The sequence below is a fragment of the Oryctolagus cuniculus genome, chromosome 7 (genome assembly GCF_964237555.1).
Source record: "Oryctolagus cuniculus chromosome 7, mOryCun1.1, whole genome shotgun sequence".
In the NCBI taxonomy this organism is placed as follows: Eukaryota; Metazoa; Chordata; class Mammalia; order Lagomorpha; family Leporidae; genus Oryctolagus; species Oryctolagus cuniculus.
In genome coordinates, this window is record NC_091438.1 from 132,803,054 (window position 1) to 132,918,236 (window position 115,183).

At 47.6% G+C, this 115,183-nt stretch overlaps 2 protein-coding genes and 1 long non-coding RNA gene across 4 annotated transcripts; 2 read left to right on the top strand and 1 right to left on the bottom strand.

Annotated features, from left to right (window-relative positions):
- Positions 1-3,777: 3,777 nt before the first annotated feature.
- On the top strand, positions 3,778-31,955 carry PPT1 (palmitoyl-protein thioesterase 1). Its single transcript, XM_002715190.5, has 9 exons — positions 3,778-3,940; positions 10,936-11,045; positions 11,593-11,720; positions 12,348-12,418; positions 14,978-15,080; positions 25,655-25,745; positions 26,466-26,564; positions 29,458-29,529; positions 30,740-31,955. The coding sequence occupies exons 1-9, from the start codon at positions 3,817-3,819 to the stop codon at positions 30,860-30,862; spliced, it is 921 nt and encodes a 306-aa protein (XP_002715236.1). The 5' UTR covers positions 3,778-3,816; the 3' UTR covers positions 30,863-31,955.
- Positions 31,956-32,017: 62 nt separating this feature from the next.
- CAP1 (cyclase associated actin cytoskeleton regulatory protein 1) lies at positions 32,018-61,559 on the bottom strand. 2 transcript variants are annotated; one of them, XM_008265512.4, is made up of 13 exons: positions 60,850-61,559; positions 45,087-45,208; positions 44,417-44,520; positions 41,835-41,912; positions 40,130-40,273; positions 39,944-40,029; positions 38,500-38,605; positions 36,044-36,221; positions 34,543-34,727; positions 34,272-34,395; positions 34,061-34,143; positions 33,593-33,736; positions 32,018-33,160 (listed from the first exon to the last, which is right to left on the bottom strand). In XM_008265512.4, the coding sequence occupies exons 2-13, from the start codon at positions 45,196-45,198 to the stop codon at positions 33,077-33,079; spliced, it is 1,428 nt and encodes a 475-aa protein (XP_008263734.2). In that variant the 5' UTR covers positions 45,199-45,208; positions 60,850-61,559; the 3' UTR covers positions 32,018-33,076. The 2 variants fall into 2 exon arrangements, with proteins under 2 accessions (XP_008263734.2, XP_002715237.2); XM_002715191.5 differs by having other exon boundaries at positions 44,417-44,517; positions 60,850-61,416.
- On the top strand, positions 40,267-41,130 carry LOC138850671 (uncharacterized). The gene is made up of 2 exons (XR_011390760.1): positions 40,267-40,472; positions 40,572-41,130. It is a non-coding gene; the product is annotated as an uncharacterized lncRNA (long non-coding RNA).
- Positions 61,560-115,183: the final 53,624 nt, after the last annotated feature.

Below are 115,183 nucleotides of genomic sequence, written 5' to 3' on the forward strand. Positions count from 1 at the left end.
GCCCAGGTGTGAAGCCTTTGTACAACCGCTTCTGGGGTTTTGTGAAGTGTCTATTGCAGAGATCACTCTACTAGCTTTTGTTATTTTCCATTCCCAAGGGAACGATAGCTTGAATCCTCAGAACATCCCTCTCCCCGCCAAGTACACTTTCCTGGAGTCTTCATCCCCACTTTAAAGAGTTATTCCACGCTTCCTGTTTGGCCTTTTCTCCCCAGTAGCTGTTTTCCTTTTTTTTTTTTTTTTTTTTTTTTTTTTTTTAATTTATTTGACAGGTAGAATTATAGACAGTGAGCGAGAGAGACAGAGAGAAAGGTCTTCCTTCCGCTGGTTCACTCCCCAAATGGCCGCTATGGCCGGTGCTGCACCAATCCAAAGCCAGGAGCCAGGTGCGTCTTCCTGGTCTCCCATGCAAGTGCAGGGACCCAAGCACCTGGGCCATCCTCCACTGCCCTCCCGGGCCACAGCAGAGAGCTGGACTGGAAGAGGAGCAACCGGGACTAGAACCCAGCGCCCATATGGGATGCCAGCGCTGCAGGACGAGGATTAACCAAGTGAGCCACGGCACCAGCCCCTGTTTTCCTTTTATCCGAAGAGAAGGGAGGAAAGACAAGGAAACCACTAATTTTCTTCTCTCTTGTGCTCTAGGTGCATAAGTGTGTGTTAATTCTCAGGATTCTGTGGCTCTTGATGTATAAGTCTTGATGGAATGGAGACAGGGTTGGAAACCTTGACAATACACCAGTCCAGAATCTTCTATTCCCTTTCCTTGACTGCCACTCAGTTGATATTTAGAGCTGTTGCTCTTTGTTTGCTGTGGTGACATTTTAACTTGTTAGACATTCTTTGGGAGCAAGCATTTGGCAAGGTGGCTAACGTGCCACTTGAGATGCCTGCAGGAGTAGTTCCTATCACCCATGTGAGAGAGTCTTGAATGGAGTTCCTGGCCTCTGGCTTTGGCCTAGCCCAGCCCCGGCTGCTGCAAGCATTTGGGGCATGAACCAGCAGATGGGAGATCTTTCGTCACTTCTCTGCTTTTCAAGTAAATATAATAAACAAATAATTTGGATTTTTTTTTTTAGCTACTAATGGAAACAGACTGAGACAACTTCAATCAATTTTCTTAACCTCAAAATCCAGCTTTTAGATATATGTATAATCTCCATTGTTTTATGATTATCAATTTATGTATCCTCACTGTAAAAATTCAAACCATGCAGAAGTGTATGAAGTAAAAAAGGAAAGTTCCTGATTATATATCTCCCAAGAATATGGTTTTTAACAGTCCCTAGGTGTTTTTATTTATTTTTTTTACTTTATTTTTATTTATTTATTTATTTATTTTGACAGAGTTAGACAGTGAGAGAGAGAGAGAGACAGAGAGAAAGGTCTTCCTTCCGTTGGTTCACCCCCCAAATGGCCGCCACAGCTGGAACTACGCCTGTCGGAAACCAGGAGCCGGGTACTTCCTCCTGGTCTCCCATGTGGGTGCAAGGGCCCAAGCACTTGGGCCATCCTCCACTGCCCTCTCGGGCCACAGCAGAGAGCTGGACTGGAGGAGGAGCAACTGGGACTAGAACCTGGGGTGCCGGTGCCGCAGGTGGAGGATTAACCAAGTGAGCCATGGCGCCAGCCCCTAGGTGTTTTTAAATATTTATTTTCTTATTTTTTTTTGTCAATGCTTTGGTTTTTCAGTGTAATCACTAGAGAACATGAATGCATAGAAGTTTTCTTTTATTAACAGCTTCATTGGATCCCATTTGCATGCCACAAAATTCACTTTTATGTGTATAATCCAATGATTTTTAAGTAAATTTAGAGTCACTCAATCATCTCTCTATGTACAGACAGAGATAGTTACTTTCTTCATTCCAGTTTATCCTATCTCCCCAATTCTCAGAGGTGCTTAAGATGCCCACATCATGCTAAGCATGGCTAAAAGACCGCTTTTGAGAACTCCGGGAGGTTCTACACTTACTAGTTCAGCTATCTGCTCACCAAACACCTGCCCATTGGGTTTTCATTCCACTTATTTTTACCCATGATATTTGCTATTGTAATTTGATCAAATATTTGCAAATACATGACACTGAGTATAAAGATAACAGGAGATGCTTCTCTGAAATCTAAGGTGAATGCATTGGAAAAGCTGGCTAAAAGCAAGTGGCTAAAAAATGGTTGCATTAGGTCTGAGAGAGAAATCAGTGAGAGGAAACATGGTACCATCTCCAAGAGTTTGCATTAAAATTGCTTTTTTACAAGTGCCTTTCAGTCACTGCTCCACTTTAGAGAAATCATAGATGATTCAGTAAAGGCAAGATACACCAATCACTTCAAGAAAACTTCCATCAGAGTCTCCATAATGAAAGAAAAAGCCTGATGCTGCCCCAAGACCAGTGAAAGAATTCACACTTGTAAGTCTTAAAAAAAAAAAATGCGTGTAATTTACATTAGACTTCTTGCTCTTAAAACTGTATAGTGTATAATGCTTCATGATATAATTCTGCATTTTAGTTGACCTTTTTATAAAAGATTTATTTTATGTTTATTTCATTTGAAATGCGGAGTTAGAGAAAGAGGGACAGACTCCCCAAATGGTCACAACAGCCAGGGCTGGGCCAGGCCCAAGCCAAGAGCTTCTTCCAGGTCTCCCGCCATGGGTGCAGGGACTGAAGTACTTGGATCATCTTTTGCGTCTTTCCAAGGTGCATTAGCAGGGAGCTGGATCGGAAGTGGAGCAGCTGGGACTGGAATCCGCAACCACATGGGATGCCAGCGCTGCAGGCTGGGGCTTTACCCGCTAGGCCACAGTGCTGGCCCCTTAACTGGCCTTTTCGATCAACAACTGACCACTACAAACAGCTGCACAGAAGGCTGCCCACGGATGTGTATGTTGAAGACTTTTTTTCACGCCAGTAAATGGAAATCTTCCCCCATGCTTTTTTAAAAGTAGCCTCTATACTTTAACAAACTCCCTATTCAAACTACTTTGATGTTTCCTGGAAAAAAAAAAATCCAATCAGGAAAGCAAGATGATGGCTGTGGATGGAGGGAAAGAATCCGGCACTGGAACATAAAAGGGGTTAAAGAAAGGGGCATGGAAGAGGGGACGTGTCCCGAAGGCTCTGGGGATGATCCCTAGCTGGCAGTGCCCGGGATCCCCCATCACTCGTCCACGGCGGATAGATGCTCCTGGCAGTCTGGAAGCCTCGACATTTCTGGAAAACTCGCCACACTCGCTACCTCAGCTCAAGTCAGTTCTCCCGGATTTCATCTCTGCCCGTTGAAATCCCCTCTTTCCCTCGAGACCCAGGACAAACGCGCCACATGCCGCCAAGAGCAGCCCCGGCTGGAAATGATCTATCCACCTTGCAGCACAGTCCTCTCCGTTTCTCCCCAAAGCCGGCCGCCGCAGTGCTGCAGAGCGGCAAGGCCACACCCCTCCATCTGCCACCTGGGTGACACTGGCCCCCCACCCTCCTTCTCCAGGCCTCAGTGTCTGCACCTGTAAGGCAGGGAGAAGTGTGCACAGCGTTGCTATGAGGATGAAGTCTTCGAGGGCTGTACAGAACTTGGAACCGGGCCTAACAAGCGGTACCCAAGTGCTGAACAAATGTTAGCAAACATTTGGATCCTCCCCGACCGGCGGTCCACTTGACCTCAGAGGCCCCGGGCACCTAGCGGGGTCACGGGCACTCGGAGCGCTCCGAAGCTGGCACCCACCCGCCGAGGAGCCGCGCACGATGCGCGGAGGCCGTGTCCAGACGCCTGGGGCTTGGTGCCAGGAGTCCGGCGCCGCGGTCATGTGACCCAGCCAAGATGGCGTCGCCCAGCTGCTTGTGGATCTTCTCTGTGGCTCTGCTACCCTGGTCCTGCGCCGCCTGGGCGCTGGGCCATGTCGCCGGCCCGGGACCGCTGCCGCTGGTGATCTGGCACGGGATGGGTGAGTGAGTGAGAGGAGGGTCGGGAGGGTGAGGTGACCGTACCAGCCCGGGGGCTCGCGCGCGCCTGCAGCCTGCGGACTGCGGGTGTGGAGGGCCAGGACCCCGGTCCGCAGCACCCGGCCGGCGCGACGTTTTAGCATTTGACGGAATACTGTGCATTGGAAAGGTAGAGGGGAAGGCGCTGTGTTTGGGTGAGCTCTCCTAGAGCTGTGCGCTGCCTTGGCGGCTTTCCGTTGTCCTTGTTAATCCTGGCCGCAGTGGCGTCGGGGCGCAGCGTTTGCCACTTAGCCCAGCTTGCTAGGTCGAGGCTGTCTGCCCGGCGCATCCATCCTTCTGTTTCTTGGCACACCGAACAGAGATTTGTTGGGTACCTACAGTTCATGTATCCATTTTACACATAGTTATTGAGCGCCTAGTAGCTGCTGAGGACACACAGTGAACTAAACGATTACATTCTTTGTGCCTTTGGGGACTTACTTTCCAATGGGAGAGACAGACTATGCAGAAATAAATAAGCAAATTGTATAATTTGTCAAATGGTGATAGTGCAATGGAGAACAATAAAGCAAGAACAAGGCTAGAGACTGGAGGTGAGGACTTGGAAAGTGATATCTGGGTGAGGGGAAGATGCCACTTGGTTAATTGAGGGCACAGCAAATGCCAAGGCTATGAGGCAGAAGTGTGTGGGTTCCTCAGAAAGTTCTGGAAAGTGGAATTAAAAGATAAGTTTATTTTGGTGCAGAAAAATGGAAATCCAGGCATTTTTTCATGATCCTCATTTCCATGAACTTTTTGAATACCCGTTGTATGTCTAGTGTATGCAAGGAATAGAATCTGGATCTGTTTGTCCAGAACTGAGTGAACAAGAAGAGGCTAGAGATTTAGGCCAGAGAGGGAAGTGAGTGCAAACACTGTTGGATGTACCAAGACTAATGTAGAGACTTTGGCCAGAGTGAGATTGGAAACTTTGAGCAATTGAATGATGTAACTTAAACTTTTAATTAGATTATTTGTATTTATTGACAAACAATAATTATACATATTTATGGGGTACAATGTAATGTTTCAATACATACATGCATTTCAATGCATACATTTTAATTAGAACAGTGATGATGGTGGCTTGGATGGTGGCTGTACTACTGTATAATAACAGTAGGGGTGTTAGGAAGTGGTCCACGTTTGGATATATTTTGAAGCTAGAACCCTATGGGATATGCTAACAGATCGATTGAGGGTTGAAAGAAAGGACTCCACAGGTCTTTGCCTTAACAATTACAAGGATGAAGTTGTCATTTTTCAAAGGGAACGCTGTAGACTGAGCAAGCTTGGGGTGCCGAGGAAGATCAGAGTCTGCTTTTGGACCTATTCATTTAAGATCCTGTTAGATAATACAGAGATGCTGTAGAAGTGTTTAAGTGGGGGCTAAGATGGAGATCCAGGTTACAAATTTAAGTTGGGAGCCTTTAGCAGATGGGTAGTATGTACAGCCTTGAGACTGGCAAGATCACACAGGGTGTGGGCACACACAGAGAGCCCTGAGGCTCTCCAGTGTTCAGAGGCGGAGGAGGAACCAGCAAAGCAGACAGTGGCAAGACAACCAGTGGGGTGGAGGTCAGGAGAGTCCCATGTCCTGGAAACCCAGAAGAGAGAATGGGGTGAAGAGGATGGGAGTGATCAATGTATCACGTGTTGTTGATAAGTAGGGTGGGGCTAAGAATTAATTACTGGGTTTAGCAACGTGAAGATGGTGAATGATCTTAACGCAGGCAGTTTTGGGGGAGTGGTGAGAGTGGGAGCTTTATTGGAATGGCTTAAAAGAAAAATGTTTGAGAAGAGTTAAAGTCAGCAGATACAGAGTTTTCCAGGGCGCTGTGCATGCTGTGGGGCTGCTACAGTGGGTTGATAGAGGACACACATGGACACTCAGCTCGCCCAGAGCTCACAGTCAGCCCTCAGGGGGAGGCAGCTAAGTAACCGGCAATTACAGTTCAGCCTGATGAATGTTGTCGCAAGAACAACAGAAGATTTTTCTAGACCACAGCTTTCCTGTTTTAAACTCGTTCCCAAGCTTAGTCCTAAGTTGAAAATGGAATGATTAAGTTCGAAATGGGAAGTTGTCTCAGTCTGCCTCTCCCACTCAGTGGCCAGTCGGGTTTCTTTTGGTCCTTGGTTCTGGTTTCTGGGACTAGCATTAGGCAAGGAGTTGCCAAGTGCAGATTTAAGGAGGCAGTAGCTCTCAAGTTTGTACAAGTTCAGAGTCAGTACATGCACAAACCTGACAGTGAGCCCCTCCTTAAATGTTGTGCCCTAGGCGCTTTGCTTGCCTCACCCTGTACCTGGCTCTGAAGTTTGGAACCTGTTCGGCCCAAATATCCTGTGTCATCAGGGAGCAGATTGTGCACTTCTGTTGACTTTTCTGTTGTCATTTTGGTACCCCAAGTGTTATGCATGCACTATTGAAGCTTAGTATTATTTGATAAACAGGAGCCAAGCAAAAGTGTCTTTTTTTTTTGCAGCTAAAACTCTATCACATAGGCCGGCGCCACGGCTCAATAGGCTAATCCTCCGCCTGTGGCGCCGGCACACCGGGTTCTAGTCCTGGTCAGGGTGCTGTATTCTGTCCCGGTTGCTCCTCTTCCAGGCCAGCTCTCTGCTGTGGCCCCAGAGTTCAGTGGAGGATGGCCCAAGTGCTTGGGCCCTGCACCCGCATGGGAGACCAGGAGAAGTACCTGGCTCCTGGCTTCGGATCAGCGAGGTGCGCCGGCCGCCAAGCACCGGCCGCAGTGGCCATTGGAGGGTGAACCAATGGAAAAGGAAGACTTTTTTCTCTGTCTCTCTCTCCCTCTCACTGTCCACTCTGCCTGTCAAAAAAAAAAAAAAAAAAAAAAAAAAAAAAAAAAAAAAAAAAAAAAAAAACTTTATGACATAAAGTTAGCCAATAACAATATCCATTAAGTATTCGCCACCCTCCTCCCACCACTCCCTGGTAACCTCTAACTTACTCTCTCACTATGGATTTGCCTCTTATGGATACCTCCTCCCAAAGGAAGCATATAATATATCACTTTTTGTATTTGATTTATTTCGCCTAACATTGTCTTTTCTGGGTTCATCCAAGTAATGACACATGTCTGTACTCTGTTCCTTTTTATGGTTGGTGTGGGGAGCAGCTCGGACTAGACTAAGTTACTGGAATTAAGACTTATTCTATGCATCTGCTCTCCTCTGTGGGGAGCAGCTCGGACTAGACTAAGTTACTGGAATTAAGACTTATTCTATGCATCTGCTCTCCCACAATATGGCGCTGGGAGAGAAGTAAACAGCTTCCGCACAGCTGCCTCCAGTTCAACCAATAAACTGTAGGACCTGCTCCTGATTGGAGAGCAGCGTACTCGGCGTGTGGGCAGCCGAGTTAGGATTGGCGGAGGAGGACTATAAAGGAGGAGAGAGACGGCATGCACCGGGAACATCTATGGGGAACATCTAGCTGAAGGAACACCTGTGCAGCCCCCGAGAAGAGCCGGCCGGCGGTGTGCCGCTCCCCTGCGGAAGTGGGGAATGTGGCCAGGGGGAACTGCCCTTCCACGGAGGTGGAAGGGATAGTAGCCAACCCGGGAAGAACCAGCAGCAAACCCGGGGAGGGCCGAGCAGACGAAAGAACAGCGCAGGGTCCTGTGTCGTTCCTCCACGAAGAGGGGGAGCGACATAATGGTGCCGTGACTCGGATATGAAGCCTAGGCAGGGTTTAGTGTCGTTCCTCCACGAAGAGGGGGAGCGACATAATGGTGCCGTGACTCGGATATGAAGCCTAGGCAGGGCTTAGTGTTGCTCCTCCATGAAGAGGGGGAGCGACATAATGGTGCCGTGACTCGGATAGGAAACCTAGGAGGGAAGAAATGACTCGGATAGGAAACCTAGGACGGATAGAAAACTTAGGAGGGAAGAAACGTGACTCGGATAGGAAACTTAGGACGGATATGAAACTTAGGAGGGAAGAAACGGGAAGAACTGGGAAAATACCGGAGAGAGAGACTAGCAAACAGCCTAGGGAAAAGCCGGACGAAAAGGGTGCCGGAAGAAGCTATTGAAAGCCTAGGCATAGACTCGGATACGGACTACGGGGGGAAGCTGGGAGAAATCTCTAAGGTTGAAAGTGAAAGTGAAACCTATAAGAAACTTAGACTTGGATACGGACTGTGGGGAGAGGCCAGGAGAAATGAGGGAGGAATATTGTTGGAAGAAAACTTAGGGAAACACACCGGGTAGAGAAAAATGTTAGGGAGGATGAAGCCGCGAGTGCAGGCCAAGCCATCTTGGAATTCTTCAAGTCACCCTGGGGAGCAAGAGGCGAAGATCTGGAACCAGAGGCAGAGACGTGGGCCGCCAGAATTCGCCAGGTTAGTCCGGGGAACTTGGACTGAATGCCGGTGGTGGCGGAAACATTCGCGGAAGCCGCCGCGTGCAGAGAGAGCACGGGGCGTTGGCGCGAGGCCGTGGTGCGGGCGCGAAGTGCGTGGAGACCACGGAGCGTGCGCGCAGAGCCGGGAACCCGCCGGCGGGGCGAGGCGCCAGGAAGCCGCGCAGAGCTGTGAAGCCGCCGCGGGGCGGGCGCCGGCGGGGCGAGGAGCCGGGAAGCTGCGCAGATGAGAGAGGCGCGGGCTGAAGCGGCTCAGCCGGAAAGCTGCCGAGAAGCAGCCTCGGGGCGGGCGCAGCCGGGAAGCCGCGGGGATAAGAATGAGAGCGGGAAGCCGCAGGGATAAGAGAAACAGAAGTTTAGAAGTAAAGTGAGAAAAATAGGAATGCTGGAAGATAGAAGTAAAATGGGAGAAATAGGAATGCCCGGAGATAGAGAAATAGAGAAATAAAAAGGCCTCCCTACAACACTGCAATGTGAGAGCTTGGATTCGGTCTGCCTAATCAAGTGAGGCGATGAGCACCTGCGGGCAGCTAGCAGCTTATGCGCCGCAGGTCACCGAAGACAGGCACGAATTAACATCAGTAAGGCTTCCCCACAATACAACAATATTAAGCTTGGATTCGGTCTGCCTGATTTAAGGCGGTAAGCGCCAGCAAGCAGCTCGACCAGAGTATGAGCTGCAGGTCACCGAAGATAGGCACGAACCAACACTAATAAGTCTCCCCCACAATAAGGCAATGAGAAGGCTTGGATTCGGTTTGCCTGATAGGTCTTGTAAGTCCCCTGCAGGAAGAGCAGAGCATGCGCTGCAGGGCACCGAACACAGGCACGCATCAGCGCCTAAAAACCTCCTCACAACATGGCGAAGAGAGGACCCGGATTCGGTTTTCCTGATTGATAGGACTTGTAAGAGCCTGTGGCAACTCTAGCAAGTAGAGCAGAGTGTGTGCTGCGGGACACCGAAGACAGGCGCGTATCAACGCCAAAAAAATAAAAAGAAAGGGGGATCTGTGGGGAGCAGCTCGGACTAGACTAAGTTACTGGAATTAAGACTTATTCTATGCATCTGCTCTCCTCTGTGGGGAGCAGCTCGGACTAGACTAAGTTACTGGAATTAAGACTTATTCTATGCATCTGCTCTCCCACAATATGGCGCTGGGAGAGAAGTAAACAGCTTCTGCACAGCTGCCTCCAGTTCAACCAATAAACTGTAGGACCTGCTCCTGATTGGAGAGCAGCGTACTCGGCGTGTGGGCAGCCGAGTTAGGATTGGCGGAGGAGGACTATAAAGGAGGAGAGAGACGGCATGCACCGGGAACATCTATGGGGAACATCTAGCTGAAGGAACACCTGTGCAGCCCCCGAGAAGAGCCGGCCGGCGGTGTGCCGCTCCCCTGCGGAAGTGGGGAATGTGGCCAGGGGGAACTGCCCTTCCACGGAGGTGGAAGGGATAGTAGCCAACCCGGGAAGAACCAGCAGCAAACCCGGGGAGGGCCGAGCAGACGAAAGAACAGCGCAGGGTCCTGTGTTGCTCCTCCACGAAGAGGGGGAGCGACAGTTGGAAAATATGATATAGTATGTATACGCCACAATTTGTTTATCCCTTCGTCCAGTACTGGTCACTTGTGTTACTGCCCCCTATTGGCTGTTACTGGTAACCCAGCAGTGGACATCCATGTGCAGGTTTCTGGATGCATGTGTTTTCATTTCTCGTGGGTATGTGCCTCAGAGTAGAGTTAGGGGGTCCTATGGCAAGTGTGTGTTTACTGTTTGGAGAAACTGCCAAGCTGTTTTTCATAGTGACTGCATCATATTCCATCTCTACCAGCAATGTACAGGGTTTCTGTAGTCCTTGCCAATACTTCTTTTCCATTTAAAAAAAAAAATTATCATTATTAGAGCCATCCAAGTAGCTGTGAAGTAGTATCTCATTGTTTTGATTTGTACTTCCTTAACAACCAATGATAATTATTGTTGACTATTTTGATATATTCTTTGGAGGAATGTCTGTTCAAACTCTTTTCTTGTTCCTTAATTAGGTTATCTTGTTGAGTTGTAAGCGTTTTTTATTTTTTATTTATTTATTTTTTTTGGACAGGCAGAGTGGACAGTGAGAGAGAGACAGAGAGAAAGGTCTTCCTTTTACCGTTGGTTCACCCTTCAATGGCCGCTGCGGCCAGCACACTGTGCTGATCTGAAGCCAGGAGCCAGATGCTTCTCCTGGTCTCCCATGCAGGTGCAGGGCCCAAGGACTTGGGCCATCCTCCACTGCACTCCCGGGCCATAGCAGAGAGCTGGCCTGGAAGAGGGGCAACCGGGACAGAATCCAGCGCCCCGAACGGGACTAGGACTAGAACCCGGGGTGCCGGCGCTGCAGGCAGAGGATTAGCCTATTGAGCTGTGGCTTCGGCCTGAGTTGTAAGCGTTCTTTATGTATAGTAGCTATTAAACCCTTATTAGATATATGTGTTGCAGATATTTTCTCTCGTTAATGCCAGAGGAGGCACAAAAATTTTAAAAAAGAAATCATACTGTTTGGATTCATGAGTTTGCATCATTGTTTCTGTTGGCTAGGAGACAGCTGTTGTAATCCCGTAAGCATGGGTGCTGTTAAGAAAATGGTTGAGAAGAAAATACCTGGAATTTATGTCTTGTCTTTAGAGATTGGGAAGACCCTGCTGGAGGTAAGGCCCTCACAGCCCCGGCTGCTTGGAAGGTTTGCTGACTGTTTTGTACTATTAGAATGCCTGGGGCACGTGCTGTGGCAGAGTGGGTCAAGCCAGTGCTTGAGTTGTTGCATCTCAGATCTGAGTGCCTGGTTTGAAGATGCAGCTTCCTGCTGATGTGCCTAGGAGGCAGCAGGTGCTCAAATGCTTGGGCTCCTGCCGCCCACTTTAGAGACCCAGATGGAATTCCTGGATCCTGGCTTCAGCCTGGCCCAGCCCCTGGCTATTGTGGGCATTTGGGGAATGAACCAGCAGTTAGAAAATCTGTGTGTGTGTGTGTGTGTGTCTGCCCCTGTACCTTTCAAGTAGTCGGAAATAAATAAATAAACATTTTTAAAAATAGACAAGGAATGCTTCACAGTGTATTTCTAGCAGCAAATCGCACAGTGATGCCTTCGCTTCTGATGGCTGGTGCATTACCAACCTGAATGAGTTCAGCTTTTAGAGAAAACGCTGCTGGTGGCTTTCTGTCCCGTCCTTTTACTTCCCTGTGGCTCCTTTTTAGGACATGGAGAACAGCTTCTTCTTGAATGTCAACTCCCAAGTTGCAACAGTGTGTCAGATTCTTGCTAAGGATCCTAAATTGCAGAAGGGATACAATGCCATGGGATTCTCCCAGGGAGGCCAGTTTCTGTAAGTCCCCTTTGGTTCCATCTTACAGCGGGTTCATTTCTTCTCTTTTGCTCCAGTAAATCCACTCCTTTCGTTCTTTTGAGCTCCTCACCTGTCTTGGAGGGAGAAATCCTTCTAAAATATCCCCACAGAAAAACTTTATAGACTCTGCTAATTTATTTCCTATGAAAGAATTAAGATTTGTGGGGCTGGCACTGTGGCATAGTGGGTAAGGCTTTCGCCTGCAGTGCCAGCATCCCATATGGCCATGGGTTCGAGTCCCAGCTGCCCTTCTTGTGATCCAGCTCTCTGCTATGGCCTGGGAAAGCAGTGGAGGATGGCCCAATTGCTCGGGCTCCTGCATTCCTGGCTGTTGGCTTCGGATCAGCCCAGCTCCAGCCATGGTCATTTGGGGAGTGAACCAGCAGCCGATGGAGGCCCTCTCTTTCTCTCTGCCTCTGCCTCTCTGTACTCTGCTTTAAAAAAAAAAAAAAATTAAGATTTGTGTTTGGCTGTATGAGAGGAAAATCCTGAAACTCCATGGCTTTGGGGAACCGCAGGATTAAGTCACTTGACCCGCGGGAGCTGATGGTTAATGTTCCGTTTCCACCTGACAGCTGGAGCTCATAACCCCCTTTCCTCCCGCAGGAGAGCCGTGGCTCAGAGGTGCCCGTCGCCTCCCATGAACAATCTGATCTCCATTGGAGGACAGCATCAAGGTAACTTTGACCTTTGTACTTCCTTCTTTGTAACCCACCAGACCACTTGAATTTAAAAAGAAAACGAATCTCAGCAGCTCCATTTTGCACAGGAAGTCAGCCATGCTTGCAAAATCCTGTTTCCTTGAGCACCCTGGGTGGGCTTGATGAGGAAATAGGAAGAGGCTGAGGATGCCAGAGGCCTGGAACTCAGGCCACCCACTTCTCTTTCATGTGCTTGCCAGGATTGCATGACTGCTGCCGCATGGCAGGGGGCGCTGGAGGAGTTAGGAAAGCAACGGCTTTTCCTGTTCTCCAGCACTGGAGATGTCCTGTGGAATTTAGGCCAAGGCAAAGAATAGTGTGTAAGCTTTTGTTGTCTCTGAATGTAACAGGAGAAGGGAAACCCTTTGAAAAACAGAGGGTTTCTATTTAGAGGAAATCAAACACTTTGCGGGGAGGCTGTGTGTTTGGTGCAGAATCTTACCTCTGTTAGGACGGATGGGGAGCTGTTAGCTGGAGGAGTGTGGGAGCGTAGGATTCTCTTATTAATCGGGAAACCTGGCGTCACCTAATTGACTGTTACTCATGAGGAAGTCCCTTTCACAGATGGGGGAACTAAGATATGGCCTGGCTCATCGTCTGGGGGTTTTTCTGAGGATGAAGTGGAAACTAGGGTGAATAGGTAGTCAGACTCTTAAACAGTACAAGCACCATACAAATTCAGATTAGTGACCACAGTTGAAGCTTTCAGTCCAGGGGTGGGGAACCTTTCTTCTGCAAGGGGCCTGTTTGCATATTTATAACATCATTCGCTGCTGTACAAAATTATCTACTACAAAGTTTAGCCTGTTGTGGACCGGTCTTATTGGGTATTATTATTGAATTTCAAGTCCCACCTGCGGTTCCCATGGCGGAAAGCCAGACCAATTTATTTATTTATTTATTTTGACAGGCAGAGTGGACAGTGAGAGAGAGAGACAGAGAGAAAGGTCTTCCTTTGCCATTGGTTCACCCTCCAATGGCCGCCGCGGCCGGCGCGCTGTGGCTGGCGCACTGCGCTGATCCGATGGCAGGAGCCAGGAGCCAGGTGCTTTTCCTGGTCTCCCATGGGGTGCAGGGCCCAAGCACCTGGGCCATCCTCCACTGCACTCCCTGGCCACAGCAGAGGGCTGGCCTGGAAGAGGGGCAACCGGGACAGAATCCGGCGCCCCGACCGGGACTAGAACCCGGTGTGCCGGCGCCGCAAGGTGGAGGATTAGCCTAGTGAGCTGCGGCGCCGGCCTAGACCAAATGATTTTGTAGACCTTCCATGGCCCACCCTGATAGTCACGCAACAGATACTTAGGAAGTGAAGACAGTGGCTTTAGTTATTGAAGAAGCAGGCTCAGGAGCCAAACTGCGTGTGCTCGAATCCCGGCTCGCACCCTTACAGCCTAGCCTCGGATGAGGTATGTAGCCTCTGTGTTTTAAAGTTCTCTGAGATAAGGGGGAAATAATGACATCCACTCCACAGGGACATTGTAAAGATGAAATAATCATTGCCAATACAATCAACCTTCCATACCATTGGTCCCACATTGTGGATTTAACCAACCATGGATTGAAAATATTCAAAGAGCACATTTTGCCTGTTCTGAACATACACAGATTTTTTTTTTCTTGTCAGTATTCCCAGAAAACAAATGCAGTGTAATGGCTATTTAGCAAGTACCTGGTATTAGGTATTACAGGTAATCTAGAGGTGACTTAAAGTATACAAGAAGCTGTGTGTAGCTTTATGCAAATGCAAGCTCATTTTAAATGAGGCACTTGAGCATCCACAAATTGTGCATCCTCAGGGGGTCTTGGGCCCCATCCCCTGTGGATGCCAAGGGTTTGCTTAGAACTCTGCTTAATAAGTCGATGCTGAGGATGACAGGAAGTGGAGGAGGCGAAGGGACGGGGATGGGCACCGCTTGATGTGGGGTGGTCAGATAGGACTCCTCTCAGCTAAGCGTGGCAGCTGAGAAGTCCAGCCAGGAGAGTTCCCGCAGAGGCAGCGCCTCCCCCAGGAATGCAGCAGGGAGCATGGCAGCACCAGGGGGAAGCTGGTGTTAGAATTCCTTCTTGGGGCTGGCGCTGTGGCTCACTTGGTTAATCCTCCACTTGCGGCACCAGCATCCCATATGGGCGCTGGGTTCTAGTCCCGGTTGTTCCTCTTCCAGTCCAGCTCTCTGCCGTGGCCTGGAAGGGCAATGGAGGATGGCCCAAGTGCTTGGGCCCTGCACCCGCATGGGAGACCAGGAAGAACCACCTGGCTCCTGGCTTTGGATCAGCGCAGTGCCAGCTGTAGTGGCCGTTTGGGGAGTGAACAAACGGAAGGAAGACCTTTCTCTCTGTCCCTTCCTCTCACTGTCTGTAACTCTACCTGTCATTAAAAATATTAAAAAAAAAATTCCTTCTTGATGCTTACTTTCCTTGAGGAAGAGTCGAAGGAAGCCAGGGTGGGCTCCTGCTTGTTTTGTTTCTCAAAGTACCTCGCACGAAGTAGGTCCTCCGTGTATGATTTTTAAAGGAATGGACTTCTCTCTACCATAGGTGTTTTTGGACTCCCTCGGTGCCCGGGAGAGAGCTCTCACCTCTGTGACTGGATCAGGAAAACCCTGAATGCTGGGGCCTACTCCAAAGCTGTGCAAGAACGGTACGTGCCGGGGCTGGGAAGCACGCAGCCCTGTTGCTCAGAGAGGACACCAGGCTCACATTTGTAAGCTGGCCCGGATTCCAGGAGCAGTTGTTAATGGCATTCAAATGAGAGACTTAAAACTATCTCTGAACTATCTGCTCAGTCTTACTGCAAAACTAAAACTGTTCTAAACATAGTCTACTAATTAAGAAAAAAAAAAAAACACGGTATTTTTCAGTGTCGGAAGACTGTAATTATAACAGAATACATTTCTATCCTTAAAAAACGAACGGGAGCAGGCATTTGGCCTCGTGGTTAAGATGTCTGTGTCCCACACAGGGTGGCTGGGTTGGATACCTGTCCCACTCCTGACCCCAGCTTCCTGGGAGGCAGCATGGATGAGAGCTCAAGGAGTTGGATTCCTGCCGTGCATGGGAGAGACCTGGACTGAGTTCCAGCCTCCTAGCTTAAGCTCCTGACTCTGCCCCGCCATTGCCCATTGCGAGTCTTTGAGGAGCGAACCAGCAGATGGGAGCTTTCTCACACACAGTAGTCTTCCTCTCTTGTGTGTGCGCGCTCTCTCTCTGTCTCTCTATTTCTCCTTCTCAAATAGTTAATTAAACAAGCAAACAAACAAAGGCTTTGGAAAGTTCTAAGCCCAGGGAATGGCTCTTAGTATTTGGAGGATAGATTCTTTATGTTGTCAGCAGTGCTGAGTCTGTCCCACCCACATCAGTGTCCCCAACTGCTGAAATGTGTTCAGGTTTTTAGAAATACATAGAGTTACTTTTGGAGCATGTTCTTGTTCAGTTATTTCCAAACTTAATTATACATCTTAACTGCTGGGAAATTCACTAAAAATGGACTCCAGTGCTCGCCCTAGGAATTCTGATTTAGAAGATGTGCAGTAGTCTAGGTGATAGCTATGGTTGAGATCAACTAATGTGGTTATGGTATCTGTCCTGTGGGTTTTCCAAATTTATCACTTTTATCGCTTTATAAAAAAAGATTTATTAACTTATTTGAAAGGCAGATACAGAGTGAGGAGAGATAGAGATAGATAGATAGAGATTGATTGATCGATCTTCCACGTTCTGGCTCACTCCCCAGATGACTGCAACGGCCAGGAGCTGTTCTGCAAACAAGCTGAAGCCAGGAGCCAGGAGCTTCACCTGGATCGCCCACGTGGGTGCAGGAGCGCAAGCACTTGGACCATCTTCCAGTGCTTTTCCTAGGCCATTAGCAGGGAGCTGGATCAGAAGTGGAGCAGCTAGGTTGTGAACCAGTGCCCATATGGGGTATCCGTGTCACAGGTGGCACCTTTACCCACTACACCACAACGCCAGCCCCACAAATTTATCACTCCCGTCAAATAACGACTCTTCAATATAACATGTCCCAGAAACCATTTGCCAAAGGATGGCCTTGTGAGTAACTCACATAAGAAGCATCGTCCTCCTGGGTTTTCCTATCCTATCAGCTATGTGTTAAACACAAAGCTGTTTCTGGCCACCAGCGCCACCTGATGGCCAGTGCAGGAAACAGATACTTGACCTCCACCTTTTTCTCCTCAGGTAACTCAGATCATCTCCAACTTTGCCTGTTTTCGCTGTTTTTTATAAAATTAAGATTTATTTTATTTACTTGGAAGGCAGAGTAGAGTGACAGAGAGGGAGATGTAGAGAGATCTTCCATTTTCTGGGCCCTAAGTGGCCACAACGGCTGGGACTGGACCAGGCCAAACCCAGGAGGTAGAAACTGCATCCTGGACTCCCACGTGGGTGGTAGGGACCCAAGCACTTGGGCCATCTAACTCTGCTTTCTCAGGCGCATCAGAAGGGAGCTGCATCAGAAGTGGAGCAGCCAGGACTTGAACCGGAACTCCGGTGTGGGATGCGGGCAGTGTAAGCAGTGGCTTAACTGACTGTGCCACGATGCCAGCCCGCAGGCCTAGCTTTAATCCATGTCCTACATAGTCTCAGTTCTCGTGGAGGTGCGTGGCTTCTTTAAGCTTCACTCTTCCATTGTTGTTGTTTTTTCTAACTCTTGCCTGGATCCCTTAGAAAATAACTGTTTGTTTGTTTGTTGTTTTTTTTTTGTAGGTGTATTTCTTTGTTTTGTGAACCAAACACAGTGCTTGGCAGTGATGGCAAATGAGTAGTCGGTGGGGAATGAGAAGTGACAACTCAACATTGATGAAAAGTGGTAGCTCGATGGGTTGATTGTCATTTCCTCCTTCGACTCTTCCTCCTTCAACAGCAGCTTGCTGGTGTCTGCCTTTCAAGTAGATAAAGAATCAGTTTTTGAAAACTTCATGGAAAGTGGAATCAAGAGATACATTTATTTTGATGTAAAAAATTTGAAATCCATGCATGATTTCATTAAAATACAATTTTTTTTTTTTTTTGACAGGCAGAGTTAGACAGTGAGAGAGAGAGACAGAGAGAAAGGCCTTCCTTCCTTTGGTTCACCCCCCCAAATGGCCTGTACAGCCGGCGTGCTACGCCGATCCGAAGCCAGGAGCCAGGTGCTTCCTCCTGGTCTCCCATGCGGGTGCGGGGCCCAAGGACCTGGGCCATCCTCAGCTGCCTTCCTGGGCCACAGCAGAGAACTGGACTGGAAGAGGAGCAACCGGGACAGAACCGGTGCCCCGACCGGGACTAGAACCCGGAGTGCCGGCGCGGCAGGTGGAGGATTAGCCTAGTGAGCCATGGCGCCGGCCTATAATCCACATTTTCCATTAACTTTTTGAAGACCTCTCATGCATGGATTTCAAAAACATTTTGCATCAAAATAAACTCTAGATTCTGTTTTCCATGGAATTTTTAAAGGACCTTGGCACCTTCAGACATGCAAAAAGGAAAAAATGGCCTTCTGTGTCAAAAAAAAAAAAAAAAAAAAAAAAAGGGCCGGCGCCGTGGCTCAATAGGCTAATCCTCCACCTTGCGGCGCTGGCACACCGGGTTCTAGTCCCGGTTGGGGCGCCGGATTCTGTCCCGGTTGCCCCTCTTCCAGGCCAGCTCTCTGCTATGGCCAGGGAGTGCAGTGGAGGATGGCCCAGGTGCTTGGGCCCTGCACTCCATGGGAGACCAGGAAAAGCACCTGGCTCCTGGCTCCTGCCATCGGATCAGCGCGGTGCGCCGGCCGCGGCAGCCATTGGAGGGTGAACCAACGGCAAAGGAAGACCTTTCTCTCTCTGTCTCTCTCTCTCACTGTCCACTCTGCCTGTCAAAAAAAAATAAAAAGATTTATTTATTTATTTGAGAGGCAGAGAGAGAGAAAAATAAAGAGAGAGAAAGAGAGGTATTCAATCCACTGGTTAACTCCCTAGATGGCCCCATTGGCCAGAGCTGGGCCTATCTGAAGCCAGGAGCCAGGAGTTTCTTCCAGGTCTCCCACGTGTGTGCAAGGGCCCAAGGACTTGGGCCATCTTCTACTGCTTTCCCAGACCATAGCAGAGAGCTGGATTGGAAGTGGAGTAGTCGGGACTTGAACCAGCACCCATGTGGGATGCTGGCACAACAAGCAGCAGCCCACTACACCACAGCGCTGGCCCCCCATTTTTATTTTTTAAAATCTCTTTATTTGGCAGGCAGAGAGAGAGTCCACTCCTATCCACTGATTTCATTCCCTAAATGCCTACAACGGCCTGGGTTGGGCCAGGTCCAAGATGGGAACAGGAACTCAATCCAGGTCTCTCAAGTGAGTGGCAGGGACCCAGGTACTTGAGCCATCACTGTTGTCTCCCATAGTGAGCGTTAGCAGGAAGCTAGAAGTGGGAGTGGAGCTAAGACTCAAACTCAGGCACTCTGATAGGAGATACAGGTGTCTCAATGGGCAACTTAATCTCTAGACCAAATGCCCACCCTTCTACTAGCTTTTTGAAGTACCTATGTAGTTTCCAAGAGGGCTGTTATCTTTCTCTCTCTCTCTCTTTTAGATTTGTTTATTTGAAAGTCAGAGTTACAGAGAAAGAGAGAGAGAGAGAGAGGTCTTCCATCTGCTGGTTCACTCCTCAAACGGCTGCAATGGCCAGGGCTGCGCAGGCCAAAGCCAAAATCCAAGAGCCTCCTCTGGGTCTCCTACATGGTGCAGGGGCTCCAGCCCTTGGGCCATCTTCCACTGCTTTCCCAGGCACATTAGCAGGTTGTTGGACGAGAAGTGAGTAGCTGGGACTTGAACCAGTGCCCGTATGGGATGCTGGTGCTGCAGGTGGTGGCTTAATCTACACCACAGCGCTGGCCCCACGGGGCTGTTATGACAATTAAACAAATTGGACATAAAGCTTTTACTGCATATTAAGTCACAGGTTTTGGCAGTTACCACTGGAAACTGTGCTGTGTTTAAAATATGTATTCAATATTAATTTACCAGTTCCTTTATAAGTATTGCAGTGATTTCATTTTCTCTGACTTGTGAAGTATTTCAATCATAGTTTCATCAAATATTGAACTGCTTTTTGCCAGGCCGTATATAGATTTCACAGATACTGCAGAGAACAAGGCCATTAGGGTTGCTGCTCTCATAAGTGGCACCCTGAGGGGTGAGGGGTCTCCGAGAGAACAGGTGTGCTAGGGACTCTCCAGGAAGGAGAAGGCCAGGGCAGAAGTAAACAGGACGCAGTAAGGGAGAGCAGTTGAGGGCGTTCCTATATTGGACAGAATGGTTTTTGAAAAAGAGACACTGAAGCTGGGAGGAGAGGAAGGAGCGTGGAGAGGAGCTATGGAGAGAGGGACCAAGCAGGGGAGGAGGAGCACAGAGGCCCTGAGGCTGGGACGGGGTGACTGGAGTTTAGAGGGAGGTAGAGAAAGTTGAGCAGAAAAGCAGCAGCTACATCATGCTGGGACTCGTGGCACAGGAGGAGTTGTGATTTTATTCTACACATCCTGGGAAACTATTGGGAGGCTTTTTTTATTTTACTATTACTATTATTGTTATTTGAGAGAGACACCGTGTGGGAGAGAGAGCACTCCCCTGTTTGCTGGTTCACTCCCCAGATGCACCTAAGAGCTGGGGCTGGGCAGGGGCCAAAGCTGAGAGTCGAGAACTCAATCCAGGCACTTGAGCCACCACCCTGGGCCTCTCAGGATCTGCATTAACAGGAAGCGGGAATCAGGAGCCCCACTGGGCCTTGAAGCCAGACCCTCCACTGTGAGATGCAGGCATTCTCCCTGGCATCTGAACTGCTAAGCCAGATGCCCCCCTTATCGGGAGGTTTGAAGCAGGAGAATCACATGGTCTGATTTATGTGTCTGGAAGATCCCCAATGCTTTGTGGAGAGTGGATTGTAAGGGAGTAGAGGAAGAGTGGGAGACCACTAGGGGCCGTCGTGGTGGTCTGGGTGAGAGGCGGCTGTGGCTGGGACACCGAGGGGATCGCCAAGGAGGCAGAGAAGAGGAATGATTCGCAGTGTTTTGTGGTGTTGCAGGTGAACTAGGTTTGTGAGCCGGGGTGGAGCTCACCGTTTATAACAGTTTCCGTGAGAAATCCTTCCCGTTTCCCTAACAGCTCATTTGCAGATTAACTTTTAGGATCCCTTTCTAATTTCGTAGAAGTGTTTGCTTTTCTCTCTTTAAAATTACTTTGGGTGAAAATCTCATTTTAACAGATGGCTGACATGCAGCTTCAAGAGGAAAGTCGTTCACGTTGAGCGGTGGGAAGGGGGTGGTGAACGCTTAAAGCGACAGAGAGAGACTTCTCTTTGCTGTGCTGGCCCTGGTTGCCCTTTGTATTAGGGAGGATTCTGGTTATAAAAAGGAAACCAAATCAAGCCAAAATAAACTGGAAAAGAAAGTCATATTATATCTTCTGGTGGCCAGGCCTCAGGGGGCACGGAATCAGGACACGGAGCCAGCAGGAGCCGGAGTGTCCCTTGCAGCTGTCATCACAGCTTCTCTGTGCTGTGCCTTTTTCCTCTCCAGCTACCCACGTGGTGAGAGGTGGCCTCGCACAGGCGGCGCGCAAGTGCCGATCTTCCCTTTGGATGATGTCAGTCATCTCCTGGTCCTAGTTCAGATTCCTGGGGAGGAGACATGGCCCAGCTCAGGTTGCATCCCCACATCTGTCGTTAGCCATGCCCAGAGTGCTGGGACCATGTGTACCAGTCCACCTTTGCAGGTACTGTCAGCCCTTCCTGACCTTCTTCCTCCAGGTCTCTCCCTGCTGCGCCTGCACCCCGTACCACAGTGAATAAAATTGCCCTGGCCTTGGCCACTTGTCTTCTTGGGCCAGCTCAGGGGGAGTGGGAGGGTTAAAGAGCTCGTTTATTTTTCCCAGTGACTTGCCCTCCCCAGGTCCCCTGGGCAGCCCACGTGTCCTGGGGCTTGGCAGGGCCTGCGCCCCTCTCTGCCCCCAGCAGATGTCAGAGTGCTCTTGCTCAGCCGTCCCACTTTCCCTCTGCCTTTGCTTTCAGCTGATGAACTTGCCGTTTCCTTCTCTGGACCCATTGAGGCACCTGCTCAAGCCCTCTGCATGGACTTCAGCCATGCAGAAAAGCCAGAGAGTAATGTAATGAATCACTGTGAACTCAGAGCCTGGGACTAACATTTTATCCTGTTTGCCTCTGGGTTTTGTAAAGCACCAGAATGTTTCAGATCACATTGAATTCTTCTGAGTATCTCTTCTTGATCCCATTCCCTACCCTCCCTCCCTCTGCAACTGTTATCAAGAGATGATAGTGTGCTTTCTGTCCCTTAGAAAATACTAGAGTCATGTGTTACAAGTCAGTAATATACATATGGTGTTATGTTGTGTATTTAAGTTTTCACATAGTGGATGTCTAGTGGTGCACGTCATTCTGTAGGACATTTTTTTCACTCAAGATCATGTTTTTGAGATCTACACATACTGTTATGTCTACATGCAGTTCTCCATCTTAGCTGCTGTCTGGCTTTCTGGGATGTGAGTACACCACAGTATATTGAGTCCCACATTGTGCTGCCGGGTTCCTCAGTGTAACAGTTTGCCTTGAACAGGGTCTGTGGATAAGAATTTATGTCCAAGTAGAATTTACATTGTAGGCTCCATCAGTTATTCATGAGGTCATTTACTTAACCTCTCTGCCTCATTTTCACCTGCAAAATAGGACAGTAATTAGACCCTGTGAGTTGTAGAGATGAAATGAGCTACAGCTGCGGAGGACTGAGAACAGTGCTTGAGAAACGCTCCGTGCGTGCTGGCTGTGTCTATATAGCAGTCATCAGTACCAGGGCACCTCTGAAGTTCACGTGTAAATGGAATTAAAAGATGTTTACTTTGGTGCACACAATTTGAAGTCTATGCATCGTGTTTTCATATTACCCATTTCCCATGAACTTCTGCAGGCTCCTTTTATGTGCATTTTAAACTTTACTCAGTATTGCCAAAGTGGTTATACCAGTTTATATTCCCACCAACAGGGTGTGAGAGTTCCTGTTTTGCCATTGTTATTAACCTTTGATCCTGTGCCTTTTAAACCTTTGCCAGTCAGATACGTGTGCGGTGGTTCCTCTTCCTGACCTGCATGGCCTTGTTTATTGGCCACTCGGGTTTCCCTTTCTGGAATTTTCTATTTCTGTTCATAGCCTCTGCCCATTTTCCTGTGGGGTGCTTTGTCTTTTCCTCACTGGTTTGTGTTACACGCATACACGTATACTTTTAAAATTTGTTTATTTTCACTTTACTTGAAAGGCAGAGAGACAAAGAGATCTTCCATCTGCTGGTTCATTCCCCAAATGCCAACAACAGCCAGCACTGGGCCAGGTGAAGCTAGGAGCCCAGAACTCAGTCTGGATCTCCCACATGCATGGCAGGTTCCCAAGTGCTGGGGCCATTGTCTGTTGCTTCCCAGGTTATATGTTAGCACGGAGCTGGAAGTGGAGAAGCCAGGACTTTAACCGGGCATTGTGGTAGGGGATGCACGCATCCCGTGCGGTGATTTAACCACTGCACCACCCACCTACCTCACACACAGAGGCTACCCTAATTTTTAAAAAATGTATTATTTTTTGAAAGAGTGACAGGGAGAGGGAGAGACAGAGGGAAAGAGAGAGATCTTTCAAGCACTGGTTCATACTCCAGGTGGTTATATTGGCCAGGGCTGGGCCAGGCAGAAGCCAGGAACTAGGAGCTTCATCTGGGTCTCCCACATGGGTGTCAGGGGTCCAAATACTTGGGCCATCATCTTCTGCTTTTCCCACGCCTTTAGTAGGGAACTGGATCAGAAGTGGAACAGCCGGGATACGAACTGACATCTATATGGGATGCGGGCATCAGAGATAATGGCTTTACCTACTATTTCATAACATCGGCCCCTACATTTTTTTTTTTTTTTTGCAGATTTATTTTTTTATTTGAAAGGCAGAGTAACACAGAAAGACGGAGAGACAGAGGCAGAGGGGGAACACAACAGATTATGACAGATGCAATATTGCAGTCTTCCATTGAGCTTGTATCCTGTGTGGGCCCAGCACGCCCATCTTGTTAAACTTTGACAAGACAGGCTCAGGGGACTAAAGTGGCTGTGATCCCAGGTTTGTCTGACCCAAAGCTGATACCATCCACGTCGGCGCCAAAGTATAGCGAAGACAGCGTGGGGTGTGGGGAGGAGTGTGGCTGGCGGAGGGTGGGCCAGCTGCCCGCCCACCCCAGGCGTCCTGGCCGCCCCAGACGACAGCCTCTCCCTTGCGGTGCGGCGGGCGTTCGCGAAGCAGGTCACCGGGTGTAGGGTGTAAGGTGTGTAGACAGAGGCACGGCAGACAGGAGGTGCTGTGTGAGTGTTCCGCAGGGGCCAAGCAGGCAGGTGTGGCCTCGGGAGCTGGCCTTGGCGCCCGCCAGCCTGGGCTCCCAGCGCTCGGCTCCGAGGTGCTCGGCGTGCACACCCGCGGTTCTCCTCGGGCGGCCTCCCGACCCCCTGCTCCCCCTCCGCCCCTGGCCCCCAGGCACCGGGCTTACAGAATCTCCCTCATTTCTGCCTGTGGGCCTCTCACCGCGTTTCCTATTCCTGTGGGAAGGTAACCTGTGACTGCTGCCTCCACGCCTCCGCCCCAGCCATCCTGAGCCTGTCCCGCTGGGCCGGAGGAGGGAGTGCGAGCCGTGCCCGGCATCTCCGCGCCTGCCACCCTCCCGCGCTCATTGGAGGCTTTGCCCTGCCTGTTCCCCGCCCTCCTCCAGCACCAGCTTCCTTCAGGCCTGGGCTGACCTCCAGCTCTGGCCCTGACCCAGCATGTGCTGGGTGCCAGACAGCTTCCAGGCCGCGGCCGTGTGCGTGATGGCAAGGCTGAAACGGCAGGGCCAGACCAGGACTGAGAGCAGCATTTAACAAATTCCAAAGTGCACCACATTTTAATTTTTTTTTTAATTAGGTAGATTTATAGACAGTGTGAGACAGAGAGAGAGGTCTTCCTTCCGTTGGTTCACTCCCCAAATGGCGGCTACGGCCAGTGCTGCACCAATCCGAAGCCAGGAGCCAGGTGCTTCCTCCTGGTCTCCCATGCGGGTGCAGGGCCCAAGCACTTGGGCCATCCTCCACTGCACTCCCGGGCCACAGCAGAGAGCTGGCCTGGAAGAGGAGCAACTGGGACTAGAACCCGGCACCCATATGGGATGCCGGTGCCGCAGGTGGAGGATTAGCCAAATGAGCCACAGCGCCAGCCCCAGAGTGCACCACATTTTAAAACCTCAGTGAAACTCCACATTTAAAGGACTATAGATACTCCTAGTAACAGATTATAGGATGTCACCAGACGACTGCGGCCCGGGCCTCAGTGCCACTGGGTCCTAGCGTCGTTCTGCTCCGCTGAGTTGGGCTCCTCTGGCCACTGCCTCTGGGCAGCTTCTGCACGCTGGCCAGGGAAAGCTCCTGTGCAGGGATTTGTTTCTTCCCTGCCAACCTGAGCTTCAGGGCCCCTCCCTGCGCTCCGCCCCGCTTTCTGCGGGAGGCCTTGGGGTAGACCCGTCAGTTTCAACGATGGCTGTGGATGGACCTGAAGGGGAAGGGAAGAGGAAGGAGACAGGAGAGCAAGTTCATGTGAACACAGATGCCTTCCCTGGTCTGTTCTAGTGAGAGCTGTGACAGCCACGGGGCTGCTCTTTGTTCTTCCAAACAGCATCACGTCCCAGGGTTCTGAAATCTGGTGTCCCCACTTGGCACTGCGTGAGCAGCTCTGAGCAGCTCGGCCTCCATCGCAGCCTGAGCATGGCAAGATGGCTGGAGGGACAGTGACCGGATGGAGGGGCAGAGGCGGGGGGGGGGGTGGGTAGCTGAGTGCTGCAGGATGAGTAGGGAGCAAAGCAGAGGGAGGGAGGCGGGCTTGTGGGAGGGCGCAGGAGGTGCACGGTGGTGGGAGAAGCCTCCATGACGGTGGGAGAAGGCTCCATGCCTCAGGGAACCAAATACTGAGCAGGCTTTTCCTAACTCTCTTGGACTTTCTGCGCCATGCTGATCAGCTGGTCCAAGTCTTCACAAGATACTGTGCTGGTGAGCTACTCCACAGGTGCAAGTCTCTTCTTCCCTAGGAGAGAGCAAAGCCTCTTGGGAGGTGGCCTGCTCGCTGGGGCATGCCCTGGGCCTGCTGACACACAGCCTGGTCACCTTTCTCTCTCTCTCTCTGCAGCCTGGTGCAAGCAGAATATTGGCATGACCCCATCAAGGAGGACATGTACCGCAACCACAGCATCTTCTTGGCGGATATCAATCAGGAGCGGGTGAGCACCCGCGCCCGCACAGCAGCAGAAACGAGTTGGCAGTGGGACCCGCGCTGCGGGGCGGCGCCGGGAAATGGAACATCTGTGGCTGGGAGGTGGTGCTTCTGAGATCAGGTCCCTTATAGGGAGGCTGGAAGTCCTCTGGCCTTCTTCCCTGAAGTCCGCTCCCTTTGCTGGTGGTGCAGCAGCGGCCCGGGTCAGCAGGTGTGGGTGGGCCAAGGAACTCACAGCTGCTGTCCTGCGTGAGGGAAGCCTTCCCAGGGATCCCTTTCTGGAGCCGATTTTCTCAGAGGAGAGATGGAGAAGAGAGACTGTGGAGGGAGGGAGTGTGACCCAGCCATGAGCATGGGGGGTGGGTGGGCGAGGGGAGGCCATGGCTTCACTTTAGCCTCATCTGGAAGCTTTTGTGGTTTCTTCAGACAAAAATGTGAAGGGGAAGGCAGGAAACAGCAGACGCAGACTAGGAGAGCAGAACCGCCCAGGGTGTGTAGCTGCTTGCTTTGCGTGCCTTCCTCTGGCTGTGTGCTGGTGCCTGTGGACTGTGGGACAGCGTCAGCCAGTGAGGACGGCAGGGGGAGGCTGCAGCGGAAAGCGGGAAAAGCCGCCCATTGCCAGGGCAAGAAACACGGTGGGCCAGGGTCGGGACCACCAGAGCACCCGAGGGCGCTCACCCCTGCTGGGAGCTGGCGGCGGCCGTGACCGCTGCGGCCTTTCTTCCAGGGCGTCAACGAGTCCTACAAGAAAAACCTGATGGCCCTGAAGAAGTTTGTGATGGTGAAGTTCCTCAACGACTCCGTCGTGGACCCCGTGGATTCTGAGGTGAGACACGGGCCCGGGGGCTGTGAGACCGCGGTGGAAAGGAACTAAAATAACAGCTGCCTGCCAGCACAAGTCTCTTGAGTCCCTCTGCAGACAGCAGGGGCTGTCATCCCAGAGCTGTCTGCTCCCTAAAGGTGCATGTATAATTAGGTAATTGCATTCTCTGGGCGAGGGTCTATAATATATATATATATATATATTTTTTTTTTTTTTTTTTGACAGGCAGAGTTAGAGAGAGAGACCTAGAGAAAGGTCTTCCTTTTCTGTTGGTTCACCCTCCAAATGGCCGCTATGGCCAGTGCGCTGCGGCCGGCGCACTGCACTGATCCGAAGCCAGGAGCCAGGTGCTTCCTCCTGGTCTCCCATGGGGTGCAGGGCCCAAGCACCTGGGCCATCCTTCACTGCCTTCCCGGGCCACAGCAGAGAGCTGGACTGGAAGAGGAGCAACCGGGACAGAATCCGGCGCCCCAACTGGGACCAGAACCCGGGGTGCCAGTGCTGCAGGTGGAGGATTAGCCAAGTGAGCTGCGGAGCTGGCTGAGGGTCTATAATTTTAATCAGATTCTTTTCTTTCTTTTTTTTTTTAAGATTTATTTTTTAGTTATTTGAAAGGCAGTTACAGAGAGAAACAGAAATCTTCCATCCGCTGGTTCACTCCCCAAATAGCTGGGGCTGTGCTGGGCCAGGCTGAAGCCAGGAGCCAGGAGCTTTTCCAGGTCTCCCATGTGGGTGCATGGGCCCAAGCACTTGGGCCATCCTCTGCTACTTTCCCAGGTGCATCAGCAGGGAGCTGGATCAGAAGTGGAGTAGTTAAAACTGGAACCTGTGCTTAGATGGGATGCCGGCCTCTCAGGCAGCAGCTTAACCTGCTACGCCACAACTCCCGCTCCCTTTAATCGGATTTTTAGAGATCCCTGGCCCCAAAAGATCCAGAATCGCTAGCCAAAGTCGGAAAATTCCAAGGTGCGGCAGGCCAAGACTGCCTCAGCCCCCCTCTCCAGCCTCCTCTCCCTTCCCTCCCCACCTTGCACACCCTTCCGTCAAGCCGCACTGCAGTATGGCCACGCCGACTTGGCAGGAGCTTTTGTCCTGTGTGCCTTTGCTCATGTTTTCTCGCCTCTAGAACGTCCCTCCCTGGCTTCTCCACCTGATAAGCTCCTGCTTGTCAAGGCCAAACTCAAATGTCACTTCCTCCAGGGTGCCACCCCTCTTGCTCCCGCGTGTGGACTCAGCAGCCACCATCACAGTACTCACATCGTGCCAGCCCACCTGGGCCACATCCGGCCTGCGGCATTTACAGTTGTTTGTAATTTCTTTGCCTTCATTTTATCTTCATTGAAAGGCTGCGGTAGGGGCCGCGCGGTGGCGCAGCAGGTTAATACTCTGCCTGTGGCACCGTCATCCCTGTGGGCGCCAGTAATAATCCCGGCTGCTCCACTTCTAATCCAGCTCTCTGCTATGGCCTGGGAAAGCAGTGAAGATGGCCCAAGTCCTGGGGCCCCTGCACCCTCTTGGGAGACCCTGAAGAAGCACCTGGATCCTGGCTTCAGATCAGCCCAGCTCTGCCGTTGTGGCCATTTGGGGAGTGAATCAGTGGATAGAAGACTTCTCCTGTCTTAAAAAAAAAAAAAAAAAAAAAAAAAAGTTGTGATAGAGATCTTCCATCTGCTAGTTCACTCCCCAAAAGCCTGTAACAGCCAGGGCTAGGTTAGGTTGAAGCCAGGAACCAAGAACTCCACTCGTTTTTCCCACATGGGTGGCAGTTGGGCCATCATCTGCTGCCTTTCAGGTGTATTAGCAGGAAGCTGGGTCAGAAATGCAGAGGAGCCAGGACTTGAACCAGGCACTCGATACAGGATGGGATGCAGGCGTCCCAAGTGGCAGCTTAACCTGCTGCACCACAGTGCCTGTCCTCACCCCCAGGATTCCTTTTTTTTTTTTTAAGATTTATTTTATTTATTTGAAAGACAAAGTTACAGAGAGAGGTAGAGCCAGAGAGAGAAAGGTCTTCCATCTGCTAGTTCACTCCCCAAATGACTGCAATGGCCAGAGCTGTGCTGATCCAAAGCCAGGAGCCAGGAGCCTCTTCCTTGTCTCCCATGTGGGTGCAGGGGCCCAAGCACCTGGGCCATCTTCTACTGCTTTCCCAGGCCACAGCAGGGAGCTGGATGGGAAGTGGGGCAGCTGGGACTTGAGCTGGCGCCCATATGGGATGCTGGCGCTGCAGGCAGCGGCTTTACCTGCTATGCCACTGCTGACCCCAAGCTAAGAGTTTTTTCATTTCTAAATGGTTGGGGGTGAAGCTCAACCAATTTTAAATGGTTGGAAAAAGTCAAAAAGATTTTTTCACATGTGAAAATGATTTGAAATTCAAATTTCAGTGTCCATAGACAAACTTGCCCTGGAAACAGGCCTGTTTTTTATATATTGTCTGGCTGCTTTTGCTACAAGGACAGCAGTAAGTAGCTGCAATCATCTGGCCGTCAAAGCCTAAAATAATATTTCCTATCTGATGTTTGCAGAAAGTGTTCCGAGCCCCACACTACACCCTGAGTTGTTTCTCTGCCTCACTGGACTGGGAGCTCCTGGGAAAAAAAGGGTCCTATATTCATCCTTGAATGTTTAGATTTTAGCGCAGGAATCTTCCCAGGGTAGGTACTTAGTACATGTAGGCAGCACAAATCCTGGGGAGGGGGTAGAGCTGTTTGCAAAGATTAGGTCAGCCCTCAGGACTAACCTTTAAAAAGGAGTGACTCGAGGCCTCCCCGCTTCCATTTGTTCCTTCCTGCTGTGGCTTTACGATACAGTTTGTTGGTAGTCTCAGCTACCCGCCATTAGCAGGTTAGCTTGGCAGTGTGTGCCACGTGTCTGATGTGTCCTTCCTCTCCTGCAGTGGTTTGGCTTTTACAGAAGCGGGCAAGCCAAGGAAACCGTTCCCTTGCAGGAAACCGCCCTGTACACACAGGTAACCGCGGGGCTCGGTGCTGGGAGGCTGGCGCTTTTTCAGCCCCCACTTCCCGAAGCTGCACGCGGGCGCTCAGGTGCTGGAGCCCTGCCCTGCAGGCCCTGGAGCGCCAGGTGCTCTGGAAGCAGCTGATGGTGTCTGAGGTGGGTGAGGCTTGTCAGGGCCCTGCGACAGCCAGGAGGACCCGTACCTCGGGGTTTTCGAGCAGAAACAAGAGACGCGTCATCTCTAGGTCCTCCCCTCTGACGAAAAGGTCTGGAACAGCTTCCTTCTCGGAACAGTCTGCTGCACATCCAAGAGGCCCCGGTGCCTAAGGAAAACCTACAAAGCGGGGCCTCACTGTGAAACCTTCAGAGCCTGTTAGCCCCGAGTTTAAATTAGGTGTGGAAAGCGGAGCTCCTGCAGGAGGCTGGGTGGGACTGGAGCTGTCAGTTTCCTTTAGCCCAAGTCCTGTTGCTGAGCGGAAGTTGCCTGTCCCGCCACCTCCAGCTCTGGGGCCTTCTACACGCAAGGAACTTAGACAGGAGATGGACTCTCCCGGAAGTGCACAAGGTCACAACTGAGCCAGTGAGCTTCCACGAGCTGACCTTTCATAGTATGAAATCCAAATTGCTCCAAAATCCCACACTCTTTGGTGCCAAGATGATGTTCCCAGTGGAGTATTCCACTGCTGTTCCACTCCTGACTTTGTGTGGTGAGCTGTAGGCAAAACACAGGCACAATAAAAAGCATGTGTATACAATTTCTGTTGCTTCTTGGCTTTTGGCTGCAGTCAAGTGTAAATTACCTTTAGGCCATGTGTCGGAATTCTGTGTTTAGGCTTGGTTCCATTCCTGAGGTAGCAAGTGCTACATCTGAAACCCAGAACGCCCCTGGTCCCAGACATTTGGATAAGGGATACCCAACCTGTACTAGAATTTGTCCAAGTACTTTCAGAGACCATTTGTCTCTTCATTTTTCTCTTAGATTCGCTGTCTCAGGTTGGGTGAGACAAAAGAAAGGGAAGTCAGGGTCTGATAAGAGTGAGGAAACCACCACCAGGAACTTCCTGATGGTGAACCCCCAGCCCCTGGCAGCAACAGCAGACGCCACTCTAGCTTTGTTGCAACTGCTCGTCTCCCGCCACAGGTTGCTCTGGGACAGGCGAACATTGTTTCTTTACTGTTGGACTTCAGAGTTTTCATTAAACCTGACTGTTCTCTCCCGGCAGGACCGCCTGGGGCTGAAGGAAATGGACAAAGCAGGAAAGCTGGTGTTTCTGGCCACAGAAGGGGACCATCTTCAACTGTCTCAAGAATGGTTTTACGCCCACATCTTACCCTTCCTTGAGTGAAACCCGTGCAGTTTGCAGCAGCGCTCGGGAGCCCCCAGCTCTTGCCGGCCGCCTGGGGGAGGTCCCTCCCTGCCCAAGCCTGCGCTCAGAGCCAGCTTGCAACTAGCCCTCTCTCCTGTCATCTAGCATGCCCTGCTGAGATGCCAATCTTCTCCTTTGCCGCCTCCTATCGCCGCACGTGTTGAATGCAAGCTGAATTAGTAAGCCCGAGGCCTGTTTTGCAGCCTGCTTGGTGTGCTCGGGCGCAGCCTTAGAAAGGCAGTGTGCTGCAGATCAGCGCCAGGCCGGTGCAGGGGATAGGTGCGAGGGCAGACACCTTCATCAGGAACGTCCAGGCACGTTCGCCCCGCCCGAGCACTCAGGCACCGCGCATGCGTTCTGTTTCGCTGGTAGACTAGACTCGTGCTTGGCTCACGCTGCTGCACCACTCTGCGGTGCCTCACAGGGACCTGACGGACGCCCCGCCCACCTCTCGCCCCTGCAGCACTCACTGTCTCCCCAGGCTGTGTCACAAAAGCAAGGAAGCAACACCCATTTGTGGCTTGAGAGAGGAAATGTAGTCTTGCATCACTTTAGGTGGGAGGGGGTTGGGGACAAAGAAAAGGACGGGAAAAGCGAGGCAGCTAGTTCTGGCGTCCGTGCGGACTAGTGGTCCGCGTGCCCGGAGGTCCGCTGAGACTGGGCCGAGCGACAGGGAGCTCAGACGCCCCTCCCCCCCCCCCCCCCCCAAGTCATGCTGCCCAGCGTACCGGGCCGTTTCTGATGGCTTCTGTGAGAAAGGGCTCTGTGCTCAGAAGGCTTGCGGAACGCTGCAGTCCCGTCCTCCACCTCCGAGAAGGCCTGTTGGACAGCACCACCCCCACGCGTCCCCTCTCACTCCCCGCGAGCCGCTGCGGTGCGCAGACCTGACTAGCTACGCTCTGATGCGGTAGCGGTAGTGCCGCAGATTATCCCGTAGGATCCCTGTCCCCCCCCCCCCCGCCCCCCACCTCCCAACCGTATTCTTTAACGGAGAGATGAAGATTACCAGCAAGAAGTGGGAGGGTATGGAAATAATTTTATGAGGTTGTCTAAAATAAAGAGTAGTTTCTTATCCTTGGTGTCATTTTCTCCCCAATATTGTTACATCTCTCTACAACAGATACCACAGGTAAGCAAGTTTGGTATTAACTTTATTCTATTTTCTGTATAACTTTAAGTACATAAAGGTTTATTTCCACAGGCCTCAGGAAATGGGTAGAAGTCACAGGACAATCTCTCTTCCCACCAAAAAAAGTTGCATATTTTGGTAAGTGTTTGTTCTAGAGGGAAAAACTGAAATTTACATTAGCAATGCTGTGCGAGATCCTTCCATCCATCCAGACCCAAAACCAGCCTGCAGGGGAGGTTTTAGTCCTCTGCAGTGCCTGGACGGGAGCCAAGTGCCACTGATGGTGGGCAAAGGAGGCAATGAAGACGACAGGCACCTAGCAGGGAGGAAGAATGCCAGATTCCTTGGGATGGTGTGAGGGTATTTTTTAAAAAAGTCATGTCTGTAGGAAGGTGCTGGGCAGGGATCCCTAAGAAAGGGCCCACTGCCCTCAGTGACGGGCACTGCTGCAGCAGCTGATCCCAGAGAACCTGCTGTCCCATGGCTGAGGCAGACTTACGATGGAATGCAGAAGGAAAGGAATGCTTATGGGGAAACTGTTTTGCTTGGAATGCTAGATGGCTAAGTCTCAGCCTTTGATCCAGTGCAACCCTTGCCTCACTTGTCAACAGTGAAAGATCGTTTGGTTAGAACAACCACCTGGAATCACACAGCTTCTGCTACCTATCTGCTCACTGTTAGGAAAAGATCGCCTAGTGTGAACGTTCTGATCTGTTCATCCTGGGACTGTTTTATTCTTCTCAAAGGACTGTAATTGGTCAAGTAACCCCAAAGCTGAGAGCTAAAATGCACCAGTCCTGGCCTGCCGTTCCTGAAGAATGCATTGGCGGTGTGGCTGCACTGATATAAGGAAGCTGCACCTTCCTGCAGAAGATCAACTGCCCTGCTACCCCGCCCCAAATCTCAGCCTGAGGTATATTTCAGTGAAGGCAGGTAGCTGTGCCTCTCAGAGCAGAGAAGCCGTTAAGAGCAGAAAGGTAGAGGAAACCTAGAAAAGAACCGTCTCGATAACAGAGTCATCCCGTGTGTGGAGGGAGAGGGCGCAGAACCCAGTGGCACTTCACTTAACCGGCGATCTCTGTCACTGTGGTGACCAACTTATGCCCGTTCCATACAGTCTTGAACTGTTCCGGGACTGGGAACTCGTTCTGCAAATAAAGAAGAGACGTTGGAGTTAAGGCAGGGCTAGAGAATGAGCTGGGGCTAATCTCACACTTTTCCTCCAATGCTTGCCTCCACTTAAACCTGAGCCAGGTGGGAGGTAGTGAGAGAGAGAGAGGAGCCAGGGTGTGTTCCACTGGTCACCGCTCTGTGATCAGTGATCTTGTACAGACTGTAAGTGAAAATACGCAGGTTTTACAGCCCCAACTCAACAGGGCACTGTGACTCAGTCCCACTCTTCATAGCTATCCTGAGCACAAATTAAGAAGGCAAAACCCACCCGCTCTGGGGCTCCACTACAGGACATGACTTTGTTTCTGGGTGCTTCTGTTGGGCATTGTTGGACTCTTCCTACTCAGTGCAGCCTTCGATCCCTTCTGTTTTTAATACCATACTTCTCTAAAGACCAAGACACTTACGAAGTCCCCGCCTTCTGTGGGAATGAGGATGTTCATCTCAGACGACTTGGCACTGACTATCTCACAGTCCAGGGAATTCTTGCTCAGGTAAGTGTGGCAGCCATCTGTTTTGTTAATGGAAATGGTTGGCACTTTACCCATTACCTGCAGAGAAAACCAAGAGATCTGAGGCCCGGCAGCTGGGGAGGACAGCGGGAAGTTGCAGGGAACGCACTCACTGCTTCCCACGACTCAACGACTACATGAAAAGCGTCAGGTGCACGACAGATACTGGATCCTAGGGTTGGGCCGGGATGGGCGCTACAGAGAGCTCACTTGAACAGCCAGCTCTCCTTTGCCACATCCAAAGCCGCTCAGCTTACACACACTTGTAGAATCAGATTCCCACCAAAGCAACATCTGTGGGTCTGCGGTGTCACTCAGTTAATTCCCCAGGGACTGAAAGAGCGAGCCAAGATATCAAGTTACCTGAACTTTGACATCCCTACTATTGATTATCTCCACAATGCCCACCACGTCATCGAATACCAGCCCGAGTTTCTTACAGTTATCTAGGAGAAAGAGCAGGTCAACAGTATAAAGGAAATATGTTTCAGAATCTTTAGGAAGAGGGGTGGTAAACACTTTTAGCCCTCTCCGGCTCCGGGACAGTCTGCCCAAAGCAGCAGCGAAGACTCACCTACTGTGATGGAGTTAATCTTGCCCTTGATTTGCAATGTTGTGTTGACACACTTGTATATGTAAGCCACCTGCTTCAGCTCTGTGTCCTCAATTACCAGGTTGGAAACATTCTCTTGATTTTCCTGTTTAAACATATACCCCAGGATTCTCATCACCAAACACACCCCAGATAAAGTTAACAGGCTATCCCAAACTCTGCACTCCTTTGAGCTGCATTTAAACCCCTCGTCTCTACGCTTATTTCCCCGACCTGGGTATTTTTAACTCACCACTCTCCATTTCTTGCCCTCCAGTTCAAGTACAGCTGGCTCCTTCTTTGTGGCTGGTTTGGGGGATGGGCTGGTTTGGGGTTTAGGAGCAGAGAATGGTTTGGGGCCACTGCGTACTGGACCACTCTGAGCCTTCAGGGCAGGGTTCTTGTGAGTCTTCATATCATCAGACACGTGTTTCAGGGCTGGAAGAGCAACAGCTACCTTGTGTCTGTTCTTCATACCCAGGCTGGGCTGAGGCAATAGCTAACTTGCTGACGTGTAAGTTAAATCAACCCATAACAGCAAATATTAAGTCACTTTCTCATGTAAAACAGATTCCCAACTGTACTCCAAACCAGTGCTTTTGAGATGTTCTATCAGAACCAGTTCTTTAATAATTTCCTCCCGCAAGGTTAAATTATATGGTTCCATTTGAAAAACAAAACATGGAATATGTATTAGGAGCAGGGGTAGGATGGGTATTTAAATGCACAAAAAAAGATCTGGAAAGTCGCCCACCAGATATATACTCAACAAAATATATAAAGTTTTTAAAGCAACGGAGGAAAAGATGTGATAGGAAAGAAAATAATGAAAGAAAAATAACAGAAAACCTCATGCACAGCTAACCTCGTCCCAGTCAGTGTTGGCACTTGAAAATCTCCAATTTTTTTTTATTCAGTTCTAGCCATATACAATGTTAAGAAATTTGATTCAACCAATTTACACTTGATAAAAAACTTTCTCACGTTAACCTGTAGCTTCTAAAAACATCTTTCTTGTATTCAAGGGAAAAGATCCCATCATCTCCTTCAGCAGCCTCACACACACCCTGCTTTCGAACGTGGCCAGATCCACGTTGATGACATAACCACATATGGCCTCTTTAGCGGTACCGCTCCATGGGCCTGTAGCTGAAACACTGGATTTTTTTTTTTTATCTTAAAAGTTCCATGGGTCATTGTAGAAAAAAGTAAAGACAGCTGCCATTAAGAGGACATACCATGGCAAACTACCAGTCTCCCTCACTGTTGGGTATTTAGTTTGTCACACCGTGTGTAGCTACCATAAACAACAATGTCTAAAACTCCTTTCGCTATGTTTATGGGCAGAACCCCAGCACGGGGCTGTGCATGTGGTGTTTAGTTTCTCTGTAACAACTTTAGGTCATTCCTAGGCAAATTTTCCACATGACTGTCAGTGAACCCCTGACACAATGACTTGCCAGAGACCATCAGGACAGCTGTCAGCTCTGTGCTTGGTACTCTGAATATGCCACGTAATAGTAAGTCACTTTCTCATGGGACAGATGGATTCCCCGAACTGTACTCACCCATTTTCAATTTCCACTTAAGCCAACTTTGCTGTCTCTCTGGGCAACTGGAAAGAACCCGACACCCAGATGAATTCTGTCCGAGACAAGCCAGGGTTCTGGTTTACACTAGCTGTTCTGTCTGGTCGGTGGTGAAGTCTGTCCCAAACAGCAGTCCCAACTGTTCGTGCCAAAGTACTCACTTACCATGTGTGATGCTCTCTCCCTGATTAATCTGCGCAAACAGTGCTGAGCGGGAGGCAGAGTCATCGGAGACTGAACTGGTAGGGACTGGCGGGGGAGGAGGGCCAGGCGGCGGGGGAGGAGGACCTGATCCAGCCGAGGGTCCAGACGGCAATCCACTCAGTTCTTTTGCCACAGGCCCCTGGAACAGTAAACGCAGGCAGCATAGTCATCCTTTCTCTCCCACTCTGTACCATCCGCAGTAGGGCTCGACCTGTGTCCAGCGGACCTGGGGTTCCCCTCCACAGCCCTTAAGACAGTGCTTAATGTTTCCTACTCACCCTCAACCTGCCTTTACTCCTTCTCATCCCTTCCCAGGGATCCAATTCTCCACTCCATTTCTCAACCTCCATTATTTCCCCTTTGGCCTCACCTGATTGCAGCTGTAAACCCGTATTTCACAAAATCCATGAGACATCTTCCTTAGTCTGTTACCAGTACCTCAGATTCAACAAGTTCAAAACAGATGTCACCACCTCCTGCCTGCTCCCCTGTTTCTATTTCAGTGAAAGGCATTAGCATTCACACTTGAACTATTTTATCTTTGAGCCTTTCAACTCCTCCAACTTCACTAGATCTTTCTATTATTTTGGTGATACCTCCTACAAATTCTCTTCTACCAGTGCCTAGCACCACAACCACTTCCATAGTTTAAGTATGAATCCTTATCCCCAACCTATATACTGACATTCTCTAAGGACAATTTTGATCAGTATCACTCCCTTGTTCAAACACCTATTCTCAGCTTACTTTCCATTTCAGACTATTCTCCTAAGTATCTCTAACCATCTCCCCTTCTTGAAGACACACGTGACCAATCTCTGTGACCTCTGCAATGGCACCTTCTGCTACTCTCTCCCTTTCTCCCACTTCACTCTCCTCCACATCTTTCAAGTCTCAGTTAAAGCACATTCCTTCAAAGCACAAGCTCAACAGGGAGGGGAAGGCCAGAAGAAAATACTATCTTCTTAGAATTGTATCTATGGGGGCCGGCACTATGGTGTAGCGGGTAAAGCCACCACCTACAGTCCTGGCTGCTCCACTTCCGACCCGGCTCTCTGCTGTGGCTTGGGAAAGCAGTAGAAGATGGCCCACGTGCTTGGGCCCTCACACCCATGTGGGAGACCGGCAAGAAGCTCCTGGCTCTTGGCTTCGGATCGGCACAGCTCCAGCTGCTGCGGCCAGTTGGGGAGTCAATCAGTAGATAGAAGACCTCTCGCTCGCTCTCTCTCTGCCTCTCCTTCTCTCCCTATGTAACTCTTTCAAGTAAATAAAATAAATCTTAAAAAAATAAAAATAAAAATTTGTCTATGAACTATACTTAATCTATTAGAAACTAAAATTTTTGAAAAGGGAAGAAAGAGGCCGGCGCCGCAGCTCAATAGGCTAATCCTCCGCCTGCAGCACCGGCACACCGGGTTCTAGTCCCTGTCGGGGCACCGGATTCTGTCCCGGTTGTTCCTCTTCCAGGCCAGCTCTCTGCTGTGGCCAGGGAGTGCAGTGGAGGATGGCCCAAGTGCTTGGGCCCTGCACCCCATGGGAGACCAGGAGAAGCACCTGGCTCCTGCCTTTGGATCAGCGTGGTGCGCCGGCTGCAGCGCGCCGGCCGCAGCGGCCATTGGAGGGTGAACCAACGGCAAAGGAAGACCTTTCTCTCTGTCTCTCTCTCTCACTGTCCACTCTGCCTGTCAAAAAATAAAAAGAAAAAAAAGGGAAGAAAGAATCACGTGTAACTTAACAACAACAGAGCACAGCTCGGCGTGGATCACTCTCCTCTTCCTCAGGCTCTGTATATTGTGTCTTCATTAGAGCACTTAGTCTGGCCATTTGTGTTAAGGGGTTAGTATCTGTATTTTTGCTTTTTTTAAAGATTTATTTTATTTATCTGAAAGTCAATTACGGAGAAAGGTAGAGACAGAGCTGCTGGTTCACTCCCCAGATGGCCTCAACAGCTGGAACTGGGCCTATCCGCAGCCAGGAGCTTCTGGTGGGTGCAGGGGTCCTAGGACTTGGGCCATCCTCTGCTGCTTTCCCAGGTGCATCAGCAGGGAGCTGGATTGGAAGGGGAGCAGCCAGGACTCGAACCAGCACCCATATGGTATGCCAGAGCTGCAGGCTGGGGCTTTAGCCTGCTGCACTACAGCGCTGGTCCTGTATCTGTATTTTTAAGCCCTGTGAAGATTGGCATAGCACTTGTAACACACTCTTGTGCGTCTTCCCTTCTACACTGCTAACTGTCCTGGACTCATGTTTATTAAAACTGAATATTCCTTGACACTTGATGTCTTTACTGTTTTTCTTCTTCTTTCTCCCCTTCACTGAACAAACCAGCAATCATTCTCAGACCGTGGTGGTAGTAAAATCTCAGAAGCCTGTGGACACCACTGTGGACAGAGAGGGAAGAAGGGTGCAAGTCTCACCGTTTTGCTCCAGGCCAGTCCGGTGGTATGGAACTCCTTAATGTAAGCCTGCAGCTCTGTCCATATACTCAAGTAAGCTTTCACCCAGTCCACATGCTTCTTATCCCTGGGAGAATAAGGAACTTGTCACAGGCAGATGGCGCACTTTGTACAGTGATTCCAGAACCCACCCACCTCCCACCCCCCCACCCCCGCCCCGTACGCCCCGCGGTGGCCTTTCTTAGGCTTTGCTCAACAACAGCTTTTCTATCACTGGGCATTGTTTTTAAAGTCCTCCCTATTATTTAAAGTCCACACTAATACTAATTAGACCAAACTCCATTAGGACAGTGACACTGGGCTGCTTCTTTTACAGCAGTGTTTCTCAAACTATTTTTAAGGAACAAGACCATTTTTCTTTTTTCAAATTAGACCTTAAGCAGAATGTACATTTAAAATGGATGAAAGCAGACATTCTGAGCACAAAGCTGTTGTAGAGGCTTCACTGTGAACCTCCAGGGCTCCAAGAAACTCCAGTGCCTTAGACATTGCCTTATGTCAAATATGCCTTCCCTGCCCTTGAAATAAAACTTTAAAGCTTCCCCTTCAGAGGAAATAATCAGCATTAAACTATAGAAATAGCACTACATTATGATCCAAGTCCCCTTTCTTCTGTATTAGCCGGAAGACTTTAAGGTTATCAGCCTAAGAGTGAGTCTCCTCAGCTGTAAAATGATGGTAGTGATGGTGGGGAATATTCCGAACACTGTGATGCTTAATTTTCAGTTGCTGGAGGGAGGAAGAAGTGCCTGGTGTTCGGGGACACACTTCACTCCACATGGAGACTTATCCTTGCACAGAGCAGTTACTCAACAAACGTAGGTTTGCTGACGGGAAGGAAAGGTTTAGGTAGCTACACAACTATGTAATTGCTGCCTGCAGTTACTGCAGCTCAAAAGAGTAGCAACAGAGAAGTCAGGACGCAGATGGATGTGGCGAGACCGAGAATGAACGAGTCCGTACCTCTACCAGTAGTGGTATCAAGTAACAACTTTACTGTCACTTTAGCTGACTGTATGAATGGCCAGGGATATTTCGAAAATTTAGTAAGTCCTACTGAACCTTTGACAGGGGAAGTGAGAAATTCTCTACAGAGCAATGAAATTTCACGTAAGCGGACAAATTAAAGAGTACTGGCACATATTACCTCCAGCCCAACTTCTTAAACCTGGAAGGGTAAGGACTGAAAAAAGGGCCTCTGGCAATCGTGCAGAAAAAGAGAAGTGGAAGCAGAAACACTTCCTGCTTGCAAATGCCACTTGGATGAGTCAATATCTACCAAGTTTTCCAAAAAGCAGCCCTGGGCCAGGAGGACCAGCACAGAGCCTTACTGAGCCCCAAAGGGTTACTCCAGCAAGTAACCAGCCTAGTTTGTCTTTTCCCCTCGAGGAAAGGCCACACTTACACATCTTTATATTCCTTGAGGACTCGGTTTGTGTAAAACATGGCAGCATCATTCATTTCTTTCACATAGGGGCCAGGCTTGGGAGCCTAGAAAGAGAGAAGCTATCAGTGACTCAGAGCCTCCACGTCCATATCCAGCCTCTCCTTTTCATCTACCCCTTCCCTGCCCGGAAGCCGCGCTGCTCACCATGGCCACCCAGCCCAGGGCCTGGATGCTTTCACTGACAGCTGACAGGTGATTGAACAACTTGCTGCCTCGGTTTTTCTCCCGAAATGTTATCACTTCTTGGATCTGCTCGGAGATGGGTGCCAGCAAATCAGAGAGCTTATTCTAAGAAAGAATGCAAGAAAAGATTCAGGTTAGACTCTTTCTACAGAAGCTGTGTGTGTTGGTCAACTCTTACCCTGAAGGCAAAACTCCATTATGGACTAAAATAAGCACCCTGATAAACTCTGTATTCACCCTGCCTTGATTCATACAGCTAGAACTCTGCTCACCATCCCAGTTCCACAGACCTCCAACTCCTCAGGTGAGATTTTGTGGTTCTTGCTACTCAGGACCTATACCCTTAGTCATGCCACAAATCCCACCATCGCAGTCATTCTTCTCTCCTCTGTCCCGCTGACAGGAGACACAAGCGCGTTTCTGTGCCTTTCCTCACGGCGTCCTCTTCTTTATCCATCTATCCAATGCCTCACGAGGAGCAGCCCCAGCCACGCCACCTCCTGCATTTACTGCTATGATGACCAAACTGGCCCTTTATCAGACACACCAGCATCAACTATTAATAGACCCACGCTTCTCTCTCATGAATTCCTCAAGGACAAGGGCTTTGTCTCAGCTCTCTTTTATCATCATTGTAGCATTGCTAGCTGGACAGCAACTGCTGAGCACAGAGCTGATGAATCAAATGTAATTAGGGGAGCTGGCATTCAAGCAGGCAGCTCGGCAAAATGGTTGAATTTTGTTTCTGTGTTTTTATCTTCCTCCAAAGCGGAGTTTCTTGAACACTTCAATTCTCAGGTCTAGCATGCAAACTGTCTAAAACAGGAATTGGCAAATTTTGTTTCTAAAGGACCAGACAGTAAATATCTGTTCCCAAAACTCTTCATTTACAAAACTAGGTGGTGAGCCATATTTGGCCTGTAGGCCATGGTCTGTCAATCCCTGGTCTAAAAAAAGGTAAATGTAACACAGTCTCCGCTGTTTGATCTGTTGTAGAAACAATGGGTTTGGAGGAAAGGTTTAGATAAAACACTTAACCATTCAGGCAGATTAAGGATTAAAATCTAATATATTTAAAACCATACTGCACTATTTTTACATAACTTAGGCAAGCCAAGGATCAAGAGTTTTAATAGAGCATTAGTAGGAAAACTTGCTTTTATTTTCTCTCTGTGCTTAGGAAAGCCAAATGAAGAAGAAACATAATTCAAATCTTTGAGAAAAATCTAAATTTCATCTAATTCAACTTTTCACCCTTGTAGCTTAAATTTTGAGCTACGAGTAAAGTGAAAAGGAAATCTGTCAACCAGTGAAGGTCAAGGGGAGAAGCAGTACTCAGGAGTTTCAGGATCTCCACAGGGGCACTATGATGAATTTGGGCTCAGCCAAGATGCTGAAAGGGGCTGTTTATTGAAAGCAGCAGCAAAGTCCCAGGGTAACTACAGTCCTAAGTAGAATGACAGAATGAGAGCCAGTAGAGACTAATACCCAAGGGCACACTCCCATAATGGCACTCTGAGTGTCACTGGACTTCTGGGACTTGGCATGAACGTACATCATCACGAGCCTGAAAAGCTTATTTTAGCATGTTATAATAGCTTAGCAGAAATCTCTCTACTTGTCCTGAGCATCAAACCAAAACTAAACCAACTAGTGGTGAACTTACACCTGCTGGCTGCTGGCACTGAGAGGCTGTAACCAAGAGCGCTCGCTCCAGCTTCAGGCCTGTATGCACCATCTCTGCCTGCAGAAAAGGAGAAGAATCAGCTATCGATGACACATTACAAACGGAGAGGTCCTGATAAGGACAACCTGAAACCTCCACTTCCATGTCCTCTGGTAGCAACCCAGGCTCCTCATGCTGCTTCCCTCCTGTACTCCAGATTCCAGGGACTGATAACAGAATCACATATTCCATGTTCCAGTTGGAACTCATCAGAAATACACACCCGGAGCTGGAAATGAAAACAACCTGGACTAGCCTTGGGTGAAGTCAAATTAGCAACTATCCATACACTGTGTTCTGACGTGCAACAAAAAATCCCTATCTCATATCACCAAAAAACCTCAAAAACTGGAGGCAGGAGTAAAGGCAAAGGCCTCTATTCATGATTTAAAATTCTCAAAGTATTTACTTGTTTAGGTTAAAGCTATTTAACCTAAAAATATCCAATAATGCTCCATATCCAGCATTTAACCTAATAATACCCAGTAGTGCTGCATAATGGCTCTTTAGCATTAGTAGATAATTAGTTAAATCAATTTAATGAGCCATAAGCAGCACAAAAAGTGAAAGAGAACAAAATAAAAGTATGAGTGCAGTACACCAACTTCAAATTATTTCCAAATAGTGTCATTAGTATAAATATTGTTTTGTCTAATTTATAGGTCAGTTATAAATATGTTATTTCTTACTGAAGATCAAGGTCAAAAAAATTTAAGAAACATCAGGATGTAAAACTATTAAAATATAAAAATTCAAAGAAGATAATCTTTTTTCTAGGTTTCTACTTTTAAAATATAAAAGTGGGGGCCAGCTTTGTGGTATAGCAAGTTAAGGTCCCAAATGGGTGCCAGTTTGTGTCTCAGTCCTGATCCAGCTCCCTGTTAATGCATCTGGGAAAGCAAAAAAAAGATAGCCAAAGTGCTCAGACCAGAAGAAGCTCCTGGCTCCTGGCTCCTGGCCCAGCCCTAACCATTGTGACCATTCAGGGAGTGAACCAGCAGATGGAAGATCTCTGTCTCTTTCTCTCTCTCTGTAACCCTGCCTTTCAAATAAATAAATAAATAAATCTTTTTAAAAATATTAAAGAAGTAAAAGTGATACATGAGAAAAATTTTTAAATGTTACAGAACTGTGTAAAGTAAAAATGCCAGTCCCCACTTTTGTCAAAGTCCCAGTTCTACTCCTTAGTGCTAACACCTCTGCCCACAGATGGTATACGAGACTCAAAATAGATTTTCCAAAGACCAAGCAGTCAATCTTGCTGAAGGGGTTAGGTAAGGAAGATCTTAAACAAGATCTTCAGCAGAGTAGCAGGAAGGTTTTGGGTCCCAAAGAACGAGGTGAGGCATCTGTGCGTGGGGAGTGGTGGTGGGTGATGATGACAATGTAGGAGGCAGTGCATGAAGGGAGGTGGGTAGAGAGGTCCCTGTCAATGCCACCTTCATATTCTTGCTGCAGGCTAAAGCGTGAGAATAACTCATATTAGCATAACTAATAACTATCAAGTATAGTTTTATAAATGCTAAGTCATGATAATGACTCCTTTCAATAACCTACCCTAGGTCTGATTATGTAACGTGTGGGAAACAGATTGGTTCCTCACTACAGAGATGAACAGATCCATGTTTTATGTGCCAAGCAAGCTTTTTTTTTTTTTTTTTTTTTTTTTTTGACAGGCAGAGTGGACAGTGAGAGAGAGACAGAGAGAAAGGTCTTCCTTTTCTGTTGGTTCACCCTCCAAATGGCCGCTGCGGCTGGTGCACTGCACCGATCCAAAGCCAGGAGCCAGGTGCTTCCTCCTGGTCTCCCATGGGGTGCAGGGCCCAAGCACTTGGGCCATCCTCCACTGCACTCCCTGGCCATAGCAGAGAGCTGGCCTGGAAGAGGGGCAACCGGGACAGAATCCGGCGCCCCAACCGGGACTAGAACCCGGTGTGCCGGCGCCGCAAGGTGGAGGATTAGCCTATTGAGCCACGGCGCCGGCTCCAAGCAAGCTTTTTGTATAAAAAGAAATCCATACAGAATATATGATAAAAACAGGGATCCCAGAAAAATGAGGAATCCTTCTCTGCCTGGAATTATCTCCTCAGAGAAGGTAGAGGAGGAGCCTGGAGCCTCTCCACAGACTTTTTTTTCCCTTAAGATTTATTTTATTTATTTGAAAGGAAGAGTTACAGAGAGAGAGGCCTTCCAACCACTGGTTAACTCCCCAAATGACCACAATAGCCAGGGCTGGGCCAGGCTGAAGCCAGGAGCTTCTTCTGGGTCTTCTATGTGAGTTTAGGAGCCCAAGGACTTGGGTCATCCTTCACTGCTTTCCTAGGCCATTAGCAGGGAGCTGGATCAGAAATGGAGCAGCTGGGACTCAAACCAGCACCCACATGGATGCTGGTGCTGCAGGTGGCAGCTTAACCTGCTACGCCACAGCACTGGCCCCCTCTCAAGGGACTCTTCAACCAAGTGGGCTCTGAAGAGGAAACCAGCAGTTCGTGGAGAAGAGAAGAAAGGCAAAATATTCTTACGTGTTTCTGCACATCTCCCCCAATCTCTTTACTGTTCTTCAAGTACTCTGCCACAGGACCGGCAAGCAGTGAGTCAAATGCCTGCACATAGAGAGCTGCCCCTGCTGAAGACAGACACATCATGAAGAATCAAGTGCATTTACAGATAAAAGTGGGAAGCAAGGCAATACAGTCAACAGTGTATGGGAACAGAGGTCAGGAAACCTGGGTTCTAGTTCCCATGGCACCAGTAATGGCTATGTAACTCTAATTTTCTGCTCTGCACTTAATTTTCTTTATAAAATAAAGATAAAATGATTCTCCAAGGTTCCATTTAGCTCTAACACTCTATGTTTCAACTGGTACATGTGCAAAACGGCTGATTTGCCAATCATTTGGAGACAGGAAACTTTAGTGTCACTTGTCATCTGACTTGCACTGGAGTCATTTGCTAAAGAAAGAACAGGAAATATCACACAAGCAGGAAGTTGCCGTGTTAAAATAACTTAACCACAGGCCTCTCTGCACAAGTCACTTCCTCCCTTGTCTGTTGACAGCAATACAAATTATTGGGATATGAACTTTCTTGGTTAAATGCATTGAGAAACAAGCTCCACAGAATTTACTGTGATAGAAAAATTTCAGGCCAAGTCACTCAAACAAAGCATCCTGTTGGGCTGGTGACGCTTACCTTTTGAAGGGCTGTCTCCATATCCTCGGTGCATGTCGGAGGTATGGGATACCGCCTCCAGACGGCCCACTGCTCTCTCCAACCTTTCTACCAGATTTTGCATGTCAGCCATAATGGACCACCTGTTGCAAACAGATGAAATGCCATTTGTTATTTTACTGTTACATAGCACCTACCAAGAAAAAACAGAATACTCCTGAGAGTGAAGAGAATGCCAATAGATGTACACTATAGCAAATACTTACTGGGATACTAAAAATATCTGTGTAAGAATTTAGGATTTACAATGTATAGGCAATATATGGACATTATCTCAGTTTGAGCCTCCCAACAACTATTTAGGAATGGAAAGGTTATTACACTCTTAGAGTAGAAAACTTAATTTCAGTGAAATTTTTACATAGCTAGTAAGCCAGTACTCAGTTTTCTGGCTCTACATTGTGTGTGTGTGTGTGTTTTCCCCACAACATCTAGCTGCTTGCATATGGGTGGTTTATATATTTTGAGTTTTGTCCATAGTTCCTGGCTTTTGACTCCTTCCCTGAGGCTGGTCAAAGAAACTCATCTTCCTATACCTTAGCTGGCAATAAAGCCAAGATTAGGTCCTAAATTCTCCGCACTCACTTCCTGCCCACAAGGAAGGAATGCCGCGCGGAGAGCTTAGGGAGAATCTGGACAGGTCTTGCTGGGTTTCCCCACTCAGTCTATTAGTAACCACACCTGTGTAATGAAGTCTCTATGAAAATCCAAAAGGACAGGGATCAGAGAGCTTCTGGAAAGCTGAACACATGGAGTCCCTGAAGAGTGGCAGGACCACAGGGAGCATGGACGCTCCCTGCCCCTTCTCCCAGTACGTATGTATCCCTTTATCTGTAAGCTTTATAATATCCTTCATAATAAACCTGCAAACGTAAATGTTTCCCTGACATCTGTGAGCAGCCCAGCCAAACTGAACCTAAGGAGGGTGCTGTGGGAACCTTCATTATAGCCAGTTGGTCAAAAGCTCAGGTAACACTACGCGGGGGGACTGCGGTTGGTATTTGAAGTGGGGATTGGAGGCAACAATCTCAGGGACAGAGCCCTCAACCTGTGGGACTGGACACTATCTCCGGGTGGACAGTATCAGAACTGAGTTGAAGGGCACTCGGCTGGTCCCTGCTGCAGAACCGACTGCTTGCTGGGCATGTGGCAGAAATCCTCCAGATATCTGACATCAGAAGTGACCCGTGTTGAGAGTGTATGGGAGAAAACAAGTCTGAGTGTGACTTGCTGTTTTCTTTTATATCTTTAGAATGTGGAATGTCTCAGACCAAAATGAACAGGATATTTGCCCTGCCCTCAATAAGGTATAATCTAATAGAGAAGACTTAACATACACACTAACAACTATAAAACAAACAGAGTGGCATGGGACTCCAGAGGGGTGAAGAGTGTATCACATGGAAGGATCAGGTCAGATATGGAGAAGCTGCCATTCGAGCCAGGGTTCGAATGAGGATGGGGAGGATGTGAACATATAGCAGGGAGGGTGATTAGACCCCTCCAAAAGAGCTTGTTATAGTTCTTTCACAAGTACTAACTTAGTCGAACTAGCCTCATTCAACATCTAATATCCTAAAGAAAGTTAAGGTCTAAGAGAGAAAGGACCTTATTTAACCTGTTCCACATTACACTCTACCATGTAGGCCATTAACTGGCAGATAGTAGGTACTCAATAAATATTTATGTACCTGAGTATTCCAAAACTTCAGAGGAACAAGCGTTCTGAAAGGAGCCCATACACATAAGTTTTTTTCTGTCTTTTTTTTTTTTTTGACAGGCAGAGTGGACAGTGAGAGAGAGACAGAGAGAAAGGTCTTCCTTTTCTGTTGGTTCACCCTCCAAATGGCCGCTGCGGCTGGTGCACTGCACCGATCCAAAGCCAGGAGCCAGGTGCTTCCTCCTGGTCTCCCATGCGGGTACAGGGCCCATGGACCTGGGCCATCCTCCACTGCCTTCCCAGGCCACAGCAGAGAGCTGGACTGGAAGAGGAGCAACCGGGACAGACTCCAGCGCCCCAACCAGGACTAGAACCCAGGGTGCTGGCGCCGCAGGTGGAGGATTAGCCAAGTGAGCCGCGGCGCCGGCCATACACATAAGTTTAAAATGTTATCAGTCACAGCTACATAAAGTACTTGAGACCTTAACTGATCTCTTAAAATCAGTTAAATTTTAATCAAAGCCTTGACTTGAAGAGATTCCTTCCATCAAAGCATTATTCAATTCACATAACTACAGCTGAATTAATTAACTCCCTTGAAGCTGCCAAAAATGACCATTTCTCCAAAGGTGACAACATGCCAGAATATCTCAATACATGTCCTCCCTGTGGAAGAGACACACAGCTTACAAGAAGACAATATAATTTGTTCATTCTTTTCTGTGTACAGGCTCTGGTCTCTCTGGGCAGTTATTCCCAGAGAATGCCCTTTTAAAGTGAATCGAAGGAAAAAAATGAGAATGAGAACCAAATAAACCTTTCTTACCATGGCCTGGAGAAGCAGCAGAAGCCTCTTTTAGGCCTATGCTCCACTCACAAATGCAGCAGATTATGGAGCCATCTCGAAGCAGCCAATATACTCTGCCTTGTGTGATGATCCTACCCACCGAGATCTGAATCGCTGACCTGCTCCATTCTGGGGAGTGGCCAGGAGCAGTCTCATAAATAACTCACACTTTTTGAAATCAAGGATAAAGGCCAAGAGTGTGATAAGTTCCCAAGACTGAATAGATACCACCCAGTTTTGTTATAAAACGTGTTTCTTGGGGCCAGCATTGTGGCACAGAGGATGAAGCCACAACCTGTGATGCCAACATCCCATACGGGTCCCTGTTCAAGTCCTGGCTGCTCCATTTCCAATCCAGCTCCCTGCTAATGGACTGGAAAAGCAGTGGAAGATGGCCCAAGTACTGGGGCTCCTGCCATCCACCTGGCCCAGCCCTGGCCATTTCAGCCAACTAGGGAGTGAACCAGCAGATGGAAGAGTACTCTGTCTCTCCCTCTCTCTCTGTAACTCTTTCAAAATAAATAAATATTTTTTTAAAAAAAATAAAACATGCTCCTTTACACACAATAGATGCTATAGGTTGAAACTGGTGTTAAACATGGTGACAAAGTACAAGTGTCTCTAAAGACTGCCAGGGTTGGAGAACACCTACAAATTTTATAAGTTTAATAATTTAGCTTCAGGGAATTTTGGTTACTTCTATTCCATATTCCACTTGCACTTGCTAGCTTTCAGTGCTAAACAAGTACAGTTCTGCTGTCTAACTTAAGCTAGAGTTATAGCTATCTCATTCTACCACTAACAGCACATAGACAGGAGGGTAAGATTTGACATGTGATGGGAAGAACATACACCCAAAGGGACTAAAAGACACATGTTCTCATTCTCTACACACACACATACATTCTGCAGGTGGTCATGTCTACTCCCAAGCTCTCAGCTGCCACACCAATACCCAGCCCGCTTGCTCAGTGTACCACCACAACCACCTACAGACTAAAGGCAGCATATTGCCTTGGGATTGCAGATTCCCAAGGCAGCATACCTAGCTTAGGCCATTCTTCCAGGATACAGAATTTTAGATCCAGCTTCCAGACATCTCTACTATATGTTCCCAAAGTACCTCAAAATGTAATCTCCAAAACAGAACTCATCTCCCCTAACCTGACTTCCCTACAGCCCAGTGCCACTGCCCTGTGACCCAGCGCTACCTGCCATCACCTAATTCTTCAAGCTAGTAACCAGGAAACTAAGTAAGCCATGCAGTATAGTGGATAAGAGTGGTCTTCAGAGACGACAGAGATGGGAGAGTTGAATAACAGCACTCACAGGCTCTGTTACTATAATAAGCAATTACCAAACTTTCTGAGCCTGCTTCCTTATCCACATACTGAGGACAACAACAAATAAAAGCTAAAGGCATCAGTGAGAATGAGGAAACCCATGTAGAAGTTCTTAGCACAACCCAGGAAGTTAGTAAGGATTCCATAAACATTAACTAACCAGTCATCAAAAGCCACAGGCTGTATCTTGTATATCTCATAAAGACTGCCCCTTGCCTCCATCTTCACTGATAAAAGCCGGGTTACAAAGTCTTTGTCTAATTATTATAGTTACTTCCTAGCTCGTCTTCTTCATTCCAGTTAATACACCTTCATCATCCATTCTCCATATGCAGCCAGAGTGATCAGTCTCTAATGCAAATGTAATTATAATAGCCTTTTATTTAATACCATACAACACTCCCCAGGGTATTCAGGGTAAAGTCCAAACCAGGGTCTCCACAGAGTCCTGCTGTATCTCCCACCACATGCCCCAGTTTTATCTCTTGCTACATCTTTCCTAAGTACACTATAGCAATATAGGGCTACTTACAATTTTTCTCCAGTCTTTATATTGCTGAGCCTTTATATTGCTACCTACTTGGATGCTCTTTCTTATCCGGCCCTTCTCTGGAATTCCTATCCCCTTCAAGTCTCAGCCAAGGTACCACTTCCCCAGGAAGTATTTCCAGGGCCAGTGCTGTGGTGTAGCAGGTAAAGCTACCACCTACAGTGCCGGAATCCCATATGGAACCAGTTCAAGTCCTAGCTGCTCCACTTGCGATCCAGCTCTTTGCTATGGCCTGGGAAAACAGTTGAAGATGGCCCAACTCCTTGGGCCTCTGCACCTGTGTGGGAGACCCAGAAGAAGCTCCTGGCTCCTGGCTTCAGATTGGCCCAGCTCCAGCCACTGTGGCTATTTGGGGAGTGAACCAAGGGACAGAAGACTTCTCTCTCTCTGCCTCTGCCTCTCTGTAACTCTGCCTTTCAAATTTCCAGTGTATGCTCTCATACACTGTATTTTTCCCTACCACAGCACATAATACATTGGTTTAAAACCATTTGGCCTAGCAGTTAAGATGCCTGTATTCAATATCTGGCCCCACTCCTGATTCCAGCTTCCTGCTAATGCAGACACTTGGAGGCAGCAGCAATGGCTCAAGAAGTACCTTAATCCACTGGGCCACAACATTCAGCCCTACTGCTTCTTTTGAGACTTAAAAAGTCATTCTACAAGATATATTATATAGGTATTGATTCCCACAGAACAAAGAAACTGACAATCACAGAAGTTAAAAAAGCTTGGCAGAGGTTAGCCAATAGATAAAGTACCTAGATCTTGAGCAAAAATATTCTGAATCCTAGTCTGAGGCTCTTCCTACCATTCCACAATGACTTTTTTTTTTTTATGGTGAAAAAACATATATTTAGAATTAGCCAGCTGGACACCATTCAGATGATCCCAATTTTGTTGGCAATCCACAATGACTTTTAAACAACTGACTGGGGGCAGCGCTGTGGAGCAGTACATTAAGCTTCTGCCTATGGAGCCAGCATCCCATATGGGCACCAGTTCTAGTCCGGGCTGCTCCTCTTCTGATCCAGTTCTCTGCTATGGCCTAGGAAAGCAGCAGAAGATGGGCCAAGTGCTTGGGTCCCTGCACCCGCGTAGGAGACCTGGAAGACGCTCCTGGCTCCTGGCTTCAGACTAGTCCAGCTCTGGCCATTGCAGCTGACTGGGGAGTGAACCAGTGAATGGAAGACCTTTCTCTGTCTCTCCTTCTCTCTGTCTGTAACTCTACCTCTCAAATAAATAAATAAATAAAATCTTTTAAAAAAATAATTGACTATTTGGTTCATCAGGGCATCCAGCAACCACTGTATACTAAGCATAGCACTGTGGGTCCAAGACCTCTTTATAGTGTCTTTAGTTACATTATTAACAGCTTTCAATTTCTCTGCTTTCAGTTTTATCCACGGAGGCCAACTTTTTTACAGTCACGTTCAGGATGGATGACACATATTTGGAAAGCAAATGTTTAAAAAAAGGCTCCTCCCAAATAACACTGAATTACCAGAGCAAAAAAGTGTAGCTTTTCTGCCTAATCTTATTCCTCGCCACTTCTAACTGACAACAGCTGGCAACTATCCGTAAATCTCCATAAATAAGTAGATAGATTCCAAACTACTATTCCCACCATAAAAGCTTTAGGAAGAGGAGTGGCCCTAATTATACAAATCTAAATAAAACTAGAATCCAAAAGACCAAGGTCAGAGTCACAATCTGTCACATATTAGCTGTGTAATTTTGGGATAGTCACTTAATGGATTATAGTCTTCACTTAGCACTCAGAGTTGATTTCACAAATGAGAGTAATAACTTTGGAATCCTTAAGAAGCAATTCAAATGTGAAATATCACCACTACCTACTATCTACTAAAATACACACTGCAGGAGGAAAGGAATTTATCCATTCTCCTTCCTGTACTCACCTCATTTCCCAGCACCTAGAACAACCAGGCACACAGAAGGTACTCATAAAATGAAATGCTAAACGTTGTGGGGGCTACTCAATAAACTGATGATACACAGTCCCTCCCGCCAAAAGCTTTTTGTTCTTATTGAGAAGGGAACAAAATGAAATGAGAATGGAATACTATGACCATATTTTTTAAAGTTCTGTTAGAAAATCATTTTAGCTTGATTAGGCAAAGTTATAGAATCAGCCTGAATAATGTAAATTTTTCTTTGCAGAATATTGCTGCTATGGTTCTGAATTATATAATGTAAATGACAATAAGTGCTGAGAGTTCAGAAGAAATCAACGTGGACTAGAGGTAGATTTCAGGAGGAAAGTGGAATGTCCTGATGGAAAGGCAAGGGGAAAAAGGGAAGACATTCCAAATCAAAAGTAAAAACAGACTAAGCAGGCCATGCACAGAAAGTGTGAGCAGGTTGTCCCACACAGAGCATGGAGTATCATGGGAAATAAAACTAACCAAGCAAGCAGGGTCAGATTATAGAGGGCAGTGAAAGCCAGGCAATATTTGGTTTTGATGTGTGATAACTGGGAAGCCATTTGAGATTTTTGAGTGAAGGATTATGATGAATGCAAAAGTGTGTAGAGTATGGATATACTTTTTTTTTTTAAGATTTTTATTTATTTATTTGACAGGTAGAGTTATAGACAGTGAGAGAGAGACAGAGAGAAAGGTCTTCCTTCCGTTGATTCACTCCCCAAATGGCCACCACGGCCGGAGCTACACCAATCCGAAGCCAGGAGCCAGGAGCCAGGAGCTTCTTCCCAGTCTCCCACATGGGTGCAGGAGCCAAGCACTTGGGCCATCCTCCACTGCCTTCCCAGGCCACAGGAGAGAGCTGGACTGGAACAGGAGCAACCAGGACTAGAACCTGGTGCCCACATGGGATGCCAGTGCCACAGGCGGAGGATTAACCTAGTGCGCCACCGCACCAGCCCCTGGGTACACTTTAAAAAGTTTGTGGACAGAGCACAGGTTAGCCAAGCAGGTAAGATACCCGCATCCCACATCAGAGTGCCTGCGTTTGATTCCTGGCTCCAGCTTCTTGCTGGTGCAGACTCTTGGAGGCAGGGGTGATGACTGCAGGCAGTGGCTTCACCCACTACACCACAGTGCTGGCCCCTGTAGGGAATATTAAACAGGGGGGAGCGAAATAGCTTCCCTGCTATCTCGCTTTCAAATTAATTAATTAATTAAAAATAAAAGGGGTGGGCACAGCATTTATGATGCCAGATGTCTGCATCCCATATTGGAGTGCCTGGGTTTGAGTCCCAGCTCCCCTCCCAATTCCAGCTTCCTGGTAATGTGCACCCTAGGGGGCAGCAGGTGATCGCCCTAGTAGTTGGGTCCCTGCCACCCATGTGGGAGACCCAAACTTGAGTTCCTGGCTTTAGCTCTTGCGGGCATTTGGGGAGTGCACCAAAGGAGGGAGAAATCTCTGTCTCTGCCTTTCAAATTTTTTTAAATAGCTTCCCTGACCTAAAGGTAGAAGTTTAGCAGGAGAGACAAAAACTACCTCCTACTGGATCACTTGTTCCTGGATTAGGAGGGATTCTAAAAATCAATTCTGATGTTCAGAACAGTCTTTTCAGCATTCTCAGTCATTAGTCAGGCAGCCTCTGCTCAAACACCTGAGCCTTCAGGGGAAGCCCATTCCATTTAGACAGCAGAAAGCATTAAAAAGTTCTTCCTTATATGGAGGCAAATCTGCCTCCCTGCAACTTCCACCTACCGATCTGTGTTCTGCCCTCAGGCTCACACCAAACTGAAAACAAGCACTAACTGGGTGTCACTGCCTGTGCGGGGCACTGCATGGGTACAGAGGGGAGGCGAGGATGACTCCGGAGGTGCAAGTGCGAGGGCCTCAAGAGAACGATGACAGCACAGGCAGCACAGGTTCTGGCATGCTCTAGTTAGGCAAGAAGATGAGGTCAGTTTTGAATATGCTGAGATGGGAGAGATGAAGCTTCCAAGTGGAAATGTCCAGTTCATACTTCAAAATAAAGCCTGGGAAAGGATCAAGACTGGAGACAATGTTTACAAGTCACTGGCAAAGAAATGCCATGAAGTCATGAGAATGGATAGGCTCTTGGAGGGATATCATGCAGAGCAAAAACAAACTATGGGCTTGATTCTCCAGCAATTTCTTTTGTGGTTTAAAACCAAGAAAAAACAGAAATGACTAGTGATTCCTGCTGAAGCAGCTTTACACTCTTATCATTCTAACAACTCAACCCAGTTTCTTCTGCCTATTCAAGGAAGTCATTCAGAAGTAAACGGGGATGGGGGTCGGTGCTGTGGCATAGTGGGTTAAAGCCCCAGCCTGCAGGGCCGGCATCCCACATGGGTGCCAGTTTGAGTCTCGGCTGCTTCTCTTCCGATCCAGCTCTCTGCTGTGGCCTGGGAAAGCAGTAGGAGATGGCCCAAATCCTTGGGCCCTTGCACCCATGTGGGAGACCCAGAAGAAGCTCCTGGCTCCTGACTTTGGATCAGCTCAGCTCTGGCCGTTGTGGTCATTTGGGGAGTGAACCAGCAGAATGGAAGACCACTCTCTCTCTCTGGCTCTACCTCTCTCTGTAACTCTTTCAAATAAATAAAATAAATATTAAAAAAAAAAAAGTAGTAAATGGGGATGGGAGAGTGCAGCACTGTAGAGCAGTGGGCTTTGTGTCCCGGATGCTCCTCTTCCAATCCAGCTCTCTGCTATGGCCTGGGAAAGCAGTAGAAAATGGTCCAAGTACTTGAGCCCCTACATTCACGTGGGAGACCCGGAAGAAGCTCCTGGCTCCTGATCCGCACAGCTCCGGCCATTGCGGCCATTTGGGAAGTGAACCAGCGGATGGAAGACTTCTCTCTCTGTCTCTACCTCTCTCTGTAACTCTGTCTGTAACTCTGTCTTTCAAATAAATAAAATAAATCTTAAAAAAAAAAAAAAAAAAAGAAGAAAGCAAGCACAAAATTCAGCCTATATACTATGGCAGCTCAACAGATCTGCTTCATGAAAAGTCCTTCTCCTGGCTTTGACGTTGTAACCCTGTTCCTCTATCCTAAGGAAGTAAATGCAAATGCAAGTAAAATGATAGACAAGAGGATTCACCTTAATGTTCGATCTATCTACCTACCTGTATCTATATATATCTTAGCCTTCTAAGTATAGGGGAATAGCTAAATACTCTGTGGAAAAAGACTTCAAGAGAACACAAAATTTACAGTGTTTGTAACGTTAGGGTGATGGGCTTTTGGACAATTTTCCCTATTTTCTAAACTTACTTTCACATAGTTACATATCTCCACTTGGATACATCTCAGCAACTACACTAAGCTATACATGAGTAGTTCTACTCCTAAAAACAGAGAAACTCTTACCAGTAGGCTCTAACACGTCACAAAGCAAGAACTAGACATGTTACTAGGAAATACAAGTTGGCCGGTTTAATCCAGAAACCAAAAACAGACACCACTTTGCTCTAAAAAAGATGCCATCTAAATCTAACCCAAATCAGGAGCCACTCTTCTTCCCAGCATTTGATTTCGCTGATTAAACCAATGACATTCAGTGCCTGAGTCACTGCCACCTGAGGTTTAGATTAAAAGAGAAAGAAAGGCCTATCTTCTAGGCAGGAAGGAATCCAACCCATTATCAGTGCTTGTCTCCTGTTTCCACCTTATACATGGTCTCTGTCTAAAAATCCGAGAACAAGTGAAATAAGGAATAGTACAAACTGAAGTCAGACTTGGGAACTTGCTGTTTCAATGATCTGAGGCAAACCTAACTGTACGGCCGTGGGTTCCCCTCTGTCCTACATTCGAAGAATATTATGGAGACTAATTAACTGCACAGAGCATTTGGTGGTCCCCTTCTACATGCTTTATGATGTGTATGGAGAAACTGCACAGGCCGATTGCAGCCTGAAGAGTTGCTTAAACTGCACAGCATTTCCCATTCTTATACATATACATTCAAGGATGACATTTGTCCTTAGCCATGACTCAGCTACAAGTAGAGATATGAAAAGATCTGTGATTCTACGTCTATAATTAACTTAAGTATAGGAATTTGAATGACCTTTGGAGGGGAAAGAAAAAAAAAAACCAATAGCCAGCCTGTTCCTCCCACTAAACATCTCACTATTTTCCAGCCAAATGGGAAAGTTTGGCACAGCATGTCTGGTAATACCAGGCAAACAGAGCTGCACTGTAGCTAAGGAGTATTTTTAGAGCTTTGATTGTTTTTATTAGGTTAACACAGTGGTTTTACAAAAAGTAATAGTTTCATGGTGAATTTGGTAGCTATAATATAAAGATGATGAAGTTAGAACAATTTTCAATTTTATCAATTAAAATAAACGTGAATACCAACTCTATAAACTATCAACAATGTAAAAATGATAGTCCCTGTCCGCTAAAACCAAACAGTCTAAATGCACGCCACATGAATGTGAACAAGACAGGAATTTATTTATCCCCGTTACAGTAGAAAGGGAAATCTGCTGACTTGCACTGTCAACTAACACAAAGTGGCTTCTAGCGCCCATCTCAGTGTAGCACTTCTCTATGCAGATCACATTCCCTGGGGGTGAAGGAATGGAGGAGGCAGGGAGGCAAGTCCTTATAAGGACCAACCAGGAATTCCTTAAAGAAAACAATAATTTCTTGATGCCTCAATGAAACAAATAATTCATTCATTTCAGCATACTGAGTGTTTATCATGTACCATACACTGTGCTAAGTATGGCCTTGGGGCCTGCCCTCAGAAAATTTAGCCAGGGAGAAAAAAAACTGTTGAACAATCACAGTTATGAAATGTTTTTTAAAAAATATTTATTTATTTGAAAGGCAGCCTTTATAGAGAGGCAGAGGCAGAGGAGAGAGACAGAAAGTGAGAGAGAGAGGGCTTCCATCCACTAGTTAACTCCCCAAATGGCCACAATGGCCAGAGCTGGGTCGATCCAAAGCCAGGAGCCTTAAGCCTCATCCGGGTCTCTCATGTGGGTATAGGGGCCCAAGGACTTGGGTCATCTTCTACTGCTTTCCCAGGCCATCAGCAGGGAGCTGGACCGTAAGTGGAGCAGCCAGCGCCCATATGGGATGCAGATGGTGGCTTTACCCACTCTACCACAGCACCAGCTCCTTTTTTAAAAAAAAGAAGTTATTTATTTATTTGAAATGAAACTTTCCAATGCAGTAATTCTCAATCAGGGACAATTCTTCCTTCCAGTAGACATTTAGCAATGTCTGAAAATATTTTTGGTTGTTACAATTGAGGAAGTGCTACCAGGATCTAATGGGTAATGGGTAGAGGTCAGGAAGGCTGCTAAACACTCTGCACTGTGGTTGGCAAAGCAAGTAAAGCTGCTGCTGCCTGTGACACCCGCATCCCCTGTGGGTGCTGGTTCGAGTCCTGGCTGCTCCAGCCCAGCCCTGGCAGTTACAGCCATCTGGGGAATAAACCAGTGGGTAGAAGAGCTCCCTGTCTCTGTCTGTAACTTTCTTTCAAATAAATAAATAACTAAATCTGCAATGCACAAGAGAGCTCCACAAGGAAGAGTTATGTGGCTCAAAATATCAATCATGGGGCCAGCACTGTGAAGCAGCGGGTTAAAGCCCCAGTCTGCAGCTCCAACACATCAATTATCCTATGGGTGCTGGTTCTAGTCCTGGCTGCTCCTTTCCCAACTAGCTCTCTGCTATGGCCTGGGAAAGCAGTGGAAGATGGCCCACGTCCTTGGGACCCTATACCCATGAGGGAGACCTTGAAGCAGCTCCTGGCTCCTGACTTAGGATTGGCTCAGCTTTGGCTGTTGTGGCCATCTGGGGAGTGAACCAGAGAATGGAGGACCTCTCTGTCTCTATCTCCATAACTCTTTTTTTTTTCCTCTCTCTCTCTGTAACTCTTTCAAGTAAATAAAAATAAATCTTAAAAATAAATCATGAGGAGGTTGAAAACCCTCACTCTAAAGTAATAAAGAACACTTGGGGGGCCGGCACACTGCCGTAGTGGGTAAAGCCACCGCCTGCAGTGTCGGAATCCCATATGGGCGCTGGTTCGAGTCCTGGCTGCTCCTCTTCCAATCCAGCTCCCTGCTGTGGCCTGGGAAAGCAGTAGAAGATGGCCCATCTCTTTGGGTCCCTGTACCCATGTGGGAGACCTGAAAGAAGCTCCTGGCTTCTGACTTTGGATCGGTGCAGCTCCAGCCATTGCAGCAATTGGGGAGTGAACCAGTGGATGGAAGATCTCTCTGCCTCTCCTTCTCTCTCTTTTTAACTCGGACTTTCAAATAAATAAATAAATCTTAAAAAAAATAACACTTGGAAATGCGACAGATTCCAGCAAAATGTTAGTATAATAAATTAGAAAGGCAATAAGCTAAGTACAAGAGGTTCAAATAAAATGCTAGCATAATAAACTAAATTAGAAAGGCAAGCTATATCATCCACTGAAAGTTAAATAAAATAAGGGGAATTCTGTAAGTTGGAAAAAGGAGGTTAGCCTTGATTCTTTGGAAAGATGAAGCCAATGAAAGGTAATGAAATGTCAATGGTTTTTTTAAAGAGCATTTAAAAAATTAGTCTAGCTGTGGTAGAGAAGCTGAAGGAACAAGTATGAAAGCCAGGTCAGTAGAAAAGAAACTAATGATGACATTTCAAAGGAATAATCACTAGGAATGGATAAGGTATGGCTTAAGAATCCTCAGATTTCAAATCTCAGTGTTAAATTGCAAACCAGAGGGTTCAATTTCCAAAGATACTTTGCATTTGCTTGTTTAAGCAAAATGAATTGGACTCAAAATGCCTCAGGAAAAAACAAAAAGAGGAAGTCACTTAATTAAAAGGCCAGTCCTGGATAAAAAAATAATAATAATAACTATAACTAAACAAATGTATACATATCCAAGAAAGGGGGGGGCGTGGTGAGAAAAAAAGGTCAAGGAAACATCTTACAACTAGCTCAACAGCTGACCCCCTCCCAGCAAACATACAGGCACTGAATCTGAAGAATACCACCACTTTTGGCAGGTTATGCTTTACAAAGTATTTTCACTACTACTATTTTATTTAAACCCTCCAAGACATCAATTATGCCCACCTGATGGAAGTGTTTCCAGGGAAGGCAGGAAACTCCTACAGAAATTTCTATATGCTGGATGGTGGCAACTCAGTCAGCAAACTGCCAACCACAAATAAAATCCAAATGCATTCAAACAAGGCAATAAAAGCCCTTCGGAACTCAACAGATATGGACCTTTTTCCTTCTTCTGTCCAAGTCCAGGCTCCAGGTCCTTCACTGAATAAAGGCATTCTCCTGCCTCCACATCTTTACTGCTTGCTCTGGCTGGGGCACTCTCTTAAAAACCTTTGCCTAGACGCGCTACAAACACTTCAAACTAAACATGTCCAAAATCCATTTTCTTTCTGTGTCACCTCCCTAATTTACTCCTTCCATTCCCGAGCTGAATGGTATCACCCAGTACCCTAAGTCAGAAAAGCAGGCAATCATCTAACTACTCTTAACTTCTTCATTCCCATAAATTAACTGGCCTCCAACTCCACGGATTCCATTTTAATACTGCTCCAATCGGTGCCTCATCTACAATCCCATTTCCACTCACTCCCTGAATTCAAGTCATTGATACAGTACAGCAAAACACTGGCCTACTCCCCTACAGCGTCTGATTCTCTCCCACTTGACAGTGAACATTCTAAAACAGAAACCTGGTCATACTGTTTTCCTACATAAAATCCTTTCAAAGCATCCCCACAGCTCTCAGGGTAAAACCCAAACTCCTTAGCATGCCTTGTGAGTTCCTCCATATTTGACCTCGTCGCTTCTCACTTACTCCACTTCCCTAAGCATTACTGAAATTCCAGTTAAACTGAACTAGTTATGGTCCTCCACATGTCCAGGTCCTTGCACCTGCAGTCTTCTTTGCCTGGAAATTCCTTTTCCAATTTCATCCCATGGCTAAGTGTACGATTCAGCCACCCAACTCCTCCCGGAGGACTGGAAACCTAGCTCAGGTACTTCCGGGTGCTCTCGTGATGCCGGGCGCCCACAGAGCACTATTGACAATGTAAGCCATCCATTATACACTCGCCTGCGCCCTCCTCCCTCATAAACTCCAAGAGAACACTGCACTCTTTGTCCCCAGCTTCACACCTACTAAGGGTCTCAATATTTGGTAAATGATCAATGTGCTGCTCCACTCGGGGATTTTCACTTGGATAGGGAGCCCTGCAAGCAGCCTCCAGCGCCGCGGTTTTGACAGTAACTTCGAAGATGTTCTCATCCCCCGGTCCCAGCACCTACTCCCGTGCGTCCTCTGAAACGCATCTTCAACTCTACTTTGAAAGGCTTTTTCTGAACCCTCGGTCGCATCCTTTCACAGGACCCTGTTCTTGCCTAACACTGGCTTGTAATGACTTCTCAGACGCTCCTGCCAACCCTGCTAGCTCCATGCCCGCAGGGTCCGGCTTCTGGTTTCACAGTCGGCACCCCCTGGAGCTGGCGGAAATGCTGCCACTGAATTTATTCCTGTGAGGTGCAGAGACCTCCACTTAAAAGATGAGCACAGTGAAGCTCAGCGATGTTAAATAAGGCATCCCCGGCCGCAGATCCCCAGCAGCGGGGCCGAGCCGAACCCCAGCCATTCTGATCTCAGGTCCAGACGTAGAGAACACCGCCAATAAAGTTGGCGTGGCTTTTCAGAGCAAGAGCAGCAGATTAGAAGGCAGGGGAAGTTATCTGATTGCAAATGTAGAACTTGCCCACCTCACTTGGAAAAACTCCCCAAGCATGCCAACAACTGAATTTGGAAGAAAAAAAAAAAAAAAGTTCCACACAGCGGGCGGCCTTTAACCTGCAACTGCCGAGACCGGAAGATGACCCCCAAGTCGGAGAGTCCAAGGAAAGGAACGTGGGGAGGATCTGGGGTTGGAACCGAATGATTCTCATTCTTTTCCTCACTCGCTGTATGGTTTTCCCTAGCCTCTTCCCTCCAGGGGTTTATTTGCCCATCTCTGCAATGGGAGCGAGAGGGGTAAAGACTCGGGGGTTTCCTTTCAGTCAGGACACAGGAGTCAGACCTCCGCCGAGGCTGACCGGCAGCGCGACAAGATCGATTGGAAGGACCTCCCGGGACAGCCGGTCTCAGCTGGTCACCCCCGCCCCACCTCAAGAGACCGCGCCCAGCAGTCCCGATCGGCCTGAGGGCCTCAGCCCCGACCCCCTCAGCAAGGGTCGCTACACGCACTTAGGCCAGAAAAGCAATATCAACACCAGGGGCCGATGGGCTCAGGAGGGGAGCCCCAGTCCCCACCCAGCAACGTACCCCCCACCTCAGAGCTGTGCCTCACCTCGGTACTGCGATCAGCCGCTCTCCACTTCCGGCAAGAACCGCCCAGCAATCTTCGCGCGACCCACTTCCGGGCCCTCACTGGGCGCGGCGCCCCCACCGGAAATGAACCGCCGGCTGCAACGGTAGGCTGGACCGGGATTCGGTGGGGTGGTCTGTCCTGCCGGCTCGCGACTCCGCCCTCTCTACCCCACGCCTCGGAGAGAGAATACCGGCCAGCGCCGAGGGCACAAGGCGAAGAGCCCCGCCCCCTGGGCGGGAGCGACCCCCAAAGGGGCGTGTCCAAGCCTGGGCCACTCCCCTTGGCCTACCTTACAGTGCCGGAATTGCCCCCTGCGGTCCGAGCCAATGGGGAGGCCGAGAGCACTGGAAAGGAGGCCAAAGAGTGGCTAATTCTCCTGTCGGTTTGATCTCAATGGAAAAAGGCCAGTCCCTTTTCACTGCTGTCCCTAAAGGGTCTTGAAAGGACTGGGGGGTGGGGGGCCAGGGATCTCAGGCGGCCGTCAGCTCCCTTGGGGATCAAGGCCAGGCTCCACCTCCCCCTGGGCGTTGCATAGCATGGTTTCCCGGTTTGTAACGTTGAGAAGGCAGTAGATCGGGAAGGACTTGACGGAGGTTAGGCGTGAGGAAGGCGGTCGGTGAGGGGTGCTGGGGACCCAGCCCTGGGTGACTGGGCGCGCCCGCCCCCGCCCCCGCCGGCCCTGCCCAGGCTGCGAAGGTGGAGAAAAAACCTTCCACTCTCGCCTACTTCCTGTTCGCTGGGCGCGCTCTGTGACCATAGATGGTCAGGTCTGGGGCCGCGCCGAAGCCTCCGCCCCGTGCCTGGGGAGTCCTTCCTCTAATCGCGCAGGGTGTGGTCCCCAGGAGTGAGGCGAGCGGAACGGAGGAGTTGCTGCCCCGCTGCGCCAACGCCCCGCTCCCGAGGCCGGGTCGTGCCCGTCCCGCGGCTGCTGGGTTCGTGGGGGTGGGCTCCGCACCGCGGCTGCAGCTCGCAGGGGACACCGCTTCCGTGTTCCTCGGACCTGGGATTCAGATCTTTGTTCCCTCGAGACTCACACTTTCCAACGGGTCATTATCCTCCCACGATGATTTATTTCTAGAAGAAAATAGGCGAGTGCTACGGTTCCCACCCCTTGAGCCGAAAGACTGAAAGCTCGTGTTTCAAGTTGAATGCGAGCGTTTTATGCCAGAGGGAATCGTTCAACAAATACGGTTCTTAGAATAACAGCTCCCATTTACTGTGCACTGACTGCACGCCAGGCCTGTGTCGAGGGCTGCAAGCGCGTGTTCACTGAATCCTAAGAGCAGCTCTCTGTGGCAGCTACCATTATGTCCTCTGTGGTTTTCAAATGAGGAAGCTGAATCATTTGCCAAGGTCACAAAGTAACTGTTGGGACTTTGAAAACACATCTGATTCTAAACCCCGGGAGCTAAATTAACCCCATGTCATAGACCATACTGCAGTCATCTGAGGCCGCAAAGGCATCTGGGCCTGTGGACACGCTGGGTTCCCCGCCCTGGCCTAGGCCTTTCACAGGCAGGCAGCGTTTGGACAGGTTCCTTCGGATGCATCTCTGGGCCTCTTTCCAATTCTGTGTCTCCCTGTATGTCTAAAAGAAAAATGACATGACCAAAAGTAGTACAGAAGTTATATTTTAAATATTTACATTTAACAAAAAACTCGCTCTCTCCCTTTCTCTCTCTCTCTCTCTCTCTCACACACACACACACACACACACACACACAAAACTTTGTTTGGACACAACATCAAAGGGTTAAATGTAAGCGCTTCATGTGTGGGAAGCCCAGGACATATGATATGGTTCTGCTGGCCCTCTTAATCTTTTTCTCATCTCATCTGAGCACTGGTTCCAGTCCCGAGCAGCCAATCCTGCTAATGCACCTGGAAAAGCAGCAGAAGATGGCCCTAGTATTGGGCTTCTGCCACGCATGGGAGAGACTGGAATTCAGGCTCTCCTCTCTAACTCCACCTTTCAAATGAATAAATATTTAAAAAGCAATAAAAAGTGCACATGCAAATAAGTCATTCATAGAACGTCTAGTCTTTTAAGGAGTCTAGACACTTGCACCCATAGCTAATGGGACATAGTTGAGGAACAATCTGTCACTTTTATTCATTTGTTTTTTAAATCTGCACACTGGAATGTATTGAGCTCTTCCTATGTGCCTTGCACTGTGCTGTTTTCAAGTGGGCACAACTTGAGGTACAGAAGTGGATGTCAGACTTGGTCACTGCCCCCAGGGAGTAGACAGTCTGTTTCAGAAACAGATATTACTCTCCAAGCACACCTCAGAAGATGTGCTGACTCCTGGCTTCCAGATCTTTCCTCCTTGTTAATCTTGCCTAATGTTTAGTACCAGTGCCTCATCCATGATGGCTGTCCTCTAACATGTGCTCAAAGCAGAGAGTGCCTTGAGTTCAGAATGGTCATTTCCTGGCCTCAGATGGATGGGTAGAATATTGCAGAGCAAAAATGCAGGAGATGAGAATCTAGGCCAGGCTGACGGAGAGGTTCCTATAAAAAAGGCATATTAGATAAGGCTGAAAAAAAGAAATTGGGCAAACTGTGCCAGGCAAGAGAGGTGAAAACTAAATGTGAAAGCAAAGAAGAGCTTGTATTTTAGAAATACAGTTATAGCTACAGTGTAGAACATGGGCTTATGTGGGAGCAAGAGGCCTTATGTGGGAGGCAGGGAGGCCTGTTAGGAGATAGAGACAAACATATGGTGAGGATCTGAATCAAAGCCATGGTGTGGGAATGCAGCAGTGGGGACAACACGAGACATCGTTCTTTTGTTTTTGTATTGTTTTTTGAAAGTCAGGGAGACAGACAAAAAGAGCTCCATCTGCTGGCTCACTCCCCAAATGCCTGCAACAGCCAGGGCTGAGCCAGGCCAAAACCAGAAGCCTGGAACTCAATCTGAGTCTCTCAGTTGGGTGGCAGGGACCCAAGTACGTGAGCCGTCACCTGCTGCATTAGCAGAAGCCGGAATGGGAAGCAGGGCCAGGATTCAGACCTAAGCACTTCAATTTCAGATGCAGTGGTCAAGCTGCATCTTAACTACCACACCAGATGCTGGCCCTAACACCATTTTTATGAAAGGAATAAAGAATGATGATAAGAAGATGATAAATGAAAAGAAGGTGATTTGATGCTAAGTTGTAGTTATGAGTAAGAAGTTCTGGGATTCTGTTGTACAGTAGAGTGACTATAGATAATATACTGCATATTTTTCTATTAAATAAAAACTAAAAGATAGAATTGCGAATGTTTTCATCATAAAGAAATGTTAAGGGCTGAGTGTTTGGTGCAGCACATGCCATATTGTGTGGATGTTTGAGTCCCAGCTCTGATTCCATCTTCCTGACAATACACACCCTCAGAGGCAGCAGGTGATGGTGCAAGCAGTCAGATTCCTACCACCCGAATGGGGGACCCAGATTGAGTTCCTGGCTCCTGGCTTTGGCCTGGCCCAACCCTGACTGTTGCAGGCATTTGGGGAGTGAACCAGTAGATGGAAGATCTTTTGTGTCTGCCTCTCTCAGTCTGTGTGTCTCTCTGCTTTTCAAATAATCTAAATAAATAAATAAAATTTTAAAAGACAAGGTCATAAAAATGTTACATGTTCAAGGCAATATTTACCTTGATTGGACATTACACAACATATTCATGTATCAAATAAAACATCACATGATAGCCCATAAATGTGTACAATTTTTATGTGTCAAAAATTTTTTTACTTTCTTTTTTTTTTAAGATTTATTTATTTATTTGAGAACAGAGTTACAAACAGAGAGAGGGAGAGTCACACAGAGAGAGAGAGAGAGAGAGAGATCTTCCACCTGCTGTTTCACTCCCCAAATGGCTGCAATGGCTGGGCCCGGGCCTATCTGAAGCCAGGAACCAGAAAATTCCTTTGGGTTTCCCACCTAGGTGCAGAGGCCCACACACTTGGGCCATTCTCTGCTGCTTTCCCAGGCCATCAGCAGGAAGTGGATTGGAAGTAGAGCAGTTGGGACACAAACCAGCACCCCATGGGATGCCAGGGCTACAGGTGGGGGCTGAACATACTGTGCCACAGTGCCAGTCCCTCCCTTTTTAATTTAAAGAAAAAAAGATGTGGGACCAGCATTGTGGCATAGGGAGTAAAGCCGCTGCCTGCAATGCTGGCATCTCATACAGGCCTATTTATGTCTAGCTGCTCCACTTCTGATCCAGCCCCCTGCTAATAGCCTGGGAAAGCAGAAGATGGCCTAAGTACTTGGGCTCCTGCCACCCACGTGGAAGACCCAAATGAAATCCTGGCTCCGGCCTGGCTCAGCCCTGGCTATTACAGCCATCTGGGGAGTGAACCGATGGATGGCAGATTTCCCCCTTTCTTCTTTAACTCTGACTTTCAAATAGATTAAAAAAATTTTTTTAATCTTAAAAAAAAAAAAAAGATGTGTTATAAGAGTGAACCTTCAGACTGGATCTAGTCCCCAGATGCTATAAGTTGAATTTTTTGTCCCCTCTAAAATTCATTCTGAGGAGCTGGTGCTGTGGTGCAGCAGGTGAAGTTGTTGCCTGCATACCAGCATCCCATATCAGAGCTTGGGTTCAAGACCCAGCTGCTCTGCTTCCGATCTAGCTCCCTGCTAACGTGCCTGAGACAGCAGCAGATAGTCCAAGTTTCTAAAGGCCCCTTGCTTCTGCCTGGCCCAGCCGGGACTTTCATGGCCCTTTGGGGAGTGAATCAACAGATGAAAGATCTCTTTCTCTCTCTCTCTCTTTCTCTGTCACTCTGTTTTTTTTTTTTGTTTGTTTGTTTTTGTTTTTGTTTTTGACAGGCAGAGTGGATAGTGAGAGAGAGAGACAGAGAGAAAGATCTTCCTTTGCCGTTGGTTCACCCTCCAATGGCCGCCGCGGCCGGCGCGCTGCGGCCGGCGCACTGCGCTGATCCGATGGCAGGAGCCAGGAGCCAGGTGCTTTTCCTGGTCTCCCATGGGGTGCAGGGCCCAAGCACTTGGGCCATCCTCCACTGCACTCCCTGGCCACAGCAGAGGGCTGGCCTGGAAGAGGGGCAACCGGGACAGAATCCGGCGCCCCGACCGGGACTAGAACCCGGTGTGCCGGCGCCGCTAGGCGGAGGATTAGCCTAGTGAGCCGCGGCGCCGGCCTTGTCACTCTGTTTTTAAAAACAAATAAAGTAAATCATAAAAAAAATCGCTTTGAAATGTATTCCTTATACAATAGTATGAGAAGGTTGGGCCTGTAGGAAGTAATTAGACCATGTGAGAGCAGAGCCCCAGGAAGACAGATGGGATTAGTACCTTATAAAGAGGCTGAAGGACCTAGCTGGGCCCTTGTTCCCTTCTGCCTTCCACCATGTAAGGATGCAGTAATAAGGTGTCCACTTGGAAGCAGAGAAGGGTTCTCACCAGACACTGCACCTGCCAGCACCTTAATCTTAGACTTCTAGCCTCCAGAACTCTTAAGAAATACATTTATATTGTTTACAAATTATCCAGTCTCAGGTATTATAGCAATAGGAAGAGACTGAGACACCAGGTATACAGTCAGTTAATATTATTTCTCCTTCCTGGTAGGTGTTATAATCTTGTTTTTTTTTTAATATTTATTTATTTGAAAGAGTGACAGAATGGAGAGAGAGAGAGAGAGAGAGAGAGAGATCATCTATCTGCTGGTCACTCCCCAAATGCCCACAACAGTCAAGGGTAGGCCAGGCCAAAGCCAGGAGCTTCATCTGATTTTCCCACGTGAGTGGCAGGAACTCAAGTATTTGGGCCATCATCTGCTGCTTCTCAGGTGCATTAGTAAAGAGCTGGATCGGAAGCCTAGAGTTGTCAGGGCTCAAACCAGGTACCCCAATGTGGTATGTGGGTGGGGTGTCCCAAGTGCAGTTTAATCCACTACGCCACAAACCCACCCCAGTTGTTACAATCTTTTTTTTTTTTTTAAGATTTATTTATTTGAAAGGCAGAGTTACAGACAGGCAGAGGTAGAGAGAGAACGAGAGAGAGAGAGAGAGAGAGAGAGAGAGGTCTTCCATCCACTCACTCCCCAAATGGCCGCAATGGCGGGAGCTGGTCTGATCCAAAGCCAGGAGCCAGGAATTTCTTCTGGTTCCAGGTCTCCCATGCGAGTGCAGGGACCCAAGGAACTGGGCCATCTTCTACTGCTTTCCCAGGCCACAGCAGAGAGCTGGATCGGAAGTGGAGCAGCCGGGACTCAAATCAGTGCCCATATGGGATGCCAGCACTGCAGGCAGTGGCTTTTACATTTGTGCAATTATGTATGAATGTCTTCCTCCCTTATAAGTTCCTTCCTCTCTGTAAGTCCCTGTCTATCTAGCACAAAATTGATACTAGGTAAATATTTATAGACAAAATTTAGCAAATAAAACAGGGCGAAAGGGAGCCAAGGTGGCTCAGAGACTTGGGGTGTGGGTGAATGGAAGGTGGGAGGCAGACTGAATTTGAGTTTGGGGGCTTTGAGCCTCCAAATCCAGCCTGAGAAGAAAGGGGATGGAAGGAATGCAGTTAATGAGTTTACCAGGGAGACTTGCCACAGGGAGTCATTGGTTCACACAGTCGCCACCATCTTATTTTGTCTGGATCTCGGCAGAATGGTTTTGTCTCTGAGGGTGCTGCCCAAGCTTCCTGCTTATCTCTCAGGGTTTCAGACACAGAAGTCTGGCGGCTCCTCTGGAGCGTTTCCCGGCCTGGCTGGGAGGCCTGCGTGCATCTGTGCAGCCTGGCTCTGAGCCTGGCAACATTTGGGCAGATTCTACAGCCCCCTGCCAGAAGGGGCTGATGACAGACAACAGTCTTCAAGAGTCTCGTCTTCCCCTCCTGGGGAAGGGCCCCAGGCTCCAGCCCGAGCCAGGGTCTCAGGTCCAGAATTTAGGAGATGGCTAAAGAAATATTGGCAATATAACGCAGAAGCTGAGATCTGGCTTTGAGGTCACTCTGACCTGAAATTGAATCCCAACTCTGCCACTTCCTAACTGTGATCTTGGCGTTCTCCTCATTTAACCTCAGAGAAGGATATTAATACCCATCTTGAATGTTTGATGTGGATTAGGAGAGAAAATTTATAAAACACTTGGCTCACAGCAAGTACTCAGCGAGCGGCAACAATTATTATTCAGTACAGAGAATCTATTGTCTGTGTCCCTGGTGAAGGCCACCAGAAAGTAAAATAAGGTCAGCAGTGTCAGCACCAGGGATGGTGCCACCAGAACACTGCCACTATGCTGCTCGTCACTGAGTTTGCCCACTGACCCTGCTTCTTTGCTAGCTTTCGATTCAAAGTCTTGGCCTGTGCCCTTTGTTGCACGTGAGACCAGATAAATCAGCTTTTGCCTGCAGATAACAGACAACTCGACTACAGTGAAACTTTTTATGGATATTTTTATCACATACAAGAAAATTGGAGGCAGGCAGTTCTACTGCCTCAGTAACCAGGATTGATACGCGTGATTCGCTTCGTCTCACCCCTACAGTGGCAAGGTGGCTGTTGTTGGCCAATCCACCACATTGAGTTTAAGGAGAGGAAAGGCAGGAAGGTGCAGGATTTGAAATTGGGAAGCTAGCATTTTCTGAGAAGCTGTACAAAATATACCCTGTGACCTGAGTCATAGCCAGATATAACAATGACCAAATAGTGCCGCTTCTATGTCCTGTAGAGGGACATTTCTGATGGGCATTTCATGTTTCTCAGGGTCCCAAAGGGCCAGAGACCAGTTGCCCAGAACAGAAGCCATTCATTGAGAACCCTATATTGACTCTTCTCCCTTTTCCAACTTACTTGTCTCAAGGAACCCAACCTAACAAGAATGGAATTGGCAGGGTCTGCTACACTAGAAGTGACAGCATTGTGAACTTTGACAGTATTGGGTGCATTCTCTCTCTTGTGTTTGGGATATTGCCCAAATTTACAAAGAGGAAGAAAATGCTCAAGTGTCCAATAAGAATGACAGATGTCCACTATAACAAACTCCTGTGGCCGGCCCTGTGGAACAGCAAGCAGGTTAAGCTGCCATCTACAAAGCTGGCATCTCGAGTCCTGGCTGCTCCACTTCTGATCCAGCTCCCTGCTAATGCCCTGGGAAAGCAGCAAAAGATGACCCAAGTCCTTGGGTTCCTGCCACCCACATGGGAGACACAGATGAAGTTCCTAGCTCCTGGCTTTGGCCTGATCCAGATCTGACCATTGTGGCCATTTGGGAATGAATCAACCAATGGGAGATCTCTTGTTTCTCCCTCTCTCTGTTGCTCTGCCTTTCAAATAAATAAGTAAATCTTTAATATATATATATCTTTAAAAAATAATTTTAAAAACCCCTGTGATTGTTCAACATCAACAAATACCCTTCTTTCTACACTTACATTTCAAAAAAAAAAAAAAAAACCCACAATAAACAAAAACAAAATACAATCCAAATTAAACCAATTCTCCCTGGGGTTATATTCACTACATTCATTTCCTACCTTACAAAAGGAATCAAGGGGCCAGCACTGTGGCTCAGCAGGTTAAAGCCCTGGCCTGAAGAGCCGGCCTCCCATATGGGCACTGGGTCTAGTCCCAGCTGCTCCACTGCCAATTCAGCTCTCTGCTATGGCCTGGGAAAGCAGTAGAAGATGGCCCAAATCTTGGGCCCCTGTACTCACGTGGGAAACCCAGAAGCTCTTGGCTCCTGACTTCAGATCAGCTCAGCTCCGGCCACAGCAGCTACCTGAGGAGTGAACCAGCAAATGGAAGACCTCTCTTTGTTTCTCTACCTCTCCTTCTCTCTCTCTGTAACTCTGTCTTTCAAATAAATAAAAGAAACAAAAGAAGAAGAAAAAAGGAATCAAGCTGAAGTCTCGTCAGTTACTTCCTTTGCATCCAGGACCTCTGAGTAATAATCCTCCCTCCAAGTCCGTAATGATCCTGCCTCAATGTTCTGTAACTGATGGACTAAACTTGGAGAGGGGAAGGGAAAGGAGAGGAGAGGAAAATCAGATATAATACATAAACATTTAACTGACATGGCAAGAAACTTCTTAACTGGTGACAAGGCCTTAGTTGGTAGCTTGGATTTCACATATCCACTACTTATTCCAAATTCTCTTTATCTTCAGCCAGCACCTCAGTTTGTCAGAGTCATAGAGATGGAAAAAGAGGGATTGAATGAGCAATGCCATGATCTAATTCATAAGGATCTGATCCAGTTGAGGCTATCACTGAGTTTTCTGTAGGTGATCAAACTGTCTTTGTTGAGGAGTTGGAATTCTTGGTTCTCTAACCTGTATAGTATTCCCATAGTTTTCCATTAATTTTTTACATTGGATGTAGAACTAGGGAGTATCCCTTGTACCTTCTAGATTATATTCATCACCCTACCTTCCTTTGTTGAGTGCTGACAATCCTTTTGATCTTGGTAACAGATTCTGCCTCAGTCAAACAGAGGTATTCAGGTGAAGTTTATCAATAGTCTTTCTAGGAAGAAAGGCCGTGGGTTGTAGCATTTGCCAATAATTGTGGTGTAAATACTCCCACCATGTATCTGAACGTATAGTTGAGAAAAATGTGCCATGCTATGCAGAATAATGGCCTACCCAAGATGTCCACATCTTAATTTCCAGAACCTGTGAATATGATACTTTAAGCAGAAAAAAAAAATCCCTTGCAGATCTGATTAAGTCAAGAGTCGAGGTGGGTTGATTGTCCTGGATTACATAATCCCATGAATCCCTTGAAGGGAAAAGGGAAGCAGGAGCTCCGGCAGAACTGACAATAGAAGCAGAGGTCTTGGTGGTGTGGGCAGCCTCTAGAAGCTGGAAAAGGCAAGGCAGACTTCCTCCAGCACCTCTGGAAGGGACACCGGAGCTGTGATCTGGGAGTAATGGTGTTATGAGGAGTACGGTGTTGACTGACTTCTGCTAATGGCTTTTTTTTTTTTTTTTTTTGACAGGCAGAGTGGATATATATATAGAGAGACAGAGAAAAGGTCTTCCTTTTTGCCATGGGTTCACCCTCCAATGGCCGCCACGTCTGGAGCGCTGCAGCCGGCGTACCGCCCTGATCCGATGGCAGGAGCCAGGTGCTTCTCCTGGTCTCCCATGGGGTGCAGGGCCCAAGCACCTGGGCCATCCTCCCCTGCACTCACGGGCCACAGCAGAGAGCTGGCCTGGAAGAGGGGCAACCAGGAAAGAATCCGCGCCCCGACCGGGACTAGAACCCGGTGTGCCGGCGCCGCTAGGTGGAGGATTAGCCTATTGAGCTGCGGCACCGGCCTGCTAATGGTTTTGAAGCCTTGAGAAAAGAAATGGTAGGATCAGGTTAGCTATCAATTCAAACGCAGGTCAACCCTGGCTTGAGTGGTACTCTGCAATATACCTGTCTGCTCCTCCATCAGTCAGTACTGTCTGCCCCTTCCTCTGACCCTGCTGCACAGGACAGTTCCTAGATGTGCAGTCCCAGGTCCTTTATTGCTTGCTCTGTCCAATGATGGATTGCCCCGTCTCATGTGTTAAGTCATTATATTTACTCCATTGTCTCTCTCCTGCCATGCTGTCATGTAGCTGTAGTTTCTGGATACACCTTGCTTCACATGTGCTCAGTGACGCTGGACAGCGTGCTGGTAAATTGCCACAAGATGGCAGCCTTGCTGATGTAGGCTGCCTAAATCCAGCTATCCTCTCCTTCAAGTTGGATGGGGTGGAAGAGGTTTCCGAATAAAGCTTTAATTTTATTTATATAACATTTCTTGACAGCTTGCTCAATATTGAGTCTTTTAATACATTCATGTTGATTGTTTAAAAAATTTCCAAAAGTTAAGTCTTATTCCCCTTACAGATGAAAAAACTAAAGTTGAAAATGGTTAACTTGCTCACTCAGAATCTAGATTTGAGACCAGTGTTTTCTGACTCCAGGACTAAGACTCTCTATCACATATTATTTAAGTTTTGTTTTGTTTTTTATTTACAAGCGACAGCAAATCAACTTGAGCCAGTTTAACAGCAACAACACAACAAAGCATTTGAGAGTGCCTCATGGAAATCTAGGACAGAAATGATGTCCTGGCTTTCAAAGAAAGAATAGAGGCAGGAACTGGAAATCCTCCAAGGCTTGGGGGCAGAGGGACAGAAAAATGGGGGAGGGAAAATTAAAGAAAAAGCTGGGAAAGTCAAAGCGCCATCCCATCCTCATTCATCTGGAATGGCCCAATTTCTATGCATTTTACAAATCAGTGCCCCTTGCAGTGTGTTATTTGAAAAACGAGGATTTCCTGTATTAGACAATACTTTTAAATCACTGGTATAATGGACTAAGCCATTCCCCCATTGTTGGGCAGTTAGGGTTTTAGTTTCTAAGTGTTCACTCTAATAAGTGAAACTGTGATCAATGTTCTTTCCGAACATTGTAGTGGTCATAGAGTACTTCCATTTTCCCCTGGCCCTGACAACCTCTCTCAGGGCAGGAGAAGGAGGGTATAGTCTCAGATAGTTCTAGGATGTTCTCAAAGGCCAGTGCTTCTTAGGTTTTCCCTGACTGTCAGCCAGATCAGAAACGCTTAGTGTGCATCTAACTACACTGCAGGTGCTCCTGGGCACTGTGGACACGATGGTGGATAAAACAGGCACAGTCTGTCATTACGGATGGAGCTAACAATCTAGTGACAAATAAGGACATGAAACAGATATTCTACTGTACAATTACAAGAATCATCAGGAAAGTGCTGTCAGGCAGAAGTTCAGAAGGTTGAGGAACACACCCAGAGCGAGCTGACTTCATCTGGGAGGACTAGGGCAGGCTACCCTGAGGAAATACTATTTAATACAAGACCTTAAGGCTGGGGATGAGTTAGCCAGATGGGTAAAATACTAAGACTTGGAGGTGAGAGCACAGCAGCTTCAAGGAATTGAGCAGAGATCAATGTGGCTGGGCACAGAGAATAAAGGGAAGTGATAGAGGACTGGGGTGAGAGGGCCTTCAAAGTCTAGATCCTGCCAAGTTTTATGTGCTGTATTGAGGATTTGGGAACCTTCACCTAAGGACATCACTGAAGGACTTTAAGAAAGTGCATGGATGGGGCTGGCGCTGTGGCGCAGCAAGTTAACGCCCTGGCCTGAAGCGCTGGCATCCCATATGGGCGCCAGTTCTAGTCCTGGCTGCTCCACTTCCGATCCATCTCTCTGCTGTGGCCTGGGATGGCAGTAGAAGATGGCCCAAGTCCTTGGGCCCCTGCACCCACGTGAGAGACCCAGAGGAAGCTCCTGACTCCCAGCTTTGGATTGACGCAGCTCCGGCCGTTGCGGCCATTTGGGGGGTGAACCAGCAGATGGAAGACCTCTCTCTGTCTCTTCTCTGTCTCTAACTCTGACTTTCAAATAAATAAATAAACCTTAAAAAAAAAAAAAAAGTGCATGGTGCTATTTGTGTTTGAACAAGAACTTCCTAGCCAAAGCAGAGAGAAGGGACAAAGTGGTTGCAAGGAGGCCAGAAAAGGGAGCTGATAGAGAAATCAAGCGCAGAAGATGGTGATAGCTTGGACTACAGTGGCAGCAATAGGGGTGCAAAGAAATGGACTCGTCTGGGAGTGATCTGAGAGATGGAAATGATAGGAGCTCCTGGCTGCTTACAGGAATGCGAAAGAGGGGTGTGCAGTCTAAGAGACTCGGTTCCCTGGCTTGAGCAGCAGGTGGGCGGTGTTTCCCTACAGAGACTTGGAATACTGGGGCAAGAGTAAGTGTGGAGAGAAAGGGTAATGAGTTCTGTCCTGGACATGTTCAGTTTGCACTCTCTGTGGGACTTTCTGAATATGCAGGTGGACATAGAGAACCAGAGCTCAAAAGACAAATCTGGCCAAATCCTAAATCTGTAGATTTAGGAGTTCTAATACTGAGAGAATATATAGTGAATCAGAAAAGGATAAGCCAGAACTACTGAAACGAGCTCCATTAAGAGTGAATTAGGGCCGGCGCCGTGGCTCACTAGGCTAATCCTCCGCCTAGCGGCGCCGGCACACTGGGTTCTAGTCCCGGTTGGGGCGCCAGTTCTGTCCCAGTTGCCCCTCTTCCAGGCCAGCTCTCTGCTGTGGCCAGGGAGTGCAGTGGAGGATGGCCCAGGTGCTTGGGCCCTGCACCCCATGGGAGACCAGGAGAAGCACCTGGCTCCTGCCATCGTATCAGCACGGTGCACCGGCCGCGGCGGCCATTGGAGGGTGAACCAACGGCAAAAGGAAGACCTTTCTCTCTGTCTCTCTCTCTCACTGTCCACTCTGCCTGTCAAAAAAAAAAAAAAAAAAAAAAAAGAGTGAATTAGAAGACAAGCCAGAAAAGGAGATGTAGAGGGAGGAATCAGGGAGATAACAGAGTCAGAAAAGTGTATGGTTCAAAAATACTAAGGGAAGATGTGTCTCAAAAGGCAGTGGAGGGGCTGGCACTGTGGCGTAGTAGGTGAAACCATCGCCTGCAGTGCCAGCATCCCATATGCACACTGGTTCAAGTCCTGGCTGCTCCACTTTCAATCCAGCTCTCTGCTGTGGCCTGGGAAAGCAGCGGAAGATGGCCCAAGTCCTTGGGCCCCTGTACCCACGTGAGAGACCCAGAAGAAGCTCCTGGCTCCTGGCTTCGGATCGGCACAGCTCCAGCCATTGTGCCATTTAGGGAGTGAACCAATGGATGGAAGACCTTTCTCTCTGTCTCTCTGTCTCTGTGTGTCTCTCTCTGCCTCTGCTTCTCTGTGACTCTGCCTTTCAAATAAACAAATAAATCTTTTCTTAAAAAAAAAAAAAGGTGGTGGATGCCTTCACTAAATACAAAGAGTGGTCACATAAAAAGAGGGAATAATGTCCACTAGATTGAGAAACCTAGTGGCCACTGGTGATTTTATCAACTGCACTTTTTTGTAGAGTGATAGTGATGTGGGCTGGGGTATATTAATTTTTACTCTAGGCTCTTATCTTGCACAAAGACAAGCATACTAAGTGTATAGATGTGTTAGGTGCAAAAGTGATAACAAATTGTGTTCAAAAAGTGAAAGTGAACACACATACACACATGAGCAAGGGTTGCACCACAAGGAGACACATCCTTCATGAGTGGGCAGTGGGCCAGAAGATTGCCTGAAGGGAGGAGGTGTGGGGAAGGAGAGACATCTGGCAACACCTCCAGCCATGGTCTGCAGTGGACGAGAGAGCAGAGAGCATCTCCCAGTTGTTGGGCTCTTTTATGAGGTAGGGGGCGGTGCCTCTGCAGGTGTGAAGCCACCTGGGAACTTGTGGCACTTCCACAAGTTCCATGTGGAGCTTAATGTGCAAATTTTCATGACATCCCTGTCCTTCCGTCCCTGATGAAGCAGATGCATCCAGGAACAGGGGCATTTTGATTGACAAGTAGGAGGATAGTGTTATACATGGGGACTTGCAACTTCTAGCTCAGCAGACGTCAACTAACTACCTGCCTGCTTATCCCACATCAGTAGTAGGCAGAGATCAGATAGGAACAGGATGAAAAGTGGGAGATGAGAAAATGCAGACAGCAAGGCAGGCCACTCTTAAAAATTTTGCTCTGAGAGGAAACAGACAAAGGGGTTGGAGGGAGATCTTCATTCACCCAGTTCTTCAAGCTGACAGCTGCTGAGTCATATTCAACTTTTCTTTTCCCTCTCATACTCCATTTCTCTTTTTTCTTTTTTTTAAAGATTTATTTATTTGAGAGGTTTGGCTATGGGGTGCCAGCACTGCAGATGACTGCTTTACTGGCTATGCCACAACGCTGGTCCCCCCATTCCATTTATACGTCTAATACATTTCTATACATTGTTGTCTCAACTTCAAAATACATTCTTTTTTAAAAAAATGTTTTATTTGTTTGAGAGGCAGAGTTACAGAGAAAGGGAGACAAAGAAAAAGATCCTGCATCTGTTGGTTTACTCCCCAAATGCTTTCAACTGTTGGAGTTGGGCGGATCCGAAGCCAGGAACTTGGATCTTCTTCTGTGTTCCCCACGTGGGTGCCAGGGCCCAGACACTTTGGCCATCTTCCTCTGCTTTTCCAGGCCATAAGCAGAGAGCTGGATGGGAAGAAGAGCAGCATTGACAGGAACCAGCACCCTTACAGGGTGCTGGCACAGCCGGCGGAAGCTTAGCCTACTATGCCACACCACTGGCCCCTCAAAATACATTCTAAATCTCATCACTTTCTCATCATTTTCTCCACTGTTACCCACTTCCAGCCAACATCACCTATTGCCTGGACTATTTTGAGAGCCTTTTGATTTATCTCCTAATTGGATACCCCTTCCTGCAAAGCAGGAACTGAAGAGACAAGGATCTGTGGCTCTACTCATTCTACACACAATGGTGGGGAAGGCGTAGGATAACCTCTATAGTTATTCCCCTTCAAAAAGAGGGAAAACGGGAGGCACACAGCAGGAACAAGTCTGAAACCCAGCAGGCATGGGGTTAGATTAGATAACATAGCCCAACTGCCTGAGTCATTCATTGTGGTTTTGGCTTCAGTATCTGGCCTCTTGGTTCCACCCTCTGAATCATCCACCAGAAAACTGAGTTTGCGTCTGAGTAGCCTTTTCAGCCTGCTTCCTGCCTGCAAGCTGGTAGGGTGGTAGGGGTGCAGAGGCCTCTTTTCATCATGTACTGTCTATGTCCCTATTAGTCCTAGAGAGGGTGCTTTTGCCAAAGCAATTCTCTTAAAAGCTTTGTGGGTTTTTTGTGTATCAATTTATACTCCATTCAACAAAAGCCACTTTCCCCAATCTCTTTGAGATAGGCTCTCTCTACCTGGAGACTACTGTGAGATAACATTCTTAAGAACTTAGCAGAGCCCTGTTTTGTTTTAAGATTTACTTTATTCATTTGAAAGTCATAGTTACAGAGAGAAAGAGAGGGAGAGTTACAGAGAGATCTTCTGTCTGCTGGTTCACTTCCCAAATGGCTGCAACAGCTAGGGTTGGGCCAGCCCAAAGCCAGGAGCCTGAAACTCTGTACTGGTCTCCCTCATGGGTGGCAGAGCCCAAGGGCTTGTGTCATCCCCTTATGCCTCCCTAGGCACATAGCAGGGAGCTGGATCAGAAGTGGAGTGGCTGGGACTCGAGCTGGCGCCCTTATGGGATGTACCACAGGCAGCAGTTTAACCTGCTGTGCCACAACACTGGCCCCAGAAGAGCCTTTTTCTATCTGATAGGATCTATGGAGCAACTCCTTAGATATTTTAAGGTCTTAACCCTCAACTTTTTTTTTACTTTAAAAATTTTTATTTATTTATTTATTGCTGCTCCTCCGCACGCGGAGGAGCCGCACCGGACCGGACGCTTGTTGTTCCCTTTTTTTACAAGTCCTTTCTATAGTAAAGTAAGAATAAGTAAACAGCAAACTCCCAAAGCAAGAATGAGTAGAGAGAAGTGAGAAAGAACGAAGTAACGAACTTCCCCGCGAACTCTCCAACGCACTCTCTAACCAACCCACACCACCATGCCGTCTCTCCCCTCCTATATAGTCCTCTCCACCAATCCGTGCTCTGCTACCCACACGCCGAGCGCGCCGCTCTCCTCCAATCAGGAGTGGCTCTTGCAGCTTATCAAGTTGGTAAGGGGCAGCTGGGTAGAAGCTGTACGCTCCTCTCCCAGCGCCACATTGTGGGAGAGCAGATGCATAGAATAAGTCTTAATTCCAGTAACAGTATAGTCCGAGTTGCTCCCCACAATTTATTTATTTATTTTTATTTGAAAAACAGAGAAACAAAGATATGCAGAAGCTATGTGTCCAGAACCCAATCTAAGTCTCCCATGTGGATGGCAGGAGCCCAACTGTTTGAGCCATCACCTGCTGCCTTCCAGGTGTGCATTAGCAGGAAGCTGGAATCAAGAGTGGAGCTGGGACACAACCCCAGACGTTCCAACATGGGATATGGGCATCCCAAATAGTATCTTTTTTTTTTTTTTTTTTTTTTTTTTTTTTTTTTTTTTTACAGGCAGAATTAGACAGTGAGAGAGAGAGAGACAGAGACAGAGACAGAGAGAAAAGTCTTCCTTCCATTGGTTCACCCCCAAAATGGCTGCCACGGTCGGCGTGCTGCGTCGATCGGAAGCCAGGAGCCCGGTGCTTCCTCCTGGTCCCCCAAGCGGGTACAGGGCCCAAGCACTTGGGCCATCCTCCACTGCCTTCCTGGGCCACAGCAGAGAGCTGGACTGGAAGAGGAACAACCAGGATAGAATCCAGTGTCCCAACCAGGACTAGAACCCAGGGTGCTAGTGCTGCAGGCGGAGGATTAGCCTAGTGAGTCGCGGTGCCAGCCCCAAATAGTATCTTAACCACTGCGCCAAACACTGGCCCCAGCTTCCTCTTTAGATAATGTTTTCCTGAAGGTGTCTTGGGTTTTATGTCTTCCAAGAGCCAATGTTAAATTTTAGAAACATTTGCCTATCTGGAGAGGCTGGCAATGAAAAGCAGTTTTATGTTCACGTCCATTAAGTCCTGTCCCTAACGTACATATAGCTGAGCTTCTCTGAGATCTAATTCACATACTGTGCACGGTCCAGGGACTGTCACCACCTCACAGAGCTGTACAACCATCACCACAACCAATCTTAGAACGTTTCCAGCACCCCTGAGAGGAAATCGGTGTTGGTCAGCAGTGAGTTTCCATCCCCCTCCCTGCCTCCTCTCCTCCAGCTTAGTCAGTTCAGGCTGTTAACAAAGTCCCTGGCCCTGGCTAATTTATAAGAAACAGAAACTTAGTTCTTGCCGTTCTGGAGACGAGAAGCCCAAGCTGGAGGTGCCAATATTCCGTATCCGGCAAGGGCCTGCTTGCTGCATCCTCGCAGGGCTGAAGGGAGAGTGGACAAGCAAAAGGGATGGATGCTGTGTTCTCGTATAGAAGAAGACCTGGAAGCCACATCCTCAAGCCCTTCTACAGGGAATCTTCTCACCCACGAGGGCTCCACCCGCATGACGTCATCAATCCTGAAGGCCCTAACTCTGAGCACTGAGACATGGGAGGTGAAATGTGAGCATAGGAATTTCTTTTTTTAAAGATTTATTTTATTTATTTGAAAAGCAGAGTTACAGAGAGGCAGAAGTGGCGGGGGGGGGGGGGTTCTTCCATCCTCTGGTTCATTCCCCAGAATGGCTGCAATGGCCTGAGCTGTACTTATCTGAAGCCAGGAGCCAGGAGCTTCCTCTGGGTCTCCCGCACAGGTACAGGAGCCCAAGCACTTGGGCCATCTTCTACTGCTTTCCCAGGCCATAGCAGAGAGCTGGACTGGAAATGGAGCAGCCAGGACTCGAACCGGCGCCCATGTGGGATGCCGGCACTGCAGGCAGTGGCTTTACTTGCAATGCCACAGCGCCGGCCCCAGCATAACAATTTTGAGGGACACAAAATTCAGGCCAAAGTACCTTCACCCCAACCCTGCCCAGCCATAGGCCATCACCAAATCTACCTCCTGCCTCGAAAGATTCGCCTGTTCTGAGCATTTCATTTAAATAGGATCATGCTCTCTGTGGTGTCCTTCTTATGTCATAGTTGGTGTTTTAGTTTATCTCAGCCCTCTCACGTTTTATCACATGCAGCATGTAGAAACCAGGTAGCCCCTTGGGAATGTACCTGGAATTCTTGCCTGGATCACCTGGCTCATTAGGGACCACTGCTCTTTTCTGTACCACCCCAGTTGACAGTACTGCCATGCCGTCCAGGGAAGGACTTCTTTCCTCCAGGGTCCAGTAACTTTCCTCACTTGCTTTTGTGCTCCCATCCACAGCCTCCTTGAGCCCCTTGTTGAAGCTCTCTCCTTGGCCCTTCTCAGCATCCTTCCTGCCTCTGTCTACTGAGTCGTTACAAAGCCAATGCCACACATTTTAGGCTTTTGTATGGCGGCACCCAGACCAAACTGTCTGCAAATTCAGGTCTACGATTGAGCGATGCTTAGGGTGGAAGCTGTGAGAGGTGAGCGATGCTAAGGATGGAACCTGTAGTTGAGAGGAAGCAGGATTAGACAGGGAGACTCCTGACACCATGATGCAGAACCGACACATGAAAGGAGTGGAGGGAAGGAAGAAGGGGTGGTGGTAAAACAATGCGAATGCTGTCAGAATCAAAATGGAATTCTGGGGCCGGCGCTGTGGTGTTCTGTGGAAAGCCACCGACCGTAGTGCTTGCATCTCATATGGGTGCTGGTTCGAGTCTGGCTGCTCCACTTCCCATCCAGCTCTCTGCTATGGCCTGGAAAAGCAGTGGAAGATGACCCCAAGCCCTTGGGCCCCTGCACCCACGTGGGAGACTGGAAGAAGATCCTGGTTCCTGGCTTCAGATCGGCGCAACTCCGACTGTTGCAGCCAATTGGGGAGTGAACCAGCAGATGGAAGACCTCTCTCTCTGCCTCTCCTCTCTCTGTGTAACTCTGACTTTCAAATAAATAAATAAATAAATCTTTTTAAAAAATAGAATTGCCTACGTCTGCCCTAACAAAAAAAGAAATCAAGTCACCTGGTTATAAAGAACAGGTTCTTACTCATAGTACCAATCACAAAACACTGTCAGAGCTCGCACAGAGGCTACCACAACCTTCTAGAAATAGTACGTCCGTAAGGACATGTGCCCAACCCCTGTCCATTTAACCTCAGACTGATTTCACCCTGGTTATTAATCACTGTGGCCAGAGATTATTGTTTCAAAATATGTGGTGTAATTGTCTTTATGTTTGCCTTTACAAACTTCCCTTTGCTTCAACCTCTCTGACTGCATCCAGTTTGCTGTGGCTTGCACAGTCCCACTGCAGAGCTCCTGGATAAATATCATTGTTCTTTGGAGAATCTCTCTGCGGTTGTTTAGTTTAGATTGACAGTGGGAAAAGGTTCGGAGTACATTGCAGCTCTGAGAAAGACTTGGTCAGGCTGATTGCCCACAGGGGTCCCCCCTCAGGTGCAAACGGCCCACTGGGGCAGTCCCAGGCTGGGACTCATCCCTGGAGAATGTGCCTCGGCAAGTCCTAACGGGGTGGCAGTTGGAAGCTCTGAGCGACCTGCCCTCCTCACAGCAGCTGGTCTCTCTGAGGGGCGATCTAAGACACTGCATGTGCAGCCCACCCCTCGCTGACGTAGCCCCTCTGCCATCGTCTTTGGAAAGCTGCGTCTCCGTGGTCCTCACAGACTCTCATCCTGAGGGGAAACATAGAAGAGGGTGGTGAGTTAGTGGGGTGAACTATATCCCCCTTGCTGTCCAGGCTTGTGCTGCCAATTTATAGGCTCTCGTTGTACAGTACAACTATTAACCCCTTTTCAATTCCATGCCTTCCAAACGATTTTCCAATCTATCATTTAGTCATCTTTTTGGCTTTGTTATTTTTTTTCCCTTATCAGAAAAATGGATTTTTATGAGGTCAGATCTTGTAGATCTAACTTTTCTCTCCCCCTCTGAGTTTTTCAATTGTTTGAAAGGGTTTTCTAAATTTTACAATTAGATTTCAAGATTCTATTCAAACAATTTTTTTAACATTTAAACTGATGCATTCAGAACTTATTTCTGAATATTATAATTTGGGAATCTAATCTTTTCTTCCAGGTAGATGGTTAATTGTGCCAGTGCCATCTGTTAAGTAAACCGTACTTTTCTCATTAAACTAAAATACTATTTTGTAATTTCTGAAATTTCTGTGAGGAGTGGTCACTGTGGCACAGGGAGTTAAGCCACCACTTGAGACACCCACATCCCATATCAGAGTGCCTGGGATTGAATCCTGGCTCTCCTGCTTCTGGTCCAGCTTCCTGCTAATGTAAATCCTGGGAAGGCAACAGTCTTTGAATCCCTACCACTCATGTGGAAGACCCAGATGGAGTTCTGGGCTCCTGGCTTTGGGCTATCCTGGTCCAGGCTGTTGTTGGCATTTGGAGAGTGATCCAGAAGACAGAAGATCTCTGTGTCTCTGTCACTCTGTTTTGCAAATAAATAAAAATAAGTAAGTAAATAAAAGAATCTAAAAATTGAGTTGGCACTTAGCCATTCTAAGAAAATCCCCCTTCCTTTCAAGAAATAAGCAAATTGGGACTGGTGTTGCGGCATAGGAGGTAAAGCCACTGCATCCAATGCTGGCATCCCATTTGGGTGCCAGTTTGAGTCCCACTTGTTTCACTTTTGATCCAGCTCCCTGCTAATGTGCCTGAGAAAACAGCAGAGGATGGCCCAAGTGCTTGGACCTCTGCACTCATGTGGGAGACCTGGAAGAAGCTCCTGGCTCCTGGCTTCAATCTGACCCAGGCCTGGCCATTGTGGCCATTTGAGGAGTGAACCAGCAGATGGAAGATCGCTCTGTCTCTCCTTCTCTCTCCATAACTCTGCTTTTCAAGTGAATAAAATAAGTCTTAAAAAAAAAACCAAACAAGCAAAAACATAAAATAAAATTCCCATGGATACTGGGATATGCATCTGAAATCCATTTCTATGCTAATATGCACTTGTTATGACCGATATTTAATTATTTTTGTTTCATGTTTCACGATCAGAACACAAACACAATGAACAATCTAAACCATGTGACTTACAGAGATTTCATCAGATGGTTGCAATTATTTTCAAAATAATTTTACAAAGACTTTCCAGTTTAAAAGTTGGAGTCAATCAGTTCATATAAAGAGGATATCAAATATCACTATCTCAAAACACTGACAAACTGCTTGGTGTAAAACTTCACAAATTCACAATTTAGTATTGACTATATTATTTACACCACAAAATTTCTGAATATTTCATGGCACATTAGCAAAAAAGGAGAACCTGGACAATTCTTGCCAAAGATGTCATATATAGCAAACAATTTTGAGAGGGGAAATCCCAAATGAGCAAGCAGTTTAAAAAGAAGTTTGATTTAACAGATTACATTTTGAAAATCTTACCCAATGTTTGAGAATATAAATTTTCAGCAAGCGTTTCCATGGAGTTTTTTTAAGTATTGACCATACACTAAGCTACCAATAAGTTTCAAATACCAAAGAATCAGCATACTGTTCACATTATGTGTCACATCACAACTGGAGAACAAAAACTCAGTAGCAACAATTTAAAATACCTCGCATGTCTGAAAAATGTAAAGCGCCGGCTCTGGAACTGACTCATTTAAGAAATACCATAGGGGTCCGTGCCGTGGCTCACTTGGTTAATCCTCAGCCTGCGACACTGGCATCCCGTATGGGTGCCAGGTTCTAGTCCTGGTTGCTCCTCTTCTAGTCCAGCTCTCTGCTGTGGCCCAGGAGGGCAGTGGAGGATGGCCCAAGTGCTTGGACCCTGCACCCACATGGGAGACCAGTAAGAAGCACCTGGCTCCTGGCTTCGGATCAGTGCAGTGCTGGCCATAGGGCCATCTGGGGGGTGAACCAATGGAAGGAAGACCTTTCTCTCTGTCTCTCTCTCTGTCTATGACTCTACCTGCCAAAGAAGGAAGGAAGGAAGGAAGGAAGGAAGGAAGGAAGGAAGGAAGGAAGGAAGGAAGGAAGGAAGGAAGGAAAGAAAGAAAGAAAGAAAGAAAGAAAGAAAGAAAGAAAGAAAGAAAGAAAGAAAGAAAGAGAGAGAGGGAGGGGGGAGGGAGGGAGGGAGAGAAAGAAAGAGAAAGAAAGAAAGAAAGAAAGAAAGAAAGAGAACGAGAAAGAAAGAAAGAGAACGAGAAAGAAAGAAAGAGGAAGAAAGGAAGAAAGAAAGAAAGACTATAGGGGCTGGCGCTGTGGCACAGCAGGTTAATGCCCTGGCCTAAAGCACTAGCATCCCATATGGGTGCCAGTTTGAGACCTGGCTGCTCCTCTTCCAATCCAGCTCTCTGCTATGGCCTGGGAAAGCAGTAGAAGATGACCCAACTCACTGGGCCCCTGCACCCACGTGGGAGAACTGGAAGAAGCTCCTGGCTCCTGGCTTCAGATCGGCGCAGCTCCTACCGTTGCGTTGGATGGAAGACCTCTCTCTCTGTCTCTGCCTCTCTCTGTAACTCTGTCTTTAAAATAAATAAATCTTTTTTAAAAATTGGGGCTCTTGCCGGCGCCGTGGCTCAATAGGCTAATCCTCCACCTTGCGGAGCCGGAACACCGGGTTCTAGTCCCGGTTGGGGCGCCGGATTCTGTCCCGGTTGCCCCTCTTCCAGGCCAGCTCTCTGCTATGGCCAGGGAGTGCAGTGGAGGATGGCCCAGGTGCTTGGGCCCTGCACCCCATGGGAGACCAGGAAAAGCACCTGGCTCCTGGCTCCTGCCAGGATCAGCGCGGTGCGCCGGCTGCAGCGGCGGCCATTGGAGGGTGAACCAACGGCAAAGGAAGACCTTTCTCTCTCTGTCTCTCTCTCTCACTGTCCACTCTGCCTGTCAAAAAAAAAAAAAAAAAAAAAAAAAAAAAATTGGGGCTCCTGTATTTTCTCATCTTTTAAAAATTTTACTTATTTTATTTGAAAGGTAGAGTTATGGGGCAGGAGAGTGGAGAGAAAGAGAAAAGGAGAATCTTCTATCTGTTGATTGATTCCTCAAATGGCTACAATGACTGGGCTGATCCAGGCTGGAGCCAGGATCCTGGAATTCCATCCAGGTCTCCCATGTAGGTGGCAGGTGACCAAGCACTTGGTCAAACTTCCACTGCATTCCCAGGCACATTAGCAGCGATCTGGATCAGAAGTGCAGGGACTCAAACTAGCACTCATATGGGATGTCAGCCTTGCAGGTAGTGCTTAACCCACCATGCCACTGTCAGTTCCTATATTTTCTCATTGACATTATCTATGAAAGGGATTAGCAAACCATGGCCCAAATCTGAGCCATCTCAAGTTTTTCTAAATAAAGTTTTATTACAACATGGCCACACTCACTGTTGATGGCTACTTTCTTGCTACAACATTACAGTTGAATAGTTGTGTCAGAGACCATCAGAACCAGAAAACTAGCTAAAATATTTACTGTTAACCCATAAAAAAGCTTGCAAACTCTGCTATACATGATAATCCCTGTTGGTATTAGACACACAAAATGCCTTTTCCCATTTTGTCATCTGTCTTTTAACTTTGTCTACACAATCTTTGAATGAACCAAAAGTCTTGATTTTTAAAAAAGATTTATTTATTTGAAATGATAAGTGACTATGTCACTGATCTGTGTATTTTTTTTAAGATTTACTTATTTATTTGAAAATCAGAGTTACATAGAGAGAAGAAGAGGCAGAGAGAGAGAAAGAGAGGTCTTCCATCAGCTGGCTCACTCCCCAATTGGTTGTAATGGCCGGAGCTGCACCTATCTGAAGCCAGGCACCAAGAGCTTCTTTTGGTTCTCCATGCAGGTGCAGGGGTCCAAGGACTTGGGCCATCTTCTACTGCTTTCCCAGGCCATAGCAGAGAGCTGGATCAGAAGCGGAGCAGCCAGAACTCCAACCAGTGCCCATATGGGATGCTGGCACTACAGGCAGCAGCTTTATCCACTATGCCACCATGCTGGCCCCCTAATCTATGCATTTTTATGTTATACTTTGTTACCATTACTCTAGGGTGTCCTTTTTTCTCCTTATAATAAAAATTGACTGGAAATCATTTTGCCGGGTTAACACCGGCAGCAATCTTATTCATCTCTTGTTTACTGTGTCTCTTCCTACATCAAGAGGCCACAGCAAGTGACTGACCCACATCATCTGGCTTTGTGTAGGTGCACTTGATGATGTCCACACAATGAAAATCGCCAACGACACATTTCTCAGAACATATCCCATTGTTAAGTGATGCATGATTGTACAACTAATGACCCAGCAAATCTGTTCCTGAAGCTAGATCTCCATGAAATTCCCACACAATTTCATGAGGGGTCATGAACTAGAATGTTCATTGCCACATTATTTGTGGTGCTGTGGAGGGGAAACAGTCTGGGTTCCATCATTTGGAGAGTAAGTGCATAAAATATGCTCAGGGCACACCAGAGCCCTCTGCAGCAGCTGGGAACAATGCTCAGATGTCCGCTTAGCAGGGCTAGGGCTCAAACTTTTAAGCAGTGCTAGTTTTTAAAGCAAGACACGGAATAAGTTAGGAACACAAACAACTTGTGCAAATTTAAAACATATGAGCACAAAACATTCTACAAAACACTCATTTTGTGAAAACACAGATACACATGGAACACACTACAGTCATTTTCTAAGGAGAGCGAAAGGAAGCAGGCTATGGAATGAAAGGAAATATGAGAGAGAGAGAGAGACGGGGGGGAGGGAGAGGGAGGGGGAGATGGAGAGAAGAAAGGGAGGGAGAATTACAAGAATCAATGGTGATAATGTACCATGAACTTTGGAGAATGAAAACAAGAGATAATCCAAAAAACAAGCCAATATGAATTTTCTGTTGAAGGAGTTAAGAAGGTCATTCCACAGGGAGATAAATCTCAGCCTAGTCTTTGCATAAGATCCAATATGCACAGTAAGTTTCCATTTCAGTGTTTTAGAGGCTATTAGATATTAATATATGCCAACCAAAATCACTGGAGGACTTTGCTCTAGATTATCAACATGGTTGTCAATAGGGTGGGTGTGGCAGAGATCAGCCAACAATTTAAGGAATCTCTTTCTCCTGCCTCCTGGGCACTCATTTGCTCACCTGCTCAGTCTCTCTTAGATAGCTATGGCCATGTGCCCAAGAGCTGGCCAAAGGATTTGCAGATAATTCTTTTAAAATTTATTTGAAAGGCACACAGAGACACAGAAAAACAGAACTCCCATCTGCTGGTTTTCTCTCCAAATGCCTAGCTGAGCCAGAAGCCAGTCAACCCTGTAGGTGGCAGGAATCCAACCATTTGAGCCATCACCACCAAATCCCAGGGTTTGCAGCTGGGAGCAGAGCTGGGACTCACACCCAAGCATGTCAACATGGGGTGGGGACACCCCAAGGAGCCTCTTAGTCACTTTACCAAACACCTGCTCTTTCTGCCTCTGTGGCAACTTTGAAAACTGTGCTTAAGATGGAGACAGGCTAGAGGGAGCCTGCGACTGTGCATCATGGAGAACAATCTGATGATCAGCAGTGGGATTCTGTTTTGGGTGTCAGGGTAAAAAATAAATTTTTATTTTATGAGGCATTTGAAACATTAGAATTGATCTGTTAAACTGCTACAGCAGTGTAGTGGGAAAGGCCGCTGCCTGCAGTGCTGGCATTCCATATGCCCTGGCTGCTCCACTTCCCATCCAGCTCCCTGCTAGCGTGCCTGGGAGAGCAGCAGAGGATGACCCAAGTCCTTGGGGTCCTGTACCCACATGGTAGACCCGGAGGAAGCTCCTGGCTCCTGGCTTTGATAGGCCCATCTCCAGCCATTATGTCCATTTGGGTAGTGAACTGGCAGATGAAGGATCTCTTTCTCTCTCTCTCTCTCTGCTTCTGCCTCTTTGTAATTCTGCCTTTCAAATAAATAAATGAATCTTTAAAAAAAAAAAAAACTTCTACAGCAGGATTATAGGAAACATTGACTTTCTACATTATGCATCTACGTAGTTTGCATGTTGCAGAAATTTATATTGGGTTTATAATCTGTACTGTATACAATCTAGATTGTTTAAAATTAAAGCTCATAATTAGTATTGAACTCTTTCTTCTTGTTGTTTGAATAATTCCTTCTTGCTTAAGATTTTGGTGGAAAATGAACAGTTGGATGGTGTTATTGAAAGAGTAGCTGTCCACGTTCTAAAAGTATGGGAAGCAGCTAGCTATCATTCCTGGCTTTCTTCATTGATACATAACACATATCCTATAAAAATTCACCCTTCCAAATGTGCCATTCAGTCTTTTTTGTTATATTTAAAAGGTTAGACAACCTCTATCACTGCCAAGTTCCAGGAAGTTCTTATCTCCCCACGATGGAGCCCTCTATCCACCAGCAGTCACTTCCTATCCCCCTCCTCAGCACCTGGCGAGCACTAATCTCCTTTTTGTCATTCTGAATGTGTCTATTTTCCACAGTTTATACAAATGGAATCATATCACATGCAGGTTTTTGTGTCTGGCTTTTTTCACTAAATATAACAGTTTCAAAGTTCATCCAGGTGGCACGTATATTAGTTCTTCGTGCCCTTCTGGCTGACTCATCTTTCATTTATGGACATACCACTTCGTTTGTCCATTCATCAGCGGATGGACGTTTGGGTTGTTTCCATTTTTAGCTACCATAAATATAACTACAATGAACACTTGTGTACAAATTTTTATATGAACATACGTTTTCAATTTTCTTGAGTATATACCTAGGAGTAGAATTGCTAAATCATGTGATAACTCTATGTTTAGTTTTTGTGGAACTTCTACAGTGGCTGCATCATTTTACATTCTCACCAACGATTTATCAGGATTCCAATTATTCCACATTCTTTCCAACACTTGCTATTGCCTTTTATTATTTTTATTATTATTATTATTTTTGATAGGCAGAGTGGACAGTGAGAGAGAGAGAGACAGAGAGAAAGGTCTTCCTTTGCAGTTGGTTCACCCTCCAATGGCTGCCGTGGCCGGCGTGCTGCGACAGGTGCACCGTGCTGATCCGATGGCAGGAGCCAGGTACTTCTCCTGGTCTCCCATGGGGTGCAGGGCCCAAGTACTCGGGCCATCCTCCACTGCACTCCCTGGCCACAGCAGAGAGCTGGCCTGGAAGAGGGGCAACCGGGACAGAACCCGGAGCCCCGACCGGGACTAGAACCCGGTGTTCCGGCTCCGCAAGGCGGAGGATTAACCTAGTGAGCCGCGGCGCCGGCCTTATTATTCTTTTAATAATAAATATTTTAAATATTTATTCATTTGAAAAGCAGAGTTACAGAGAGAGAGAGAGAGAGAGAGAGAAGGAAAGACAGAGATAAGGAGATCTTCCATCTGCTGGTTCACTCCCCACATGGCCACAATGGCTGGAGGTAGGCCAATCTGAAGCCAGGAGCCAGGAGTTTCTTCCGGGTCTCCCATGTGGATGCAGGAGCCCAAGCACTTGGGCCATCTTCTGCTGTTTTCTCAGGCACATCAGCAAGGAGCTGGATCATAAGTAAAACAGCCAAGACTTGAACCAGTGCCACACACAGTGGCCCCGCTATTGCCTGTTTCATTATAGCCATCCTGCTGAATTTAAAGTGTTGTTTCATTGTGGTTTTGACTTGCACTTCCCTAATGATTAATATGATTCCCATTTTAATGTATGTGGTTGTGAGTGTGGGGGTGGTGTGGAAATTACGTTGCTATAGTGACAAGATATTTATGGATCATATAATGAAGAAAATAGCAAAATTCATTCCTTTTTTGTTTAAATGTTAACTTTCTGGAATGTGTGTGCTTTTAAAAAACTTGTGCTTTTAAAAAACTATTTATTTACTTGAGAGATGAGAGTTGGAGAGAGAGGCAGAGATGGAGAGAAAGGTCTTCTATCTGTTGGTTCATTCTCCAAATGGCTGCAGCAGCTGGAGCTGGGCCGATCAGAAGCCAGGAACCAGGAACTTCTTCTGGGCCTCCCACGTGGGTGTAGGGGCCCAAGCACTTGGGCCATCTTCTACTGATTTTCCAGGCCATAAGCACAGAGCTGGATCAGAAGAGGAGCAGCCAGGACATGAACCAGCATCCATATGGGATGCCAGCATTGCAGGCGGAAGTTTAGCCTGTTATGCCACAGCGCCGGCCCCAGAAAAATTTGTTTCTATTCTCTCCCCTATCTTTCATTCATCTGTCCTCCCCACAACAAATATCCAGGGGCCGGTGTTTGGCTTAAAGGTTAAAACACCAGTTAGTGTGCCTGTGTCCATCAGCAGCCGATCTGGATTCAATTCCCAGCTCTGCTTCCTGGTAATGTAGACCCTGGGGGTCAGCAATGATGGCTCAGGTTGGTTGGGTTCCTGCCACCCATGTGGGAGACCTGGGTTGATTTTCCAGCTCCCTGCTTCAGCCTGGCAGAGTCCTGGCCAGAGCAGGCATCCTTTGGGGATTGAATGAGCAGATGCAAGATAAACACTCAACCCATTATTTTTCACTTCTTTGTGTAGCAAAGTGGTTAGATTGGATGCAGTTTGGGAATCAGTGCTACTGATGAGCGAAATTCAGTAATACCCTCTCTCCACCTCCACATAGCTGTTTAAATCTGTCTTCATCTGCTTGGGCTGCCATAACAAAATATAACAGATTATGTGACCTCAACTACAGAAAAGTATTTTCTCAGAGTTCTGGAGGCTAGGAAGTTTAAGGTCAAGGTGTCAGCCAGTCTGGTTCCTGGGGAAGACTCACTTCCTGACTTGTAACAGCCATCTCCTTGCTGTGTTCTCTGGTGGCCTTGCCTCAGCTCCTGCCTATCTGGGGGCATGAGGAGTTCTCTGGTGTTTCTTACACAGACACGAATGCTATCAGGTCAGAGCCCCGCACTTACGATGACCTTAATTTAACCTTAATTACTCTCTTACAGGTTTCAGTTCCGACTACGGTTTCCCCTGGGGGTGAGAAATGCACCATATGAATTTGGAGAGCATGCAAACAGGCATCTTCTGATTTCCAAGGAACCTCCTGGGAAGCAAAGTCTGGTTCTCCCTCCACTGTGTGATCCATATACAAGCTGACCCGATGGACGGGTATGGCCCTGACTGCTTGCCGAGAAGCGCAACTGTGTGCTTGAGAGGAACTGCGGGACAAAGATGAGGCTGCATAAGATTGGCACAGAAAGCCAAATGCAGCAGCACGGACCGACTAGGCGAGGGGAGTACGGGTCGCTGCACCACACAGTGCCAAGGGCACCATTCAGATCACAATGCGTGGGAGTGGCAGCTCCTGGAGTCAACTAGAATGCAAAACCTGTAACACCACACCTTAGGCAGTGGTTCTGTGTACAGTGTATCAGAAACCTCCGGGACTCTTCCTGAAACCTTTTCCAGTTCAGACACAATGGAAGTACACATGCGCCTGGTGAGAAAAACCGCTGCCTGTATGTGTTGAAAAAGTGGAATCACTAAACGTCGTCTTCCTGCGGACTCTTTTCTGTTTGGAGCCGTCTTGACGGAACCAGTGCCACGAGATCAACTGGTCATCACGTTCTTTGGTATAAGCAACAGAAGCCAACTCCGAGCAACCTAAGGAAGAGCACAGGAATTTATTGAAGGAAAATGTGAAAATCCAAAGAATGAAAAGACAATCCGAAAAACCGTTCATCTGAACGGTCTGGTATCGACATACACAGAAGTCAGGATGGCTCTGGCAGAAGTGAATAGAAAAATCGCTTCACTTGCTGCCCTAGAATGAACCTGCTGCAAGAGTGTTTTGCCTTCCTGGCTTCCACTAACACTTTCTTCTGGAAAAAAAGCACTTTTCATTGGCCTAGCTGGGGTGGGGTGTCATTCCCTGACTAGCGAATGGCACTGCACCACCGTGACTGACAGCCCCACCAAGCAGCATTGGTGGAGGAGGGGACGCTCTCCAAAAGAGAGTAGAATGCTGATGGGGGAAAAACAACAGATGTCCTCTGCATTCCAGCCCTGGGTTGCCAAGCAACATCCTCCCACTTTTTCAAATACCATATACAATTTTTAAAAACGCCTCTGCCTAACATAATTACCTCACATGCAAACAAAGGATACTCTAAGCTCCCTCCAGAGTCAACCCATGTCCAGTTATGGCATCCATTTCTTCCCCTTTTCCATCACGATCCTCCTCCATAGTTTACAGCTTGTGGACGAAATGACAAATTTCACCATCACCAATCCACACCGCACACGAAAAGGGAAGAAAAGGCTAATTAATGTTTACATATGTGTGAGTCTCTGCATGTTACTGTTATAAATTATGCCTCAGTAAAGGAGAAAAAAGATCCATGACCCAGTGAGGCAGTGATGTGGGTAGAAGCCACGGTCCTCATTTATGGAACTGATGGGCATATTTGTGACTTCTCTCTTCCCACCCTCAGCAGTTGGCTTAGTGTGTCCGGGTGGATCGTGATACTCAGCCTTCAAGGCTGCACCAGTGATTCTCACCCTGGTGTTCGTGCCCTGGAGTAGCCCGGTCTCGCATTAAATCCATCTTGGTGGATTATCTGTTGTTGGAAGGAAAGCCCTCTCCCAGCATAGCCTCTCCAGCTTAAGCTCCATGCATACCACTCTGGTTTTCAGCCCCGTCTTCACTTTGGACCCTGGAGATGACTTTTCCTCAGTACATGCTCAATTCTACATTTCCTCACACGTTGGCCAGCATTTCCAAGTGTTTATCGCACGTTTTTCAGGTCGTGTTGTCCTCTAGACTGCTGAAGGCAGAAGTCTGCGTGTTTACTTTTGTGACTCTCCAACCTGACTGCAGGCCCACGGGGACAGGGAAGCCACCCTGTTCATCGTCATGTTCCTGTAACCCAGCCCTGCGCCTGCTGCATGGTAGGTTGTCACAATATGTCTGTTGAATAAGTGAATTAATGTAACCAGGGAAGGAATGGATATGTTGGTCTCCTTCTAGAAGGCCTTGAGCTCATTTTTTTTTTAATTTGACCAGTAGAGTTATAGACAGTGAGAGAGAGAGACAGAGAGAAAGGTCTTCCCTCCATTGGTTCACTCCCCAAATGGCTGCTACGGCCAGCGCTGCACTGATCCAAAGGAGCCAGGTGCTTCTTCCTGGTCTCCCATGTGGGTGCAGGGGCCCAAGCACCTGGGCCATCCTCCACTGCCCTCCCGGGCCACAGCAGAGAGTTGGACCAGAAGAGGAGCAACCGGGACTAGAACCTGGAACCCATATGGGATGCCAGTGCCGCAGGCGGAGGATTAACCAAGTGAGCTACGGGCACTGGCCCTGGCCTTGAGCTCATTTGTGCTTACATGTGAGATTAATTAATTAATGAGCGGGCACATGGAAGACCTCTGCCCACTTAACAAGATTCGCTTTTCAGGATTACTATGTCCAGGCTGATGTTTAGCTTGGTGGTTAAGAGACCAGCTCAGACACCTGTGTCCCATATCAGACTAGTCTCATTCAATTCCCCATTCCACTCCTGGCTCCAGCTTCCTATTAACACAGACCCTGGGAGGCAGCAGTGACAGCTCAAGTAATTGGGTTCCTGTCATCCACATGGGAGACCTTGACTGAGTTTCCTTCTCCTCTCTTTGGCCTGGCCCAGTCCCAGCCACTGTGGGCATTTGGGGAGTGAACCAACAGATAGGAGATTCTCTCTCCCTCTCTCTCCCATAAGTGAATAATAAAATTTTGAAAGGACAAAAACCCAGAATTATCTACTGTTGATAAACCTTGAGCCTTGCTTTTACGTATTGTTTGACCTATGAGTTTAGTAGTCATTTGAGTTTCTCTTCTTCACATGTTTACTTTTCTTAAGCTCAGTGTGTGGTGAGGCCAGAGACACACTCTTCGACTTCCCAGCCTCTAGAAACAAGAGCCAAATAAATATCTATCTTTAGTGAATTACTCCGTCTCTGAAGTGTTTTTAAGATAGATTGACTTGGGGCCGGTGCTGTAGCATAGCTGGTAAGGCTGCCGCCTGCAGTGCCAGCATCCCATATGGATGCTGGTTCGTGTCCTGGCTGCTCCTCTTCCGATCCAGCTCTCTGCTATGGCCTGGGAAAGCAGTAGAAGATGGCCCAAGTCCTTGGGCCCCTGCACCCATGTGGGATGGCCGGAGGAGGCTCCTGGCTCCTGGCTCCTGGCTCCTGGCTCCTGGCTCCTGGCATCGGATCAGCTCAGCTCTGGCCGTTGCGACCATTTGGAGACTGAACCAGCGCAATGGAAGACTTCTCTCTCTCTCTCTCGCTCTGCCTCTCTCTATATCTCTTTCAAATAAATAAAATAATTCTTTTTTTTAAAAAAAAGCCACAGAAAATGGACAGAGACATCTGCACTATAAGTTTGCCACACAGCAGCCAGAGGGAACGTTACAAAACACAGATCGGATGTAGACTCATGCATGAATCTAAAACACAGCCTCCACATCATCCCCCATCACACTGTAGAAAGCCAAGAGCCAGCTCATAAAAAAAAAAAATGGTGTGATGTTCCAGCCCTAGCAAATAAATTTTTTAAATAGAGAAGGGGCTGTTGCTGCCATGCGAAGTTATATATAACAGAGTTCGGGCTAGTCATCTTGGCTCTTCACTTGCTCATTGTCCAGCACGCACAATCTCTGAGAAATCAGCATGCGAATGCTAGGAAAAGCGTCATCATAAATTGGATATTTTCCAGACAGGTTCTTTTTAAAAAAGATTTATTAATCTATTTATTTGAAAGTTAGAGTTACAGAGTGGGGGGGTAGGCAAAGAGATATCTTCCTTCTGTTGATTCATTCCTCAAATGGCCACAATGGCTGGGGCAGGCCAGGAGCTTGGAACTCCGTCCAGGTCTCCCATGCATGTGGCAGGTGCCCAAGCACTTGGACCATCTTCCACTGCTTTCCCAGGCACATTAGCAAGGAGCTAGATCTGAGGTGGAACAGCTGGGATTCAAACCGGTGCCCAAATGGGATGCCAGCATTGCTTAACTCACACAGCTACAGTGCTAGCCCTCAGATAAGTTCTTGTCATTTCTGCTTGCTTCTCTCATTTCAAGGCTAACCTTGGATGCACTAGTGCAAGGCCAGCTGCTCTGGTGTCACGCAGTCCATTCAGCAGGAGTGAATATGGTAGCTGAATACAGGGCTGGACCAGGCAAAAGTCAGGAAACGGGAACTCCATCTGGGTCTCCCACCTGTGTGACAGGGGCTCAGGCACTTGGGCCATTTTCCACTGCTTTCTCAGGTCCATTTGCAGGGAGCTGGATAGGAAGCGGACCAGTCAGGACTTAACAAGCACTCATGCGATGCTGGCATCACTGGCAGCAGCTTGATCTGCTGTGCCACAATGCTGGCCCCTGCAACCAAGTTTCCACTCCCTTGTCTCAAGTTTTGTGACAGCTACCAGGAATAGGAGAGTGAGAGGGTTGATGAGATGAAGAATCGAGGGAAGAGAACAGGAAACACAGGGTTCCAGTGGTTCCATCAGACTGACCCGGGGCTATTATTCCGTAGTAGCCCCTCCAGTCACTCAGCATCTACACCAGTAACTCAGCCAACACTGCTTTTTGTCCTTCCTAAGAATCCTGACAAACTGCCAGCCACATAGACATTGCTTAGGCCCTGCTGGGAAAGAGGTTCCTAAACATCTTGATTATAAAACTGCCTATAGGCTCGATCACGTCTTCCCCACAGAACAGCGAGGAAGCCATTGCGCAACTGGGAGTCTCTCTGGGCCTCGCCTCTCTGCCACGTAAGACGTGAGCTGTGATTCACTGAAGTCTGGGTATTATGCATGGAAAGTTCTTGGAACACAGCAGGCTCTGGTGGTTGAACTTAACTGGAAATGACAGCCTTTGCTTTGATCTGTGCCCCAAGACACAGACAATCAGAACAGTTAGGATTTGTAGTTACTTTGATAGCTCCACTTTTAGGCAAAATTGCACAAGATAACAGCTAACATTAGCACCTCCCAGGTACTAACAGCACTGTCCCCTTTCTTGTCTACAAAGCAGGATATTAAAGAATTACTCAGGAACCTCTTTAAAAATTATTTTTTAAAAAATGTTTAAGACTCAACATAGGGACCGGCATTGACGATGCATTGGTTTAAGCCACTGTTTGGGATACTCAATGTTCCACATCAGAGTTCCTGGGATGGAATCCCACCTCCACTTCCAATTCCAGCTCCCTGTTAATGCACACCAAAGGAGGCAGCAGATGATGGCTCAATTACTTGGATCCCTCCAACCCGTGAGGAAGATCCAGATAGAGTTCCTGGCTGCTGGCTTGGACCTGGCTCAGCCCTTGCTATTGCAGGCATCAGAGGGAGATGCAGATGCATCCAGCAGATGCAAGATCTCTCTCTTTCTCTCTGTCTCTCTTTCTCTCTCTCCGGCTCTGCATTTCAAAAAAAATTTAAAAAGAAACAACATTAAAAAGCATTCCAAGGCTGGCGCCGTGGCTCAGTAGGCTAATCCTCCACCTGCGGCGGCGGCACACCAGGTTCTAGTTCCAGTCAGGGCGCCGGATTCTGTCCCGGTTGCCCCTCTTCCAGGCCAGCTCTCTTCTGTGGCCCGGGAGTGCAGTGGAGGATGGCCCAAGTGCTTGGGCCCTGCACCCCATGGGAGACCAGGAGAAGCACCTGACTCCTGGCTTCAGATCAGCGCGGTGTGCTGGCCGCAGCGCACTGGCTGCGGCGGCCATTGGAGGGTGAACCAACAACAAAAGGAAGACCTTTCTCTCTGTCTATCTCTCTCTCTCTCCACTCTGCCTGTCAAAAAAAAAAAAAAAAAAAAAAAAAAAAGCATTCCCAAAATTATATAATCCTCAGACCCCATAGAACTCAACAACCAATTTTTTCATACTTCAGGGAGTGGCAAATTGAGATCTACTTAAAGATCAACTTACTAAAAGATGAGTAATATTTCTGATTAAACTAGATAAGCAGAACGTTGCATATTTCTCAGAAGCATGGAAGTTAATGCAACAACTCAAGTCTGGCTAAACTTCCCTCTGTTTCGAACTTTAATATTCTGTCCTCCCCTCTTATTAATAAACCATCAGGTTCCCCAACAACTTGTGTGGTTGAATAAGGCAACATTTTCCTAGGGGAATAAAGAGACGGGAAGGGAAAAGAAGAGTCAGCAACACTCAGGGAAGTTGCAGGTACGTAGTGTGGAACGCACGTGAGAAACTCCCAGGATGCGGAAAAGAACATTAAAGAGTGGAGTTGCCTCCCTGATGAAACACTTCCTTCACCTTCTCCTGTCTCCCACCCACAGTTCCTTGAGAACATCTACCATGCAGATAAATGTGAACAGCGCTTGTAACACTTGGAGAAAGAAGTGAGGTCATCCACGTGGAAGGAATCTGAAATCCAGAGAGATCAGAAGAGAATGTAACCCCTGGGAGTGCAAGGCATTCCTAAGGAGGCTGTGGATTCTCTCGCCAGGGCTTGGGTTTGGGGGGTAGAGACAACTTTAGGCAGTCTCCAAGGATAAAGATCCAGACCAAGCGTAAAACCTGTGCACTGGGTCCCTCTTCCCCTCATTCCACAAGGTGTCTGGGGGTGGGGGGCATGGCCATTGTTCTTTTTTTTTTTTTAAAGATTTATTTATTAATTTGAAAGGCAGAGTTACACACACACGCACACACACACAGAGGTCTTCCATCCACTGGTTCACTCCTCAAGTGGCCACAATGGCCGGGACTGCACCGATCCAAAGCCAGGAGCCAGGAGCTTCTTCCCAGTCTCCCACACAGGCGCAGTTGCCCAAGGACTTGGCCATCTTTTACTGCTTTCCCAGGCCATAGCAGGGAGCTGGGTCAGAAGTGGAGCAGCTGGGACTAGAACCGGCACCCATAGAGGATGCTGGCACTGCACGTGGTGGGTTTACCTGCGACGCCACAGTGCTGGCCCCAGGGCCATTGTTTTGTCGCCTCTGGCATCTGCCCTTGTTCCTTGTAGTCTGCAATAAGGGCTGCCAGGCAAGGGCACTGAGCAAGGCCTTGGAAATCACGCAGCGCACAAGGTGCCTGCCCTACATTCGTCCTACCAAACTGTGAGAGGGCCACTCAGAGGGGGGTGAATTTTTATTTTTATTTATTTAAAAATTAATTATTTAGGGGGCCGGCACTGTGGTGTAGCTGGTAAAAGCCTTCGCCTGCAGTGCCGGCATCCCATATGGGCGCAGGTTCAAGTCCTGGCTGCTCCACTTCCGATCTATCTCTCTACTATGGCCTGGGAAAGAAGTGGAGGATGGCCCAAGTCCTTGGGCCCCTTCACCCACATGGGAGTCTGCGTGGGAGACCTGGAGGAAGCTTCTGGCTCCTGGCTTTGGATCAGTGCAGCTCCGGCCATTGCGGCCATCTGGGGAGGTTAACCAATGGATGGAAGATCTCTCTCTCTCTCTGCCTCTTTGTAACTCTGCCTTTCAAATAAATAAATAAATCTTTAAAAAATTAATTATTTAGTTATTTACTTGAAAGACAAAGATAGAGACAGCTCTTATCTGCTGGTTTATTTCTCATATGCCCAAAGCAGCCAGGACTGGGCTGGGCTGAAGCTGGGAGCTAGGAACTCAATTCAGGTGTCCCATTTGAGTGGCAGGAATCCAATTCTTTCCTTCCTTCCTTCCTTCCTTCCTTCCTTCCTTCCTTCCTTCCTTCCTTCCTTTTTTTTTTAATTGATTTATTTGAAAGGCAGAGTTACAGTGAGAGAGGGAGCTTCCATCCTTTGCTTTCCCAGGTGCATTAGTAGGGAGCTGGATCAGAAGTGGAGCAACTGGGACTCGAACCAGTGTTCAAATGAGAGGCTGGTATTGACCCCCTGGGCTGCAACACTGGCTGTCACCTGTGGCTTCCCACAGTCTGCATTAGCAGGGAGTTGCAGTTGGGAGCCAGGCACTCTAACAAGCAATGCAGGTATCTTGGCCGCTCAGCTAACTGCACACCTAGCCCGTTTTTATCACTTGCGCCCAGGGGTCCTGAGTATAGAAGTAGCCCTGCTGCTTGCTGCTGACTGTGAAACAGCTCCTCACCCACCCACCGGAGATTCACACAATTCTCCTCTCTAGGGTCCCTGCCCTGGTGACCTCATTCCCTACCCTCGGAATTTGCAAAGCTGCCTCCCACAATGGAGTTAAGCCCTGTCTTTGCAAGGAAGACCAGTTTTGTTTCTTTGATCGTTAGGCTTTTCAAATCGCACTCTTAGGCCTGCTGAGAATAATGAGCAAGTGTATTGAAGAGTCAGGTAGCTTTCACGGCTCCCTCTTCTGCTCAAAGGCACAAAGGCCCTGCTGGAGCTTTGAAATCAAACCCATGGACTCCTCTGGCTGGCAGGGCTTGTGCCTGCTCCATCAAAGGAGCCTGGGGAAGGGGAGAAAGAGGGAGACAAAGAATGTGGTTTTCTTGTTCTAGTTCAATTGTTTGCATTTTCTGGTTTGTTCTGAAATGAGTACACAGAGGCTTGGGGAGGTTCTTGCCTGAGGGCACACGGCTCCCAAGTTGGGGACCAGACACAGATCCCAGGTCTATGCTGGCACAGGTCTCTGCCGCCATAGCTCTACTCTCTGTTAGGCTCAAGCTGGCGGCCAGGCCTGAAGTAGGGACAGGTTTTCCTGTAAGAAGAGACCACGTTCCAGCTCTGCAAGTGAAACAAGCAGTGCCGGACCTAAATGGCTCCATAGTTGGGGTCAGCATCGCGGTGCAGTGGGTTCCGCCGCCGCCAGTGATGTGGGCATCCCGGATGAACACCAGCTTGTGTCTCAGCTGCTCCACTTCTGATCAGCTCCTTGCTCCCGTGCCTAGGAAAGCAGAGGAAGATGGCCAAAGTATCTGGGCCCCTGCCACCCATCTGAGAGATCACAATGGAGCTCCTGGTTCCTGGCTTTCGCCTGGCCCAGCCCCAGCCATGTAGCCATTTGGGGGTGAATCAGCAAAAGAGAAATCTCTCTCTCTCTTTTTCTCTCTCTCTCTCTTTTTCTGTAACCGCCTTCCAAGTAAAGTAAAAGAAAATTTTTTTTCATTACATCATCTAGGAATAAGTGTAGGCAACCTCAAGAGAGTGAACTACAATGAATAGGGTTTGGCATGGGGGTGATACCTGCGGTATGGCTTAACTGAATATTCAAACAGGCTGGATTGGGGCAAGGCTCAAGTACCACCCAATTCTGTGCCCTGTTTTGGGAACCTTGGAAATGTTGTGGTGTCAGGCGCATAATGGGAGTTTTGGGTGGTGCACATAGGGCTGCAACACAGGGGCTGGCAACCCTCACCTTCTTTTTGCTAACTAGCAGCCTGCCAACATCAGGTTGACCACCTTCTACCTGCCACGTGGAGCAAGATGTTAAGTGATGGTGTGCAAGGAGAGGAAGAATGACACATGAGAGGAAGAACTAGAATTCCTGATGTCCTTCGGCTCATGGTTCCAATGGATCCTGACTTCACTTGAAGAGTCCAAAGGACTTGGGACAAAGGCTACTAACCCCCAAACCGGTCATCTCCAAACTAGAAATCAATACCTACTTATCACTGGCATCGTTGCACAGCAGGTGAAGCTGCCGTCAGCAGCCCATTTTGGAGTGCTGGTTTGAGTCCCCACTACTTCACTTCTATTCTACTGTCCTGCTAATGCTCCAGCATATGCAGCAGAAGATGGCCCAAGTCCCTGGACCCATGTGAGAGGCCGAGATGGAGTGTTCCTGGATCCTGGTGTCAGCCTGGCCCAGGCCTGCTGTTGGGGCCATTTGGGAAGAGAACCAACAGGTGAAAGATCTCTCTCCCTCTCTCTCTGTCACTCTGCCTTTCAAATAAATAAATAAATATTTTCAAATGCCTGTTTATCACACATTTTTTTAATAGGAGGTCATATAGCTTAATGGTTAAAAGCCCTAATGAGGACACAAACTGCCTAGGCGAGCTGGATGAGTTTCTTCATATCTACTTTCCTAACTCTAAGATAAGGATGTAACAGTATCTTTCTCATACAGTTTTTTTTTTTAAAGATTTTATTTATTTGAGAGGTAGAATTATAGACAGAAAGAGGAAGAGATAGAGAGAAAGGTCTTCCATCCACTGGTTCACTCCCCAAATGGCCGCAACGGCTGGAGCTGTGCTGATCTGAAGCCAGGAGCCAGGAGCTTCCTCGGATCTCCCACATGGGTACAGGGGCCCAAAGCACTTGGGCCATCCTCTGCTGCTTTCCCAGGCCATAGCAGAGAGCTGGATCAGAAGAAGAGCAACCGAGACAAGAACTAGTGCCCATATGGGATGCCAGCACCTCAGGCCAAGGCTTAACCTCTTAACACTGTAGCCCTGGCCCCTCTCATACAGTTTTAAATGAGTGGGTTTAGGAAGGTCCTCACAATAATGACTGGAACATAAAAAATAATATGTAAATGTTCAGTATTATTCGTATGTAGTTTCTACTTCTTCCTTTTTTTGTTTTTTTGGTTTTTTGGAAAGGGAGGGAAGGAGAGCGAAAGAAAAAGAGACAGCCCCCATCTGCTGATTCACTCCCCAGATGCCTGCAACGACCCAGGGTTGGGCCAAAACTGGGAGCCAGGCACTCTGGCCAGGTCTCCCAAGTGGGTGGTAGGAATCCAGCTACTGAGCCATCGCTGCTGCCTCCTGGGGTCTGCATCAGCAGGAAGCTGGAGTCAGGAGCTGGAGCCGGGAAGTGACCCAGGCACTCCGGTGTGGGATGCTGGTGTCTAAACCTCCAGGCTAAACACTCATCCCTCCTTGCTCCTCTCTTATACTAGTGAAATGAAGGCCTAAGAAGTCAAGGGTTTTGCCCCTGACAACAACTACATAGTAGGGCTGGGCCTGGGACCAAGGTCTCCTGATCCATAGTTCAGTGCTTGGCGGATCGCCCTGTATGTCCTGCAAACACCCACCTGCTGCAAAGCTTCCTGGGGAAGAGTGTTAGAACCCAAACCCTGAGGGTGCGTCTTCCTCTGTTTTGTGTGACGATAACAGAATACCTAAGCCTGAGTAATTTATGATACATAGACATTTACTTGGCTCACAGTTCTGGAGACTGGGAAGTACAAGATCAAGGGGCTGTGTCTACCCAGGGCCTTCCTGCTGCATCATACCGTGGCAGAGGTCATCACGTGGTGAGAGAGAGGGACCAGTTTGCTTTTATAACAAACCAGCTCTTGGGATCTGAGAACAGAGCCTGCATGATCTGACCACAAATTGCTTTGAGTGTTATGTTTCTTTTTTTTTCTTTTCTTTCTTTCTTTCTTTTTTTTTTTTTTTTTTTTTTTTTACAGGCAGAGTGGACAGTGAGAGAGAGAAACAGAGAGAAAGGTCTTCCTTTGCCGTTGGTTCACCCTCCAATGGCCGCCGTGACCAGCGCACTGCAGCCAGCACACCGCGCTGATCTGAAGGCAGGAGCCAGGTGCTTCTCCTGGTCTCCCATGGGGTGCAGGGCCCAACCACTTGGGCCATCCTCCACTGCACTCCCTGGCCACAGCAGAGAGCTGGCCTGGAAGAGGGGCAACCAGGACAGAATCCGGCGCCCTGACCGGGACTAGAACCCGGTGTGCCGGCACTGCAAGGCGGAGGATTAGCCTATTGAGCCACAGCGCTGGACTATGTTTCCAACACATGGACTCTGGGGGAGGCATTCAAACCTAAAGAGGGTTATGAGAACTGATGAGGAGGCAACCATATCCGTGCCTCTGCTTCCGATGTGAGAGCAAAAATCCTCCATCCTGGCCTGTAGAAGGAAGCTCAGCTTCCATGCCTGTGTAATTGAAGAAGAGGCAGAAGGCTTAGTGATAATATTGCAAGATTTTTGAGAAGTTTGTTGCAAAGAATTGTGCTGTCCCGTCCCCCCCACCCCCTAATCTACTAATGTTTTGGAAACCAGGAAGTGCAGGAATGACAAGGAACCACTAACTACTCTTGATCTCATCTGGCAGGAGGCACTAAAGTGGGTGACTCACAGGAAGATGCCCGAAGGCTGCACCCAGCCCCCCTGCTATCCACTCAAGCTTAGGCCTGCTCATCTCTGATCGAATCAGAATGACCCCTTTTTTCCTTCCGCCTTCCAAGTCTCACTGAGCACCTCTCATCGGCAGCAGTCCAGACTCCTGCTGTTAGGTGAGTCTAGGAAACTAGTTCTGAGGCTTCTAGGCCTCCCAACACTGGAGAAGGCATAGAAAGAAGTGAGAATTGTCTTGAAACTCCAACAATCCAGTGAGATTTACGTCTTTGGCTACTCAAGGAAATGGACACAGGCTCTTCTATCCGTGTTTACCTTTCAAACAACAACATTAAGACACTAAGGGCCAACGCTGTGGCGCCTGTGGCGTCGGCATCCCATATGGGCGCTGGTTCGAGTCCCAGCTACTTCACTTCCAATTCAGCTCTCTGCTAATGTGCCCAGGAATGCATGGAAGATGGACCCTGCACCCATGGGGGAAACCCAGAAGCAGCTCTGGCTACTGGCTTCGAATCAGCCCAGCTCCGCCATTGCAGTCATCTGAGGAGTGAAACAGCAGATGGAAAACCTCTCTCTCTCTCTCTCACTGTCTGTCTCTGTAACTGTGCCTCTCAAATAAATAAATCTTTTTAAACATCATTAAAAAATACACTAGCATGCTTCTCTCCAACCAGCCCTCCTATGAATGAAGAGTTCACTACTATGTTCCTCCAAATTCATTTGTTGAAACCCTGACTCCCAGCATCTCAGACTGTGGCTGTGTTTTGAGAAGTAATTAATTTAAAATAAGGCTATTGGGGTAGGTCTTCAGAAGAGGAAACGTGATAACGCTAGTTTTTATTCCCTTTGGATATATACAGAGAAGTGGGGTAGCTGGGGCCAGTGCTGTGGCATAGTAGGTTAAGCCTCCGCCTACAGCACTGATATCCCATATGGGCACCTGTTCGAATCCCAGGTGCTCCATTTCCAGTCTAATGGAAGATGGCCCAAGTGTTTGGACCCCTGCACCCACATGGGAGACCCAAAAGCTCCTCCTGATTCCTGGCTTCAGATCGACCCAGCTCTGCCATGGTGGCCATTTGGGGAGTGAACCAGTGACTCTCTCTCTTTAACTCTGCCTCTCAAACAAATAAATCTTAAAAAAAAAAAAAAAGAAAAGAAAACAAAAGAAAGGAATGGGATAGCTGGAACAGATGGTATATCTACTTTTAGTTGTTGAGGAACCTCCCTAACGGCTGTACTAATTTACATTCTCACCACAGTTCCCTTTTCTCTGCATCTTTGTCAGCATTTGTTATTTTTGGCTTTTTAGTAACAGCCATTCTGACTGAGGTGAAATGATGCCTTGTTGTGGCTTTGATTTGCATTTCCCTGGTGGCTAGTGATGTTGAAAATTTTTGTTGGTTATTTCTATTTCTTCTTAAAAAAATGTCTATTCAGATCATTTGTCCATTTTTGAATGGGATTATTTGGTTTCTTTGTTGTTGAGTTTTTTGAGTTCTTTATATATTCTGAATATTAACCCTTGCCAGATGACTAGTTTGAAAATATTTTCCCATTCTGTAGATTGTTTTTAGCTCTGTTGATTGTTTCCTTCACCATATAGAAGTTTCTTTGTTTGATATAATCCCATTTATCTATCTTTCGCCTGTGCTTTTGGAGTCTTATCCAAAACATCATTGCCTATCTTAATGTCTTGAATAATGTCCTCCATATTTTCTTCTAGTGGTTTTATGTCTTCCATTTAAATCACTGCTCTTTTTTAGGTTAATTTTGTATATGGTGAGAGATGCAGATCAAGTTTCATTCTTCCTTCTATGGATGACCTGTTTGCTCAGCACTGTTAATGAAGAGGCTGTTCTTTATCTTTTTTGGTGTCTTTGTTGAGTATCAGTTGGCTGTAGATGTATTATTTGATGCCTAGGGTTTCCATCCAGTTCCACTGGACTGTGTGTTGGTTTTGAAGCCGGTACCATGCTGTAGTACCATGCTGTAGTACCATGCTGTACTTTGGCCCTGAAGTATGTCTTGAGATCAGTTATTGTGATGCCTTCATCTTTTTGCTCAAGATATGTGCGCTCCCATGTTTATGGCAGAACTGTTCACAATAGCCAAGATATGGAATCAACTGAGGTGTTCACTGATGGATGAATGGATAAAGAATAATGCACTGTGTATACATGATGGCCCATGATTAAAGAAGTTTAATCATGGTGTTTATGTCATAAAATATAATGACACCCTGTCACTTGTGGCAAAATGATTGGAACTAGAAGACTTTGTGCTAACTAAAAGCACAGAAAGACAAATGTTGCATGTTCTTTCTCATGTATGGAAGCTTAAAAAGTTGATTTCAAAGTAGGAAAGAGTAGAATAGTGATTACTAAAGGCCAGGAAGGGTAGAGGCTAGGAAGGGAATGGTAGAAGCTAGGTGGGGAAAGGGGATAGAGGCAGGTTGGAGAATGAGTAGCAAACCTAGTTAGGTAGGAGCAATAGGTGTTCAACAGTATGATAGAATTACAGTGGTTTACAATATCCTATTATAGAGTTGAGAAGAACTAGAAGAGAGGAGCTCAAAGGCTCCAAACATAAAAAAATGATGAAGAGATAAAAATTCTAATTACCCTGATTTGATCATTACACATTGTATACATGCACTGAAATGGCACACTGTATACCACAAATATGTATAATTGTATGTATGTTAATTTAAAGTTTTTTTCAAAGATGTATTTATTTATTTATTTGAAAGGCAGAGCTACAGAGAGGCAGAGGCAGAGAGAGGGAGATTAAAGGGAGAGAAAGAGAGAGAGAGAGAAAGAGGGAGAGAGAGAAAGAGAGAGAGGTCTTTCATCTGCTGGCTCACTCCCTAGATGGCTGCAACAGCCAGGAGCCAGGAGATTCTTCTGGGTCTCCCACACAGATGCAGGGGCCCAAAGAGTTGGGCCATCTTCTACTGCTTTCCCATGCCATAGCAGAGAGCTGGATCAGAAGTGGAGCAGCCGGGATTTGAACTGGCTCCCACATGAGATGCCGGCCCTGCAGGCAGCGACCTCACCCGCTATGCCACAGTGCCAGCCCTGAAAATATTATTTTTAAAAAGAGGAAATTTGGACAGAAACACAGGTGTGTCTATGCCTAGAGGAAAGACTCTGGGGGACACAGCAAGAAGGTGGCCATTTGCAAACCCAGAAGATGGCCTCAGGAAGAACCAAACCTGTGGGCACCTTCATCGCAGACTTCATGCTCCAGAACTGGAGAAAATAGATATCCGTGGTACAAGCCCAGCTTCCTGTGGGGTCTTGTTACAGCAGCTTGCTGTGGTTTGAATGTGGTCACTGTCGTCAGAACTCACGATGGGGCTTAATTCCTTGGTAGGGCAGTGTTGGGAGAGGGGCCCAGTGTTTGGGTCATGGGAGCAATGCCCTCAAGAACAAAGGGAGACCATTTCCAGAAGTGAGGTCTCTCTCTTGTGGGAGTGGATCAGTTACTACAAGAGCAGGCTGTATTAAGCAAAATACTAGTACCCCTAGTATTTTGTCTCTTCTGAAGGTGCCAAAGTCTCTTCCACTTCTCCACCACGGGATCCTCACAGAAATCGAATAGATGTGGACACTCCCTCTTGGACTTCCCATTGCCAGATCATGAGCCAAAACAAAACTCTCTTCTTCATAAATTACCCAGTCAAGTAGTCTTTAAAATTTTTTTACTAATATAAAGAGAGCCGATTTTAAGCACTCCATAGGTATAGTTCCAAGAAAACAACCACACTTCCCTCACTCTCCTGCTTTCGCCAAATCCCCCTCCTTTCCTCTCTCCCCTATCTTTATCAGTTTTTGCAAAGCCATAATTTTAATCCACTCTATATTCATAGGCTTAATTTTTCACTAATCATCATATTCAACAAGTAGAAAGTAGGAAGACCACAGTTGCACAGGAGTCTAACCAAGGGCTAAAAATGACAATCATATCACAAAAATGACTATTTCATTCCTAAACTTTTTTTGTATCTATATTAACCACCACATATCAGAAAAATATGATATTTGTCTTTTTGAGACTGGCTTATTTCACTAAATATAATCGTTTTTAATTGCATCCATTTTTTTTTGCAAAAGACAAGATTTCATTCTTTTTTATGGTTGAGTGGTATTACATAGTGTATATACCACATTTTCTTTATCCATCCATCAGTTGATGGACATCTAGATATCTTAGCTACTGTGAATTGAGCTGCAATAAACGTGGAGTACAAATAACTCTTCCAAATGCTGACTATATTTTGCTTGGGTAAATTCCCAGGAGTGGGATGGATGGGTCATATGATAGGTCTATTTTCAGATCTCTGGGGAATCTCCATGCTGTCTTCCATATTGGTTGTACTAGTTTACATTCCCACCAACAGTGAATACCTTTTCCCCCACATCCTCACCAGCATTTTTTTTTAATTTTTAGTTGATAACCATTCTAAATGGGGTAAGGTGAAACCTCATTATGGTTTTTATTTACATTTCCCTGATGGCTAGTGATCCTGAGCATTTTTTCACGTGTCTGTTGGCCATTTGTATTTCATCCTTTGAAAATTACCTGTTCATGTCCTTTGCCCATTTCTTAATTAGATTGTTTGTTTTACTGTTGTTGAGTTTCTTGAACTGTCTATAAGTTTTGAATATTAATCCTTTATCAGTTGCATAGTTTGCAAATATTTTCTCCCATCTGTCAGTTGCCTGTTCACTTGTTGAGTGTTTCCTTTGTAGTGCAGAAGCTTCTCAACTTGATGTAATCCCATTTTCCATTTTTGTCTTTATTGCCTCTGCTTCTGCAGGTATTACCTTATAACACAAAACAGGCTCAGACACAGCCCTAGCAAACAATATCAGGTGTGCTCACTCTCATCTCCATCTCCAAGGAAGAAACAAAGTCCCCTCATCACTGTATCCATCCATATCAGCTGATCTTAATCCCTCTAGTTGAGTCAAAAACCCTACTTCAATTGTGCAAGTGAAAGATTAATCACAAAGTCAACCACTACCTTAAGTTAGTGAAGAAAGTGAGAGGGAAAGCATAGTAATAATTATAACTTATTTATAACACACACAAGTATGAACACACACATAACAAGGTAAAGAAGAAAAGATGCAGTTTGTAATGGTCTCCATTTCTGTACTGGATCATGTGGCCACAGTCAGAATTATGACTTGCTTGTTCCATTCCCCATTCCATGTTCCCTAACTTTCAGTGAGTGGCATCCCATAGGATCCTGACTTACAACTGTAGCAATTGAAAGTACTCTAAATCAAAGCAGAGAAATGGAGCCATACCTAGAGAGAGACTTTCATGTTTTAATGTGGGTGATGGTCAGTATGTTTCTGTGCTGATGAGAAGAGTCCTGTACTATGGGGAAAACAGATGTTACTACAGAAAACAGATGCTTCTACAGAAAAAAAAACAAGCATGACTTCAGAAGCAATGACATTGGTGAGGGGAGAGGAAATAGATTCCGGTGCACATGTTGAGTGACTGGCCGATGACAGAAGCACACTGTTTCATGCAGTGTAACAGGAGGAAGGCAAAGTAGATGGGTATGGAGGCCATGATAAAGTGTTTGGACTTCATCCTCTGGAAAGTGGGGAATTAATCATTCTAAGTAGGAGAGGACTTCATGATTGGGTCTGTGTTTAGGAAGAACATTTATGGCTACCACATGGAACGCAGGTTTCAGCAGGCAAGAGGAAGGGCAAGGAGGCTGCTGTACTGAACTAGGTCAAAAGAGATAATGGTCAGGGCCAGGGCTGTGGGGTAGCGGGCTAACCCTTAGACTACGTGCTGGCATCCCATGTGGGCTCTGCTTTGAGTCCCAGCTGCTCCTCTTCTGATCCAGCTCTCTGCGATGGCCTGGGATAGTAGTAGAAGATGGCCCATCGCCGCGGCTCACTAGGCTAATCCTCCGCCTAGCGGCGCCGGCACACCGGGTTCTAGTCCCGGTTGGGGCGCCGGATTCTGTCCCGGTTGCCCCTCTTCCAGGCCAGCTCTCTGCTGTGGCCAGGGAGGGCAGTGGAGGATGGCCCAGGTGCTTGGGCCCTGCACCCCATGGGAGACCAGGAGAAGCACCTGGCTCCTGGCTCCTGCCATCGGATCAGCGCGGTGCGCCGGCCGCAGTGCGCCGGCCGCGGCGGCCATTGGAGGGTGAACCAACGGCAAAGGAAGACCTTTCTCTCTGTCTCTCTCTCTCACTGTCCACTCTGCCTGTCAAAAAAAAAAAAAAAAAAGAAGAAGATGGCCCAGGTCCTTGGGCCCCTGCACCTGCATGGGAGCCCCAGAAGAAGCTCCTGGCTCCTGGCTTCGGATTGGCACAGCTCCGACTGTTGCAGCCATTTGGGGAGTGAACCGGCAGATGGAAGACTTCTCTCTCTGGCTCTACCTCTCTCTCTGTAACTCTGTCTTTCAAATTAATAAAATAACTCTTTTAAAAAAATCACCCCACGTGGCTGCCATATCGCAAGCATAGAGACCAGCGTGGAAGCAGAGATCATTCTAGAAGCTGCTGTAACGATTCAGGGAAAGATGAGTGCAGCTTGGACCAAGGTGATGGTGATGGTTGCTGCGGTGGTAAACAGGGCTCAGACTGGAGTGCTTTTGGAAGACAGAGCCTTCATGTCTGAATCCGCCCGCAGAGCAGATGTGGAATGTGAGAAAAAGAGAAGTCTCAGAAAAGACTCTAATGCTTTTGGCCTGAACAACTAGAAGAATCAAATTGTCGTTTACTAAGCTAGAATAAATCTGGGCGAGGAGAATGGGGGGGGGGTGACGGTGACGTATGGGTTGAGGAATTGATTCAAGGTTTTGTTTTTCGCATGTAAATTTTGAGATGCCAGTTAGTGATGTAAAGAGAGACACCAAGAAAAAATTGGATCTATCCGTGTGTATTCGGGAGAAAGGATGAGGCCAATACATAATTTAGAAGACATCAATTTAAATCTGTGGAATCAAAGAAATCACCTAGGCCGATGATTCTCCATTGATATGAGCCACCCACTATAGAAAATTCTGGAAAACTACCAGCTCATACATTCGGGAGAAAGGTAGAGGTTTTTATGATGATTAGGGTGGAAGCACACAGCGGCTCCTTGGGTAGGGCCGGGGCTACTGGGCACCCTGCACAAAAGAAACTCCCACATTCCATATGGTTTTCAAATTTCCTGTCAGACGCTCGTGTGTTGGAAAATAATGTTTACTATTTGTCTCAACCTAACTCCGTTTCACACGTGAACACAAAGTACTTGTGCTTGGTTTTAGTATGCACTGAGTCCCCCCAGAAACACTGCTTCTGTGTAATTAGTTGCCAGTGCTTTGTCTTGCTGGGAAAATCAACGGCAGGGCTGCTTGCTGTTCCCCTGCGTGGCTCTGCAGGCGCCGCGGCTTTGGCAGGCACAGTGATTCCAGGAGTGACTGCAGGCCTCTGACAAGTATTGCACCTACACGTTCAAATACGTAAGATCTTATGCATTCATTTCCGCTTTCTCCTTTTATTCCTGAGAGGGAGTTAAATCCCTTCGTGTGGAATGCCACGTGGGGATGGGTGGCAGACGCCCTCCATCTGCCCCTGCCTTCACTCTGCCCTTCTGAATCTTGCTTCCTGCCGCAGGAGACCGCCCTTTAAAGGGTAGCACCCACCAGCTCGCTTGCCCAGCGGCTTCCGGCTGGGTTCAGCAGAAGGGAGGTACCAATCCTGCGTCTTGGCTGCATCTTGGCCCGTCAGGCCTCGAGGTGGCAGACGCTACCTCCAAGGCCCCATCGTTCCTTGCTGGGTCCCTTGGCTTTGCCCACATTTTTGGCAGGGGTCCCTTCATTAAGCTGGTCTCAGCTGGACTCCCATCTGAGTGTGCCATCTGTTTCCTGCCAGGCCCAGGGGAACACAGTAGTTACATTATTTCTGAATTTCATTTCAGAAGAGTAAAGGACCAAGTCACAAAAGATCCGTTACAAAAAGGGAGTCACTCCGGAATGTAGAGCGTTTTCTAGGACCATGGAGCTGGTTCTGGACTAAATCAGTGGTATGAAAACTGAAGTGGGGAGGAGAATTGCTGCAGATTGAAAAGGTAGAAAGGGCACAACGAAATGTCATGGGGAGATTTCTCATGGATGCAAATTTGAACAAACCCCCTGTCATAAGGCCTATCTGACACATAAAGAAAAGTTCAGTCACACTAGGTAATAAAGAACACCAAATACCGATTTTATATTATGTTAAGTGTGATCATGGCATGGTCGATTAAAAAAAAAAGACAAAGCCCCATGTTGGGAGCAGGTGTTTCTCCTGGCCATTAACATACCTGTGTCCCACATCAGAGTTCCTATGCTTTATTCCCAACTCCAGCTCCTGACTCCAGTTTCCTGCTAATGCAGGCTCTGGGAGACAGGGGTAATGGCTCAAGTAGTTGGGTTCCTGTCACCCCCGTGGGAAATCTGGATTGAGTTTCCAACTCCCAGCTTTGATCCCAGCCCAGTGTGGGCTACTGCAGCATCTGGAGGATCAAGGATGAGAATCCTCTCCCTCTTCCTCTCTCTCTCTCCATCTCCGTCTCCCTTTAACTCTCTGTCTCTCAAATAAATAAAATCTAATACATAGCCTATGTCTTTAATAAATGTGCACTGAAATATTCAGGAGTAAAATGACATCATGCCTGGGATTTGCAAATTCTTCAGTTAAATAAAAAAGAGGCCGGCGTCGCAGCTCACTAGGCTAATCCTCCTCCTGCGGCGCCGGCACTCCAGGTTCTAGTCCCGGTTGGGGCGCCAGTTCTATCTCGGTTGCTCCTTTTCCAGTCCAGCTCTCTGCTGTGGCCTGGGAGTGCAGTGAAGGATGGCCCAAGTGCTTGGGTCCTGCACCCGCATGGGAGACCAGGAGGAAGCACCTGGCTCCTGGCTTTGGATCAGCACCGGCCACAGCAGCCATTGGAGGGTGAACCAACAGAAAAGGAAGACCTTTCTCTCTGTCTCTCTCTCTCTCTCTCTGTCTAACTCTGCCTGTCAAAAAAAAAAAAAAAAAAAAGAGAGAGAGAACAAGCAAACTGGGGTGAGGAGAATCCCGTTAAATATGGAATACAGGTCACAGGTGCATGGGAATACCCTGTACTGCTCTCTCTACCTTTGCTTGTTTGTTTTAAATACTTTATGATAAAATGTTTATAAAATGAAACAAATTAAAAGGGGGTATTGAGTCCAACAGGGCTGGGTCTCATCAAGGAGGGCAGGGAGTGTGGACAAGAGAAGAGAGCTAAGACTGGGTCCTAGTTTGCGAGGATCAGGGAGAGAAGAGAGCGGTGTCCCCACGGGCCAAGGGAGGGTTTCAGGAATGACATGGTCATCTGGACGTAGATGAGGCAAGTTGGGGTGTGACTGGCTGGCAACTGACCACTGGTTTTAGCAACACGGAGGTCATTGGTAACCTTGACAAGTGCACTTCTGGTGTTGGGGAGCAGGGCCACAATCTCACTGACTTCAAGTCCAGACCTCCCGTTCTATACGCTCCGCTTCTCTTCTCCCTTTTATAGCACTCTGCGTGCTTACGGTACATGGATTGGAGATGGTTCAGAGGGAATGGGAATAGAGAAACTAAGAGGCTAGAGCCAACCTTTTGAGATGTTTCATTAGAGCAGACAAATGGGGTGCTAGCAAGAAATAGTGGGCTTCAAGGGAGGGAGGTGGTTTGGTTTTTAAGAGAGGACTTATCACCATATGCAAGTTGCAAATATGCATCAGCAAAGAGAGAAAAATGGTATATGAGACAGAAATTATAGGACAGGGGAGGGGAGGTGGCCTCTGGTGCACAGGTGGCGGCCATGGCCTTGGACAGGAGCAAGGTCAGTTCCCTCATGGTTAGCAGCCCGAAGGCGGAGTGTGTGGGCACAGAAGCTAGGGGGTAGGGAGACGTGGTGGTGAGAGGATGGTGGAGGTTCTCTTCTGACCGCTGTTTCCAGGAAGTCGGCAAGCTCGACAGGTGAGGATGAAGATGGGGAGGAGACTTGGGAGGTCTTTCCTACTGTAGGAGACCCAATAAGAAATAGTTGGCTAAGGACTGCGAGAGCCAATGGACCAGGAAAATGAGTGGTATTACTGGCCCATTTAAAGTGAAACCCAGCCGATGCCTGTAAAGGCTGCTTCCTGGAAGGCACTATCACGTGGAACCTCTTAGCCCCAGCAATCGGAGCTCCAAGAAGGGGTATCCTGAGTCAGATAAAATTACATATATAATATGTTTATATATTAATCTATTTTATATATTTACATTCTATATTAATATATTTGCTATATTAATACACACACATGGCATTTCTTTGACTCCTTTGGCCTTCAAGATCCCAGCATCACGACCTCAGTTTCAACACAGTGGCTTTAGTTCTCGTCTCACTGCTGTTCGTGCTGCCTGCTGTTGAAGCGGTAGAAGTTGGAGACACTGTCGCACTCTTGTTAGGAGGGAGCCGGGTATTTGGCCTATATTGCAGAGCCAGGATTCAATACTGATTTCTGCTCCTGACTCTAGCTAACTGCTAATAAAGACCTTGGGAGGCAGGGCTGATGGCTCAATCGATTGGGTTTCTGCCACCCACATGGGTGATCAGGCTGTTGTTGCAAACATTTGGGGAGTGAATGTGTGAATGGAAATGTTCTCGCTCTCTTTCTCTCTAACTTTTAATAATAGATAAATCTTTTTTTTTTTTAATGATTCCAATTAGGACACCTGTATCCCATATCTGGATCAGAAGTGGAGCAACCAAGACTTGAACTGGCACCCAGAGGGGATGCTGGTGTCACAGGCGGTGGCTTAACTCGTTAGGCCTAAATGCCAGCCCCCCTAAATCCCATATCTGAATACCTGAGTTCAAGTCCCAACTCTGCTAATGTAGACTCTGGGAGGCAGCAGGTGATGGCCCACGTGGGAGACTTGCAGGGTGTTCCTGGCTCCTGGCTGCAGCGCGGCCTGGCTCTGACCATTGTGGACATTTGTGGAATGAACCAGCAGATGGGAGGTTTCTATCTCTCTCCCTCTCTCTCTTTCAAGTAAGGAAATAAATGAATGCAATTTTTAAAATTTATTTGAATAAGAATGTTCAAATTATGGCTTTATTCATAAGAGCCAAAATTTGGGCAAAAGCTGAATATTCACTAACAGGAGAATAAAACCATTCGTGATATAGTCATACAGAGAAATATTTCCAGCAATAATAAAGATGAGTGAACAATGAATACGCAGAACAGCACCAATGAACCTCAAAAATTTCATGCTGGGAGAAAGAAGCCAGACATAAAAGAACACATTCTATATGGCCCCCTTCACAGGAAGTTCAAGAACAAGCAAAACCAGTCCATGGGAGTGGAAATCAGAAGAGTGGTTACCTCTAGCGGATTGAGTATTGACAAAACAGGACATAGGGCCCCTTCCGAAGGGATGGGACTGTTCTCTACCTTGAACTGCGAGGAGGCTCCATGGTGTATATATACTAAAAAACTGAGCCGTATGGTGAAATTTGTGTGCTTTCCTGAATGCTAACTATATCTCAATTAAAAAAAAAAATATTAGGGGCTGGTGCTGTGGCGTAGCTGCCCCACTTCCGATCCAGCTCTCTGCTATGGCCTGGGAAAGCATTACAAGATAGCTCAAGTCCTTGGGCCCCTGCACCTGTGTGGAAGACTCAGAAGAGGCTCCTGGTTCCTGGCTTCAGATTGGCACAGCTCCGACTGTTGCGGCCAATTGGGGAGTGAACCAGCAGATGGAAGACTCTCTCTCTCTCTCTCTCTCTCTCTCTCTGCCTCTTCTCTCTCTGTGTAACTCTGACTTTCAAATAAATAATCTTTAAAAAAAATTTTAGATGAGTTTCTTTTTTCATTAGAAACGCAAAACAAATGTGTGCTCTTTACATGAAAACAAGTATAACCAGAAGAATGACAAACCTGGGTCCAGTCTCTAGAAACATGATCTGTCTGCAAATCCCTGCAGGTCTTTGATGGGACAGAGGGAGGGGTGTTTGTGCAGACCCAAAGGGCAGATGTAGGATAAGTTGCGGGGTGGGGGCTCAAGGACCAAGGAAGTGGTCGCCGTCCACCACAAGGAAGACCGAGATCTTTCCACTCCTCTCTACACGTGAGATCGGCTGCCCAGAGCCCCAAGGCTGTCTGGCCCTGGCATGTGAGGCACAAGGCAGCCAGTGGGACAGAGGCAGAGAAGTTGGGCATCCAAGCATCAGGTGAGGATGGGACCAGGCTTCCCAGGCCTCTCCCCTATGCCAATGGGTCCCTTTAAGGAATAGTGGGGGGCCAACGCTGTGGCATAGTAGTTAAGCCTCCTCCTGTGGCACTGGCATCCCCCCCCCCACACACACATATGGGATCAAGTCCCAGCTGCTCCACTTGCAATCCAGCTCCCTGCTAATGCACCTGGGAAAGCAGTGGAGGATGGCTGAAGTGCTTGGACCCCTGCACCCATGTGGGAGACACAGAAGAAGCTCCCTGGCTCCTGGTTTTTGGTGAGCCCAGTTCTGGTCCCTGTGGCCATTTGGAGAGTGAATCAACATAGGAAAGATTCCAACTCCGCCTCTCAAATAAATAAATAAAATCTAAACAAACAAAAAAAGGACTAGCAGAGAGCAGAACAGCTCCTCTTCCGCACTGTGTTGCCCTCTGTGTTAACATCTGCCTGCGGGGGAGACAAGGCTGGGCCCCAGGGGGAATGAAGTGGGGAGGGGAGGACGGAGGTCACAGGCTCTTCTTAAGCTGATAACTGAGCTGGGGGTGAGCTCTGGCGTCTGTCCTGCTGGTGCCTCTGGCTGGCTATGTGACCTTGTACAACTCCCTTGCCCTTTCTGAACCTGGGGCTGAATTCCACTTGT

Bases quoted from the DNA above. Each gene is read 5' to 3' on its own strand.
- PPT1 (XM_002715190.5), top strand. From the start codon at position 3,817: ATGGCGTCGCCCAGCTGCTTGTGGATCTTCTCTGTGGCTCTGCTACCC. The intron at 25,746-26,465 runs GTGAGCACCCGC...CCTTTCTTCCAG, and splicing joins CGGATATCAATCAGGAGCGG to GGCGTCAACGAGTCCTACAA. The intron at 29,530-30,739 runs GTAACCGCGGGG...CTCTCCCGGCAG, and splicing joins AAACCGCCCTGTACACACAG to GACCGCCTGGGGCTGAAGGA.
- CAP1 (XM_008265512.4), bottom strand. From the start codon at position 45,198: ATGGCTGACATGCAAAATCTGGTAGAAAGGTTGGAGAGAGCAGTGGGC. The intron at 40,030-40,129 runs GTGAGCAGCGCG...CTCTCTTTCTAG, and splicing joins CCCTGGGCTGGGTGGCCATG to GCTCCCAAGCCTGGCCCCTA. The intron at 36,222-38,499 runs GTGAGACTTGCA...TTACTGTTCCAG, and splicing joins GACTGGCCTGGAGCAAAACG to GGGCCTGTGGCAAAAGAACT.